Consider the following 144,179-nt stretch of genomic DNA (forward strand, 5'->3'; position numbering starts at 1 on the left):
TAACGTAGAAGCATGTGCTGTACACTCCTACTATTCTACCAAAATACACCTACTCCAACTACGACGATGAATATTACTATACTATACTAACTACTCCCACTACTAATTATTCTGCTACTACTACCACCGCCAGCAACACATCATCATCTCTACTATTACTTCTACTATAATGTACTATTTATACCAGGCGCGGATCCAGGATTTCTTAGGGGAGGGGGCCCAACTTTTTTTTTTTTGCTCCCGAAAATTTGAAAATCGCGCCGGCCGAAAAGTCGCTCAGTGGGGGGGGGGGGGGAGGGGTGGAGTACAGAGCACAATTTTTTTTTTTTTTTTTTTTGCTCCCGAAAATTTGAAAAACGCGCCGGCCAAAAATTCGCTCAGTGGGGGGGGGGGGGGGGGGGGGGGGGGGGGGGGGGGGGGGGGGTGAGCACATTTTTTTTTTTGATCCTCAAAAAAATTTCAATTTGCACCCCCCCCCCCCTTGAGCGCCAGGGGGGGGGGGGGCCCAACCCCCAAAAAAGGTAAAAAATCACGTGATTTTACATGATTTTTTTTTTCTCAAGGGGGGGGGGGCCGAGCCTCCCGGGCCCCCTGGATCCGCCACTGATTTATACTACAACTGCTGATACTAATGCGAAGCAAATAATTACCGTTGGTGAAGGTGATGGGACAAACTATCACTTCCGAGGCGATCTTGATGTAGCTATTTTTCCAAAGCGAAGCTGAGGAAAGATAGCGTAAACATTCAGATCGCCGTATAATTCTCATTAAACTACTTCTATCACCACCACCACCGACCACCACCACTACTTCTACTACTACAAAACATCATGCGTGTGGGATTGTTTTTGTAATTATAATTTGTGGGTCTTTTTTGTGGAGGGGGAGGGGGTGGGAGTACTAAAACAAATAGTGAAACGAATATATCAGTCTTTGTGTAACATTTTCATTCACAGATCAACGCAATTATGGCCGCAGCCGGCACCTCTTCGCCCAACCAAACCAAAATAAAAGAGATTTTAAAATGTGACATGTGCAAACGCATCTGGAATGAACCAAGGTACCTAGGGTGCCACCATACATTCTGCACAGAGTGCATCACCGAACAAATAACCCCTTCAGAATTTTCAGATAAAAGGTGCAATATCACCTGTCCAACCTGCTTCAAGGTCACTCACCTATCTCTAAGAGACGTCCGATCCGTCCTGAAGTCGAACAAGATAGCCGATGGGATCGTCAAGCTCCTGAAACTCAACACTTCGCAAGGCATGTCAGATGAGGTCTTTTATTCATCGAGCATCCAAAAACAGGAACGCGAAACTAAGCTTGAAGCGGCGAACAGTATTCTTAAATCGTCCATTCCCGAGTCTCCTATAAAGAAAATCTCGCATGACTTTGGGGGCAGCGTCGAGGAAACGAATGATAAAGTGCTGCAACGTCTCCAAAGTCAAGACAGCCAGCAAAAAAGTTACGTGCAGGATAGTCGCGTTCTCGAAGGTACCCCTTCAGAAAATCCGAAAGACGAAAGCACGACATTGATTCGTGGTCGAGCATCAACAGAAAAAGATGATAAGTATCATTGCAGTCCCTGCTGTAATAAATGTAATTTGATATAATAATCGTTGCATGCATGATTTGTGCATATCTTTTTCAAATACTCTATAGTAACTTCTGCATAGTCTTACTGTAGCTTTTATCCATGGATTCTTCTGGAGGGGGTTATCACCATAATGGGTCTACGTCAGTATTTACATAACCTTGCAAGTCAAGATTTGAAGTGGTCGATTTTGGTACTTTCCAATTTTGTTCATAATTCCTACTCCTTTGGGAGTCTGTGACAATCCCCGGTTCAAATGCAAGTTTCTATTTTATTAAAAACTCCTGGCAAAGAAAATGCTTTTATCGTTACTCGTTCGTAGATGTAGGCTAGATGCTATTCACATACATTATAACAGAATATCAGGCTGTGCAGCTAAAATATACAGAGCTTACGGCACGAATTAACAAAGGAGGTATGTCGACAAACCTAGGTTTGTGTGCGTCATATGACGCGTTTCGATGCGTTTCAGACCAAGGTTCAGACAAACTTTGGTCTGAAACGAGTCAAAACGGGTCATATGACGCACATAAACCTAGCTTTTTCTACAAAGTTCCATCCGTTCAATCAATCAAGCATTACTCTGTGTACCAAAAACCAATACACTATTATATGGGGCAGATCTTTTGCAGTTGCTGGACCAAACCTTTGGAACAATCTTCCAAATTCATATGAAAGGCACCCACTTCTGCAACGCTCAAATTTGTATTAAAAACGCACCTCTTAGGCCTTAGTTAATTAGCTTCGATTGTACTTTGTCCTTACTTACGTCATTTGTTTGGACCATGATAGCTATCTTTCTATTATGTTATTTACTATGTTAAGTTAGTCATTTTAGTGGTTATAAGATTTGTATACTACTCTTTGTTGATACATTTTGTGAGATTATATTTCTTTTGTCGTTCATGCTGTACAGCGCAAAGAGAAACTTGGTTTATTATGCGCTCTATACAAATTGTATGATTGTTATACTGTCAGCCTAGTGTCATAGTGCAGACACGTAACGCACAGCGATTGCAAAGGGTTTATGTATGTTTCTACTCCCTTTGTTCATATCTGCTTGTTCAAAACAAAAGCGTTACTATGTTAATCACTCGCATTATTCTGTGTGTCTGTTTTTTTTTTTTTATTGTATCCATTGTTATTGTATAGTGCATGATGATCCAGTAGAAAATAAATCTTCCTATTGATCAACAAAATGTTCTATTCATCTCAAATCGATTAAAGGCTTCATGAGAGTGATTGGTAAGGAAGAAAAAGAGATAGAGAGAGAGAGAGAGAGAGAGAGGGGGAGGAGGAGGAGGAATGTATACTAATTAAAAAGCCTACAGAGATGATTCAATGGCAGTCCATCGACGTTACGATAATGACATGATACAACCCTTCAGTTTGTCTTGCATGGTTCATCCTCCCTGGCCTGGTCTTGCATGCATGAGTAAATGTATAGCCGTTGGGGCACAAGCAAGGGGACCATACCCCCCGCCTCTTTTTTCCATCCGTCGAACAGGGTCCTCCGCAAAACTTGTTGGTCAAGACCTTCACCCTTCCCCTATGTGCGCGTGCGTGCGTGCACGTGCGTTGTGTTCATTTCAATGTGTCAATGCGCTGCATCGTTTTCTAGGTGATAGATTCTTTCACGTTCAATATGAATAAGAAAATTTGTTTACTGAATTTTGTATATTCGAGTAACGTTATATATGTATTTTTTTTTATTGCTTAAAAAATGGTCGAATGGCCAAATTCCATTGCAAGTTAATTATACACGAACGTTTCAGAACTCTTTATCGTAAAGATAAGGTCTTCTGGTATCGGCGCCACGGTGATGATTTCAGATTCTTTCTTGTATCATATTCTACTCAGTATTTGAATAAATTATATCAAAGATAGCAACAAAGTAAGTTTCATGCAAACGAGAGCGAGATAATGGTCTGGGGATTTGTATATAAATATGTCCTATTCTTGAGTGAATATTATCAGTATGAAGATCAGGACTACACGTCCGGGGGTTGAAAAGGATGAATTGTAACTGTTTGTTAAGACACAACGTATATTAACGTGGTTTACACATTTATTGTATGGAGAACAAAATGTTGAATGGAAACTGTACTTTGAATATTGTTTAAGAACAGTAGGGGAGAATTTTTTTATATGTATAATAATTCCGAATTAACAATGACACCAATTTATATAGAAATAATGGAGGCTCGGCAGAATAAAGGTAAATATAGAAACTCTGAAAGTGAAGTTAATCGAGGGATATTTGATTATAATATAATAATAATATTTGTATAAAGATAAAATTATTTTGTATGGTGATTTGTTTGATAAAGGCATATACCATGTAAACCATATTTACTGTAATGGTCATGTATTAGTAGTGGTTATTTTACCTGACCGCTATTAGAAAGCATAAATGCTTGTTAGTATTAAGCAACCAGTTGAAACCTGTCGCTCATTTTCAGTGTCTTGGGATTAATGCGAATCAATCGCTTTATTACTCATGTTATACCATTATGCAAAACGGGCTGCGAGCTGATAAATGCTATCCTGTCAAAAGATGTTTTAATAAATATAAATACCATCTATTTTGAAGACTGCTAATCCTTCTGTCTAATTTCAGCAAGTTGATTATTTGGATCTTAATATAAACTTGAATATTTCAGGGCAAATCATATTTTAGGGGGGTGGGTGGTGAGGTTAGGGGAATCGATAAGGGGGGGGGGTAGTGTATGATTTTAAAAAAAATTGATATTGTATGTAAATTAATATGATTTTTGCTTTTGGACCATATGGAAGAACAGGACCATTTTGAAAATGGTTCTGAAATGGGCTATCCAACCGTTTGTCTATACTTAACACATTTACTTACTTTCTTATCGTTTGAAATGTGTTTTATATGTATGTTTTTTAAACTTGTATGTATATATGGATTTCGGAAATTAAAAAACAAACGAAATAACTTTGTTTGATTGTATTACACGTATTCATATACGCTGAAGAACAAAGAATAAAGTTTTTTTTAAAGGACAGTTTCTGCTCATTTTGTCCCAAAAAGTTAGAGACATACCTACACTTTATTTGAAAGTGTGTGAAGGTCAAACAGCTATGGTAATTTATTATGTAACTTTTCGATTTAGTTGAATTAAGGTATATGAAGTGGCGAGATATATTTTGAGGTTTGTCGCCGCGTACTTCGAATAGAATTAAGTATGTGAATAATATCATAAATTTGTAGAAATAAATGACTTTAAATCAAGGGAGTAAGTAATTTACCATACAACTAAATATTACTGATTTTGTAGAGTTGGAAAAGATCTTAGCAATCAAAGTAGAGAGATTGTCGTTGCATTTACAAAAATGGGAAGACTTAGTGAAAATCAATGTTTGTTGGTGTGTGTGGAGGTGGGAGGGGGAGGGGCTGTGGGATTGTGTAGGGGTTTTCTTGAGTGTGAGGGTCATATCGGAAATACAGAAAATATGTTTTGAATTATATGGAATGGGAAAGATCGAATTAAGAGATAATATTGTATCAAGGTTATGATGAAGGGGTTACGAATGACTAATTTTGACTCGTTTGTAAAAACCCAACGGGTAATGTGGGTAAAAAGACTATTGTACGGAGAAAAATCTATGAGATGGAAGCTATACTTTGATTTCTGCTTCAAGATGGTAGGGGGTAGATTTATTTTTTTGTGTAACTATGATTCCAAGTTATTCAGTTTCAAAGTACCTAAGTTCTATTTAGAAATGATCAAAGCATGGGAAGAGTTAGAAGGTTGTAGGAATTTTGAAGAAAAGAATAATCCAATTATTTTTAACAAATAAAGATTTCTTATTGAAAAAGAAAATAATTTTTGATGAGGAGTTGTTTACACGCAATATAATTTTTATTCAAGATATTTTTGCTGAAAATGGCATGCGGGCAATATCTCATTTTCAAAATTTGGGGTTAAAAGGAAACAAAATTGTTGATGTATGGAATATTGGGGAAGCTATTTTGAGAAGCGGAAAGATATTTTAATGCAGTTTAACAGTACTGTGAAGCTCCTCGGAGATGTATTATCGAGGAAGGTTTATGAATATTTTATAGAGAAGTTACAAAATGTATTTGTCTTGAAGATTCATGATGAACGGGGATTTTCAGATTTTTCAAATAAGGTATGTAGGGAGATATTTAGTAGGCCTAGGAAAGTTACTCTTGTTAACAGACTAAGAGAAATTCAGTATAAACTGCTTTATGGAGCAATATATACTAGAGAACATTTATTCAGATTCGGCTTTGTTGTAGATAACTTGTGCTCATTTCGTAAGCGAAAGATAGAAACATATTTACACTTGTTCTGGGAGTGTGTACATGTTCAAATATTATGGCAAAATGTAATAGCTAAGTTTGAGCTAAGGGAACTAAGGTCTATCGACTGGATAAATATTCATTTAGGGTTGTCTGGTAACTCCCCACGAATAAAAATGTTTAATACAATTATTTTTGCATTGAAATATTGGATATATAGATGCAGGGGAAAGTCCGTAATATTGTCTTTGGGGGAGTTTCAAAAAGAACTGTTAGAATTTAGGGAAGAAGAAAAGAATATTGCAGGGAGGGCAGATAAATTGGCTTTACATTTACAGAAGTGGGAACAAGTAAAGTTTTCATGAATTTTTTACACTGGACTATTGTAGCCTCGTTTAAATGATTTTGTTTTAAATGTTTTAAATAGATTGTTTCGGTTTTGTCTGTCGCTCCAATTTGGGGGTATTCTGAGGGGGCTAGGAACAGTGTGTGGTGGAAGTGTGGTCGGGTGGAGTGTGTGTCGCATGATGGGGAGGGGGGGGGGGGTAGTAGTAGTAGTGTGTTTGGTTGGATGGGGTTATTTGTTTTATGATACAACTGATTTCATTTTTGTTTTCATCAATTGTACAATGTATGTAATGTAAATGTTTTGAATTATGTCAAGGAAAAAAATGTACTTTATTTCTAAAAATTAATTTGTATTGTTTGGAATAAATAAAAAAATAAAAAATAAAAAAAGTGAGTGAATGTTATTGTAGTGTGCACACGTATGTGAGTGTACATGTGTATGTGTGAGGATGAGTGAGTTGAGGAGTGTAGTGGGCTCTGTTTGGGGTTGGGAAGCAATTTCTGAACTGCATTTGTATTAAGTTAATGGAATTATGTTATTATCATTATGAAAATAAAAAAATAGAAGAATTATTGTATTGTTTTAAAATTGAATGAAATAAAGAATAAAAATTACAGAAAAACTATGTGGCTCTGTGATTTTGCCCGTCACCCCTGCTCCCTGATCAACAAATCTTGATACTCCAGAGTACATATACCGCATACTTACGCCCCCAAATAAATCATTTGGTTGTCCCTGACCGCCCGCTCGTCATTTTTGACCCGCTCGCATTTCTTTCTTTTTTTGTGCGTGAATAATATATATTTTTCGAGTATTTTTAAACGCCAAACAAACCATTGTATTCATGTTGAAAAGATTAAAATACGTCCCGTCGCCAATTTGGTCACTCAGTACGCAATTCTGTCTTTATATAATAAAGTAGAGAAGGGAGTTTTTCGGCCGGGTGGCAATTTTCGGTGGGTCCGTTGTATGCATGGTAAAATCACTTTAAAATACATAGCATAATAGCATATCACACACATACAATACATATCAGAGTCACAGGAGAACCACATTTGCAATGAAAAATGGATAAAAATGTATCCATGTAGCCATAGCAATTCATGATTTTTTTTCTGGGATTCTTTTTGTGTTTAATTAATAATAATATTGGCTTCTTGATTTGAAGAAGAAATGAAAATAAATAGGAAGTAAAGAATCAAAATGAAGAGGGAAAAAATGGAGGGAAAAAAAGAAAAGCAAATCATGAAATGAAAAAAAAAAATCAAAAAAAAAAAAAATCCGCCCGCCCTTCCCTACTCCAGAAAAGCAATCGAGGACAACCATTTTTGTGTTGACCTTAACAAACTCTCTTCCTCTCAGCATCTAAGCGGCGCCCTGTGTCTACCAAAGTAGCTGTCGTAGCAACAAGTCGCCTTCATTTTTTGCGATTGTATGCAGATTCCACAAGAGTTCAAATAAAGTATGTATACACGTGTGCGCTAAGGCGTTACCAGGGGGCACAATGGGAACACGCCAATCACCCACCCCCCCCCCCCCCCCACCATCCCTTGATCGGCTAAACAAATCATGCACGGAACTGAGGGGTTAAAACCTAAATCTCACCCCATCCCGGTCTCGCTAGTAAACTATGTGTCTGTTTGAGTTTGGAGTTTGTATCCCTACCCCTCCCCTATGTGCCCCGCCCCCTCTGTACCCCCACCCCCTTCCTCTGCTCTGTTTATAAATCGGGCGAATCAATCAAGAGTGTATGAGATGGGTAATGACTGTATCGATCATTCAGTACGTTGAACTTGCCATGGAAACGTTCGTGCCATTTATTTAATACCAACTCCATTATAAGATCATGATGGATATGTTTGCATGCTCAGTGAAGTATTTGTCCTACTATACTAATGCTGCCATTGATATTCGTTTAACACGATGTGGTCAGTTATTTGACACTCGATCAGGCTGCAGGATTTCTTACGCAAACATAAACGGCTCTAATGGACATGGGTGTTATATTTTGAAGAAAAAAAAATTGCACTATTAAATTCAGGAGGTTTTTTTTTTTTACCTATGTTTACTTTTTTCAGTAATGTATTAAAAATACATTTTCTCCATTCTAAAAATAACTAATTTTTATTTAATCAAAAGGTAACTGATTGGTATTTGTCCTCTTGAATAGTGGACGTATATTAGTTTTGTACAGGCCACCCCTTCATCTTTCTGGATTCACCATTTACGCCAGTGGTTCCCACATATTTCGGGGCCCTGTTTCATGTTTTCTTGAAGGGAGGAACCATGGACAAGGATAGAATAGAAGGGGAAAAATCTCTAGAGCTAGAAAGAGAGTGTGTGCTAAGGAATCGATGGTGTGGTTTTAAAGCAAAGGACGGTAAAAGAGAAATGGAGAGAGAGAGAGAGATAGACGTGGGAAAAATAATAGGGAGAAGAAGAAGAGAGAAATTGAGATTTTCTTCCCTGGGATAGAATACCCTACCAGGAGCAGCTGGAAATGGAGAGACATGTAGAGAGAAAGGTGCAGGTCATAGACAGACAGACAGGCAGACAGAGGGTGGGAGTCGTTACCACCGTGTCCACATATATTTCTGTAGATGTTTTTTCGTGTTTTTTTCGCTCCCCTCCCCATTCTCTGACTCTATTTTCTCCCTCCTTCTCACCCCTTTTTCTCTTCGTCTTTCTCTCACTCTCTCACGCATAGTTGTCTCTCGTTGTATCTCTATATCCTTCTCTCCTACCTACTTATCTTTCTATTGCTTTCCAATCACCCGTTTTTCTTTTTCTAACCCTCTCACCTTCTCATTTTCTCTATCTCTCTTTCTTATCTCTCTCTCTCTCTCTCTCTCTCTGTCCCGCATCTTTTTCGCTATAATAGTCTCTCCATCTCATTTAGAACTTTCCGTCGGCTCGATGAATTTTGGCGAGGTATGTAAAGTTAGGTTTAATATTTCGGCTGCAGTCCTGATGAAGAAAGGCCCTCTTTACAAAATATCTTGAATATATGTCGAGACCATCTTCCCCCCTCTTGCCGAGTGCAAGGTAAACATGTTTGACAAAGAAGAATTCCAATTACATCATCGCTTGACCGTGTGAGTATATTTCGTCTGTTTACCTACTAAAATCTCAGTTCACTGCTCTATTGTATGAATCATGTTCTTCACGAATTGTTCAATAAAAGGAATATTGACACAGAGCTCACAAAGGAATGTCGTCAAATATTACGAGTAGTTTAAATTGTCAACACTTCTCTATTCTTTATTCACAAAATAATCATTAATCTTCATATCTTACGGATTCGCCTAAAAGGTGCGCCCAATGAAATAACTAAACATGGGGTGTGTCGTATGTTATCTGAGTATGACAAAAATTGTGAATACATTCGCCCATTTATACATTATGTTTTAACAACAAAAAACAAATAAAATGAATTCCTCTACGTCTACGTTGAGACTTGGCAGGGAGTGGTCGTCTATATGTGACGTGACATCGAGCATGCTATAGAGGTAAAAAGGAATGGTATGAAATGGACTAGCTCCAATGAACATGATAAATGACGATCGTTGATGCTGCCTTTTCCAATAAAAGTAAAAATGTCAGTACACAGACAGAAAAGGGGTATTTAAAGGATTCATCAGAACGTGAATGATAAGCAAGATGAATATCAAAATGTTAACACGTCTTTATGTTAGAATTTATCCCAAAAAAAAAAAAATCTGGATTCATTGTCACTTCATACAAAAATAGGCTTGGATTGTACATAAAGTAAGCTACAGCAACTGCCAGTCCATTTAACATCTGGATATTTTGTTACTTCAAATTAAAAAATCTTAGATAGTGCAAAATGTAATCTACAACTTTTGTAAATTCAGTGTAACATCTGGATACATTGTCACTTCAAACAAAATAATCTTGAATAATACATAATGTAAGCTGAAACTTCTGTCAATTCATTTGAACACCTGGATATATTGTTACTGCGAACCAAAACAATATTGGATTGAACATGATGAAAGCTACACTTTTCGTCAATTCTTTTAGGACGATACAAATATTTCATCTTGATTAATATGATGCTGTTTATATTTACAAGTACATAAAAGCAAGATTATAATAAACACTGAACTGCTGTCTTATAAAAAGTAATCAGATATTACTTGAAACATCTAATACAGGTTCAAAGTCCAGGGTTTAATGTTTGTATATTTCTTCTTACATGTCTATTTCATGTATAAAAAAAAATAGATATAATAATTTGCAATTCGATAATATATACAAAAAGTACAAAGTGGTAACAGTACCTACTATTGTCAAATATTAATTAACGTGGGTGGAGAGGCCTAATAAAAAGTGAAGCTTGCATTCATAAATCGATGTGTGGTAAAACCAATTTCGAAAACTGTAGATAAATGAATAAATATTGGAAGGAAACGTGCCTTCTTTAGCATTATCCGAAATTCCAAATACAAAAAAACATATAGACATTTGAAAAAATTGAATGTAAGAGTCACTTTCATGTTATGCAGTTCACCGTTTGCTTACTGTTGTCAGAATTAACATTACCTATATTTATATACCACTTTCAGAATATGGAAAGCCTTTTATGAACAAATGCAACACGAATATGACAGATGGACACAACACAAGTGCTTTTCACGCTAAAACAAAAAATAAAATATTAGTTTTTAAATAACAGCTCTCATACTATTACTTTAAATTTGTTGATGTTACTTGTAAGTCTTAAATGAATACTTTTCTTTTCTACCAGTCTTCCAAATTATACGCATAAACATTGAAATGGTTTAGTTATCTTTAGGCTTCAGTACATCTTGTCTACCACACCATACCAATTACAGTGATATAACCGCACATAAGAATAGTATATACCACTGTCGACTTATGAGCACTGACGAAACCGCAATCTCAATAGCAAATTTTACTGATTTAGACAGTATTAAAAATAAAAAAATAAATAACCTTTGATCCCTGAGAAAAATTTTAATAGAGTTTTACTGTTTTTCTTTGAATAACATTTTCACAGTCCATTTAATCGCATTTTTCTCTAGTATCATGCGAGATTATTTTAAGGAATTAAAAGAGGCATTTGTATTTTAAACACTGTATAATGAGATACGTGCATTTCAACATTTGCCAGTCGTTCCCAAACTTAACATTGCTTTTTTTTACCCAAGGTTCATGTACATATGAAGGAACATATTCATTTTTACGAAAAGAAAAAAGCTCATTAATTAGGCAATATATCCATAATATTTACATAGCAGAACACGAATTAATTGAAAAATTATAGGATGAGACACTAATATAATGATATATGTTAATATTTTATTTAAATCTATTAAAATAATGCGTTTTCAATATTGTGTTCATCTTCCATTAGTGTGCAGCTGATAAGCATGTTTTGCTTTTTCAACAATCAATGTCATGAGTTAAAAAGCTACGTAGATATGTATCGATGTATTATCGTATCGAAAACATTTGCAAGGACAAGCATAAAACTATTATAAAGCATATAAGCATTCAATCATAAACATGTCATTTATCGCGTCTAATAGAAAACATTATCCGCTGGACTATCATTGGCACCCTGCACAGAGCTATCGACATAGTAAATCGTATCATAGCTGATGCCATCTTTACCCACCATTGACACTAAGCGAGAATCCGACGCATCGGTACGCTCTGGTTCTAATGTGTAGGGATTAGACGAGGTCCCATTCTCCGCGACGTCTTCTTTACCATGGTTACCGAGTCCTCCAGACTCCTCATCGATATCACCGATGGGTACGAGCTCACCCTTTCGCGTCTTCTCCTGTTCGATGATATGGACACCATAGTCTTCTTTGTGATTCTTAGCCAATGCGAGACATAATGAGAGGAGGATCAGGAGGAAAGCAATGCCGGCCAGACCGATCCCTACGGATAATGGAATAAGATAAGTTGGGCGTGATTCGGTCCCGGCTTCTGTCGACATTCTGGTCGTTGGGGTCCTCTCTGTTTGTGTTTTCGTTGTAGTTGGAGACACCGTGGTTTGTGGGCTTGAGCTTCCTGTCGATGGCTCGATTGATGTGTCATGGGTGATCGGGGAAGGAGTGGTGGTGGTAGTGTCTGTCAAAATATCGTCTGTCTTCAACGAGAATAATTCTGTTCCTGGGGATATTTGTGAAGATGTTTCTGGTAATGGAGCATCAGTCGTAGTCAGTATATTATATTCAGCTGTAGCTTCATCTGTAGTCGGTGTGGTTGGTGTGAATGAAAATATTGTCGACACAGATAAGGAAACACTCGACAGCGTAGCATCTGTATTATCCGATGTTGAAGGTGGCTGGGTTGACGTTACTCGGGTAGATATTGTGTTTATTGTCGAACTTGTGCTTGATTCTTCTGACTTTGACGGGGTTGACACTGGTGTGGTAGAAAATGGATCGGTTTGAGAGGTAGACACGGATGGAATTGTGGGAGTAGTGCTTACATTCTCTAACGTTGTGGCGGTTTCTCCTGACGTCACAGGCGTTGTTGATACAAATCCTGCTGTTGATGACGTTGCAGCACCTGTCATGAGACCTCCTGAAAAGGTACTGCTCCTATTCATTGTACTTGTACCATCAGCTGAAGTTGTCAAAACTGTCGAGGATGATCTAGCTGGGGTTGATTTAGATTCGGTAGATGTGAGAGTAGTTCCTGTGGTTTCAGCTTCAGAGGACTGGGTAGCTGAAGTTCCAGTTACGGAAGGGGTTGATGAAGAAGAGGATGAAGCGATCAGATTTGTGGGAGAGACTGATGAGTCTGTAGCCATTTCTGTCGAAGTAGCTACAGTTGACGAATCAACTGAAGTTGTAGGTCCTGTTGCAGTTGCATTTCCTGTAGTTTGTCTTACATCCGTGCTGGTTTGTGTAGCGGAGAACATGGATGTTCCATTAGTGGGAGATAGATCTGTTGATGAAAGAACCGTCTGCGTAGGTTCTTGACTAGTACTATTCGTACCGCTGTTAACTATCACCCGAATAACGTACAGGCCTATGAATTCTTCATCGGAATTTGTAAGTAAAACACTGTATGTTCCTTCATGCGACTCCGAAACACGAGAGATGAGAAGTTGCCCAAGGTTATTAACGGAATAAGAACCGACAGTGTCGCCTTTAGAGAGAGAGGATCCATCTGCCGTTACCCAACTAACGTTTATGTTTATTCCATTTGGTATGCGAGGGAAAAGGACATTCATTTGACCCTCTCTTAGGAATAGTTCTTCGGGTAGAGGATTTGCTGTTGAAAGAATAGGCATTGACGTCATCTCAGGGCCATTTTGTGTAGTACTTCTTGATTCCGTCATTTCTGTCGATAAAAGAGGTGTTGAGTTTTCGGTGCTTGTGGTATACATCGCATTACCGGCAGTGGTCAGGGGATTCAAAGTGGTTTGGATACTTGTTGAGTCACGAGATTCAGTAGTTAGACCGGTGGTTGAAGACGGAAGCGGAGAATCAGAGCTTGTATTCGAAGTTGATGTACCTGAAGCAGGCGTTGGTGTTGGCGTCCCAGAATCAGGCGTTGTTACTGTAGGCTCGGAATACTGAACGCGAATTACATTCAAGTCTTGTAGAAACCCAAGTCCATCTGTAACAGATACAGTATAAGTGCCAAGATTACTATTACCAACTGGTTGTATTATCAGTGTTCCATCATCGGTCACGTTATAAGGTCCTCTTGATTCACCCCGTCTTAACGTTATCGCATCTGGTGTTACCCAAAGGACGTCAGTGTTGTTAATGATGGAATACTGCGGATAAACAATTGCTTGAACCCTCTGTGTAAGTATCACGGCAAAAAAGTCTTCGTCTGGTATTTCCGAGGTACTCGTAGGGCCATCGGTAGGTTCATTGTTTGATTCAGTAGTATCAGTTGGCTGCGAAGAACCTGATGCATTCGTACTTGTGTAGAAAGTAGTCGGGTCATCTGTGGAAGATATTCCTCCTAAAGTAGTGGAGTTAGTGACTTCTATTGTCGTCAAGTCAGGAAAACTTGTCGACGGATTGCGAAATTCCACGCGGATGATGTTGAGATCTAAAAGTGTGTTGTCCAATGTCGTGATCGTCGCCGTATATACTCCCAGGCTGTTGTCTTCAACAGGCTGAATAAAGAGATTACCATCAGATCTGACCTCATAAGGACCAACCGTATCGTTTATTGTCAACCTTTCACCATCTGGCGTTACCCAAATGATGTTCACTAGGAGGTCAAGAGGGTACCTAGGTGATAAGATGCCTTGATCTCTGGAATACAAGATGACGGTGAACGAATCCCTATCAGTAATAGCTTCAGTCGTAGTCATTGTTGTGGTTTCCCGCTCAGTAGTCCTGTCTTCGGTAGCTACAGTAGTTGTACTTTCAGTTGAGGTTGTCATAATGACAGTGGTCTTAGAAGTTGTTCGCTGCACTGTAGAAGACGTAAATGGTAAAGTTGTAGATTGTCCTAATGTAATTGTTGTTGGTTGGGTAGTAGGCAACGTAAACACGACGCGAATTACATTCAGATCTAACACGACACCATTGCTGTCTGTTACGACCGCCGTGTAGACTCCAATCAAAGAATCCAAGACTGATTCCACTGTCAAAAATCCATCATCGGAAACGCTGAATAGTCCTATTGTTTGGTTCTTGGTAATACGCGTTGCGTCAGGGGTTACCCAAATGACATTAAGGTTCTGCAGATTGAGATATTCAGGAGACAGCACAACCCTTTGTAAAGATGTTATAGAAACAATGAAATAATCTTGGTCATTAACATTACCCTCTGTTGATGGTAACGAGCCGAGTGTGGTGCTTTCGCTTGAATTAACATTTTCTTCAGTGTTTGATGTTGAGCCAGCTTGTTGTATTGTAGTTCCTTCGGATACAGTAGTAGGCGATGTCATATTCTCACTCGCTGGAGTTACATTATCAGAACTTAGCGTAGTTCTACCTTCAGCAGAAGTTGTTGTCCTATCCGCCTCGGATGCTGTAGTCGATCCTGGTGCTATTTGGACTCTAAAAACTTTAAAATCTAACTCAAATCCAGACATGTCAGTGACGAAGACGACGTATGTTCCAACGTTGACGTCATTCACTGGTCTGATCTGCAAATCTCCTTCTGGGTTAACGCTGTATGGGCCACTCGAGTCGTTTAAAAATAAAATTTGGCCATCGGGAGTTACCCATCGGAAAATAACATCGACTTGGTCTGCAGGTTTAGGTGAAATTAGAAACGCCCCATCTCGATCTACAAGAATGATACCATCAGGATCTGTAGTAGAAGACTTCTGCTCAGTCACAGGAGGTGAGGGAGGGGATATTATTGACATTGTAGGAGATAACGATGGAGGACTTTGAGGAGCTTCTGTATTGTTAGCCCGTGTTGCAGACTCTGTTGGTTCGGTAGGTGCTGAAGTTGACCTTGCACTTGCGAAAGTAACGCGAACAACTGTCGATGAAACTACTACATTACTTAGATTGATTACAGAAATCCTATATATTCCGTCATCGGATTCGATAACAGGATTGATTAAGAGAGTACCATCAATTAACACGGTAAACCTATCAACAGTTTCATTTGTCTCAAGTCGAACTCCTCCCGAAGTTATCCAGATGTAATTGTAATTTTCTGGATATTGCATATTAGGCGAAATGGATCCTGGTGTTCCAGGAACTAGTTCAAAATCATGTGAATCTGTTTGTCTTTGCATTGTAGTCATCCTAACTTCCCTTAAGGTTACAGGAACAACGGTTGATGCCACAACTACATTGCTTAGATCGATTACAGAAACTCTATATATCCCGCCATCGGATTCTGTAACAGGATTGATTACGAGAGTACCATCAACTAACACGGTAAACCTATCAACAGTTTCATTTGTCTCAAGTCGAACTCCTCCCGAAGTTATCCAGATGTAATTGTAGTTTTCTGGATACTGCATATTAGGCGAAATTGATCCTACTTCTCCGAGAACTATTTCAGCATCATTTGAATTCGACTGTGTCTGCGATGTTGTCATCCTACCCTCTGTTGGTTGCACTGTTGGCCTTCGAGTGAGGTCCGCACTTGCACTTGGATATCTATCATCAGTGGTGTTTGCCCGATCAGTAGTTAGCCCTGGCGGAAGTGACAGATCCAATGAAACAGTTTCAGTTGCGACAAAATTCCGATCGGCATCTACAACGTAACACATGTATACCCCGGCGTCTCCTGACGATGCAGTGGAGATTAACAGATCACCATCAGGAGTTACCTCAAATCGTCCGCTTGCCGTGTCGGGATTGACACTACTACCATCTGGTACCACCCATGTTATTTGCCAAACAGGATTTGACCATCCAGGACAGACGAGTAGGACACTGCTGCCGATGAATCCCGTCGAAGTGCACTCAAAATCAGTCGCATTGATCAGGGAGAGCTGTCTGTCGACCACGTTTGCCGGGCTGGCACAGATCATATTCGCGGAGTCCATCGTCGATTTCAACCATTCAATATGGCAGTCGCAGTGTAGCGGGTTTCCTGTAAGATTGATAAGGACTCCATCAATGTCTTTGTTAAAATCAAAGACTGTCCTGTAAAGGGTCATGAGTCTGTTCCCACTCAGATCTAGAATTGATAAACTCAAAAGATCTCCGAAGAGCCGATGAGGGAGAACAGACAACGAATTTGATGCTAGGTTCAGCTCTACTATGTCAGAAAGATTACGGAAGGTATCAGCAGGGAGATACGAAATGGCATTGTCTTCTAGGTTGATAATACGGAGACTCTTAAGCGCATTGAAAGTAGATGCATTCACAAATGCAATGTTGTTGGCTCCCAACTTCAAAACTTCCAGGTTGTAAAGGTTCTGAAATATATCTCCCGAAATTACGTTCAAGCTGTTATCTGCTAAACTCAATTCTACCAAACTAGAAAGACTACCAAACGCATTACTAGATATATTTGACAGAAAATTAGAGTTCATGTACAAGTGAGTGATATTAGATCCCGAAAGGAAGTTGTCGGGCAGGGACCTGAAATTATCGGCAATGAGGTTTAGTCGACGCAGTTTGGGCAGGATTCCTAGGGCGCCCTCAGTAACACGATCAACGGATGTACCTTCGACACTTAAGGACTCTAGCTGAGGAAGTCCTCGGACTAGGCTTTCATCGATCACTGTTAAAGCTTTGGCAAGATAGATTGCTAGGGTATTGAGATTTGTAAGGGGTGAAAAGGCACCAGGTTCGATGTATTCAATATTACGCGAGATCACTTGCAGGAACTCTAAATTCGGGAGACCTCCCAAATCTGCAGCGGAGATGTTCCTTAAGTCATCTGAAATCAAAGACAGTCCATCGGTAGTTTCAGGTATCCAGTCCGGCATTCTTCCATCAGGAAGTGACGGCCGACAGAACAGCCTAAACTCGAAGCATTCGCAAGGTTCGGGGCATGTCTGGCCAGTGACCCCGTTCATGTGTATGATGAGAAGAAGAAACAATGCCTTCGTGAGGATAGCACTACCGAACGTATGCTGCTTCATCCTGGTCGGATTCTGTTACAAAAATAATAAAATGGCAAATCACAATGAATCCATCTTGATTTCAATTGATTCTGAGAGTTCTTACACATATAAACTAAATTGAATTTCCGTATACGGTGTCTTATTTTGCATTACAAACTCCTGGCCCAGTGGATTTGTTGTATTAAAGACAGACGATACACACGTTATTGTATCTCAGATATTGATACATTTTGTTAATATAATAAATATCTTCTATTTATGACTAATACACATGAGATTGAAGGGAATAAAATCGCAATAACAGTAAATCTTGTTTACCCAGGGTAGCCTTCATCAGTATTGAAACTGTTCTCCCTGGGGGTCCTGTATTATTACGAATTGATTACTTTTATTAGACCCAGGGAGTGTTTCACAAAGACCAAGATCGACTTCAAGTTGGACTTAACCATGGCAGGCTGTTCGTGCCACTGTTACCTCTCACCATTATGATCGTCCCTTGAGAGACTAATGCCAATAAATGGTGAGAGCAAACAGTGGCATGAGCGGCCTGCCATAGTTAAGTCCAACTTAAATTCGATCTTAGTCTTTGTGAAACACCCCCACGGACTGCGATTCATCTTAAGAAAAAAATATGTCATAATTAGACAATTTGCATTATTTCCAATGACAATATGCCTGAACATATTTGGTAATTCACTACCTTATGATAAAACTGGAGTAAAAACTACAATTCTCTTATTTAAAGAATATCTTAATGCTGATGATCTGCCATTTACTCTTGTGACAATTATTGCCCCGGACTTTATTTCGTCACAGCTAAAGTGTATTATTATGTTACGGTTGAAATTTGTTATGTTTTGATTACGTTTAGAGTTAGAATTATACTATTTGGTACAGGTTTTAAGTTTGTATAGATAACTGACCGCGGAACAAAATGTCGCCAGAGCATGTGTCGTACAACCATATTTGCTGTCAACGATTTAAATTTGTATACAGGAAAACGGTCTTACCTTCAACTTGTATGTCGATAATGGATTGTTGTCATCAAAATACCGATGCATTAACCAAGCAATTGTTGTCAAGATTCAAGCAGCCGGAGTAACTGCAATAGAAACAGACATAAATATGTGATATGTTCAGCTAGAGTTAACTAGTCGTGTTTTAACTTATCAAAATCCTGATCGCCATCGTTAATGCCAACGTAAGATTAGAGAAAGAAATATGAGAAGGAAGTCAGTAACAATTATTTTATTCTAATACTCCCGACGAAATCTGTTAAAGTTAATGCAAATTTTTTAGGAAATTTTGAAAATTGGATGGATAATAATTCTTTAAAATGTTGATATATTTGGATGCCCCTGTGGATTTATTATAAGCAGTAGAAAATTTAGCCCCTAAAACACTTTCGAGAAATTGAATTAATCAAAGTTTACCGGTGTTCCCAGTAAATTTCAAATATTACAAATAGCGCTGAAGGCCATTCCGTGGTAGCTGCGATCATTAAAATCTCAGGATATGCAGTTATGATATATAATTTCCAAACGGAAATTGCAAATTGGTCAATTGTAGTCAAGAAACATTGTTTTAAAGCTAAAGTTGTATCAGTCTTGAGCGGGAGCTATACAAGAAATGATTTATTTTTTATTTTTACAATTTCATCACTTTAGACTCGATTTCAACCGCGACAACGATCATTGATTATCGTAAAATCGCGCATGCTTTCAATTTGTACATTTGAACCAAATTCATGACCCCATACCAAAACTTTGTATTACCTTTAACTGTATGCTTTAAAAAAAAAATGTTGCCATTCGATTGAAAGCAGTTGATTCTATAACGGTGCCTTACAAAAGCAAAAGAGCTACAGCATTTTTTTAATATTGCCTTCCTTTTTGTTTCACATTTGTAATTTGCGGCATCTGAATTTTCGACATTTGCAATTCAAATATCTTTAAAGATGTTTGAAATGGCCTGAAATAGTATAAAAATAAGTGCACTTCTTATAGAACACAAAGTAAATATGTTTTGTATTAGTAATTTTGATTCATTTATCAAATGTCTCTAAATTATGAATTCCTTGAATATTAGGTACCATATATATAACTTTAGATGGGCCAATTTTTATTTTAAAAAATAATTGTACGAATTCCAATGGGAGCTATATCAAATGTCATAATAACTTATATTAAGACTTTAGTAGCCCTGATAGAAAGTTACAGAAATCCTTTAATAAGACAGCATCACCATCTATTTATCAGATTTAACCATCCAGTTAATTTGTATTTCATATTTACACAAAGTCATAGTTTCACATGAGAAAATGATATTGCAACACAAAGTGAAAAACCCTTAAGCTAGGGCGAAAAGGCATAGCGTGAATTTAAATATGTATATGGGAAAATCATTATAATCTGCCAATTTGAACGGTTTCAAACCATGGAAATGTGAAGTTCCTTTGATTATATTCAATTAAAATGGAGATATACGGGAGATAACATTAAATCCAATAAACCACTTATTTTTTCTACTTTCACACTAATTTTACATTTACTTTTACCCAAAACAGCAACTAATAAATCGCTTTAAAAACATCCTTGGGGTAAGAAGTAATAATTGTAATACTTACATTTTGTATGATTTGTTTGAAAGTTGTTTCCTTGATCAATTTCTATCCTGTCTACAAAGACGTAAAATCCATTAAACGAACCAACAAGTCGATTTCTTTAAGACCTCCACAATAAATGAACTTGAAGCCTGTACTTCGGCGTATATTACTGAATTTTTAAAGGCGTTGTCTTAAGACGAAATTCTACGTTTGCGTTTGTTTTTGTCAATTTTTGTATAGTTGTCATCTTCACGATTGGTCAACATCTTGCGTCTTTGCTTAGAAGGAGGATACAGCAAGAGGTTCAAAGGTACCCTTCTTAATGTTTGCAGTGTTTAGCGTCACAGGAGAGGGTGTGTAATTGACATTACAATGGGGTGAAATATTAAACATTCTTTAATTTCTCCTCTCCCTCTCCCTCTCCCCCCTCTCTCTCTCTCTCTCTCTCCCTCTCTCTTTGGACACACAGTAGAAGACTTCTGCTCAGTCACAGGAGGGAGGTGAGGGAGAGGATATTATTGACATTGAAGGAGATAACGATGGAGGACTTTGAGGAGCTTCTGTATTCGGCGGGGGTCAAGGGGTGGAGCACCCAGAAGCTCAGGGTTTTTAGGTATTTTATAACGGTCAGATGAGCATCCAGGTGCCCCCGGATGCTGAGGGGTTTTAGGCATTTAATCACGGTCAGATGAGCACATTTTGACACCTCATTATTTTGTGACAAAGGCAGGTCACTATTCTTTTTTCCTTCTTTTCTTTTTCCTTTTTCCTTCCCTTTATCTCCTCTTTTCCTTTTGTCTTTACCTTTCCTTCCTTATCTCTTATTCTCTGATAGGGGAGGGAGGTAACCGCTGGGAAGCAAGGCCCTTTCGCCCCCCCCCCCCCCGCTCACGATCTCCTTCTTTTCCCTCTTTTTCTTTTATTCTCCCTCTTCTTTCTTTCCCTTTCTCTCCTCTTTCCCTTTCCCTACTTTTCCTTCCCTCTCTCTCTCTCTCTCTCTCTTCCTCTATCTCTATCTCTCTCTCTCTCTCTCTCTCTTCCTCTATCTCTATCTATCTCTCTCTCTCTTTCTTCTTTTTTTTGCGGGGGGGGGCAAGGCCCGCTCGCCCCCCCCCCCCCTCCCCTGGATCCGCGCCTGCTGTTTCGTCTTCTTCAAGTTCCACTTGATGTATGTCTTTTTGAACTTCTACACACACGCACACACACACACACACACACGCACCCATACACGTGATCTCTTTCGTTTTCATCAGGATCCACTGCATGTATGTCTTTTTGAACTTCTGTGTCTCTCTTTCTCTTTCTCTCTCTCTCCCTCTGTCTTGGCATTTCAATCCTCCCTCCGTATGTGTACCTTTTAATCTTACGCCCAGATTCTCCGATCCCCCTTCTTTAATTGCCCCTCTCTTCGTCTATCTCTCTCTCTCTCTCTCTCTCTCCATTTCTCCTCCTGACCATCTGTGAATTAGATGTATTTACTGCAAATTCAATTCATAGAAAAAATGTTCTGAAAGTGAATTCTTTTTTTGATAATTCAGAATAGCATAGAAATAACAATAATTTTAGAGTGCTTCGATTTCTAGACATCTATTATTACGTCATCAGTTCATGATCTTTTTATTTCAATAAGTACATCCAAAATTGGTTTGTTTCTTTGTTTCCTGGTTTCTACACAGAGAATGAATAAAAGTTTTTGTCAAAGAAGAAGCGATAATAATGATACTAAAAACAACAATAACAACAATAATAATGATACAAATAATAATTAATGCATTTATATAGCGCATTTTTCATGTACATATTCAAATCCGCATTACAATCGTTTGATATTAACAGAAGAGGTGAGTTTTTAGATATAGTTTGAAGGTCTTGTGAGATTCCTGGTTGAGAGGAAATATGGGTAAGTTATGCTACACGTAAATTAAAGGGACTTGATAACATTGTTTAGATGAGAGAAAATGGTGCTAAGGAAGTGACTTCAATGTAAGATGTACAATTGAAGGTAACAACTGATCTGATCAATTCCTTAATTCTCGAACTATATTATTACAATACAATTACATATTAGGTGAATGAAAATCGTCACAAAGCAATGAATAGGCTCTACATACCATTCCAGACATTTAAGTGTTGAAAGATTTTTAAAAGTCTGTCCTATGTCTTATTTTCATGGGAAAATGGTTGGGAAATTTCAAAAATGGTAGGAAGAATTTACTGTTAGAGGGTGTTGCACAGTGACGCCTTCAAAGAAAACCATAAATATCTTTGTGGTTTGAGAATTTGTTCAGGATTGTTTGCATGTTAAAGGGTTAGTACAGTAGAATGAATATAATAAGGAACATTTCATACAAAAATTACGCAGTTTGCTCATCACCCTTCAACAATGTTACCGAGTCACTTTAAAGGAGAATAGCATTGAATAGGATTTCATATCTATACCAATGTATATAAGAGTGTTGATTTGATTTATTGGTTTCTGCATCTTTTTTTTCGTCATACATTTTCATGGACATAATATGGTTTGATACAATATTTCATATGTCTATATACAGAAAATGTACGAAATTATCATTTTGACGATTCCAAAACATCACGATATACACCTAGCTATTTTAGGTACTTCATAATGAACCATTCCAAATTGCTTCTAATGTCTTCCACAATATAACCACATGACTAGGGCCCTATTTTACAAAGAGTTGCGATTGATCCCAATCAATCACAAGTCCTCTAATCAATCGCAAGTCTGCAGTCTCCTATCTCTTATGTACATAGTTGCGATTGGTGTCAATCGCAAACAAGTTACGATTAATATCAACTCTTTGTAAGACAGAGCATGGAACTCAAATTTACTCTTTAAATCACGAGACTAAGGTGACAATGAATACGCAACATGAAAGTCAATAAAAGTTGCAAGAGCTTTGATAATATGTATATTTGACTACTACCGCAGTATTTAATGTATTGACTGAGTTCAAGCTTTGTCGGCTAGAGAGGCGGTGGGTGTGACCCTGATGAGTCATCGTTTGATGTCTTATTATATCACTGTTTATATTCTAAGAATAGGCATGATAGGACACCAGATTACCATCGATAAGTGAAACACAAGAAAAGAAGAAGAAGAAAAAGAAGAAGAAGAAGAAGAAGACACGTCTTTGCAGCTTAGTGAAGAACCACTTTGGACAGCAAAATATGACAGAACCGTTTTCAAAATCACTAACGAATACGTCGATTCATTATGAACTATGATGTAAATCGCAGATGAATTGAAGTACGCCTACTGTGGAAGAGACGATAACATATCGTACTTTGTTATCGTGTGTTTGGGTGTTGTGTGGGGCGGGGGCAGTAGGTGTTCTTTTTATCTTCTTTCTTTTTTTTTGAAATTCTTTTTCTTCTTAATCATATTTCTTTTTTGTCACATTGTATGAAAATGTTGAAGTTCACTTGCAAATTTATTTAGGCCTCTGTGAAGATTATCTGTAATTTTGTATAAAATGTTATAAATTATATAAAATTGTCTTGATGAGAGAAGAGAATAAAAGCCTATGAAGAAAAAAAATATCATTAAGCGCAAAATATATTACCATCTTTCCGCTGACAACATTACATGTTTAATAATACATGTACATAATAATTATTCTAGATTAAGCTCTCTGAATCCATAAATTCTTTCAGAATTAGTTATTAAAATATATAATATCTTTATAAAATCTGTGTACATCATGCATGAAAACATAGCATAGAATATTATGGTTTTACCAGATATGACAAGATTTTTTATATAAATCACATCAAATATCACCTACAGTTTGGCATAACGTGGATTATCATATGCATAATGTCTATAAATATTCATTATCAATATGGATGTATGACTTAACAAATATAATGTGTACGAGATCGTTTTAGGGTGACGATTAAATATATCTAACAATCACAATTTTCATTAAAAAAATTATTAAAAATGCGCAGATGTAAATTATGGCAAAATTAATGTGCATATACACTGTGAAAATCTGAAGCATATCTCCGTTTTTCATCGATATTTTTATCTGGATTAGTCTTGCGGCAACAGCAACAACTGCTGCCTTGAGGATGAACTCCAGAACAGTTCTTTTCAGGGCCAAAGACCATGCAAAGGGACATAAAGAAGAACGTCCCGTACGCCCAGCTCACGCCCATGATTAGCGCGAGGAAGACACCGATCTGTTGGTAGGAGAGAACAGTAGCCGGAAGCATGCAGACACCTGCCATGAGAGTGGACAGTGCAGCAGTGGAAATGGCGGCCGTCAACTGTTTCATTGCATGCACTGCTTTAGAGACGCGGTCACCAGTTGGTGCTATCCTGTAGGCAACACCGTAATGGATGGTGAAGTCGACGGACAGACCGACAGCTAAGGACATGATGGTGGATTCTAGGATATTCATCTCCCATCCGATGAAAACAAGAGAACCTACAGTTACAAATACCGTTCCTGATATGGATAGAATGGCAAAGAGTGTGATGAGGAAATTCCATGTAGTGAGGAGAAGCACCAAGGCTGCTACTCCAAGAGACAAGCCGATGGAAAGGGGGAACCCTGTGACAAGACTCTGCTGAAGATCAAAGAAATACAGCTGGTTGTCACTGAAGCTTACGAACCACCCGTGGGAAATAGATTCTGGAGCTTTGTCCATCTCCTGCCGACTCCATTGGTTTATCTCGCTCCAGAATTCATTGATGCTCTCATAGTTCAGTGAATACCTTGTACTACTTGTGAATGAGAGCAAGAGACCGGTTAGCTTCTGTCCTTCGCCAAATCGAGTCAAGTGCTCTAAACCTCCCAGTAACACAAACATGGAAGCGCATTGCTCGAAGAGTTCTGGATCGTAGGGGAAGTCGTAGTTCTCGCAGCAGGGGGAAACATCACGGAAATAGACGGGACTGTCACATGGAGATTCCATCATGAGTTTCTTGAAAACATCGATGAAGCAGAAATCTTGGATGTTGCTTTGTGATGAGTAGAATGACTGATTTTTAACATCGGAGCAGAAGTTCAGTAGCCACTCTTGGGACTCGGGAGCTGAGATATCAAACTTGTTGTCCAATACGAGGCTACCTCTATCATCTGGATCCCACGAATTTCCGTTGTCTTTCGATTCAAGCCCCCATACAAACTTAATCGGCATCTTGCTTTGCACTAGCTGCTCAAAGTCAAAGTAGTTTACGAATACCTGGTCGTATTGCTCGAGGAAATCCGATTTTACAAAGATCTGGAACTCTGATTGCGTAGGGAGCTGCAGCGTCGGGTATACGAATATGGCACAACCGCCCCCTATGCCGAGCAATGTAAACGCGATCAGCCAAACATAACGGAGTTTGAACACAATCTCGGGAAGAACCTTTTCAAAGAAGTGACGAGACACAGTTTTTAGAGCCTGTGCAACTACTCCAAGACGTGAACACTTCAATACCTTGCGGTTGCGACATGTCTTAAAACTTAGGTATCTTTCTTCAATAATGACAATAGCAGGGAGCCATGTTAGAGTAAACAAGAAATTGAAGAGAATGGCGCATCCGGAATAAACGGCAAAGCACTTGATGGCTGTGATTGAGCTGGTGATACTAAAGAAGAGCGCTGAGGACGTCGTGAAGCTTGTGACAAACATTGTGATGGCTGCATGATGCAAGGTCTCCTGAAGGATTCTGACCATGTTCTCTTCCCTGTCACTGTACTTCTCTCCAAATTTCCGCCAGAGATCCAAGTAGACAAAGGTGTCGTCGGCACCGATGCCCAACACAAGTATGACAGCCAAAATATTGACGAACGGAAAGAATGGTAGCCTGATAATCACTAGGTAGACGAAATAGGACATCACCAAAGCCATGGCCATGTCAAGGATGGTTAAGAGGGTAATGAACAGTGATCCGGTGTAGAGCCAGATGATGAACATAATCACACCAACTGCTATACCGACTAGCACTATGTCTGAGATCAGAAACGAGGAAAACAGATCGAACTTAAACTGACCACCGATGGCGCTGATCTTCATGAAGTCGTCGTGGAGATCCTTTCTTCCCTGTAATCTATCGGTGTACAACTGACCGGTTGTGTCGCTGAACCCAGATATAGGGGAAATCATTAACGTAAAGGAAATCTCTAAATCGCCACTAGCGATCTTGGATGCGGACTCTGACGGCAGCAGGTAGTGGAAGATGTTGTACGCCGCGTTTCGGTCCTTGCACTTTCGCGGCACCGTCGGGCACGAGGAAGAGGCGCAGTTGGACAAGAGACTTCCTTCTACGTAATGTGGGGCGCATTCGGTGAGGAGATTCACCAAATGTGTGACATCGTCTTCGGTGGTGTCGAAGCAAGAGGGTTTGTTCTGGAGAAGGGCCGCGTACTGTCCCAGGGATGCAGGGTGGCAGTTGGTGGGGAGGCCAGTGTCGTTGGTGCGGACGTGCTTATCGTACAGCCGACACATTGACTGGAAGGCATCGACGGAAAAGAGGTTTGTCCGTGCGTTCACGACTGAGAATACGATTCTTAAGTTTATCCAATGTTCACCTGTGAATGTGAGAACATGAAAAGATAAAGAATCGTGACAACATGGCGTCATTGATAATGGCGTCTGTGTGTTTCTAATTCACTGTCTTTATTGATATTTATCACCAATGCCACTATAGTGCACTGTTTTCCAGCTTTTCTACACGGGACAAAACAATCATGTAAATTTATTCCGCTACTTGTTGGCCTGTTGGCCGAGTCTTTTATGGTCTGATTACTCATTATCAATGTAGATACCTTCTATGAACGTAATGAGAAAGCTGGGTTTCTTAAAGTACTACACGATACATAGTTCTACATGAATACATTATCATGATCATTTAGTAAATATTATGATAATGAAAATGTCTACTCAGGGATGCCTCATCACCAACTACTCCCGTGGGCCCTGTAATTACTATTACCCCTAGCAATTGCTAGACAACCATTTACATCTGCTAGGAGAGTGGCAAAATATGGACTGATGTCTTGCCAAATGACGTTAGTGCCGAGTGGATAAATTATGTCACCGGACTGTGGATCACAAGTTCCGCGGTTCGAGTCCCGCCGCGGCACTAATGCCCTTTGACTAGACATTAATCTACATTTGCCACATTCAACCCAGGTGAGGTAAATAGGAACCTGGTAGGATTATTCCTTGAAATGCATACGCAGCGCTGATAACGGCTGCCGGAGCTATGGTAATAATTAGGAAAGCTCTTTGGAAGCGAACAGAGACGTTATTTCATAATATATTATGCGCTATAAAAGAATTCAATATCATTATTATTTACCTGGCTCAACACAAGACTGTACTTGCTCTTCATCAGTCACATAGTCAATGAAAGTCATCTCTGGAGTTGTCCTATCTCCATCTTCCCCAGGCGATGTTGTCGCATTCGTCATCGTCGTCAGAGTCGATGTCCTATTACCAAGCACACTCCTCTTTGCCAACGTATCATGGTATATGGTATGGAAGTTCTCGTTATCAGTGATTCGGTTGAAGAGCTCAAGACCCGTGAGACGATCTCGAATCTGGGTGTGCCGTGACTCGAAGCCCTGTAATAGTGTGGTTCAAGATTCAAGGTTTAGTTGTTTCACTCATCAATATAAAATGTAATGCAAAATAGGTCATATGAGTAATATTAGTATAAACAGTGGAAAAAATTGAGAGGAAAGATAGGGAACAATGATTCAGGGCGAGGCCTGGAGGGGTAGGGGGCATTGATCAACAAAATATTACCCTTAATATGGTAAAGAGAGAGAGAGAGAGAGAGAGAGAGAGAGAGTGTGTGTGTGTTGGGGAGGGTAGAGAGGGGGGGGCAGAGAGAGAGTATGTGTGTATGTGGGGGGGGGGCAAGAACAGTTATGTCCGTGCTTAAAGGGAAATCCAACCAAAATAGAAAACTACACTAAAAGAAAGCAACAAAATCGGAGAAGAAAACTGATGGAAGTTTTAACTAAATCTGACTAAATATGTGCATTTTCAAAATGTGTAATCACTATACGTATGGGCACTATAAATTGGCTGAAGCTGTAGTGTCAATGTGATGTAGTGCCAAACTACTGTCCCATCTGTTCCAACATATAAAATTACTAAAATTTAAATTTGTTGTTGCTCAGGAGGGTCTTTTCTTTTTCGAGGAATTATAATAATATGCAATCTATAATATATTTTGAGTAATGCCCTAAACAAACAGAAATTAATGATATTTGTTTACACGGCAAATGGGAGAGTTATCCACTTTGTCCTACGTTACAATCCACTGACCGAACTACCAATTGAGATTCGCATAGACCCAATGATCTCATATTTCAAACATTCATAACTTCCTTACTATTGGTCCGATTCATTTCAAACTTTTGCCATTCTGTTTAAGTTATTTTTCTGCTTTCATACAAATCAACTTATCACAAAGGTTGGACTGCCCTTTAGGAAAAGAAGAGGCAATGGCAAGCGAGGTCAAGCGAAACTTACTTTTTCAGGATCGTCAAATTGTGGAATGTCGTAAAGCGTAAAAGCGACAGCACCAGCAGCGACTGTCAGCAGCAGAATGGCCACGCAGAATAGAATTGGAAAGCGAACGATGAACTTCGAGTACCTGAATATCGGCCAAAAAATGTACATATATTATCAAGTAAATTATTAGTTGCCATATTGATAACAAGAAATAGCAAAAGAATAATAGCTTCCCCTAAATACCTTGATTGTGAATTAATTTAAGCCAGGCACATGTAGAAAATGAATGCAAAAAAAAATATCCTAGTGCAGCAATTATTGTGAACATTGGTGAATACAAATTTATTTTTGTCTGTCTATCGAACGACGATTTGCAAGCCTGGGAAATATTTACCATATATTTGAATAATTTCTTGTTTTTCTATTGAACATCTTTTGAAAGCCCGGCAGACGCCTTAACAGCGAAAAAGCAAGATCAAACATAATCAAAACAACTTACCAAAACCAAAATCCCGAATTCAGTGCTGCTTCTGGTTCCACTTTTTCTTCCACATTTTGATCCAGAGTTGTTTTAAATTCATCTCCCGTGGGATAGTAAGCAGAGTTGGTTATTCCATTATTCATGCCCAATGCGTAACTATCATGCGGCATCACGTCCCCGTTCATATCATTGCGGACGACATCATATACCACGGGGTACATGTCAACGTCGATATGGAAGCCAAGATCGTTTGGGTGAAATTGAGTTCGACCGTCTTCGTACGGATCATGCTTGTCGTCAACGGATCGGTCGAAGACAGATGCGGTTGCCCGATGCTTGCTTACTGCGTCACTTAACGCCGACAACGTTCTCGACTTTGAATCCTGAGACGATGGCGGATGACCGATGTCGACTCTGAGGCTATGGTCGGTAATGCCATTCATGGAAAGACGTCTTCCTTCTCGTTTGCGCTTACTCCTGGACGACGACGACTGCGCGTTCGACGTTGCCTGTCCGCTATGCCATTGAAAGCGACGATGATCACGCTCAAAGCTTTTCGAGTTCGAGCTGTGCTCGTGATCGGGCGATGGTCCCAAGGTGTAAGGAAGATCTCGTACGAGGATGAATCCATTATCCTCTAATTGTCGCCGATTTAAATCTGTACATCATGTAAATAGAGGAAAATCAAAATATTAAAAGGTATACCAGTGTACATGATTATTAAGATTGGGCAGTGGATACAGATGTATAGAACTGATGGTATAGAATGAGAACATTATGCCAATAAATTAAGGCTCGTTTAGATGTGCCGCGGTAAAATAAAATGCGGTGTCCCCCCCCCCCCCCCCTTTTTTTTTTTGCGACGGCGTACTGCGTCATATATGAACGGCGGGAAGGGAAAGAGGAAAGAAGAAGAATGAAGATGAATGAGCAGTAGAGACTAGGGAGAAAAATAGAAAGAGAAAGGAATAGTGTCATCTACAAAAGGGGAAAATCAGATATTGAATGAGAGGGAAAAGAAGACTGAAAGGTCAAGGTAGGGGTTCGGAAGAGAGAGAGAGAGAGAGAGAGAGAGAGAGAGGAGAGAGAGTGTGTGTGTGAGAAAATATCTTTCTAGAAGAAAGTGATCATGATAATGAACGAAATGTTTGAGTCTGTTAAATATCAATGATAGAGACCTATGCGAGTTATTATGGAATGACAGCAGAAAAAGACATCATACTTAAAGATAAAGTTGAGTTCTGGTCATGCGATAGCATTGTGAAAGAAACAGTATAGAACCGGTCAGAACAATATATTCATGTAGCATATAAGTATTGATGTGTACTGAAAGGTTCTAGGGTCATCAAAATGAAAAGAAATTTGGAAAGTAACAAGCACTGTAAATAGAAAGATGTATATGGGACTGCAGGGGCGGTCGAGCGACTTCCAAAGTGGGGGGGGGGGGCACCAACAAAAAAGGGCACTTTCTGAAGAAAAAAGGGCACCTACAGTGGGAAATCTCAAAGCGAAAATATACAATTTTTTAGACATTGGTACATACCCCTGCATTGTGATTACATTATCAGGGATGATTTCAATATTTGTTTCTCTTCATACATCATACAAGATATCGCTTAAGCATCATACTTTACAGTTGGGTGGGATGTCTGAATATGCATTTACGAGCGAGCGAAGCGAGCGAGAAAAATGTTAAAGATCTGCGAGGTCGCAGTGCGAAAAATTACATCTTATAAAGAGGAAAAAAGCCAATCGTGATGGGGTTATAAGCACATTCTCTTAACGGAAGACTGAAAAGACCTTTGATAACTAACATAATTATATCATCTTTAAATGCGAGCGAGCGCAGCGAGCGAACTTTGGGGGAAATTGCTCTTAGTCGCTTTAAATAAGGGGCATGTTTAATGATTTCATGAAAAGGGGACAATTATCGAAAGGGATAAGACACTTATTAGAAAAGAAAAGGAGCACGTGTCAAAGTACAAAGGATAATTATAAGAGGTGAACATGAGGCATTTTTTTCACCTGAAAAGAGGCACTCACCTGATGAAAAAGAGGCGTTTACGAAAATGGGAAATAGGCATTTGTTGACGGAAAAAGGGCACCCATCAGATTTTGATAGGGGCATTTATAAGAGGTGAAAAGGGGACAGGTCCCTTATTAGAAAGGAAAAGGGGCACGTATCATTATTAAAAAGGGAATTATCAGAGGTGAAAAGAGGCACTGACCAGATATGAAAAGGGGCACTTATGAAAATGTAAAAGGGGCACTTATAATAAAGGAAAATGTGCATTTGTTGAATGAAAAGGGGGCACCGTTCAAATTTAAAAAAAGGGCCGTTATGAGAAGGGGAGGGAGTTTTTTCTTTTTAATGGGGGCACTTATCATAAGGAAAAGGGGCACTTATTAGAAAGGGAAAGCGGTAGTTATGAGAAGGGGAAGGAGCTCTCTCTTTTTAATGGGGGCACTTATCATAAGGAAAAGGGGCACTTATTAGAAGAAAAAAAGGGGCACATGTTAAAATTAAAGGTGTGCTCATCCGAGTTTAAAAAAGGGGTAGTTATTAAAAGGAGAAGGGGCACTTCTTACAAAGGAAAAAAGGGGCAGTTGTCAAAGTAAAAGGAGCACCTCTCAGTTTTGAATAGGGCAATTATCAGAGGTGAAGGGGGCACTTATCAAAAGTGAAAAGGGGCACTTCTCGTACCTGAAAAGAGGCACTTACTAGAGATTAAAAAGGGCACTTATTAAAGATAATTTCAAGATTTATGAGAATGGAAAATGGACACTTATTGCAAAGGAAAATGGGAACATGTCGAAGGAAAAGGGGCACGTGTCAAAAATAAAAAGGGCACTCGTCAGAGGTGAAAAGGGGGAAGGGGCACTTTTATTTAGTAATAGGGGCACTTGTCAAAGTAAAAGGGGCACTTTTCCTATGTAAAAGGGGCACTTCTTACAAAATAAAAGGGGCACTTTTCCTATGTAAAAAGGGGCACTTTTGGGGTATCTGAAAAAGTGGGGGGGGCACTGTGCCCCCCCTGCCCCCCCGGGAGAACCGCCTCTGTGGGACTGCACAAACATGTGGCATTAAAATTGGGCTTCATTTTTAAGCTGTTACTGTCATGTTTAGAATATGAAGGCATTTGAAGAGCCATGCTTTTCATGTCTCTTTCTTTCTTTCTCTCTTCAACAATGGCCTAGGTGACTTGAAAACACTCTTCAAAAGAATTACTCAAGAATTTCAAATTGATACAATACCAGCGTCCATAGGCGCCGGAAGTGGGGGGGGCAGGGGGGGGCAGTTGCCCCCCCCAGTCAAAAAAGTGGGGGGGGCAAAACGCATTTTTGCCCCCCCAAAACGCCCCCCCCCCCCCCCCCTCCAAAAAAAAAAAAAAAACAGTAAAGGAGTACATGGTTTGTATTTTTAATCCAAAAGAACGAAACAATAATAAAAACCTGAATTAAATCACATATACAATTCCATTCAAAGAAAAAGGAAAGTTCACAGGAATTAAATTTCATAAACATTGCGCATGCCACCTATACGGTATTTATCAATGGAGGTCTCTATAATAGCGATACGCGCATATCGTGGACATATTGTGCGAGAATGGGAAAGCGTGTCCGCTTCTTTTGTTATAGGGGTGAGAAGACATGAGCCCCTGAACGCTGGCGTACTGATGGGGGGGGGGGGGGGTGATGTATTTGTTATTCGAAACAAGTGATTTACAAATGTTGATGTTGTGACATGATTTTCCGGCATTTTTTCTCCATTTTTTTTGTAAGTCATACCTTTTTATGCGTTTGTTGGAAAATAAGAAATTCCCAAATTACAGTCAGGCGAAATACGCTTATTTACAAGCCTTTATGTCATGGTCTGCAAAGTGGCGGGGCCCACCAAGGGATCTAAGGCGGGCCCTTGGATGCTCATCTGACCGTAAATAAATACCTAAAACCCCTGAGCTTCCGGGAGCTCTGCCCACTGGACCCCACCAAGGGCCCTAAGGCGGGCCCCTGGATGCTCATCTGACCTTAATTAAATACCTAAAACCCCTGAGCTTCCGGGGGCTCTGCCCCCTGGACCCCACCAAGGGCTCTAAGGCGGGCCCTTGGATGCTCATCTGACCGTTATTAAATGCCTAAAGCCCCTGTGCTTCCGGGGGCTCTGCTCCCTGGACCACACAAAGGGCCCTAAGATGGCCCCTGGATGCTCATCTGACCGTAGTTAAATATTGAAACCTCTGAGCTTCTGGGGGCTCTCCCCCCCCCCTTGGAACACGTCAATTGCCTTACAGAGGGCCCCTGAATGCTCATCTGACCGTAATTAAATACCTAAAACCCCTGAGCTTCCGGGGGCTCAGCCCCTTGACCCCCTGCCGAGGCTCATGCCCTGGACCCCACGCCAATTTACGCTCTACCTGATCGATAATACTCCACTTTGAAAAACGTTCCGCGGGACCTGCATGTAACGTGTAAGACTGGTGGTGATGCAGATTTTTCGTCTGCCCCCCCCCCCCCCCCCCTTCCGATTTTTTTTTTCTCATTACGTCACTGCCCCTGGAATGTGAGCCCCCTGGAATGTTTGCCCCCCAATCCCAAACTGCTTCCGGCGCGCCTGCCAGCGTCCTCTTTCGCCTCCTCTGTCTTTTTCTATTGTTATGCGTAACAGCGTTGATAATGGATCAGAAACCCACAAAAGACATGTATATACACGACACAATGAGAGATATTTGGGCTGATGCACTAATATGAGGATATTTTTACAATTGAAAAGGTTGCTAGCAGGACTTGCTAGACATACCGCTTTTGCTCATAAATCTGTTATAATTTCTCATTCCCTCTTTTCATGAAGTGTGTGACAATATGTTTTTTCTTGATAACAGTACCTTCTCAGAACTTTAATTGATCACTTCAAGGAGTCGAAGAGATTGATTGTTAAACTTCTGAGAACATATGGACACGAATTTATCCCGAAACAACCATTGTCAAAAACCATTCAATACAATGAGGTAAGAAAACAATAATTCCAACTTTATGGGCAACATTGTATATTATTATGCTTTATATACGGGTGTTACATGTATATCGATCTTCTGACATATTGTTTCTCAACTGCCAATGTTTGAGTATGCCTACATAAAACTTTCCTCGGAACTTATTTTCAAAATGTAGGACTACATATTATTAAAACTTATAAGCTTTATGAAACCTGTGGAGCGTGAAGAAATATCAATATATATATATATTTTTTTTGGGGGGGGGTGGAGGGGGGGGGGGCAGAGAGTGTGCACAATATTTCAGTATGTGCAACAGCGAGCCCGGCAAAACGACTGTTAAACTTTTATGTGATTTAAAATTGTACATACATAATGTACAACCTAATCTGTATATACCTTTATAAATGACTTGGACTGTGCTGCTGATATATGGTAGGGAAATTTATGCAGATAATCTGATGAAATTTGTTTTAAAAAAATGAAGACTTGAAGTGTTCAAATCTATGATTTCGATAGAAGCTGAATTGAAATAAAGGGATGAGAAAACAAGTAAATACAGACAAACATGAGGCCTATAGTGCAATAAGAAATGGTAAAGAGTGAGCGAAAGAGAGAGAGAGAGAGAGAGAGAGAGAGAGAGAACGAAAGAGGTGAAAGAGTGTTAATTAAGGGAGAGGGAGAGAGAGAGAGAGCGTGAGAAAGAGATAGAGAGGAAGAGGGAGAGGGGGATAGATTTCTAGATTTCTTACACAGCAGGCCATGAAATTTTCTCTTTTGTGTTGGCTTGGATAGAACCCCCCCCCTCCCCCCTCCCCCCCCCCCCAATCAGAAAAAATAGTCATTAATAACAATGCACACATCCATAGTTTGAAAACGTTCTCGGACTTAATTGCACAAGTATTATAAATGGAAATACAAGTCAGAATACTATACAGTATAGAAATAAATGTTTTATTTTTATTTTTTATTGTTTATAATTGTTTGATACCATGATTTTTTTCGTAAGGGTATATATAGCACGTGGTATGAAAAATGAAAAGTAAAAAATAATAAGTAATAAACCTTACCTTTTGTCATCAAGACATTCTGGTTTCCATTGCGGCTTTCCTCGTAATATCGAGAAACATAATTGACAACCGCTGTAGAATCCTTGCTATGGTAGACAAACATTTTGACAAACCAATTCCTAGTTTACCGAAAGCATAATGGTCGTTTGTACTTTTCTATTGCAGTAGTTTTCAGCCTCGTAATTTCACACTATTCTGTATTACATTTGCAAGAAGCATTGATCTACAGAGTCGTTTATTATAAATTATGTTGCCATTCAATCGTCGCTAAAGGTTGCTCTTGAAAGTCTACACTCGATAGTAATGATTCAAATAAAAAGAGTACATTTATCACTCTATGTATGATAACATTGAAGATGAAGATGATACTTTCCTGCCAATCTACTCGTCCGTTTTTCTGAAAGAATTCTCTCCCAAAATGTCCTCGTATCAAACTGAGTTCTTATATAATGATCCTTATAATGACAAAATTTTTATAAATCCTCTCCATGTCCAACTGGCGAGCTAGAAAGCATGATATACGACGGTCACCGCTAAAAATAAATTCACGCCGTCATCGTTTGCAAATGAAAGGCCATCAAAGTTTGTACACTCTCTAGCAAATATTGCAATTACGTAATCAAAGTCTCGTGAGGCCAACGCCTCATGTATAGCATTTCTTCCACGTCCAATGTGCATGCACGCCCATTTTGAAATTGGTGTGCTCAAAATTATGGTAACACGACAGACAATTTATCACAAATAATATAATTAATGTAACATTTAAGACCGACTGAGAGAGAAAAAAGAGACTGACAGAGAAGTAGAGAGCGGGGGGAAGAGACAGAGAGAGATACAAGGAGAGAGAGAGAGAGAGAGAGAGAGAGAGAGTGAGAGAGAGAGAGATAAGAAACAAGAGAGACGTAGAGACATAGAGAAAGGGGAGGGAGGGAGCGAGGGACGGGGGAGAGAGAATGTAAATAAGTGTTATTTGACCATTCACTTGGCTTAACAATCAACGAGTGGACAAAGGGGTCGATGATCCTTTTGTTATTTTCGACTTCAACGAACTTTTTGCAGCCACTCTCCCCCAGCACTGAGCACTCCAGCAGCCTGCTCCATCACTTGCATCCCTATATACCGCCATGTCTCATGATTCCGACGGCCCACGAGACCAACAGCCACAAGACACTGACAGCCTTGAAGACCAATGGCCCACAAGACCGATAATGTACCGGTCTCGGAACTTCGATCAGGAAAGCTGCTAAAAAAAAAACCTCGAAAGACCAACATTCCGACCGTTCTTTTGCGAACTTTCAAATCATTATTTTTTTCTTCAAAAGGTCCATCGTCAGTCGAGTATGGTTTTCAGCCTCACGAGTAATACATGTACAAGTAAATACTAATAACAACATTTTATAATTCGCATAATATCCACCCAAAGGGATGCTCAAGGCGCCTTAACAAATTTGGGAAATTATTTTTAGCCATATAAATTATAAGGCTAAAAATAAATGATCCATTCTCTAGCTGTACATGTTGCCATTACGGCGCTCTAGCATTTCAAGGAATCAATTCCTGCCAGGTACCCATTTACATCACCTGGGTTGAGTGTGGCAAATGTAGATCAATGTCTTGCCAAACGACATTAGTGCCTCGGTGGGACTCGAACCGCGGACCTAAATGTGATCGAATATGCGGTCCACAATTGGTTCTATGTCAATGTCAACGAACTTTTAAAAACCATTGACGTAGTGTGAATCTCGCAATTGAGGAAATACCGGGGGGGGGGGGGGGTAACTTAATGTCCCCTGGGGGTGTTTCACAAAGATCCTAAGTCGAACTTATCTCTAAGTAGGACTTAAAAATTATGGAGAGCCATTAGCATCATTAAAAATATTTTGTAAAAATTATTTTAAAAGGCATAAAATGTTGATTCAAATAATTCATATTTTCTATTATTTTGGGAGATTTCATGTTCTTGATGCGGAATTTATGAAAAGTCTAAAATACTTGAAATTTTGATTTTTAATATATTTCAAAATAAGGCTACAATCGGCTCTCCATAATATTTAAGTCCAACTTAGAGTTAAGTTCGACTTAGAATCTTTGTGAAACACCCCCCAGGCCTGTAGCTAATAAGCCAATGTTTGAAACTAAACTTTCGTTGCTAAATCACACCGTACCGCCCGAGGACGTCACCTCTTGAAAGATGCTATACAATGTTTATCTGAACTTAAGCCGATGGGTAAATCTACATTTCTATTGGGCCGCACCTTATAGGTCCCTGGTTAAACCAACAGGGAAGACAGGTACAAGCCACGGAATGACAATGGGCGTGATGGATATGTTTTAAGTCTTACGCGATCGCAATGACGTTCGAAAATCAACTCAAGGACGATTACATTATCCTATTTTTAAATCCCATGAAAATCATGTTCAGATTAAATTTGTTCGGATACTGTTTCAGGGGCGGATCTAGCTTTTTGCCAAGGGGGATGTTTGACCCAGGATTTTCCAAAATTCGCGCCGTTTTACTGTTTTACTCTTTGTTTCTTCTTTTTTTCTCCCCCCCCCCCTCTTTTTTTCTCACTTGGCCGCCGAAGGGGGGGGGGTTGTTTAAACCGCCAACACCCCCCCCCCCCCTAGATCCGCCCATGTGTTTTGCGGTGTGACTGAATAAGAAGAAATTTGTCGTAGCTCTTTCCCGCACTTTTTTTTTTACTTCTTATTTCTATGTGACGTAATTATTCGTGCCCTCTCTCTCTCTTTTGGGATAGGATGCATGGCGGCGTTCAAAGTCAAATAAAATCAATACTCGACAAAGCTCTTAGGGTGAACATTTGTTATTTTCTTCTTGTACTGAGGATATTTTATTTCTTTTTTTCTTTCACTCTCAGCAGAACTCGATACTATCTCAAATTTTTCCCAATGCCATCTAATATCCCCCCTCCCCTCTCACACTTTCTCTTTCCCGTTCCCAGGACAAACGACCATACCCGCCTTACGCCTGTTTAAATGAGACTTGACATTCAAAACAAAAAAATACTACAGACATATAAAGTTTATTGTGCCTATATGCACATTAAATTGTGCTTTAATCTGTATAAATACTAGAATAAAATAGAATAATTTGCATGATAGAAAACGAATGTCAGCGAAGGCATTAACAGTATGAGCATCAGTCTCCAAAACTTATTTATCAGTGTAGCATTTTACCTCATTTCCCGTCCCTTAACCCCCCCCCCCTCCCCTCAGCGCTTGAGGGGCTATCAACATATGAATTTAATTTGCAATGAACACTTTCTTTTTTTTAGTTGTCCGGTTCCACTAGGGTATTTATGATGATTTTATAGCGTACTTAATATCTTGACCATGAGAGGGCGCTATACAGCATAAAGAGTTTATTATTTACAATCTCATAACTTTAGACTCGATTTCAACCGCGACAACGATCACTGAATATTGTAGGATCACATATGCTTCCAATATGCTCCTTCGAACCAAATTCATGACCTCATACCAAAACTTTGTAGAGACCAATGGTAGTAAATGGTGACAGCAAACAGTGGCATGAGCGTCCTGCAACAGTTAAGTACAACCTAAAGTCGATCTTAATCTTTGTAAAACACCCCCCCCCTAGGGTCCTATCGGGTTCCTTTCAAATTCTCTCTCCCCCCCCCCCCCCCCCCCCCCCAGGCCGTTCAAGTGAAAGGGGTGTGTCTAGCATGCCCCGTAGCTATGCCACTGCTTATAATCAGGTAGTATCAACATTTTACGAATGATTAAAGGCTTGTTCAGATATGATGTGGTAAACTGCAGCAAACAAAAACATGGCAACTCTTTTTAAATGTGAATTAATGGCAGCTGTCCGCAACAAAGGTTCTGCGCATATATATTTACTGAGTTCTGTGTTATAAGATACAGAAATGAGATGCGTATTAGTTTACACCATGAAAATGAAAAACGCCATCGTTTTTCGGCATCATATCATACATGAATTGTGATTACCAAGAAAAACATAACGAAAGTCTCTAAATGTAATAATCTTAAGGCAAACTTTTTGTAGACAAATATATCAATACACATGTAGTACAAGAAGATTTCCTCTTCTCAAGGGAGTCTAATCAATACAAAAATAAATGAATAAAATACATCAAATCTAATTTCTTTGTCATCTCTGTATTTTCCTATTAAAAAAATATTGCAACATCCGTATATGACAAACACTCTAAAAGAGTACAAGACATTTAAACAGAATATTTCTAAAATATAAAGTACTGAGTTTAATTTTTGTTTTGCATTATATTCTTGCCTGAACATCAATGAAAGACTGCTTCTTCAATTTTGTTTAAAAGCATCCATTCAGCCTTTGCCTACTAGCACTACTTATTATATACAATTTATTTCAGCATCAATAAATATCTTGACTAAGAAAAGTATTTAAATGTACAAAGTGTGTGAAAAGTTAAAATCGAATCAAGATCAACACAAAAAGGGCACCTCTTTCTCATATTTTCCTAATCGATTCATTCCCCCATATTATTTTATTGGATGATAATAATAATAATAATAATAATAATAATAATAATACCATAATAATAGTGGATTCTAGTATAGCGCTCATGTCTGTCAGACTTGACACTCCTGGCGTTTCCAATTATTACCCTGGCTATATAGCACGGCTGCCATTACGGCACTCTAGCATTTCAAAGAATTAATACCTGCCAGATACCCATTAACATCACCTGGGTTGAGTGTGACAAATGTAGATCAATGTCTTGCCAAAAGATAGAAGGGAGATAGGTCTACAAGCTTTATACCATGTATAGAGAAAATTTCTTTTAACTAACGCTGTTCAACACGGTGAAGAACAGCGTGGCCTGTAGGTGCATAAAATCATACATAAATCCTATGTTCAAAACACCACAATGCATTTTGATTACTTTCTAATAATAATAATATCGAATATTTAGGAGCGTGAAAACCAATAAGTACAATAGCGCTTACAAATACAAATCTATGAAAAGAGAACAAAAATGTACAGTCTCACAGGAAGTAGATCACATAGATCACTGGGGAGTAGGGTAATTTTTTAGGGATCTTTTGAAGGTGGCAAAACAGGTAATTTCCCTTATGGGAGGAGGGATGCTGTTTCAAGTCTTTGATGCAGCTACTGCAAAACGTTTTTCAGCTGCTGAGAGTCTAGATTTGGGAATGATAAGTTTAAATGTGTCGTTAGCTAAGCGAAGACTACGAGATGGTGTATATATTTGGAGGGTGTCATTAAGATATTCAGGTGCCAGATGATTGAGTATTTTAAAAGCATACAAACAGAATTTAAACAGAACACGTTGGTGGAGAGGTTACCAGTGGAGCTCCTTAAGTAAAGGTGAAGTATGAGTTCTAGACCCAAGGCCAATGATTAAGTTAGCAGCATGATTCTGGACAGTTTCAAGTTTCCTTCTAGAAGCTATAAAAGGTGTCATGTACATTCAAAATAGAAATGGAAATTTGTCACTCTCCAACGTGGTGTTAAATGGGTACAGAAAGAAGGAGTTTGTTGAATGATGTTAGCATCCAAATCAATAGCAGCTACAAGCTGGGGTAGTATTGGTGATCCTAAGGCACCAATACTATAGGTTTTCCCGGCCAATTTCGTCAAAGCAGCGATCAATTTCACTAACGTGCATTCATGTTCGAGCAAATTTTCTCCACTCGTTGCTTCCCTGTTTCATTTTTAAACTTTTTGCATTCAATTTCGTTTCGAGTCACCGAATTTTCGAAACAAGCACATTCAAATTAACGTTTGGTTCAGTCAATTTGGAAATGCGTTATAGCGTCATTCGATTTCGCCAAAGTTGAGTGGGAGGACAATTCTTTGTCGAATTGCGGTTTCATTTTCGTCTATGGGCAACCTCTTTCGCAATCGGGTCATTCAAATTAAAACTAGACCTCATAATTATTGTATGAGGCTCGATGTTTATTCGGATATTCACTTTTTCATGTTCATTTGTTTATTATTTTTCTCTATGATCTTTTCTGACAAGATTTCACATTATACAATCTTCTTATTTGTCTGATATATTTATATTGCATTCAATATTTTCTCTTTCTGTCGATCTTTATTTTTGATGAAACATTTCTTTATACAGTCATGTCTTCATATATTTCATTATAAATGAAGTTATTTTTTAAATGTTTTTTTTTTTTGTATCAATCTGGATTGAGTGGGTAATCTTTCTTTCTTTTCATTTCACATATTTTTCTTTATTCATCATTGTATTATGTTTCCATCATGGCCATGTCTAAAGCTCAACTCTACCGTGTCCAGGATCTGTGTATAATTATATAGCTTGTTCTTACAAGAAGAAGAGAAGTCACAAATTGTGCGCCTTCTCTGGGGACAGTTACCTGTGTCATGACAGATATCTGCTAACGAATACGCATAATCATTCCTACAAGTAAACTTAGCATTAAATTATTCAAACAGAAGTATATTAAGTGACAAATTAACATCAAATGAAAAGCAATGCACAAATGTCACATATGGATGCCTAATCACGAAATTGAATGCTTGAATACATACCACCGTCTGTCCGGCGCGAATTTGAATGCTCTTTGCACGCTTTTCTAAATTGAATGCTCGTTTTGCACTTCTCCGTGACAAGAGTATGAAATCGCATGCTACTAAATCAAATTGAACGACGCAATTAGCTTTTTGAATGTTGATCTACATAGTCATTCAATTTCGCACGAACTTGAATGAACGTAACGTTAATTCGGATGCTAAGTTTACGAAGTTGGGCGGGAAAACCTATATTATTAACATCATTATTCAACCTCAATCTATATTGAATCCATTCGCGCTATCTATTCTTTCTTTCAAATTACCCCATATCATGTTTAATCATGAGAGCCAAGAGGATTTTAAAGTATGTGTAATAATATGAGTTTAAGTCCTTTATCACACAAATATATCGCCATATTGTGATGCAAAAGCAGAGGAATGTAAACTTGAGACAAAAATAGGTACGTTGTACAAACATACAAATGGAGTATCGTTGTCTTTAGAGTACCTGAGTCAGGCATCTGCAACAAATCCAAGATCAAAGTCACCGGCTGGGCTCACATCTATTAAGCTATGACCCTGTCGATCAGTACAGCAGCAACAGCTTTGATCAGGTCTACAACTCTGGTTTGATGTGCAGCAGTTGCAGGAAGGCACAGGTATCTGGGCGCAATTGCCTTCAGGTCCAAACGCCCTGCAAAGAGGCATGAAGAAGAAGTTGGCATAGAACCAACTCACGGTCATTACAAGAGTTAGAAATATGCCGATTTGTTGATAGCAGAGTACGACAGATGGCAGCATAACAGCTCCTGCGATGAATGTAGAGAACGCTGCGGTGGTTATGGCAGAAGTGAGTTGAACCATTGCGAACGTGGAGCGAGAAACGCGGTCCTTGTGCGGGGCGAGCCCATAGGCCACACCGTAGTGGATGGTGAAGTCAACAGAGAGTCCCACCGCGAGACTCATTACAGTCGATTCCAGAATGTTCAGCTCCCAGCCTAAGAGAACCAGACTGCCTATGGTGACAAAGACTGTTCCGCCGATAGACAGGGTGGCAAAGAGAGTGATGAGGAGGTTCCTGGTTGTGAATAACAGAACAGTGGTGGCCATTCCCAGGGACAGCCCTATTGACATCTTTGTTCCTCGGGCAAGACTCTCTTGTAGGTCAAAGAAAAACATCTGGTTCTCACTGTAACTGCCGAACCAGCCACCAGCCATTCCTGGAGGTGCCGTCTTCATCTTCTCCTTCACCCAACCATCAATTTGATACCAGAACTTGTTGACATTTTCATACACTAAGGTATCAGCAGTTGTGCTGGTGAATGATAATTGTAATCCTGTCAACTTACTCTTTTCGCCAAAGCGTACATGTACACCATCACTGAATTTCAAGGTAGATGTCCAAAAAGGAGCGCAGTGGTCAAAGAGGCCTTGGTCATATGGAAATTTGGTTTGATTGCAGCATGGTTCAGGGTTAAATGGCAGAGAGTGGTTCTCACATGGTTGCTCCATTACTGATTTCAGAATTTCTATAAAACAAAAATCCGATCCCTTATTTGCTTTTGAGTAAAATGTCTGGTTACGTATATCGTGACAAAACGCCAAAAGCCACTCTTGGGACTCTTTGTTGGATAGGTTGAAAGATCTGTCAAAGACTATAGAACCTTTGTCATCAGGGTCCCAGGGGTTTCCATTGTCGTTCGGTACAACTCCCCAAACAAAAAATATGGGCATCAACTTCTCTTCTCCTTTCTCAAACAGAAAGTCCTTCTTGTAGATTTGGTCATATTGTTCCATGTAATCACTTGATATGAAAACTTGGAAGTCGTTCTTGGTTGGCAACTGAAGTTTTGGCTTGACAAATATAGCGCAAGCTCCACCCACCCCAAGTAGCGTGAAGAAAACAATCCACAGGTATCGGAGCTTGAATACTACCAATGGTAACGTAGTCTCCCAAAAAGACCGAATAAATCCAGACAAAACTTTTGACATTTCCTTTATCCTCATGTAACACTCGCAAGGTGTTATTCTCTCGCGACATCTTCGGAACTGCAAATACTTGTCCTCTATAACGACGATTGCAGGGAGCCAAGTGACAGTGTATACAAAGTTGATGAGTATGGCGCAACCTGCATACACCGCCAAGCAACGTAGGGCTGTGATGGAGCTGATGATACTTGAGAAGAGTGCTGTGGATGTGGTGAAACTGGTTACAAACATGGTGATGGCAGCATGGTGCAACGTATCTTGAAGAACCAAGACCCTCTTCTCTGGGGTTCCATCATGTCGCTGCCTCATCTTCTTCCATATATCGATGTAAACAAAGGCGTCGTCGGCCCCGATACCGATGACTAAGACGAAAGCGAGGACATTCATGAAGGGAAAGAAAGGCATCTTAAAGACAACAGTGTACAGGAAGTATGAAAAGACCAAGGACATTATCATATCGAGGATCGTCATGATGGTCACGAAGAGAGACCCAGTGTAAAGCCAGACGATCACAAGAATCAGTCCTATCCCTACAGCCAGGTACATGCAATTTGAAATAAGGAAATCAGAGAACAAGTCGTATTTGTATCCTCCTACTGCAGAGAGTTTTGTAATGCCGTCACCGATGTCCAGACCCATAATGTTATTCTTATAAATATCTTGTCCCAAAGCACTGTATAGGTAGAATGGGGTCACCATCAAAGCCAGGCTGACAGTCCTGAAATCCCCACAAGCAATCTGTTCTGCAGAATTTATAGGCAAGAGGTATTGAAAGATATTGAACACAGCGTTCTTCATGGTGCAGTTTGATGGGACATTGGGACAGGTTCCCTGAATACCGCAGTTGGGTCTCAGCACATTGAGGACAAAGAATGGTGAACATTCCTGAAGTAGTTCTCGTAGCTTCATGACGTCGTCATCCTGGATACCTGAACACGAATCCTTTCCCCCGATGAAGGCTGCATAGCGACCAAGCGATGCCGGTTCACATTCTCGTAGGTTTGGTGGAATCTCAGTGGTGTTCTTTAGGAAGAGACTGCTGTACAAACTGCACATGGACCGCATCGCTTCGGCACTGAATAAGTGCATGTTGTCAACACGAGAGAAGACCAAACGTACCTGGTGCGATGCATATTCAGCTGAAATTGAAAATAAAGGGAAATAAAGTGACTCTCGATCAGAATTATAACAGCAATAATTAAACTTACTACTAACAGAAAATCTGCACATTGATCCATGGTTTACACAACAAATTCATTTAAAAACAATAATTATACATGTATATCAATACTCTCAGCATTATTTGTATTAAGTGCTCTCATAAGCAAAAGTGGAAGAAAAACATGGAATTAAATTGGCAATTTTCCTCTTTGTGGTACATGTGGGGATTAATTTGAATATGCCCCACATCAAAACTTGTGGGATTTGGCTTTAGCATGATGACTCATACTCTGCTCCTACCCTGCAAATATTCAAGAATCTCTATGAAACACACCTCTTCCAGTCATCTTAATCCAATTTTATATGTTTGTATGAGTAGAGTGTCTTGCTTTGTAATATTATATTTTGCTCTATTCAGTCGCCTATTGCTTCGTTGTCGTCATATATTTATATAATATGGCCTGGCCTTGAGGGAGATACCACATAATATTTCCCAAACTAGACTCATATTGCCCAGTGTCAAAGACGGGGGCAAAATGGGTCTTGTGAAGGCAATATATGTGGTATCTCCCGAAAGTTAAGCCAGTCAATATTGTCATTATTATCCAAATCAGACATCTAGAGCAAATAAATATAAGACAATCTCACAGAACTGAAAAAACTTTGTCAAACCAGCACTGTGCATCCAGCTGCTTGACCCAATTTGGTGTGATTATTACGTCACAATATAGTGCGCGCAAAGTGTGCAGGTTCTTGTACGCATAATAGATGCGCAATGAAAATGGTACAATACGGCGCAGTGGATATGAGACTTTATTTCCTGCTTTTTTAACACGTAAAGTCTATATGCTTTTTCATGAGATAGTAATATGGTTTTATATTTACTGATTGACTCTTTTAGGATTACAACAAGTGTAATATTCTTTTGTAAAACCACTGCTCCCTGGTGGGCGTTTCATGAATCAATTAGTCGGTGGTTTTCACCGACTAATATCATTTTCACCGACAATTTTGTCAGCACTGACTACATTTGACCAATCACAGGCCTGGAAAATAGTCAGTGAAAACCACCGACTAATTGTATCATGAAACGCCCCCCAGGTGTCTGATACGGGTAATAATTCTCTAAAACTATTCATTTTGTTATTTTTATGAACCTATAACTAAATGTAAATTTGATGTATTAAGTATTTGGTGAAATATTATGTTTTTGTTACATTTGACTTTCATGTATACTCAAGGGATCGACCATAGACAGGCCTGTAAGCCTATTGTCGATCCCACCATTATCTGTTATGTTATATTTATGGTGTATCCTTGTTTGTCTTATGATTGTTTTGTATTTTATCAGATTGTTGAAATAAACTTGAATTGAATTGAATTGAAATAGAGGGTTAAAGGTATTACAAAGTTTTGGTATGGGGTCATGAATTTGGTTCAAATTAACATATTGGAAGCATATGCGTTCCTACAATATTCATTGATCGTTGTCCCGGTTGAAGTCGAGTCTAAAGTTATGAAATTATAAATAATAAACTCTTTATGTTGTATAGCTCCCTCTCAAGGCCAAGATATTAATTTAGTTATGAAACAATGTTTCTTGACTAAAATCGACCGATTAGCTATTCCCGTTTGGAAATTTTATATCACAACTACATATTCTGAGATTTTCATGGTCGCAGCTACCATTGTACGGTCGTATGCGCTATTTGAAATTTATCAAAATTTACCGGGAGCACCGGTAAATTTTTATATTCAATTTTTCTCGAAAACAGAAGTGTTTTAGGGGTTAATTTTTTGAGTGCTTATATTACTTCCACAGGGGCATCCAAATATATCAAAATTGTAAAGATTCACTATCCACCCAATTTTCAAAATTTCCCAAAACTTTGTATTACCTTTAAGATGTATACTTCTGTTTAGCCAAAACTTACTTTGGTCATACCTATTATAAGAGCATGAGAGCTCAAGGAATACTCCGTTTTAAAAGTGGAAGAAGTCTGTTTGATTTCCTGACTTCCGTCAAAGTTCCTCCAAATGTAACGTAAGTAACCATGGAATTGCCCATATACAGATGAGGTAAATTACAGTACACCATCAGACGGAAATCAGGAAATCAAGCAGATTTCTTCCAGATTTAAAACCATCACTCATCCATATGACTCTATACATCAGGCTAGTCTTGCTTAATCAGCCATGCAATCCCCATTCTCATTGATACAATGCCATGTTATGCTATGAGTTGTGTTTCCTACCTGGTTGCATGCAACTTGTTCCATCCTCTGGATAGATTCGTGGATCGACAGAACTCTCACTTCCACCATCAACAGCGCTTTCACTATTTGTCACAGTTTCACCATCCGTAACAGTTTGACCGTCAGTGACAGTACTGCCTGTGCTGAACTTGGTGTCTGTACTTCCATCCTGAAGATGACCTTGGGTTAAATTGCTAATTGGAGTTGATAGCCTGGTCGATGGCCTGGTCGATGGCCTGGTCGATGGCCGAGTCGAGGACTGAAGAATATTATTTACATCATGACTGGAACCACGGGTCGATGACGGCGTTGAGGACAAAGTTCCATGGGGGCCCTGAAGTCCACCCAAGCTGCGTTTGGATTGCCGTGGCAAGGTGTAGAAGTGGTCGTTGTTCTTGGTCTTGTAAAAGTGAAAGAGTCCTGAGGATCTGTCACTGATGTCTGTTTGTCGAGCTTCGAATCCCTTTGAGGAAGAAGAAGAAAAAAGAAAGTGTCTATTCTGAATTACACATTGTTGTGGCAATGAAGTTGATAACAAAAATAAGGTCATTTTTAAAGTCAGCTCATGTCAATAGACCGCCCTCTACGGTAAAAGCAGTATAACAATGGATTCAAGTATAGTGATTAGATATCTGCAGCAGGCCCCTTTCAATAAAAATGTACCCAGTTACTCCGCGATTATCACAATTTCTGTAGCATTTCTTGGACTATTAAATTCTTTGTCCAATTTATGTATCCGATTATGGTAATTTTGAGCAGTAGTTGTGTTTCCAATTGTGCTCTTGTAGTTTTTAATGATTTCTTGTTACGATCGCGTATATTTGTTTGGGTTCGTTTTGGCATGCATTACAGCCAACGAGGTGCACTGCACATTTTTTCTGTGACTAGTCTGAACTTGCCTTGCAACAGCTATCAGTATCGAAACTTGCGATTACCAAGTAATTTTCCGCTTTAAAAAAAAGCATGCAGTGTTAAAAATAAGATATAAATATTTATTTTGTCTTTAAAAAATTATTTGATCGGTATGTTGTAAAGAAGAATTTTTTATAAAGCCGTTTTATAATTCTAACATTCATATTTTTGACCCGATTTATTCAACCTGCATGAATCAAAATGGTGGCTCGAATGTTGTCCTTCTATTTTTGCCCCAGTTTTTTTACTTTTAAAGGCATGATAATGACACAAAACATCGCCAAACATGGATGAAAATAATGTCAAATGGGAGAATATACTGATCTGAGCCGAGGTATGCATGTGTTGCTTTATTTGATTGATAAAAAGGTCACTTTTAATTTAATGGACATACTGATGATATGTGCTTTTTATAGAGGCAAATGACAAATCCTGCGAGCTGATTTTGGGACACTGGGTCCCGATCAGTGCGAGGCCGTCAGGACCCAGTTTATAAAAGTCCTGACATGACTCAGGCCTATTTTTAATGCAACAACTTTTTTCTTTGATATCATCAATAAAGATTTAGTGATGGAGTGAAATTTGGAGAGGGAACAACAGATCAAACTAAAACCAAAACCTAAGGACAGGTACTTTCAGCCGGTCAAATGTCAGTATCTTGCATAGATTCAACATGAACTATTATAAAGTGGGTCATTTTGTAAGTCATCGTTTATTAGGTAGATTTAGGAATGAAATTTTATATTTTAACATCACTAAGACTTCATTTTTAAAACACTACTTGAAATATATACAGGGTGTATTCAAGTATTTAAAATTCAATTACTTAATTTTCTATCTTTCATCCTTCACTGGTGATTACCTTTCTTAAGAAGAGATGGAAGGAGGTGGGGTGACCATTTCAACTTGAGAACTTTTCTTTTGCTTGTTGGGTGAATGAGCTGTCGCCAGCCAAGGAGAAAAGAAAAAGATTGGTCCAACAATCCCCACCCTATCTCTAAATAAGAACCGTTTTTTACATTTTTCCCCACTTCTCACTTAAATCCTGGTCTTTATTTCATTCTTTTTCTTCCTATTTTATGTTAAGTTTTCATTGCGATTCTGTTCAGTTTCAACTCTCAACCCTGTCCCTCTATCACCATACAGAACAAGGTAAACAAATAATTTAAAAAAAATACAAAATCAATCATTAATTCATTATTAATCTATTAATAATGATGAAATTGATGGTGAAATAGTTGAATTTTGAAATTCTAGTTCTTTGTTCTCTTTTACCTTCAATGGATCATCGAACGATGGGATATCGTATTTAACAAATGCAGCAGCGCCCCCACCAGCGGTGAGAGCGAATAGCAGCACACAGAACAAGACTGGGAAACGGTTGAGAAATTTGGCGTACCTGAGGAAAGATATAAGATGACAATAATAAAAAGATAATAATATCTTCAATATGTGTTTTAAGCTTTATTGAAAGAACAGATTAATACTGAAATTTATATTCTCAGATTACAAAGACGAAGACACAAAGTATAATGGATAATTGTCATATTTCTTCCATGTCTTCTGTTCCGCTTGCATCATTTTCTCTTTTCTGCTGATATGTTCTCCTTCTCTCTCTCTCTCTTATTCTTCTCTTTCCTCCTCCTCTTCTTAATCTTCTCTTCCTCTTTAAACTCATTTTTTCTCATACTTCTCCTTTATAGTCTCGTCTTCTTCTTTCTCTTATCATTGCTATTTTAAAGTTTTTTACAAATTATATTCATATTCATTTCGTACCTTCCTCATTTATTTGTTGGTTCAATCTCCTTATCCTCTTGTACAATAAATAGAAGGGAATAAGTGAATATGGCAATGTATGTGTATACACATTATCCCAAGTCTTAAAACTGTACATAACATTAAAGTGGTATGCTTTGTTTTTATTATGATAGTAATGTCTGGATTATAATAAAACCCTTTAAATGAATATTACCGGTAACTCAAAAGTCTCAAAACAGGATACGATAAGGATATACATGAAGTAAATTCAGGAAATGATGGTTTGCGAGCTCCCTACAAATTTCCTTCATATCCAAACCATGAGAAAAGGATATAGAGGGGTCAGGAAACATTATAGGAAAGGTATACAAACATCTCCTGCACCACCTCCCCCCCCCCCCCCCCCCAATGATGTCAGTGTCCCACTCTATTGTCTGGATCTATACTATGACAGTTGCTCTGTTAAGTGCCTGGAAGGACTGGCACTTATTTAATTCACCAAAGTGCTTACTCAATATACTGTACTACCAAACAGAAAACTCAGATCTTCACAAAAGTGGCCCCTTACTATCCCATAAATAAATACAAAGTTGTATGGGTCACGCTCTTTCAGGTAGCATTAGCAGTGTTTTGGACTAAATTTCCAGAAAATATAAAAAATTGTAACAGCTTAAAAAAAAAAAGGATTAAATCATTCATTTTTTCATAAAATATTTCCAATATTAACAAATGACTTGAGGAACTCTCCTGAAAGCATCTCAATCTCCTCACTGTTAAGTTTCTTTTGTTTCTCTCTTTTATGGCGCATATATGACAATATCATTTGAGATATATGCGCTAGTATAGCCGGTATATTATTATTGCTATAAGATGTATATCTAACCAGTGACAGAATCCACTTTGTTTCCTCCTTTGCTCCTCATCTATCTCGTTTAAATCGGCATCGCTGACGGAGGTCAATCGAAGCGCACCACCGTTGGATGTTGGTTCGAAGGAAAGATCTTCAGTTTCAAGGCTCCCGATTCCTCCCGACTCCCAGCTTGTTCCTGTAGAAGTAGAGTTTACAATTTCTTCCCAATTAAATCAACAACATGACAATAAAGAAGGACATGCACAAAAAACTCTGTAGAGAATGGGGTACGTCGTTAATCATTTATTATGGCATACCCGGGGGGCCGGGGGGGGGGGGGGTACTCAGATTTGGTTTGGTCGGGGGTGTGCCGCTTATTCCTCGAAACCCCTTATTCGTGAGAAAAAATAAAGAAGAAAAAAACAACGATGCATGGTAACCACAATTTTACCTTTAACAAAAAGAAGACGGGGCCCCCACGTCCCCACCCCTGCCAACAACAAAAGAGTAAGAATAAAAGAAGGTAACCACAATTTTTACTATTTTGTTTTGTTACTCAAGAGGGGGATGTTGAGATACCTCACTATCGGCTACCTAGGTACATCCCCCCTCCCCCTCCCCCTCCCTGTTGAGTAAAAAAAACAAAGAACTTTGTGCTCATGCATAGTCATAACTCCCCCCTCCCCCGCATAAGAATTGGGCCCCCACCCACGCCGCCGGCTGGATACGCCCCTAATATAGACAGTGTATGTAACATAATATGTACGTACATCATGTCACCAGTATCATATCACTCTCTAGTCTCTATTCCCTATGCACTGCCATTTCTACGCGACACACCTTTTTGTGTACGTTTATTGTACAAAATGCTCAATACACATTCAGAGAGGCTAGAGCCTGTTATAGTTATAGAGTCTAAAAAGAAAAAAAGAGGAAGGAAAGAGGATGGAAAGAGAAAGAATCCTAAAAATAGTCATTTATGACATGAAATTGTACATATGTATATATATAAATAATTCATAAAAATAGTGTGTGGCAAAAATAGTCAACTGTGACTGATTGCCAAACAAAAACAAATCAAGAAGAAGAAGAAAGGCATAGGACGGTAGCCTCTTATCATTTTTATCAAGCATCATATCAGTCTGTAGATTATTATATCAGTCTATAAATTATCACGTCATTGTCTTGGATCGAAAGCGGTACATTACCATCGTCATGTCCTATATACCCAGTGTTCAGAGACGGGTCATCATCATCGAATAGTCGGGAATACCTCGGCATGTTTCAAGAAGACAAGATGTTTTGATGAACATAATTCACATGCAATACCTCGCAGAACGTACACGCAGCTAGCTTGCTTCTGGTATCTCTTTGGTTATAATCAGCACGTTGTATGAATGGAGAAAGTACATGTATACGCGTATACATGTACTTTCTCCAAGGTGCGTGTATCGCGCCGCTAGTCTGCAGGCGCAGACTCTGATTTGACACTTTATACCACAATTCTCAAACCCGCCCCGCCCCTCGATCACCCTCCCTAGTAGGGGCGGATCTAGCTTTTTGCCAAGGGGGGGGGGGGGGGGGGAGGTGGGGGTTGACTCAGTGGTGGATCCAGGATTTTCCGAAAATCGCGCCGTTTTACTTTTTTTTTCCTTCTTTTTTCTTCTTCACTTGGAAACCAAAAGGGGGGGGGGGGAGGGAGTTTAAACCGCCGAAACCTCCCTAGATTCGCCCCTGCCTAGTGTTATTAGGATGCGCGTATGCATATTCCCTCTTACCACCGCCCCCCCCCTTATCTCCGGTGTGAAAGTTGATGGCGGGCCTTTACCTCTGAAGGTCGCGCGGTGGTGCGTTGATTCCAGAAATTAAAGTCCCCCCCCCCCCCCCCCCACTGATGTCCCGAAAGGGTGGGTTGAGAGCGGAGTATTCTTTCGGGATAAGGCGGGGGGGGGGGGGCTTTCACCAGTCTTCCACATCAGTTTTTTTAGAATAGATTATCATTTTTAGGAATAGAAATTTATTAAAGTCGTTTAAATTGACATTTATTTACCAAAGAGTGCTTAACTAAAATAACACAGACAAAGGTGACAGTCAATATCCCTCCATGGAGGACATTGACATCTCCAGCTGGTGTCATTATTTTTTATCTGGATTTGATCCCTACAAAGCGACAGGGCCCGGACGGAATTTCGGCTAGGTTACTCAAGGTACTTGCTGATGAAGTCAGTACCTCAGTACTTAAACATTATCCAAGACATTCTGTTGAACAAGGCGTTGATGACTGGAGGATGGCAAATGTTGCTCATGCGTTTAATAAAGGAGATAGGAGCAATCCAGAGAATTATAGACCCATTTCTTTGGCATCTATTCCATGCAAAATCTTAGATCATAATCATCTGCAGCTGCACCATGTGACCATGATGAAAATTACATCCTCTCAGATGCCCAGCATGGATTTCGCAAATGTTGTTAATGTATCACCCCCGGTATCACCAAACTCATCCTTCCCTGTGACGACCTTGCAAGCGCGTAGCTAGGATTTTTTTTTTTTTTTTTTGGGGGGGGGGGGCGGTAGTGAGCACACAAAAGGTTGCGAAGCGCGCACCCTAGGGGGGTGGGTGCAGGGACGGGGGAGTTTCCTCCCGCGCGAAGCGCGGAATCTTTGAAAGAAGACGATTCGTTGTACCTTTCTCAACTCTTAATCCTTGTCTGAATTCTGTTTCCCCCTCTTTCGCGCGAAGCTTTGACGTTTCATTAAATTATTAGAGAAAGAAGACGATTCGTTGTTCCGTTCTCGACTCTTAATCCTTCATTAGAACTCAGTTTCCCCCTTCCCGCGCACAGCGCGGAAGCTTTGACGTTTCATTTAATTATCAGAGAAAGAAGACGATTCGTTGTACCGTTCTCTACTCCTTTTCCCTTTTCTTCTGTCTCTGTCTCTTTTTTTTTTTGGGGGGGGGGGGGGCAGCCCCCACCGCCCCCCCCCCCCTGGCTACGCGCCTGCGACCTTGTGTTGAAAACGATGTTCGACAACAAGCTAGATTTCATCATTCCAGAAGTCATGTTGGAAGTAAAGGTATTGACATCCTCTGTCATGCTTATCACTAAAAGCAGACATAAAATCTGGCGCTTTGCGTGATTTGACGAATATCAAGCTCAAATACACGCCCTCTATAAAAGGGTCTCGAAATATTGAACATGAAAGGACAGACTTTTGGCATTGAGTAGCCATGATAGTCAGTGGCGGATCTAGTGGGGCACAGGGGGCACGTGCCCCCGCCCCCCAAAAAAATTAAAATAAATAAATATATATATATATGTATGTATATATATATATATATTTTGTAAAAAAAAAAAAAAAAAATAGTGCTCAATACTGAAAATGTATGACAAGAGAATGATATTCCATAGTACGTGTCGAGATCGAAGCGAATGAAGCTTTCACAGGAATATTAAACCTGAGGGAGCGGATAAAAGAAATTGTTTGTATCAATGTTTATTACGAAAAATGTTGTCCTTTTCATGTTTTTCGTTTCTGCATTATGATGTGGATTACTTTTTTTCAAACGACAACTTCCGTTTTTTTTGGTTTTTTTTCTTGTTTTTTGTATTTTATTTCTTTTATGTTTACATTTGTACACAACATGATTTATTTGTAGGGGCAACTTCATGTTATTGTACGAAGTATCACGTACTATTCGAAAAACATAATTATACAAGGCGGCTGGCATTTATGATTATAATCCCGTTATGGGTCACCCCACCCCCCCCCCCCCTCCTCCCGCAAACAAGCTATCTCTCTCTCTCTCTCTCTCTCTCCCTCCGTCCCTTCCTCCCTATTTATCTCTCGTTTCTAATATATTTCTTGCTCTCCGGCTCTCTCCAATATAGATTAATGATTCTCTCTATCTCTAATCACCCCCCACTATTTCTCTCTCTCCATCTCTATCTCCCCCTCTCTCTCTTCCTCTCTCACTCTATCAACGCTCTCGCTCTTTCCTTTTCTATCATATGCTTCCATTTAGCATAATTACGGTAGAGCAATATGGTGTACATCACTACTCATGAATCCTCTTTTGTTTACTGGTTTCAATTTACATGTAGTTACATAATTTACATGTAGTTACATGCGTATCTTGTGTAAAGTTTTTTAATAAAGTTTTCTACATTTCTGTTACAGAGATTCCCTGTTGCGCTTCCTATTCTCCGCGATCAAAGCACAAAAAGCAGATTATTCTCCACCGAGCCCATGCTTGGCTGCACATTTTCCACGGTGACCCGTACACGGGTGAGCATTTTCATTGTTATTATACGAGCGTGGAAGAACATCAGAGAAAAAATGTTCTCTGAAAAGCATGGCTCTTCAGATGCCTTTATATTCTAAATATGCGACATGTAACAGCTAAAAAGTGAGAATAACATTTTTATGCCACATGTTTGTTTTGTCCCATATATACATTTTTTCTGTGTACAGTGCTCAGTGGCGGATCGAGGGGGCTGCATGGGCCCCCTCCCCTGGCAAAAAACAAGATAAAAACAAAAAAGAAGAAGACGGACCCTCCCTTGGTGCTCAAGGGGGGATGGATTGATGTTGAGTTTTTAAAACAAAGCACTGACACCTCTGCTCATCCCCCCCCCCCCACGCGCGCTTATGTATTGGCGGGCTGAGTCGCCGCTAAATATTTTTTTCACGAATTTAGTGGGGCCCCTCTCTGGCCCCTCCCTTGCCGCCGGCTAGATCCGCCCCTGACGGTGCTTGCTAATTTAACCAAGACTGGGCCAAATCTCCTATCATGTTGATGATTCCAGAACCTTGCAGTAGACACCAATAGTAATACTTATATCAGGCGCGCCGGAAGCAGTTTGGGATTGGGGGGCAAACATTCCAGGGGGCTCCCATTCCAGGGGCAGTGACGTAATGAGAAAAATTGTTCGGAAGGGGGGGGGGGGGAGACGAAAAATCTGCATCACCACCAGTCTTACACGTTACATGCAGGTCCCGCGGAACGTTTTTCAAAGTGGATCAGGTAGATCGTAAATTGGCGTGGGGTCCAGGGCATGAGCCTCGGCAGGGGGTCAAGGGGCTGAGCCCCCGGAAGCTCAGGGGTTTTAGGTATTTAATTACGGTTAGATGAGCATCCAGGGGCCCTCTGTAAGGCAATTGACGTGTTCCAAGGGGGGGGGAGCCCCCAGAAGCTCAGAGGTTTAATATTTAACTACGGTCAGATGAGCATCCAGGGGCCGTCTTAGGGCCCTTGGTGTGGTCCAGGGGGCAGAGCCCCCGGAAGCTCAGGGTTTTAGGTATTTAATTACGGTCAGATGAGCATCCAGGGGCCCGCCTTAGGGCCCTTGGTGGGGTCCAGGGGGCAGAGCCCCCGGAAGCTCAGGGGTTTTAGGTATTTAATTAAGGTCAGATGAGCATCCAGGGGCAACCTTAGGGCCCCTGGTGGGGCCCAGGGGGCAAAGCCCGGGAAGCTCAGGGGTTTGAGGTATTTAATAACGGTCACATGAGCATCCAGGGGCCCGCATTAGGGCCCTTGGTGGGGTCCAGGGGCAGAGCCCCCTGAAGCTCAGGGGTTTTAGGTATTTAATTAAGGTCAGATGAGCATCCAGGGGGCCGCCTTAGGGCCCTTGGTGAGGTCCAGGGGCAAAGCCCCGGAAGCTCAGGGGTTTGAGGTATTTAATAACGGTCAGATGGGCATCCAGGGGCCCGCCCTAGGGTTCTTGGTGGGGTTCCAGGGGGCAGAGCTTCCGGAAGCTCAGGGGTTTTAGGTATTTAATTACGGTCAGATGAGCATCCAGGGGCCCGCCTTAGAGCCCTTGTTGGGGTCCAGGGGGCAGAGCCCCTGGAAGCTCGGGGGTTTTAGGTATTTAATTACGGTCAGATGAGCATCCAGGGGCCCGCCTTAGGTCCCTTGGTGGGGTCCGGGGGCAGAGCCCCCGTAAGCTCTGGGGTTTTAAGCATTTAATTACAGTCAGATGAGCATTTTTTATACCTTATTTGTGACATTGGCAGGTCACTTTTTTTTCTTCTCCGTCTTTCTTTCTTTTTCTCTTTAACATACTTTTTCAAAAAGGAGGGGGGGGGGGGGGGGGGGGGGGTCGAGCTCAGCCACTTTGCAGACCATGACATAAAGGCTTCTAAATAAGCGTATTTCGCCTGACTGTAATTTGGAATTTCTTATTTTCCAACAAACGCATAAAAAGGTATGACTTACAAGAAAAATGGAGAAAAAATGCCGGAAAATCATGTCACAACATCAACATTTGTAAATCACTTGTTTCGAATAAGAAATACATCACCCCCCCCCCCCCCCCATCAGTACGCCAGCGTTCAGTGGCTCATGTCTTCTCACCCTATAACAAAAAAAACGGACACGCTTTCCCATTCTCGCACAATTATGTCCACGATATGCGCGTATCGCTATTATAGAGATCTCCATTGATAAATACCGTATAGGTGGCATGCGCAATGTTTATGAAATTTAATTCCTGTGAACTTTCCTTTTTCTTTGAATGGAATTGTATACAGATGATTGTATATGTGATTTAATTTAGGTTTTTATTATTGTTACGTTCTTTTGAATTAAAAATACAAACCATGTTTACTCCTTTACTGTTTGTTTTTGTTTTTTTGGAGGGGGGGGGGGCGTTTTGGGGGGGCAAAAATGCGTTTTGCCCCCCACTTTTTTGACTGGGGGGGCAACTGCCCCCCCTGCCCCCCCACTTCCGGCGCCTATGACTTATATGCTACATGGTCAACTTTTTCTGATGGATTCCACACCGTTGCTTTCACAATGCAATCGCATGACATGAATTCAACTTTATATTTAAGTCTGCATGCCCGAAACCTTGCAAGTCGCAACACATAGAAAAACATAACTTTAGATTGCAAACACCGCCTATTGATATATCACAATGCAGTGGCGGATCCAGGGGGGGCGAAACGGCCGCGGCCCCCCCCCCCCCCCCTATTGGCGGCGCAAAAAAAAGGGGAAAAAAGAGGAAGAAAAGAAGAGAAAAAAAAAGAAAGGAGAAGAGAAGAAAAAAAGGAGAAGAGAAAAGAAAGGAAAAGAGAATAGAGAAGAGAAAAGAAAGAAGAGAAAAGAAAGAGAGAGAGAGAGAGAGAGAGAGAGAGAAAAGGAGAAAAGAAAACGAAAAAAGCCCCTCCCCCCCCCCCCCCCCAATTTGTGTTCCCAAAATCTCCGAAAAAGGGTTACTTTTTCACGCATCAAAGTCCGGCCCGTAATACACAAAAATCCGGCCCTTACTGACGTTACACACCGGAGAAAGAGGGTGCTTTCTAAGAGAGGGAACATAAATGCGCGTACCCTAGACAACACTGAGTGGGTGGGAGGGGGGGGGGCCGCTTCACAACTCTTATTTTGCCCTTCCTTTGGATTCAGCTCATACCAACTCGCGTGTGCTTGTATTTGAACTCATGTTGGTAAAACTTGAAGTAGATTTATCCATGGTTGGTGTAATTGATCTTTCATTTCTACTAACCTAATTGTGTGCTATCACAATCATGATTGTTACATTTTCCCTTTAAAGCAGGCGCGTAGCCAGGGGCGGTAGGGGCAGTAAAAGGACCTTGGACGAAAAAAGAACAGACAAGGAAATATTTTTGAAATTCTGACAAGTCGAGAACGGTACAACGAATCGTCTTCTTTCTCTAATAATTTAATGAAATGTCAAAGCTTCCGCGCTTCGCTTGGGAGGGGGGAACTGAATTCAGACACGGATTAAGAGTCGAGAATGGTACATGTACAACGAATCATCATCTTTCTCTAATAATTTGATTGAACGTCAAAGCTTCCGCGCTTCGCGCGGGAGGGGGGGGGGGGGAACTGAATTCAAACAAGGATTAGAAGACGAGAATGGTACAACGAATCGTCTTCTTTTTCTAATAATTGAATGAGGCGTCAAAGCTTACGCGCATCGCGCGGGAGGGGGGGGGGAGGAAACTGAATTCAGACAATGATTGAGAGTCGAGAACGGTACAACGAATCGTCTCCTTTCTCTAATATTTTAATAAAACGTTAAGCTTCTGCGCTTTGCGCGGGAGGGGGGGGGGAACTGAACTTAGAGATGGATTAAGAGTCGAGAATGGTACAACAAATCATCATCTTTCTCTAATAATTTAATTGAACGTCAAAGCTTCCGCGCGGGAGGGGGGGGGAACTGAATTCAAACAAGGATTAGAAGACGAGAATGGTACAACGAATCGTCTTCTTTCTCTAATAATTGAATGAGGCGTCAAAGCTTACGCGCTTCGCGCGGGAGGGGGGGGGGGGAGGAAACTGAATTCAGACAATGATTGAGAGTCGAGAACGGTACAACGAATCGTCTTCTTTCTCTAATATTTTAATAAAACGTTAAGCTTCTGCGCTTTGCGCGGGAGGGGGTGGAACTGAATTTAGAGAAGGATTAAGAGTCGAGAATGGAACAACAAATCTTCTAATTCTTTCTCTAATAATTTCATTAAACTATGAAAGGTCAAAGTTTCCGCGCTTTGCGCGGGAGGGGGAGGGGAACTGAATTCGGACAAGGAATAAGACTGGTCGAGAATGGTACAACTAATCTTCTTCTTTCTCTAATAATTAATGAAAGGTCAAAGCTTCCGCGCTTCGCGCGAGAGGGGGGGGGGAAACTAAATTCAAACAAGGATTTAGAATCGAGAATGGTTCAACGAATCCTCTCCTCTAATTATTTCATGAAACATCAGAGCTTCTGCGCTTCGCGCGTAATGGGGGGGGGGGGTGACAGCGAGCTACTTGAATATGAATTTTCGGTATCTTTTCTCGTTTATTTTCGTGATAAAATAACACTTTCACAATATACATATTATGCTCAAATTTTTGCTCGATCGCTTCGCTCACTAGCCGAATTGTGAAACCAGAAAATTACTTTTTCGGGCAAGAGGCTATAGCCCCCCCCCCCCCCCCCCCCCCCCCCCCCCCCCCCCCGATGGAAATGTCAAAAATTGTACCGGTATGGTGCTTCTACTATAACCTTGTTGATATGTTGAGTTTTAAAAAAGGTCTGCGCAATTTCGAAATTTCCGGCTCCCTCCCCCCCCCCCCCCCCCCCCTATTGGAAAATCCTGGATCCGCGCCTGACAAAGTACATTGTATAGAGGCGGGATTGAATGAAGCTCGTTGAGAATCCCCGTAAAAGAAATGCAGTGTGTACCGGTTCGGTCATACAAAAGTGCGTGCAAACACTAATATGTTATCGTGAGGACACGCATCAATATTAAAGGGGAAGTCAACCCTGATACAAAGTTGCTTTTTAGGAGAGACAAATTAAAGAAACCGGTCCGTGAAATTTTGAGCAATTACTGATTTAAAGCACTTTCGCCTGTAAAAATCTTGAGTAATATACAACTATTCCTTATTATCGACAATAACTAGTTTATTATTTCAAATGTATACGTTCCTATTTGTAATGCATTAGATCGACACATGAAAAGTTAGTATAACGAATTTGTTTACAGTTGTATGTGTATTTAAGTTGGTGTATTTGGATGTATTTCTGAAAATTGTATTACCCTTACTGATCATTTAAAGGGGAATTCCACACTGATATTGAGTTGGTTAAATAGGAGCAGAAAATGAGGGAAACAGATCAGTAAAAGTTTGAGCAAAAACCGATTGAAAATAAGAAAGTTATGAATGTTTGAAGGTGCAATAAATTAAACATAAATTGGCAATTCTGTGACGTATCTTGCGACGTCTCCTCCCATTTTCACTGTACGAAAAATCCTCAAAAATGTGTATTTCCCTTAAAAAAATTCCAATTATACATTCGCCCTAAATTTAATGTAAATATATTTTTTTTATACAACCCCTGTATGAAACAAATCTATTTTGTTATCAATAACTACGAAAATGATTTTTTTTTTAATTGTATGTATACAGAGCGAATTTGAAAGGAGCTCGCAGGATACGTCAATGTCATAATAATAATAATAATAATAATAGCCTAATAGTCCACTCTAAATTTTATTAAACCGAAACGGAAATTCGTGTTGCCCAATTGTGTTTCCAAATGATAACTTCAAAAAATCATAACTTTCCTATTGTAAGTGTTACTCAAACTTGCATTTGATTGTCTCTCTCATGTTTCGGCTTGTACTATTGAATACAAAGATAATAGCCGGGTTTCCCTTTAACGCGCGATCGTATTTGTAGAAGCCATATCTCGAAGGTTGTGCCCCCATTTGGAGTGCTGTGTATGCTAAGTGGTGGATCTGCCAATTGTAAGAATTCTCATTACTCTGAGTGGAGGCCTATAAAGAAACAACTTCACAGGTAACATACCGTTTATACATATTTTATTATACCCTTGCGGTCAGAAATTGAGTGATCAGTGGCAGTGACTCCTTAATTGTGAATTCAAAATGTGGAACTAAAGTTACAGGATGCAATATAGCCTGTTAGTGTTAGCGTATGTTGAATCATAACTATCGGTATATAATTATTGACAAACAGTGTCTGTAGTATAATTATGTATGACTATCCATGGTATGAATAATTGTGTACAGTGGCATTGAAAGTGAAACATTTAATTTTTGCAAATAAAAAGCGGGTATTTTGATATGAATACTTTAGGTTTGATACAATTTACTGTATAACTAATAAGTATTTTAAAATATCAGTTACACACTGCTACTCCTTTCATGGAACGCTACATTTTATTGCTATCAATCAACCTGCTACCAACCTGTTAATCAATATTATTTCATCTATAATCAATCATGAATCGTAGTTGATTGAGATACGATTTGGATGTTCATCGTATTTAAAATACCTGTGAATTTGTATGGATGCTGGGGAAATATAATGTAATCTACGTACTTAATTATAAGTGCTATGACCATCTCGATATCAATAATATAATAATGTTGCATTTATTAAGCGCCTTTTCAAGAGAAACAAAGCACAAGAAGAGTGAGTGTTGACTTTAACTGTTTACCCAGTGTTCTATACGTATTTTAGCATTCAGAAGGACAAATACATGTAACTATGTAAGTCTATTTCTATTAATTTAGGCAAAGAGATTGATATGCATAAGAATGTATGAATGTGAATTTATTGCTCTTTTGAAATGCTCCTGTGATTGCGCATCCAATGACTTCGCTAGAAAGAGTAAGGAATTTCAACAGCAACATTTTGCTGAAAAGTTGCAATGCCAAGCAGTGTGAGAATACAATGCAATACGTGCCTTCCCTCCAAGAGTGATTTTCAGTTCCCCCCCCCCAATAAGAATAGATTTTCACCCCTCCCCTTCCCATATATTGCAAATTATGGTACCCAACATTTTGAGAAGTATACCCACTGTTGATATTATATGGCCTGTCTGTATTCGGAACAAATACACATGTACAAACAACCGAAGTGCACAGACGCTAAACGCAACGAGACTTTTTCGTATTTTTTTACATAGAAAATGCGGTTCCATTATTCCTCTCTTTCTCTCTCTCTCTCTCTCTCTCTCTCTCTCTCTCTCTCAATTCAATTCAATTCAATTCAATTTGTTTGAATAATGATGCGACAGTCTCCACGGCAAATATTGGAGGAATATCGTTACAGGCAAGTTTTCTTAGGCTGGAACAGAGGGACTGTATTTCGGAAGAAAAGTCCATTGTATCGAAACGGGCATATAAAAATGATTAAGTTCATTCGCGGTAGCGACGGGGCAGTTGGAAACATCTTTCTGTCTGTCTTTATCTCTAATCTTTTCTTCGCTCGTATGGCAAGCCGTTTTAACAATAATTCCTATTTCTTGATATCAAGAATTACCATTGTTTTACAACATAAAATAATTTCTTGATATCAAGAAATATATCAATAATTAGAATTATTGATATCAACAATGTTCAGATCTCCTAATAATAAAACGCATTGCGCCACCTTTGTTCTATTATATACTTCTAGACTAGTGACTACTCTAAACTGTTGAGGCGCGGCTGCTGCTTTTGTCGTTTGTGTGTGTGTGTTTGTTGTCGCTGTTGCTTCTGTCTTGACTTTTAACGACTTAGGCTTTTGAATGACACGAGCAAAAGCTTGGGTACCAACAGAATCCTGAACAATAAAAAGTGGTAACATTATTTCAACTTAGATTGCGATATAATCATCTCACAATATTTTTCTTCTTCTGATATTCAATTTAAGGAAGTTGAACATGGAGGACCCTAAAATGCCCATAGGGCCTGCAGAAGGTGTACCAAGTATACCATCTTTTGAAGATGTTGGATTTCCCAAGATACCTAAAGTTTTTGGTGAACCAGTGCAAGCCATCAAGGTTTTCGAGGAGTACAATAAAATTGTCGTTACGGATGAGATACAGCAAATGTTTAATGAACGAATGGACTTTACTAAGCCAGATGTCCTCGAAAAATTGCAGGTATTTAGCCAAGTGAAAACATTATGATCTAGTCAGATCTGCATAATATGTTCTTCTTTTTTCACAGCTGAAGGAGAACCATGAAAACAATATTATAATGGATCTTGATTAAAGTGTAGAAACATTGTTTGATAAATATAGAGAGGCATAGAGAAACATGTACAGACCAGATCACTGCGAAAGACGAGACTTCATTAAACAATAAAAATATGGATACCAAAAGAAAACTAGCATAGAGGAGCGATGGATGGGACAAGGTAACAATTGACTTTAGAACTCTAAATTATGGCTGTTATGAATTCTATGTTAAACACAATAGCAGATATATTTGTATTTTATTCCACACACCTCAAAACTAATCAATGTACTAGCCTTTTTTTTTTAGCCAGTTTAGCATATCATTGCTGATTTTAATTGCATCACTATTTCATTCTAGACTCTTGCGGTTATTCCAAGACAGCATGTTTAAAATCATTAGTTTATAGTTACCCGTTTCAGCTGTCATTTTGCTTATAAAGTACCCTGCAATTTTATTTCGCTTATACTTTTATCTCCTGATTTGTCTGCCCAGAGTGTTTGGCTACACGCAAGCTATCTAGCACTGGAACGCTGTGGGTTCGAGCACTTGAAACCAATGCTTGGACCTGGCAAGATCTCAGACATCCTCCCCTTAATGTTCATAGCATACCATGATTGCCCAGAGGTAAATGTTATTTAGTACTTAAAGCCCCACTGTCCTACTTATAGCTACTTGCTCCCTCTATATAGAAAACTTCCCCAATCGGTGGCTGTTGGTCCCCCATGATCCTCTTTTTCTTATGTTAGTTGAGAGCTGAGTTAATGAGATAGTCACCTGTCAGTGACCTCGCTGTGTGGTCTAATCCCTTCTGGCCCAGTAGTATTGACGGTCTTCAACACGATCGTAAACAAATTAAAACAAATCAACTTAATTGTATTTTCGATAGGCTTTTGTATTTCCTTCAGAACACATGTTCAGATCACATAATATGTATTTTTCATGTTTGCACATTTGAATAGGAGGCTCACAATGATAATGAATTTGCCAAATTTGATTTGCGTCTTCTAACAATATCTAAAAATAAAAATTATGAGTAAAGAGGTATTACTTTCTCAAGAAAGAATCTCACAAGAAAACTCACAAAGAAACTCATGCACACCCACACACACAAATCAGTACGCTGTTCACGTAAGTATCATGATTTATCTTGTCTTTCATGTTATAGGTGTTGAAATTGGGGGCGTATGTTCAGGATCCTCTTGTCGGTATACCGCCACCTAGCGTGATTGATATTGGTAGTGAAATGCCGAACCTCAATCTGGTCTCCCTGGCCGGTAAGACCGTAGGTCTTTCTGATCTCCATATCAACAAGGACAGGACGATGATGATCATGGCTTCGTCAGCTTCCTGACCTCCGCTTAGGGTGAGAAGATCACGATTTGAAGAGTTTAATTCCAAAAGGAGCTAAATCCACTTTTAATGAAAATTGAGTTATTGATATCAAAACATTGTGTACTTCAGTACACGTCTTTCAACAAAAGCATTTACCTAAATTTTGGGAGCAATTATGAAAAAATGCACCTTCTAAAATATCACTTTTCCATAGACGCCTATACAAAATCTGGTAACAAAATTCATTTTTCTCTCAAGTACAAAAATAGATTTAGCTCCTTTTGGAATTAAACTGTACATTTTTCTGTTGGAAAAATATTTCATTACTTTCAGAGGGAAGGCAAGTAATGCATTGTGTTCTCACTGTTTTTTTCTTCTTCTATATATGAAAATTAATTACCATTAGAATAAGGTACATCTTTTTCTTGTACTTCACATATTTCCGCCACCATCACCACCACTTCCACCTTCACTGCTTTTATCTCAAAGTCGCAAAATACTGGGAATAGTACCACATACAGCTTTCCAGACCTTACAATAACATCTAAATTTAGAAAGATTGTGAAAGGGAAATTATTTGATTTTGATTTTTGATTTGATTCGATTTGTTTTTTCTGCTTAAGATTTGTTTTTGTTTTTGCAGTTTCACAAATATAAAATAAATAAATCATTACAAATTGTCTATATGACAAAAGAGTATATGTAGAATAAAGTAAGGCTGGCTGTAATTAAGGTTATAGCGTTTGTTCTTCGTCTCCTCCTCCTCCTCCTCCTCCTCCTTCTCCTCCTCCTTCTTCTTCTTCTTCTTCTTCATCTTCTTCTTCATCTTCTTCTTCTTCTTCTTCTTCTTCTTCTTCTTCTTCTTCTTCGTCTTCTTCTTCTTCGTCTTCTCTTCTTCTTCTTCTTCTTCTTCTTCTTCTTCTTCTTTGTTGTAAAAGGACGTGTCTCGAGCGAGCTCCAGAGTTTTTGTAAGTTTTGTCGGAATTATACTGTTTATAATTACAGTTTTAATACTAGTGTACTACTAGTACACAGTACAACCATACCAAACCAAGTCCACCTTTCTTGTGTGTTAATATTTGTAGTTTTTATGCTTTTTTTGTGGTAACCTTGTGTAAGATTTTTTGGCCACTATGGCCAGTGAAGCCGAACAGGCCTCCCGGGATAAGCCGGGGACCAGCTCGGCTCAAAATACCGTTCCTGTTTCTGCTGCCGAGCCGTTCAAGGCCGTAAGCAGAAACAATGGTATCGTTTTTGGTTCTGCAGCACATGTTCCTATTCATGATTACATAAGAGCGTTTGTAGACACCATTCCAGCTCATTGTATAGTGTCTGCCTCTCGTATCAGTAACCAACGTCTAATGTTTACTCAGAAATTCCGAACTCTGTTCTTGTAAAACAAGTTTCTGCTTTTTGTAAAGTAGTCTCACAGATTCGTCCCATCCCTATTGGTTTCAAGGATAAACAACTAGCTCACATCATGTCCTTCCGTCGACAAGTCCAGGTGCTGCTTACTCCGAATGTTACCCTACCCGATTTCGTTAACTTTATTCACGCAGGCACCAATTATCGCGTTTTTCTTTCCACTGAGGCGGCTCGCTGTTTTGAGTGCGGAGAGGCTGGACATATCGGCAAGAATTGCAAAAAAAACCGCTCGGCCAAATGAGTCCGCAAACTCTACCCTTACGTCAACACAGGCAAAAGGAAAATCTGACCCACGACATCCCCCCAAAGTGTCTAAACCCTTACGGTCTGAACCTGAAACCCTTAATCTGAGGGCGTCCCCAGTACACACAGAAAAGCCTAGCGGCTCCAGCCCTAGGCCCGCCTCTTCGCGTTCAATGGTTGACGAAACCGCTGAAGGGGCCCTTGCGCGCAGGCCTACAACTCCGGTTGCGATAGTTTCCCGTAGCATTAATAATAGTCCACCTAGCAGCTACCCCACAGGCAGTAGCCAGGACAAAGTTCCTCCTCTCGTAACCCCCACAATTTCTTTGACCCAAACCCTTTGCGACCCCATCTGGGGAACACCGCCCGCCCCGTCCAGACTTTTCGCAGATGTTGTTAAAAGGAAACAACCTCCCGAACCTTCTTTGGTAGACTCCCCTAAACTTACTCCAATTGTGTCTGCTACCCCACCGCGGAAACTAATGAGAAAAGTTTCCTCTCCCGTGACCTCAGAACCTCCCTCCCCTGTATCAGTATCGCTCCCTGCGTCACCAATCCCATCCTCTCCCGCTTCCACGGTAGACACTGTCGACACTGATGACGTGGCGGTATGGGATGATACACAGACTGACGATGAGTCCTTTGACTGGGCCTCCTCTTTTCCGTCCAGTCAAGGACCCCTCTCTTCAAAGGAAATTTGCAAATTTCTAAAGATTGTCAAAGCACGGAAAAAACCTCTAGAGGTAGCGAGAAAATTCACTTCCAACATATCAGGACTTGTAAGACAACTTAGACCCCTGAGGAACAGTCCTCTGTTTACTAAAAGTACACAGCAGAGGATTTACAAATTGATCAAAAATTTAGATATCTAATATGGCCATCTTCTTATGTAATATGAGCGTAGACCTGCATGCCTTTCTCTCCCTTTTTATGACGCTGTCGTTGCTCACCCTTAATACTGGAGGTTGCTCCAATGCCATGAAGAATGCTTCAGTGTTTAGTTATGTTGATAATATTGCGTTTGATTTTGACATTGTGTTTCTACAAGAAATTAATGACCTCTCCCAGAATTCTCAATGTTGGAATTTGTGGTCATCCTATAAACCTTTTTGTGCCCCCGGGCATAATCGAGGATCCGGAGTAGCTACCCTTGTGAAGAACAATCTTTGTAGTGATATTGACTCCTTAGTTATACTTAATAGCCACATTATATATGTTAAAATTGAGTTCGATGGTGGTATGTATCATTTATATAATGTGTTAATGCCACAAGATGACGGCCTTGCTATTAAGGCTGTTCATCTTCTTGCGTATCATGTTAATCAGTGCAGTGATGGTGTTATTATTATTGGCGGTGATTATAACTGTACCCTATCTCCGTCATTAGACAGATTGTGCATGCCTAATGAGCATAGACCTAAGTTATCTTCTGCCCTCAAGGAAGTGATTGATAGTAATAAACTATGTGATACGTGGCGCAGACTTCACCCTCATGAAAAGAAATACTCTTGGCATAGGAACAACCCTCACAGCGTTAATGGTGTTTCTAAAGCCAGACTTGATCGTTTTTATGTGTCTTTTCCCCTAATACCTTCATTACACTCTTGTCGTATTCTACCTTGTACTCTCTCTGATCACTGTGCGATTTCCCTGAAAATTAAAATTCCCCCACAGAAGCCAAGAGGATGTGCTTTTTGGCATCTTAATAATTCCCTTCTTGATGACAATGATTATAGAAGTATTATTAGTCATTTCTGGACTGACTGGCAAAATAAAAAAGCCGACTTTCCTAACATTCTGTCATGGTGGGACTTTGGTAAATCCCACATTAAGGTGCTCACTCAAATGTACGGATCTAAGTTAGCCAATGAGAAGAAGGAAACGATATTGAATATCAATAAAACCATCGACGAACTGCATTCTTCGCCTGAATTCACGCCTGATATCCAGCAGGCTCTTGCTGAACAAAGAACTGAACTAAACATTCTCCTTAAGAATCAAGCCAAGGGTGCTCTTGTAAGGTCACGTTTTCAATATGCTAATGAGATAGACACTAGCTCATCCTATTTTTATGGTCTTGAAAAATCAAACTCTACTTTTAAAACACTCTCTCGTACCCGTCTCCCTTCGGGTAACATTACAGAGGATCAGAACGATATTAAAATTCACGTTCGGAATTTTTATAAGAATTTGTACTGTCGTGTACCTATTGATGAAAATTCGGTTGATACTATTTTATCTGATCTATCGAAACTCAACCCTGAGGATTCAAAACATCTTGACGCTCCTTTGTCATTCAATGAACTTGATATTGCTGTCACACAGCTCGGCAAAAATAAAACGCCTGGTCTAGATGGACTTTCTTCTGAATTCTATCAGACTTTCTGGCCCTTGATAAAAAATGATCTCTTCTCTGTATTACAATTTGCCATAAGTACTGGAACCCTCCCACATACTTTTCGTAGAGCAGTGATTACGTTAATTCCTAAAAAAGGAGACCTGGCAGACATTGCAAACTGGCGACCAGTCTCTCTTCTAAATAATGATTACAAAATTTTTGCAAAGATACTTGCCAATAGATTGAAACATTATATTACTAACATTGTATCTGAAGACCAAACGTATTGTGTTCCAGGTCGAACGATTTATGACAACTTAAATTTGATCCGAGACATTGTACACTTCTCTAATTGCAATGATACCCCTCTTGCAGTAGTTAATTTGGATCAAAGGAAAGCCTTCGATAATGTAGATCATAATTATCTCTTCAATACCATGAGAGCTATGGGCTTTGGAGAATATTTTATTTCTTGTATTCAACTTTTGTATAATGACGCAGAGGGCTTAGTCAAAGTGTGTGGATCCCTCACTGCGCCTTTTCCTTTTCAAAAAGGCATACGCCAAGGTTGCCCTTTATCTGGCTTTCTGTATTCTATAGCCATAGAACCTTTTCTTCACAAGTTAAAAGTTAATCTTTCATCGTGTTCTTTCTCCTTACCCAACACAGATATGAATGTCTCGGTATCTGCGTATGCGGATGATATATCAATTTTTGTCACTGAAGACAAAGGCTTTGATATTATTCTAGATACATATAACACTTTTAGCAAGGCCTCGGCTGCCTGTCTTAATTATGTTAAATCTCAAGGACTGTGGGCCGGATCATGGTCGAAACGTAGAGACAGGCCCCTTGATTTCCTGTGGAATTGCGAAGGTCTCCTCTTTCTTGGAGTTCATCTAGGAAATAATAATAATTATGTAAACAAAAATTGGTCAAAGTGTAAAGAAAAACTGAGTAAGACTCTATCTCGATGGAGCTCCCTTTCTTATAGTTTGTCCTTTAAAGGCAGAATCATTATTGCTAATCAATTAGCTGCATCTAAACTTTTCCATTGTCTTGCAGTTTTGTCTCCCCCTCAGCAAACACTAATTGAACTCCAAGAAATGCTTATTAATTATGTCTGGTCTGGTAAACGACATCTTTTAAGAAAGCAAATTCTGTTTCAACAACCCAACAAAGGTGGACTTGGTTTGGCATGTCTCCAAGCACGAACCCTTACATTTCGTTTTGCCTTTTTACAGCGTTATCTCAATCTCTGCTCTCATCCTGCGTATGCCCTTTGTTCTCATAATTTTCGCAGATATAAGAAACTAAATCTTGATTTTCCTTTGTTTCTGACTGAATTAGACCCAAAGTTTTATACCAGCCTTCCTTGTTTCTATTCGGAAATTTTGCGTGCTTGGATTACCTCTGGAGCAAGCGTCGAGACATCGTCCTTTACTGTCAACCATGTGTTAAACATTCCCTTGAATTATTATAAATTTCTTCAATTTACACTGGATGGCGACAAGATCTTCCCTGTTAGACTATTTGCATGTGGAATCAAACTCGTCAAGCATCTTGTAAACCCGAACAACGGTACCTGGCTCCGAGCAGACGAGGTCGTCATTGCCTCCACTTTACAGCGTCCGTCTTTACGCCTTTTGGAACTTGACCTCTCTCGACTTCACAAAGAGATTTCCGGTTTGTTTCCTAGATTCTTTTCGAACAGCGGACTAAGACTGTCAGCAGCTTCAGCTTATCTTCATAATCTGACTGAACCTGTTACCTCTCCGTTCTCGATCATAACTAAAGACAACAAGAACATTCTTGCCACGCCGACTAAATCGATATATCGAATCTTCAACCGTGCTATTAACTTTCTTCCTAGAGCTCAAGTTACTCATTGGCACGAGGCTGGGTTACTTTCCCCTTCTAAACTAATCAACTGGACTGAAATCTACTGCTATCCATCATCTAAGAAAGATGGGGACACTCAGTACAAACTATAACACAATGTTCTTCCGTCGCTTGCCGTTCTTCATCATCTTAATCCCGATATCTCCTCTTCATGTGGATGGTGTGGCAAGAAGGGAACTATTCTACACCTCTTTATCGAGTGTACTTCTATACAACCGGCCTTGGATCTTCTTCATCATCTTCTGTCAAGTCTTCTACCCGAAGTAAACATTGACTTTGACCTCTACTGGACTCTGGTTCCACATGCAAGAGGTCGTAACAGGGAGGCCGTACGCCTATCCAACTTTTTTATTGTCATTCTTAAAAGCACATTATATTGGCTTTATCGTACCTCTCGTTTTCTTGATCCACTTCCTTTTTGGAAACTTAGAATCAAGAACAGAGTCATTCTTGATTATGAATTTCACAAATTACAAAACAATTTGGTGTTATTTCATAAGATATGGTCGTACAATAATGTACTCTTTCTTTCAGATGATATTGATCTCACATGGTTGATTTAATTGTTGTTTGTGATAAGTTTGTCTTGAGAAGAAGCTCATAGTTGGAAGTTATGAATTTTCATAATTTAATCGTTTTGAAACACTCTATGGATGTGTAATAATTTGTGATCAGTGTTTAGTACAATTTATGTTTTTTCTCAATTTCTACCGTCGAAATTATTGTTTTTTTATGAATTGTTTAATGGTTACTTTCTCATGTATTACGTACTACTTGTTGTTGATTATTGGTATATGATTTACAAACACTTATTATATTAAGTGCATCACTGTTATCTTTTTTATTTGTTTTAATTATTATATGTATTGTAAATAAAGTTTTACTTTCAAAAGTCAAAAAAGTCTTCTTCTTCTTCTTCTTCTTCTTCTTCTTCTTCTTCTTCTTCTTCCTTTTCATCTTTTCCCCCTCCTACTTCCCCCCTCCTCATTCCCCCTTCCTCCTAGCACTCCGCCTCTTCCTCCTCCCCTCCTTCTCCCCTCCCTCTCCCCCTCCTCCTCCCCCTCCCTCTCCCCGTCCTCCTCCTGTCCCTCCTCCTCCTTCTCTCCCCCTCCTCCTGCTCCCCTCCTTTTGTTTTATTTTATAATGTTGAATTTATGAATTGATTCTCTTTTATTTGTCTTCACGTAAATTTATTTACAAACTTGTCTCCTTATAGGCCTGTGTAATAGGTGGTACGCTTGCAGGTATTGTTCGCGACTACCGAACCCAGGTCGATTTCCTAGCCGTCTACCTCGCCGAAGCTCACGCCGAGGGAGTGTGGTCTCTGGGGAGCAATGTCAGCTACATGAAGCGTCACAAGTCTCTTCAAGAGAGGATTGATGCAGCTAAGTACGTGAGGAAGCTACATTAGGGACTTTTAGATTCTGCACGACGAGAACGTGGACTGCTCTTTTAAGGCAATGTGACGTCACTGCCAGTGCCTTAAAAGGACGTCACATTGCCTTAAAAGTGCAGTCCACGTTCTCATCGTGCAGAATTTAAAAGTTCCTATTAACATTGCCTCCAGGACTAAGAGCATTATCATATTTCGTACAATCTACAATGAGTAACATTCTGTATATAAAATTAAATGAAACCCGTTAAAGGGAAAGTCCACCCTGAAATTAAGTTAGTTTTAATAGGAGTAGAAAAATGAGAGAAACAAGTCAGTGAAAGTTTGAGCAAATTCCGATTAAAAATAAGGAAGTTAGGATTTTTGAAGTTGTGATCAATCAAACACAAATTGGCAACTCTATGACGTATCATGCGAGCTCAACTTCCATTTGCTCAGTACTAAAAAAATCTAAAATTTTCATTTTCCCTCAAGAAAAATTTCAACCATACATGCACCCTAAATATAATAATTGCAAATATGTTTCTATACTCCCCCTGCAAGGAACAAATATATATTCCGTCACCAATAACGAAGAAAACATGATTTTATGGAATATTATGCACAAAGCAAATGAAGGAGAGCTTGTATAATAAGTCACAGAGTTGCCAATTTGTATTTGATTGATCACAACTTCAATAATTCATAACTTTCTTATTTTCATTCAGAATTTGCTCACACTTTCACTCACCTGATTTTCTTATTATTCTGCCTCTATCGAAACAAACTTATTTCGGGGGTGGACTTTCCCTTTAATGCTCATCTGATTATTTAGGCTGAAGATTAGGTTTTATGGACTGGTAACGGAGCATTATTTTGTTATTTACCCGTTCATGATGATCATCAACATATTACGATCTGGCTCAGTCACTTTTGATTCAGGGCGATGAGAAGTTTTGATATACCAAAGTGAATGTAAGAACAGACCATCTGTTCCATTAATGGTGCCTTACCCAAAACACATCTGTAATTTCAACTATCAACTATACGCTAAAGGTTTTTAAGTTGGCAAAGTGGTGATGTTCAAAACCACCGTATTATAGAGTCTTTACAAACATCATATCCTGAAATAGTTAAATGTGCATGGATACGTATTTTTTTATTTTTTCAGAGATCTTCTCCAGATAGATGCCGAGACACACGACTGCATGACTGATGACGTCAGTGATACTTCAAGGTTCCGCCTCGTCGTTGATCAGATGGACAACCTCTTCTCCAGGATGTTCAAAGCGCACCCAGATCGGGTGATATTTATCCGTGATGGGAAGATCGTGTACTTCGGTAAAAACATCATGAATCAGATGCAGGAACCTTCACGCCTGATGACCCACGAAGCACGTGAATGGTTGGAAGCGAACGTTGGGCCAGCTTAGAAGCAGTAATATCATTGTCGTACACACTTTAAACTCTAATCAGGTCTTAGCTCCGATTTAATCGTCCTATGAACATTTTTATAAGATGTAGTATTTAAGTTCTTTTCTTGTTTATGGATACTGAATTTCAACCAAATTCAACTTATGAAATCAACCACAAGAGTTTTTGCACACTTTAAAAGCGTCAATACTACTGGGCCAGAAGGGATTAGACCACACAGGGAGATCACTGACAGGTGGCTATCTCGTTAAGTCAGCTCTAACATAAGAAAAAGAGGATCATGGGGGACCAACAGGCACCGATTGGGGAAGCTTTCTATAGAGGGAGCAAGTAACTACAAGTAGGACAGTGGGGCTTTAATATAGGTACCAACAGTGCCAGTGGAAATCTATTTTTTTTATAGCATGGATGCCCATGTAGTGAATTTTTAAACATTCATACCGTCACATAATGTCCAATTTGATGCAAACTCTAATAAGGCCCTAAACGGAGTCTTGCCTACAAAACAAAATATGCCATTGCAGAATTGATGTTATGTTTTCAACCAAATATAATGCCTTTAACCAAAATATAACAGATTTTAGGCCTACTCATCATCGGGCGATATCAAATTTTTGTCTACCTCATAAGTACCCAATTGATAATGACTGTTTAACTTCCTTCTTCTTATCTTTCTGTCTTTCTTTCTTTCTGTCTTTCTTTCTTTCTTTCTATTTTTTTCTAACTTTCTATCTTCCTTTCTTCTTTTTTTTCTTTTTTTTTCTTCTTGTTTTTGGGGGTACTTTACCTGCTTTGCCGTATTGTTGTAATTATATATCATCACAGAATATCGCCACAAACTTAAACGGATGCACGGAATTGGCGGTATATGGCTCTGTTAAAAGGGTGTGAGGTTATTTCATAATTAGGTGACATAACAATAACAAGAATTGGGAAAAGCTTGATAATAATGACACACTACATATTTCAAAAACTGTTATTAGTCTTTCTTATGAAGAATCTTTTCATTTTTAAATATAAGAAAAGTATAAATATGTCGGCAGAAGTGTACAAAAAGCGGATATTGTTTCATATTGCTTGACATGAACAAAGCTAATGAAGTTTCCAGAGAAAATGTAAACTTTGGGAACAGATATAAACATTTGTCATGGTCAATATATCATATGCAATGATGTCCTCTTTTTTTGTATATTTTATAAAACAAATTTATAGAAATATATAAACATCTTAGACTGATGATTCTTTCATTTCATGTCTAAAACATTACTAAGTGAATGTATTATGTTAATTCTCACTTTTAGGGAGAGGCGTGCTTTGGCGTCTGCAGTTTCATGATTTCTAAACAAAATTAATTGCCGAATTATTTGCAACTTGTATCAACGTGATATACAGATCTGATCAGGAAAGAAGTGTCTATTGAAAAGAAGAGTAATTCGATGTGTGAGGGAGAGCAACGGAGGATCGAAAGGAAAGAGATAGAAAGAAACAGAGAGAGGGAGAGAGAGAGAGATAGAGAGAGAGAGAGAGAGAGAGAGATGTATATAATCGTGAGAGGGGCAGGGGAAAAAGGATATCCTTAGTAGTAAAATGAATCACCCCATATAAAGATGCAGTTTGTTGATGACCTGACAAAGAATGATGGAACAATGCAAGATGCTGACAACATATACAGTTCTGAGCCAGATAATTAAGTGGTGGCCGGCACATAATTCCTCTTAAATTTTAATTCACATGGTGGGACTAATGCGCTAAATCAATGAGCCTGCACCCCCAATTATGGTTATACGCCATCAACGATAGGAAAGCGACTTGTACGAAGTGCAAGGGCCTTATCCGATGAAAAGACAATTTTTTACCAAAAGAAACTTGAATTTGACTTCAGTAACTGTTTTCTCTATCTGTATTATTTTTAATAATGACGTTTAATTGCTCCTCTTCTCGCCGATAGTGTTGATATCACGATAATGTCTAGCTATAGAGTATACCGAAGTGTGACGTCATATTAGCCGATTTGTCAAGGTTGCTGGTTCCAAACAACTTTAAAGGCGTCGTGATCACAATATAACAGCGCCAAACATTGAATTTTCCCCTCCAGCCCGTTGCTTTGAATGATGTCGCAGTGAGCCTTGTGCGAGGGTTCTGATGTTTGGAACCAGTAACCTGAACGACGAGCGAATATAATTATATATGACGTTCGCACTTCGGTACTCTCATTGGGGTTTCAGTCATGTAGAAATACTGTAGGCATGCGTGACCCCAGGTTTTCCAGACAACTCCCAAACGAGGATTTCTTCTGAATCCAAAATACACCCTATAAATGAGGATTTCGCGTGGTTTTTCCCCCCGAATTCAATTTGAAACGGGTATTTCAAAAAGTGTACTCAGAGACCAGAGACACTGATCTCCGTAGTTGGCGGAGAACGTTGTAACTGTCTTGTCGATGGTTTGAGAAACGCGCCCCAGTTTCGAAATTCTGAACCTTCGGAAATACGAACCCTTTTTAGTTTACGGAAATACGAACCCGCAATCATTTTTCGAAATTAAGAGCCCAGCTATTAAACAAATCTGAATTATGAACCTTCCAAAAAAAAGAACTTCCGAAATCATACATTTTTCGGAATAACAAACCTTCGGAATTATAACCCTTCGGAAAAAACAAACGACTTGGAAAAACGGCAAGTCACCGATTAGCCTCTTGAATAATAATCGTACTCTTTGCCATTGCCACCGATTGTTGAGTTAAAGCGGAAGGAAATGAATCTTCCACTGGTCAAATTGGTCGTAAATCAGTGATTCTCTAAAACCTCAGTACGACAAATGTATCGTGTTGACCTGCTTAATAGAAGGGTCAGTCTTTAAAAGGGTCAGTCTGATGAATTAGGAAGAAAGAGAAGAAAAGAAGTTAGGTCAAAGTTGGATTTGTTGTTGTTGTTATTCAATTAATATTCGATTATGCGCAGTGGCGTATCCAAACCTAGGCCTCAGGAGAGGCAAAACTTTTCAAGTTACTGTGATCAATGTACTTTTAGTAAGTATGTCCCTTGTTTGGATTACAGGGGGGGGGGGGGTCACTCAAGATGACTTATTAATTTTGAGGAAGACAAATTTAATACGACGTTTGAAATCATGTATAGACTTCGTGCATTTCTTGACTTTAATACAGTGATTCGTATTATGGTTGTTACGCTGCATTTCTTTTTTGCGGTCGGAAATCAGTCTCGAAGGGCAGATGTCACCTTGCCCCTTTTTAAATACGCTAGTGATATACGTCACTGTGGAAATGTTCATGCATTATGGTGCACGAAGAAAAAGTGAAAAAGAATGTGAAAAGCTAGGTTTATAGCCGTATGGTCTACACCCAGACCGTCTACTACCCACAAGGTCTTTATACTTATCATTTTGTCTGATGCTCCGATTCGTTGAAACTAGACATTGCTCATTTTAAAGATCTCAAAAGGGCACACTTATCATATTTGAAAGGGGCAATTATCAGAAACGAAAAGAGGCACATGTCAAATTAAAAGAGGCACCTTTCAGAGGTTAAAAGGGGCGTTTTTTACAAGAAAGGGGAAGGGGGCACGTATTACGAAAAGAAAAAGGGCACTTGTTAGAGTAAAAGGGGCAACAATCAGATTTGAATAGGGGCATTTATCAAAGGTGAAAAGGGGCCCTTATGAGAAGGGGAGGGGGCACTTATTAGAAAGAAAAAGGGGGCTTATCTGAAGTTACAATGGGCAATTTTCTTTTTACGTAAAAAGGGGCACTGTTGGAGTACTTGAAAAAGTGGGGAGATGGCACTGTGCCCCCCCCCCTCCCACCCTTCGGAAGCGCCGCCTTTTTAAAGTGTCACATTATGGTCAACTCAAAAAGTCTCCCCCCCCCCCAATTACGAACTACCACAGGCTTCTTCCGGCATATATTATTTGTCGTTATACTCGATATGTACTAACGGGTGACCCGGCCCGTGATGTACACTAGGATCAGTGATTATAAACTTTCCCATCAAAGGAAGTTTTGCGTCTTAACTTTATCCGAGCAGGAACAATCGTGGACAATAATGGCATTTCGAAGAAAGAAATATTATGATTACTCCAGCCAAGTTCTTGTAATAACACTCACTTTCTGTCACTTTCCTGTCAAATATTGGTGTGAATGAGAGGAAAGCCTTGACTAAACGAAGTAAACAATGATGTCGTTAAAACTAATGATCAAGTTACTTCTACTATCCCAAAGCATCTGCTCTTCCTCTTTCCTTTGTAGTATCCGATGGTTATTAATGCGAAAAGAAAGTCTTAAAGTAGCTGTGTGAAGATTTAAAAAACTAACTTTATTTTCATTATTGCAAAGGTGAAACTTTGATTCGACAATTTTATCAGAATTCAATGCTGGAAACATTCGAAGTGATGATTACTATCAAATACAAAAACGCTTAAATAAAGCCCCGACGTAGCACCTAAAGAGCTCTCATGTGGTTCCACACATCTCAGCAGTGTTCGGAGAGCTCTTCAAGTGCTATGCCGGGGCTATACCGGGGCTTTATCATAGCAGGAACCATCGTGGACAATAATGGCATTTCGAGGAAAGAAATATTATGATTACTCCAGCCAAATTCTTGTAATAACACTCACTTTCTGTCACCTTCCTGCCAAACACTGGTGTGAATGAGAGGAAAGCCTTGACTAAACGAAGTCAACAATGATGTCGTTAAAACTAATGCTCAAGTTACTTCTACTATCCCAAAGCATCTGCTCTTCCTCTTTCCTTCTTATTTTCCGATGGTTATTAATGCGAGAAAAAAGGTCTTAGAGGTCTGGAAAAATCCGAATTTGAAACTGCGCCTCGAGTTGATATCAGTTTGATAAAGCAAATAATGTTTCTTTAATCCTTTTAAATGTTAAAATTTGCTTTATGTTTCAAGGCTTTATTGTTTGATAGTTGAGTTCTTGTTTCAGACCGCAAATGCATTCAAAGTGCAAGGTTATTGCTCGTATTCTTATTTATGACATGTCTAGTGCCCTTTTACGACCTAAAATAGCTATGAAGGTAATTTTAGACCCCAAAATGTGTGAAATTTAGCCAACACGATCATACCATACCAATTAAGCTTTACTTTTTAAAAAATACGGTGACCGTTAATTACTTAATGAATTAAGAATAACAATACATGGGCCGACTGGTTGTGCGTATATAATAACCAACACGAAAAAACCAACATCGGCATGGGTCGGAATAAAACGTATAAGGCGCCATTTTGTTTTTTCAACGGTTGGTTCAAATTATCTCATATTTGTGGTGGTACACAAATATTTACAAAATTTATATTTATTGATATTTCAGCCGTCTCTGAACCGATTTTGATCCAACAAAGATGATTTTGTCATTTAAATTGTACGTTCTTTCAAATTTGACACTCAGTTTTGCATTATCTCACAAAAAGTATTTTGTTTAGCGCCCTCTGCAACATAACTCAAATATCCCTTTTAGTGATTTTAGCTATTTATGCTTTCACATTGCCTTGTTTCAATCCACAGAAAAACCTTAAATTGTTTTAAACCGCCTTCTAACTTCTTATTAAGTCATCACATGTAGGTTTATTAGCCTCAAGGAATCAATAAACACTGGGAATTAATTTCGTTTTATTTTGTTTACATTGATTTTAGTTTAGGCAATATCTGCAGCTGAAATTTGTATTCTACTTCTACGAACTTATCAGTATTGATAGTATGTTCCGTCTTTCCTAGTTTTCATACTACGAATCGTAATCACAATTGATACTAGGCGTTATTATACAACGTGTATAAAATAAAGTCTATATCGTTTGATATCGATATCGATAAACTTGACTTCAGGTAAACATAACAAATAAATCCTCACAGAATCCAACGAAACTTGCTCTGAATGTTTAAAACTACCAATAAATGACATTTGCCAAACAATTTTGGTAGAAAATGTATAGTGGCTGAATAATGCGCATAGAAAGGTAAGGGAATCCGGGTGAATAGGCCCGACACCATTAAACACAGGTCACTATGTGCAAATGGGAGTTGTAGTTTTTATCGAAAATGAGGCCCAGTAAGTGTTTGTGCGTTTGTTTTTAATTCACTGGTCCAAACAACCAATCTACTGCAGGATTAAGAATCCAGAATAGATCATAGCAACTTTCTCTCTCAAAAACACGATTCCCATACCAGAGCTCAAGATCAGCTTTAAAGGGACTATGTCCCATTTGCAGGCCAAAAAAATGAAAAAGTTAAATTCCAACTGCATTTGAAAGATAATATTAATTTAGAACTTCCCTAAAAAAGGTGGGGCTTGAAAATGTCTTCAAGTGGGAAAATAACGACTATTAGTTGTCAAATCGACTTTAGGGCTATAGAGCCCAAAAGTAATAGTCTTGATTTTCAGACAATTGTACCAAATGGTCATACGTTTATTGCTGTACAAAGATTCAATCAGTTTAATCTTGGCCATCACAAGAAGTGGGTTATTGATGTACACAAATACTCATGTACCCTTTACAACTCTTTTCATGTATGTTATTACCAAAGAAGAAAAAAAGCCAGTCAGTCACTCAATAGTGTCTGACAGTGAAGTCTAGCAAGTAAACGGTTTTCCTTGCATAATTTGAATATGAGGACACTGCTAACGTTTAAATTTCACAGATAGGACATACATGACATATTCATAATTCCTGCAAAGTTCTACAGCATTTGAGGTTGGCTGCTAAAGGGATATAGTACCTTTAAGGGGACACAAGTCCGTGCATTCTGTGACAATAATACAAAAAAAGGATCATCATCAAATGGGCCCATGTGCCCTAAAATGGACATAGATTATTTGCATGGTTGCTATCTACTAATTTTCTTCATAAAAGTACACTGTTTTTAATAATAAAGAGCTGCTCGTGGGGAAAATTCCCCAAGCTCCCCACGGAGATTCTACCCCTGGATATTTCTTAGGATACATGTATCTGTTATTTCTACCAAAAGTGACACATTTTTCATTGGCAGTTGTGAGTGGAAACTCCTTGTAAAAAGTAAAGCACAGGCATCGATTGAGAGAGAGAGAGAGAATAGAGAGGGTCGAATAAGGGGTTGACAGTCCAGCGCTCAAAATACACGGGGGCGGTGGGCGATTCGCCCCCGTGGGCTACATAATCGCCCCCGTCAGGTTGCTCACGGGGGCGATTGCAAAATTAAAAATCGCCCCCGTGGAATTATAAAATAAAGATTATCTTTTCTGTTATAACTTTAACACAATATTGAGTTTCAATTTTCAAATGAAATGGAACTTAGATTAGCGTGCAAGATTTCTCGTTTTATTAGTATAGGCCTATTATTACCGTTTCAGCTCACAGTGCAGTGCCGCCGTCAGCAGTGGTTATAGGCCTACTTCTTCTTAGCGGTACGTGTGCACGCTGCCGCGCCATGTCTGCTGGAGCTGGAGGCGATCGCGCAAGGGCAGAAACATGGTCATGGAGAAGTTTTTCGTTGTGAAAGCGTTAACCCGCTGAAATCTGGTGATTTCAAATGACCAGCAAATTATGAACCTCAAACAGTAAATCAATATTAGGGACTTTTAGATCTGCACGATGAGAACGTGGACTGCAACGTGTGACCCCCCCCCCCCCGGCTCCCTTGGGCTGCCAAGTGAAAATGTGATATTAAAGCGGGGGGATGCTGGAGAGGAGGACTACTAATCTATTTTATTTTTTCAGGGGGGGGGGGAGTGAAGCGCCGTTTTAGCATGACTTTCTTTTTAACTCTTACTTTCACCTATCTCAGATAACCCTAAGTTTTTGGTTGCTGCTTTATATGTAGTTGATAATGCATGATTAAAATAAAGAGAGAGAGAGAGAGGGACAACCACCATCATTTTGCAATGGTTCATGCAGGGTTCGTGTAATGTACATTTTGAAACCATTTCTTAGCGTCTCAACCCCAAAGAAATAGCAAAACTATTTTTGAGGAAAAGCATTATACTGAATTAAATAAAGAATAATAGCTTTATATTGGATGATATTAATACTGATACGGGCTAAAGACAATGTGGTATTTGTATAGAGGTATTCCAAAATGACATTCTGATAATCAACATTTGTTCTGGTATCATAAATGTATATACGCATAATACAACTGATCTTTATGATTTCTTAACGTGACATAGCTTCTTCTCCCCCTGCAAAAAAAAAAGAAAACAAGGTTATTTAATAAAAGGATCATGCGACAAATAATCATTGTGATTCAAATTGATGCAATGATTTTTTTAAATAAGCAATGCTTTTCACCAGAATCTTCTTTGTAAAAATGACTTTTACAAATCTCAGCCATGCAAATCTGCCACTGTGTTGTAAGATCACTTTCAGATTAGGAGAAGTGTATTCTTTAATGAGTATTTTACATTGAATGGAACGTATCAACTCAGTAAGCATGGCTGAGATTTGTAAAAGTTGTTTTTACAAAGAAGATTCGGGTGAATAGCATTGCTTATTCAAACAAATATTCGCATCAATTTGAATCACAATCATTATTTGTCGCCTTATCCCTTTTAATGACCTTGCCATGGCTCGATCATGGAAAGGATCAAATATTAAATTTCATCAAAATGTTGGAAATACGACTCAACGATCACTCTCCCATTTTTTGAGCTTACGTGTAAATTATTATGCAACAGTGAAAGATTGTTGTTGTTTTCAGTGACACCAAATATGACATGACAGTCAGTCCATACAGTCTAATGGTGATGCAAAATATGCAAATCATGATTCGTGATCACGGCTGCGGCCCCCCCCCCCCCCTATTGGCGAAGCAAAAAAATTGAGAAGGAAAAAAGAGGAAGAAAAAAAGAACGAAAAAAAGGGGGGGGGGAAGGAGAAGATAAAAGAAAAGAGAACAAAAAAGTAAAGAAAAGAGAGAGAGAGTTCAAAAAAGAGGAAAGAAAAAGAAGAGAGGAGCCGGGGAGAAAGAAGGACAACGAAATGGCACTAAAAATTAGTGACAGTAACGACGAATAAGGAAAGACAAGGGGAAGGGGGGTGCGTGAAGGCGGATGCATTGAGGGGAGGGGGGGGGGATGACTGGCCGTATTCTTATTTTTAGGTTATGCGAAACTGAGTCGAAATTATGCTTCTTTTCAAAACAATCTTAGCATGCTTGTTTATGTTAAGCCGGAGTGCATGAAAAGGTTAGTGTAGAAACACTTCTGAAAAGGCCGCGCCCGGCCCCTCCAAAGAACGGCAGAATGGTAATCTATAAATTATGGGGTCATTCTTGATGGCTTGGGAGTCGTTATTAAGGAGGGGGCCGGCCCTACTCAAATGGTAGTGACCGTAACGATGGATAAGGGGATAAGGAGGAAGGGATGCACATGCAGGCGCGTACGCAGGGGGGAGGGGGGGGGGGGTCGAACCCCCTCAAATCTTTGTCAAGTTGTCAAGTTGGTCCTGATGTGAATAATGCGTAGACCAGGGGTTCTCAAACTTTTTCTTTTACGGTCCAGAAGCGATTTCTATGAAAGCTGTAAGGTCCGAAATGACACTTGTATACTGAAGATAATGAGGCTTGTTTTTGGTCTATATCTGATCCAAGGAGAATTGTTACAGTTTAAAAAAAACAGAACCGAGTTTTCTGAAAAAGAACACCCAATATCCTGGAATTTGAAAGAATTTTCTTAAAACTTTCAAAATGCCTCTTACGTGGATTTCTTATTTGGATGAATCGCTATGACGTTTTAATATATATCAATTATTGAGTGGGCTTATTTTGCTTTCTAATGGATCCATACAACATGGCAGAGCTTGAGGGGTCTGGCAGAGCCTTTTCAAGAGAGAAATTGTCTTTAGGAGAAAAAAGAGGTTATTTCTAAAATGAAATAAAAGGGCTCTTGTCAAATAGCCCTTTCATTTCATTTTTCTCTCGAAATAAACTCTCTTTCTCTCTTATAGACAATTTTATGAGATGGAATCTTCAATCTGAAGCCTTTTTGTGCTCTTTGAAAATGGCACACTGAATGGGGGCAGTGCAATTTAAATTTCAAGGGATGGATTAGAGTTTTTATCGCTCTTGAAAGTCAAATAGCCCTTTCATTTCATTTTAGAAATAAACTCTAATACATTCCTTGATATTTAAATTGCGTCGCCCCTATTGTGTCCTCTTTTTAAAGAGTACAACAGAGCCCTCAGATTAGGCAGCAAGTAGCAAAACAAACCCGTAACACTGGACACAACATTCAATGGGATGATGCCCATATCACTGAGTTTGAAACGCACTTCTGGTCAAGAATGGTAGAAGAAGCATCTGCATAAAAAGGATGAATCCTTCACTGAATAGGGATTCTTGCTATACACTTTTACCTTTGTGTAAATAATAAAAGGTCCACGGGCGTGGTTGTTAGAAGCTTAAACTACATAAAACTCTTTCCAATTTTGCAGGGGGAGAGCCTTTGTCGGGAGTCTTTAATAATAAAAGGGATAAATCCTTCACTGAATAGGGATTCTTGCTATATGTTACCTTTCTTCGCTCCAGTGATCTCGAGGCAGCAGACAGCAGACAGAAAAAAATTGCCGGGAGTCTTGCTCTCTTAAAGACAATTTCATATAACTTCTTTTTTCGTATTGTTGTACTTTCGTCCGCAGACTACTTAAGCACATGTCGAGCCAACTCAGTCGGAAATGTAATATGTAGGCCTAAGTGTAAAGTTAAGTTTCATGTTCTTCCTTTTTTCTTTCTTTCTTTCTTTCTCTCCCTCTCTCTGTCTCTCTCCTTTTCCTCTATCTTCTTTAAAAATAAAAAATAAATCTTTCTTTTCTTCTCATTTTTCTGTGTGTGACATGCGTTACGCGTACGTCTATCAATGTCTTAATATGGTAGATTTACATTTTTTTGTTTCCCTTTGTAGGTGCACCTTATATTCCAGAAAGTGCCCTGTTTTGATGGTGCCCCCCCCCCCCCATGTATTGATCTCGATAAAAAATAACTTTCTCATTAATTCTATTTCCAATATATCTAATACTTGCACTAATCTCCAATTTAAAAAATCGTCTACTTTCTCTAAAGACAACATTATATAAAGGATTCATTTGTAGCGGCTCTTACATTCGCCCTACTTACATTCGCCCTACTTTCACCGTACATTCATGTCTCCTGTATTTTTCCATCACGGTACTTATTTATATTCATTATTCGGACCACGTGTGTTTTTCCTTCCAATCGAGCATCGTGGTTCCGCGCATCGTTCCCCCGCGTATTTTCAACTCCACGAGGTTTTTCTCCACTCCCGCTTTCACCTTGGTCGAGTCAAGACGTCTCCGCAATTTCCTCTCCAGGCTCTATTCTTCTCCAGGCTCTATTCTTCTGTGCCTTTCGTCTTTTCTACAGCACGTCAACTCTTTCTCTGCCATGTTCATCGGGCTGCAGTCTCCCAGTGGAACGTTATAGTCAGGACCGACATGGCGCCTGACTCTCCGCTGGGAGCTGCCAGTTTCTTCGTTCCGGTAGCTCTTTCCACTCACGAGCTCATCATTTCACCGCAGCTCATCTAAACATTTCTTCATCAAAGTCCGGCGCATCAAACGAGCAACTATTACTACTCAGCACCAGTGCCGGCTTTGCATGTCTACGTTTCTACTCTTCGCCTCCGACATCGAACGACCCACTGTTCCGTCGTCGAGCGCCACATCTCGTCTCTTCTCTTCTCGCCTGAGAGCTTCTTCACTATCTTCATCACGGACGTCAGCGTCGAGATTCTTCACGGCTCTTCAGCCACGACAATGAAGCTGCATCTCCGCCTTCAAGCCTCCGCACATCATCGCGTGAGCCCCTTCCTTCGTTTTCATCTCTCTTCATCTTCATTGGACTTTCGACGCCATTTCTATTCTGTCGTAAGCTTTCATTCATTATGTACATCGCATTTATTCATGTTCATTCTCATCCTTAATCATTATGTAATCTTCGTGCAATATTCACATTTTCAAGTCTGCTACTTTTGCTTGACTGCACTTTGCAAGTGCATTGTCAGCTCTGTTCAGTACCCAATAAATTAACGAAAAGGGAATACTTTCTTTCTTGTATTTTATTGCCAGTGCAACCTTGCTTCCTCGTAGCTAAAATAAAAATAAGAGTTATGTTGTGTGACGAGTGAACACGTTTTCAAATATCCATTCACAATACCTCACACTCATATCTCTAAACATTAATGCAAGGCTATCACGCGAGTAATCTCTTAATTTCTAACTTCCTGCTTTCCTCATCTCCCAGTCTCCCTTGCTTCAATATTCCTCGTTACTTCCTTCCAATTGAACTCCAACTTAATTGATGTTATAGACTGTATCTATTCTTCAACTACAGGTAGATGCAAATGTTACTCAAAATCCATTATATAAATCACACTCAGGATACAGCCAATCGACGAGAACTGCTTCAATCTATATTTTACATGTATCATTAATATATGGTTTTACAATGGCTATGGTGATGAGTTGTCTAGGTAACATGTTGATGTGTTTGTTAAAATGTATTACCATGGTGCACCTTCTTGGTTACAAAAAAAATATGTGTATGTATTAACGTAAGTTCGTGCCTTTACATATCACAGTAAAAATCAATGTTTTATATTTGATGCAGAATAATATTAATATTTGGAGATTAGAAACTCAAACAGTTTCCATAACCGTTCAAGTGTTTCAAGAAAAAGTTAAGCAAACTTTCTCCTGGATGTAAATTGGAATTTTAAGCGGTTTCATTGGAATTAATCGAGACATTCCCCTCGCTAGCGTGTAAATAAAAAATACGCCGGCCGGCCATACGTAAATGGCAGTGACGGTAACGACGAATTAGGAGGAAGGGATGCATACGTGAACTACAAGCGTATTGGGGATGATCATACTATCATTTTAGAGTGTGCAATCTGGGTCGGAATCCAGCATAATATATTTATAAAAAAAGAGGTTCACATAAAAGCACTCATGATAAAGCCGCGCCCGGCCCCTACAACATCATTTTGGATTTTCAGATGATGGGGCGGGTGGCAGGGGTAGGGGGCAAAGTTCGCCCCACTCTTCAAGTACCCCCCCCCCCAAAGGGCCACTTTTACTTTGTAAAGAAGTGCCCCTTCCCCTTTTTAACTCGGATAAGCGCACATTTCATCAACACATGTGCCCCCTTTCCTATCTGATAAGGGCTATTTAGAAAAATGAGGCCCTTCATTAATAAAAAGTGTCCCTTTTCATCTCTGGTAAACGACCATTTTCATATATGAGAAGTTAATTCTTTTCACTTCAGTGCGCTCTTCACCTCCGATAATTGCCCCTATTCATATCTGAGAGATGCTCATTTTACTTTGAAAAGTACCCCTTCCCCTCCTGATAAGTACTCTTTTCATCTATGATGGGTGCCCATTTTTACCTTTGCTAACTGCCCTTTAATTTTGAATCGTGCCCCTTTTCCTTTCTATTAAGGGACCTATCCCCTTTTCATAAATGCCCCATTTTACCTCTGATAAATCAATTTCTGATGGATGCCCCATTTTACCTCTGATAAATCAATTTCTGATGGATGCCCCTTTTCCGTCGACAAATGCCCATTTCCCATACTCATAAGTGCCCTATCTCATTTCTGGTGAGTGCCTCCTTTCAGATGTAAGAAGTGCCCAGTTTGAACCTTTGATAATTACTCTTTGTACCTTGACACATGCTCCTTTGCTTTTCTAATAAGTGTCTTTATCCCTTTCGATATGTGTCCCCTTAACCTCTCATCATCAGGCACGTAGGCACGGGGGGGGGGGGGGGGCGGGCACGTGCCCCCTTACCTGCTCATCATTAGTCTTGCACCTAATTTAAAGCGACTAAGAGTAATTTCCCCTAAAGCTCGCTCGCTCGCTCGCATTTATAGATGATACAATTATATGTCACTTTAAAACAAATGTTTTTTCAGTCTTCCGTGATGCTTATAACCCCATCATGATTTGGTTTTTTCCTCTTTATAAGATGTAATTTTTCACTCTGCGACCTCACAGATCCTACATTTTTTTCTCGCTCGCTTTGCTCGCTCGCAAATGAATATTCAGACAATCACACTCAGCCGAAAGTGTGATGCTTAAGCAATAACTTGTATGATATATAAAGAAAAACAAATATGAAATCGTCCCTGATAATGGGATCACAATGAAAGGGTATATACCAATGTCTAAAATAATGTATATTTTCGCTTTGTAGGTGCCCTTTTTTGTTGGTGCTTTCCACTTTGGAAATAGCTCCGCCGCCCCTGCTTACGCATTAGCGCCAGCGTTAATTTCACGCTTGCGCGCACAGGGTGTGTGTGTGTGTGTGTGTGTGTGTGGGGGGGGGTTCCTCTCTAGCTCTGAAGCTGATTTTTTTTAAACCTAGATTCGTACGATTCGGTTAATACTTTTAGAGGGAGTCTGAGGGGTGATGTGCCCCCCTCTGAAGCTGACATTTTTTTGGATTTTTGAAACTGGATTCGTGCGTTTTGGTTAACAATTTTTTGGGGAGTCTGATTTGATTTCAAAACACCTGCAGTTAATGCGGGATGGTGTTGCAGCTTCTCTTTCCCCGAAAACTTAAAAATTACTAATATACATTTGTTATATCTTATCTCGTATATTTTGGTGACAATTAACACTTTTCACAACATACTTAAGCTCAAATTTCCGCTCACTCGCTTCGCTCACTCGCCAAATTATTAAACCAGGAAATAGATATTGGGGCAAGAGGCTCCAGCCCCCACTGATGGAAATGTCAAAAAAATTGCGCGCGAGCATAACTTGAAAACGGGAAATGTTGATATCGGACAAGAGATGTGACGTGAGCATGTCCCCTTTCCAAAATAATTGTGCCCGTGTGTAGGTACCAGTACACTATTAAAGTACAGTGCTTCTAATATGACCTTGTCAGTATTGGTAAGTTTAAATAACGGTCTGCGCGAATTTCGAATTTCCGGCCCCCCCCCCCCCCCCCTATTGGAAAATCCTGGATCCGCGCCTGTAATGGTGATGCAAAATATGCAAATCATGATTCGTGATCACGATCCATGCTTCAACAAACGACTTGTCATATTATGCAACAGTAAAAGATTGTTGTTGTTGTGACACCAAATATGACATGACAGTCAGTCTAATGATGATGCAAAATATGCAAATCACAATTCGTGAACATGATCCATGCATCAACAAACGGCTTGTGCGTGCGTGCGTGCAGGATGTTGTCAAGTGACCTTTTTTCTTCTCCCTATGGATCGCGTGCTCACTACCATGATATACCAGCTAGAGCTAGATACAGCTTCAAAGCTCAACATGAGTGCGTGTGACATTCCATCATACATAGGTGAGGACAGAGGGAGGTCTAGCGGTGACATTTGGTGAGGACAACTCATCTGGTACCATCTCGGTTGTGAAACTAGAAGCAGACAAGTCTGTAATGAGAGCATGATGCAGTATAGAATCGTGGAAGAGGTTAGATATTCAGCTGAACATGTCATGTAGGTTCGTATAATTATTATAAGAGAATTGGCCAGTTCTAAAATCGTAAAAGTTATTATGCTATCTCTCCATGTCAAAGAACCGAAGAGTGACAGCAGTTTTGAAGTGGAAGATTCAACAGTTTTAAACGCTAGATTCAACCTTTATGATAATGAATCCAGTGGCGTAGTGGATTGTGGAACACATGGTTCACAGTTCGAATCCCGCTGCGGAGCTAATCTCCTTTGGCAATACGTAGATGTACATTTGCCTCTCTCCACCCAGAGTAAATGGATGGTAGGAATTTACAACTTGGATGCTTCGAGTCATCTAGGCCAAAGCCACGGTATAAGACTTTGTAGGCGCCTTGAACATCCTTTAGAGTGGATATGTGCACACTATTTAGTCTGTGTCGATCGGCAGTCGTGTCAAACGAGCGACTGTGGATATTGGCATGTATGGCAAATAAAAGGTTGAAACCACTCACCTGGCAAGTAAAATAGCGCAGGCGTCAGTGATGCATCATAATTATTGATGGGAAGAATTTTTGTTGTTGTTGTTTTGAGTTTTGTTGTTGTTTTGTGTTTTGTTGTTGTTTTTTTGTTTTGTTGTTGTTTTTTGTTTTGTTTCGTTTTGTTTTAAAGGTACTATGTCCCATTTACAGGCCCCAAAAATGAAAAAGTTAAATTCCAACTGCATTTGAAAGATAATACTGATTTAGAACTTCCCTAAAAAAACTTGGGGTTGAAAATGTCTTCGAGTGGGAAAATAACGACTATTAGTTGTCAAATCGACTTTAGGGCTATAGAGCCCAAAAGTAATAGTCTTGATTTTCAGACAATTGTACCGAATGGTCATACGTTTTATGCTGCGCAAAGATTCAATCAGTTTAATCTTGGCCATCACAAGAAGTGGGTTATTGATGTAGACAAATGCTCATGTACCCTTTACAACCTTTTTCATGTATGTTATTACCAAAGAAGAAAAAAGCCAGTCAGTCACTCAATAGTGTCTGACACTGAAGTCCAGCAAGTAAACGGGTTTCCTTGCATAATTTGAATATGAGGACACTGCTAACGTTTAAATTTCACAGATAGGACATACATGACATATTCATAATTCCTGCAAAGTTCTACAGAATTTGAGGTTGGCTGCAAAAGGGACATAGTACCTTTAAGATATAGGAAATAATGTGTGTTTCCCTCATCAAGACAGCTATCTTGAAGGTTCTGAATTACTAAAACTTGAGACCATTCGGGAACTCCTCCTCCTCCTGGTCTCCCGATAGGGGCTCTAAGGCAGCCCCCTGGACCCTATCTAAGATAAACCTTGGTTCTGTAACACTCTCTTTAGGAGGGGAAGAGTGTACGTGAGTGCGTGCGTGCGTGCGTGTGAGTGTGTGTGTGACACAGAGATAGAGAATTGGTTACAACGAAATAAAGCAATTGAGGCAGTACAAATTTCAAGGCATAGATTATAGTTTTTATTGCTCAAGACGGCTAATTTGAGGGTTCTGAATTGCTAAAACTCGATAGTGTCGGAGTCTCCGCTTCAGGACTCCCGAAATGGCTTTGCCCCCTTCCCCATGTTATATTTGTTGGTTTTTGGTTCTGGATCCTCGCTCTTATGGGCTTCATAATCAACCTTTTACAGTCGCATCTAATCAGTCTATTTCACAAAACAATCGCATATAAACTAGAATTTAATTTAATATGTTCAAGAGAGCTGAATGCGAATACCATTGTACCGATTTTGTATCAATAGTCAAGACCTTCAGGACGCAGTTAGACGTCCTATCGAGCTTCTTCCTTTACTCATTAAGATCATCCTTCCCCTCGACGGGTCCGATTCACCTTGAATCATCTGAGGTTAATCATCGGAAGATAAAGTTGGGTAGAGGTCAAGCGATCTTTTATGAAAGAAACTATCCGGAAACCCATGTAGCTCAAAAAGTGAACTTAAAGGGCAAACCAATATCCCTTGTAACAAGTTCATTTGTTTGAACGCAGAAAAATAAGATACATGTAAACAAAATGGCGAAAATTGGGAATAGATCGGACCAAGAATAACCAAATTTAAATGTTTGAAATATGAGATCACTAAATTATATGCACATCTCAAATTAGCAGTTTGGCCACTGGATGGTGACGTAGACGCGGATAAACATAACTCTCCCGTTTGTCGTGTAAACAAAAATATATATTTTTTTTTTCTTCTCCTAAGTGACTTTTCCTTTTGGCACTACTTAAAATATATAATATAGATAGCATATTGATTATTTTAGCTTCTCTAAAGAGAATAGACACTCCTGAGTCATATATTTTTGAAAAATTGAAACTGTAGTTATTTTTGTGTTGGAACAAATGGAAAAGTTGTCCTACGCTAGCTACATCACATAGACATCACTGATTCAGCCAATTTGAAGTTATGATTAAAACTTTCAAAAAATCAAAAATTGATCATTTGTTGTCCGATTCATTCAAACTTTAACTAGTCTAGTTTTCTGGTGTTTCTGCTTTCCTCGAGAGTAGTTTGCTATCAAGGTAGGATTTCCCTTTAACTGAAAGAAGATGGCAGCCCGTCGGTCAGTCTATGCGCAACGAAGCTCACTGGTTAAACCATACGTAGCTCGTATCTCACATAATCCCGTAGCTCGTGAGTCACGAGATATAATCATAGTGATAACTAATTGATACTCCATTATTCTTGTTTTTTACATAATGAAAATGATATGCCACTCTTATATAGCTCATATCACATTACGATATAAAGTCTCTATGCACTTCCCAAGGACTTTGGATATTACAACAGCATTTAGTGTATTCAAGGAATAAATCATACCATGTACCCATTTACTACACTTAGGCAGGGGCGTCGCTAGACCTTGTTCAGTGGGGTGTGTAGAGCCGGGCCATCAATTACCGAAAAAATAGCCACCAATAAAGCGTTGGTCACAACCCACCGTGCGTGTTTTTAGTCCGTACGGTTTTTGGGGAGGCCACGGCCGCCACGTTTTTTCTGAAAACGTAGGGAGGGAGTGGCAAAGGCAGGGAGGGAGTACCAGTAACGTACGTCACACGCACGGTACGTGTAGGTACGTACAGTATAATGTTGCTGTTTTGAATTTATCTGTATGACGAGAAATGAAATTGTTTAGTCAAAATGATATTTCCATGTTTATCATGCATTGTTCAGCTGATAATTGTTTAGTCACAGATTACGTGTTCGCCTGGGTGAAGATAACCTTTTAGCATTGGTAAACTTTGTAGCGTTTGAGACTGTGTACTTCATTTTATTGAAATACCCTACAAAAAAATTGTGTAAACTGACTAGCTTCTGATACTCTACTCACAAAACATTTATGAAAAACAGTGATGAACAAGAAAGTAACGTTGATGATTAAATTAGTCATATTTCCCATTGAAAAACTCCACCATCTTTTTTTCAAGAACTGCCTTTTTTCGTTACGATCAACATTTAAACCTTTCAGCTAGAACATGATAACCATGGCGTGCAAGAAAGAGACTATACCACACAGTACTGTTTTGAATACCTCTTTTTTCTTCAGGTAAAAAATCTTTGCAGATGATGAGGACGATGATGATGCAAAAGATAAAGACATTTTAGCATATTTACAAGTACTGTATAATGTTTGAAATAACCATCGTATTCCATGGATGTATACCTGATGAGTCTTTTCCACAAAATCCTAAATGTGCGTTTGCAATACAGTATTGATGATAATTGATGATGATATGTTTGGTATGAATTATTATTTGATATTTTTAATTTATGTTTACCTCTTTTTTGTTTATTGTTGTAAAGAACTTATTGGCATGCTCCCAGTAGATTTTCATCATGTGTTTGATCTTGTTATTGAAAACAAGATCAAACACATCATCATAATCAAGTTCGAGTTCAAGTTCAAGTGAATCTACAGAGTGCAACCAAAAACTTCTTAACAACAATTGACATTTTTTTCAGGAAGCCTAACAATAAAAGCTGTTTTTGATTCCAAGAGTATCGTAGAGACAATGAACAAATAAGAATAATAATACAACGTCGTTAAGCGTGAGACCGTTCACTTCTTTCTCTCCCCGCCAAATAATCCGATCAAAAGAATCAACTGAGGGTAATCAACTGTTAAACGAATTTATTATGAGTCCTTGAAAAATGAATTAATACTGCTTGTCAAGTATTATTGAAGAGCAGCAAAGGCGAACGCGATTGTCGCTACGATTCAGAAGTCGTTGCTTGGATTGCTTTTCTCTCAAAATTACCGTGAGATATCAAGCTACATAAAAGTTAGATCTATGATCGACAAAAAAGATATTGTCTTGGAAACAGTCAGATACATTACAACTTAAATGAATAAAACATAATGCAAATGAATAAGACTAGAATGAATAGGACACAAGTTCATTTTTACCATTTAAATCATCCAGTACCAAATACCGAAGCAAAATTCGAGCCAGATGCATATAATGGTAAGCTTAAAAACAATGAGTCATTACAAATTGTAAATTGTCAAGCCTTTGAGTTAATCGTCTAGACGTATTGCAAAAGATAATTAGGATAATAAGGATCAGAATGATACCTCTACTACTAGGCCTATTTTTACATGTATTATACTACACTACTGCCATTGTTGAGTATCATGAAATTGTTTCACACAATAAAAATCCCATGTGTTTTATACGCGCCCGGCTACGAGCCGTCAAAATCAAAGCGTTCTATGTAATTTGTGTTTTCACGAAATGACGGTTGTGTTAAAAGTTCAAACAGAGGAATAAAAAAGCAGCTACAGAAAGAGGAAAATGTACTCTATCTCGTAGTTCGAGTTATTTTATCCGTACATCAATTAAACATAACGTTTTGCCGTATGTAGTGTCCACTTCGGAAATTCCATCCACGAGAGAAAAATTCCGTATGTTTTACGCGCGCGGCTACGAGCCGTCACTTCGTGAAAACAAAATTACAGCGCGTCCTTGAATTTCGTGTTTTCACGAAGTGACGGTTATGTTTACTGCTCATTTCCCCAAAAATATAAGAAATTATGGAAATAATTAAACATAGAACTAAACATTGAGATATGTTCTATCCAAGGATATAACATTTATTTGCCCTTGATACATTAAAAAGGTTGAGATTATAATTTGAAAGTTTGAAAGCGATTTATTCAAAACTAACTTTCTTTTAATTGCACGCTCATCTGTCACTTCGTGAAAATAGGGACGATATATATATATATATATACATGTATATATATATATATACACGGGGTGTGGTTACCCGACGTTTATCATCTTTGTAATTGCTTAACTTCATCAAAGGTATATAGGTCACTACAGAATATGGAAAAGAAAATCACACTATTTGAATATCTGGTCTACAAGAGAATGATTAGAATATCATAGAAAGATATGAAAACTAACAGAAAATACTGCATATTGCAGGGCTTAAACAAGTTATCCTGATATAAATGGTTATGAAAAAGAAAGGCAAAATATTTTGGCCATTAAAATATGTCATAGGCTCTTAAAGGATTTCTTAGATGGAAAAGTAGAAGGTCCCAGATCAAGAGGGACACCAGGAACTAAATTGTAGTGAGCTTGTGAGGCATTGATACATATGGAGTGGAATGAAAATGCAAGAGTGCACTAGGAAGGCTGAAAACAAAGATTTTTGAAGAAGAAAATGTTGCAATCGGGCTCTAAGCTTGGAGATGGTACCTTTATAAACAGAGAAAGGGTTGCAGTGATATTAACAGAGAGCTTGTCTAACCATACAACTGTATTCAAAAGCAGGTTTGAGTGTGATCAAATTATTCAACTATATATATCAACGTAATCATTTAGAAACCAATAGATAAATTGATGATATCAATTTGGAGGCCAAGGTTGTGAAACAGAGATATATATTTGGCTTCTTTTAACTCATGATATTAAAGATGAAAAGGTATTAGCAGGATGTCATGCTTGGGTGAGAGGAGAAGAGGACGGCCTGATAAGTGCGACCAAAGTAACAGACAAGTCACTGAGAGAGAGATTTGCCTACTTGACAGGATCCCCCCCCCCCCCCATCGGTCAATTTCTTTTATGAGACAAATCCAAGCAAATGTATTATGAAGGACCGAATTCGTGTACCTTTCGCCCGACAAAGTCCGGCCCGAGAATTATTTTAAAAGGGGGTTAATTTGACTTTGCACCCGGAGATTTCTTTAAAAAGGGGTGTTTTTTTTTTTCTTCTCTCTCTTCGGATTCCTGAGAAATTAAAGAGGGGTTTATAAAATAATTAAAAGGGGGTGTCAGTTTTCTCTCTCTCTCTCTCTCTCTAAACTCCTGAGAAATTTAAAAAGGGGGTTGTATAATATCTTGAATTATCATAGATATGGGGGAACATTGAGCAGTGTTCCGGATTTAGGGGATCTCCAAGGCAGGAAAAGCCTGCGAAAGGGGGTACAGACATGTTGGCAGTCCTGAGATAGGGGTGCTTTCAAAGGATACGCGTATCCTAAATAACAATGGAGGGGGCGGTGACAGGACAGAGTAGCCTGGAAAGGGTTTGTCCATGAGGTTACCAGGAGTCTGGGACGTCTCACTTATCACCTAACAACAACATTAATTGATGATATTCTTCTTTCTTTCATTTTTTATCTCTACTGTACAGATAGCACTTCCTATGTCAAAGGCAGTACTGGAACAGGAACTAGTGTATGCCATTTCATGACATCCAACAAAATAATCAATCCGTAAAGCGCCCGTCGACCACCTTCTACTCATCTACTCTCAACGTTTTCTATGTAACGTAATTTTGAACTATACGAATTTCGCGCTGTCTGTATCACATAAAAAGTAGCTTTAAATAACAAACTGATAAAGATAAAGCTTTCTTCGCCTGCGTAAAATTGATAGAACAGTTACTTCCCAACCCAACTGGATATTTCTCAAAGTGTGGAGCATCTAAGGTAACATGAAGGCGTTTTCATTGATGTTTTCTCGTTGCCTTCTTTGAAATGATTAGTTGTGACTTCATATACTCAGATATTTACGAATCCAGTCACTATTAAACCACTCACACTCGAAATACAGTGGTGCCTGGGGACCTGACCAACTCTTTTGAAATCTTAGTGAAAATTCTGAAGAAGAAAAAATATGTTGGGGTCTTCTATACAAAACTGTAATAATAAATATAAAACCTGTTAAAACTCGCTAATCATGACTTGTATTGGGAAACGTGTGGCTGCGATCGCTGGACGAAGCGGAGATCGTACGAAGCAAGACGATGTCGATCTCAAAGACAGTGCCGCCAAAGTGAAGGTCACCTGCAAGGCATTGTGGGAAGATCCGATGTATTTCCGCTGGGTCACTACATTCATCTGGGCTCTAGTCGGCGCTTTCAACTTTGGTATCATCGGGGATTTTACCTTGTTCTTTATCTACCTCGAAGAGGATCTCAAATCTTCAGTACTGGAATTAAGTAAGGATAATTGTTAGAATTATTTTTGAATAAACAGTCTTTTCAATCGTTCATAATTTGTCTTGATAATCATAGCTGTGAATGTCATTTCTATTATTAATTTCTATCTGCATAAAGAAAAACGATGTGATCTGCAATAATCATTTTACAGTTTACAGCAGGGCAACGTACGTACGCAATAGCGGTCGAATCCATGCGATACGTCACAACGGGTCGTGCGCAAACAAGACGAAGGATTACGATGTTTTATATTTTTCAAAGAATGTTTTAAATGGCCTACAAACTGAAATTAACATGTAGTTTGAGGTCGATTCCCCTTTAATGATCTTATTTCAAAATACCATCAACATAAGACCGTGAGTATAAGATCGAAAGAAGACCGTTTTAAGACATTTCGCTGGAATTTAAGACATTGGCAAGATCATTAAATGTTTAAGCCATTTTGTCCGGCCTGTTCATAATCATATTTCGCTGACATCACGCCTGGTGGAAAAACATAATTAGTACTAGGTGTACAAGTCTGCACACAGCAAACCCGTAGTCCCGTCAAGAAATACCCCCTAGTCTCAAGAAGAGTCTTGGGGTGGGGAAAGGAAGATAATAATTTTACCATACGTGAGAATGGTCGGAAAATGCAGAGCAATTACCTGGGCCTTGTGGTCATAAAGCTGAAGGCTTATCCTGGTGAATTACAACCCCTGTTTTGGGGGTAAACATCCTAATTATGTCGAATTCCCTATGAGAGCCTGTAGTCATTAATGTGCGTCTTTAACAATCTTGTCGTTTTCACTAATTCCCAGATTGGCTAGGTACCCTTCCATGGATCCTCTTCACCGTGTTTGCACCCCTCACCACACCCCTGGTCAAAGTGCTTGGTTACCGATCGACGCTCGTAGGATCGAACCTCGCTTGCGCCCTTGGGCTGTTTGCTACCAGCTTCCCGCACCAGATTTGGCCTATGTATATCACGTATAGTTTGGTGTACGGTGGAGGCGCGGTCATCTATTACGTAGCTGGATGCTTCTATATCACGGGCTATTTCGACCAGAAGTCCTGTACTGGACCGGTGTCTTCTATGGGATTCTTTTTCGAGCTAGGTAAGATGGAAAAGGGCGCCAGAAACCAGGGGCGGATCCGCGGTTATTCTTTGGCCGGCTGAGTCTGCGCAATTTTTTTTATCTAGGTTTGCCCCCCCCCCCCCCCTCTTGCTGCCGGCTGATCCGCCCCCGATCCCAGGATATAACATTTATTTGCCCTTGATACACTAAAGAGGTTGAGATTGGGGGGGGGGGGGGTATGCGGACACTTTTTTTTTTTTTTGGTCTCGAAATTTGAAAATTTGACATTTTTCTTCGTTAGGTGGGGGGGGGGGGGTAAGGTCACCTTTTTTAGGTTAGCCGTGGGCATATATTTTTTATTTTTTATAACCCCCAAACCCCCCCCCCCCCCTGCGTACGCCCCTGCATGTGCCAAAGATGTATTGCTATATACTACATCCAAGATGTCTACCAAAACTCTCGATTCGTTGGTGAAATATCAAGAGAAAAGAACAAAGATTAGAATACATATTTTGAAATAAATTAAAATATAAGGAAGGAATAAGTAGAGAAAAAAAAATAAAAATCACAGCGCGTCCTTGAATTTCGTGTTTTCACGAAGTGACGGTTATGTTTACAGCTCATTCCCCCCCCCCCAAAAAAAAAAATATATAAAAACATAGAACTAAACAAATATATATATGTTCTATCCCAGGCAGGCGCCGGTAGAATCGGTCCGTCCACCCCCCCCCCCCCCCTAGCCCCCAAAACGGTAAAAATACAGGATAGTAACGTAAATCTTACCTTTTTTAAACAAAAAAACAAAAGCGTCCCCCCTGATCATCCGCTCTGACCCCCTCCCCAAAAAATATTTTTTAAAAATTATTTAAAAAAATATATATATTTTCAAAATGTTGCCCCCCCCCCAAAAAAAAAAATAAATAAAAAATGAGTGGTCCTCCTCTCCAGCACCCCCCCCCCCACACCCTCTTGCTGCCGGCTGGATCCGCCCCTGCCAGAAACCGTTAATGACGGTATGGCTTCGTTCAGATTTTAAGATTATGATGAGTACCCGGTTGCTCTTGATTTTATTTCTTGAACGTTTTTGCGATAATATTCTAAAAGCATACATACAAAATTAAATACATAAACGTAAATTAACTACTCGATTACGATTTTTTTTAACAGCTGTACTAGTGTTCAGTCCTGTGATTCAAGTCACGGCCGATGCTTGGGGATGGCGTTGGTCGCTCCGCCTCCTCTCTGCATGTACACTCGTCGTGTCCGGACTACTCATCATATTCATCAGGTAACTTTACATTCTCGCCATATTCTTTTACTTTCGATACTTTAACTTTACTTTATTAAATCATAATTGAAAATTTGTTTTGTTTATACATGCGCGATACAAATTTATACAGACGTGACAGAGTGATAAGATACGGTATAATGTAACAAATACATGTCGCTAACAAGGGTATGGGATGGTTCTAGCGCGAGTCCACACATTGAGGGGGCCCGTAAAACGGAGGGGGCGGTTACCAGTCTTGGAAAATGAAATGTAAGTTCATAAGGCAATTGATTAGGGGGTGCTGAATATGGTCCATGCATCTTCTTTGTTGGTTCTACCCCCCCCCCCTTTCCCTTTCTTTTTTCGATTTTTCTTTCCTTTTCCTTGTTTCATCACTCGAATGGAGGGGAGAGCGCGTGCCCCAGGTATCTAAGCCACTGCTTGTACAATATCTAACGATCCGTCTCAATGCGGAAAAAGTTGACAAGAGCGAAATGGAGCGGAGAAGCTGATTTTTTGTTGTTGACAGGTTTGACTGGATAATTGTCTCCTTCAAGGAAAAAAAATTGTGTAGCAGAACCTGTCTATGAAAACTACCTCTCTAAAACGACCGCTATTTTTACATATCTGGACCGACCTCGGGTAAATAGGTGTATAACCGGAATTCAACCTAATCATGGTTTCTTATCAATTCTATAATATGCTTTTTCCAGGAAACCGCCATTAGATCTTTCTGGGCGAATTGTCAGTCCCATTTCCGACGATGACGATCAAAGAGAAAGGTCAAGTAACGACCACGAATCATACTTGGAGTTGGCGACTACGAAGGCTGAAACCGGCAAAGTCAGCGTGACGACATCGCGAGGGAGGTACCTCAAGATAATGTCGATGCCATCCTTCTGGATCTTGGAGTTAACCGTAATCTTGTCTTTCACATCGTTGTCTTTCAGCCTCATTAATCTCGTAAGTATAGCATAAGACTCCTCCATAACACTCGAATCGAGATTTAACGGGATATTCTATAAGTATATGCTTGTGTAGCCGCGTAGCTACATAATTACGGAGGCACGCCCCCCCCCCCCCCCCATCAAATGGAGAAATGGAAAGAGAAGAGAAAGTGAGAGAAAGAAGAAGGAGAAAAAAAGGGGCAACATGAAAAGAAAATGATAAGACCCCAACCACACCCTCCCCTAAATACTCAGTGGTTCTTTGCTCTTGCATTAAATCTAGCTAGTAAATCCAGCGCCCCATGACACCAGTGCCCCTCGATAGAAAGGCCCATGCTTCGCCCCTGAGCTTGCATACAGTGTCGATTTGGAACGATTATCATAGTCATGATGGGTTTTTTTTATACTAAAGGTGTCGTGGTCTAGTGTATACGTCGCTTGACTATGAATCACAATGTTCGCGGTTCGAGTCTCGCAGTAGCACTAATGTACTTTGGCAACATACTATGCTACATTTGCCACTCTCCTCCAAGGTGTAGGAAATGGGCAACCTAGGTTCTCTACTATGATCCTGGAAAATAGAATATAAACGAAGGCGCAAAGACGTTCAAGAAATCAACGAGGACATTTTCGATACCATATTATATGTTATCATGTGATATTATCATGTTTGGATTTTGTAAAGAATCATTGTCACGTGACGCAGAAGTGTGCATTAAAATTCTCTAATGTTGATTTTTCTTTTCTTTTTTGGTTTAAGTCTTTGTGATCGTGTTTGAAATAACATAATTTTCCCTCTTTTCCGCTTTCTGTCTTTCCGTTTGAAATATAGGGCAGCTACCTCACATCTGTAGGCGTCTCTACTAGAGTGACGGTGATTTTACACTCATTTTTGGCTGGTGGAGGGGTGGTTGGCCGAGCGCTTGTGATGTTCTTTTCGCACAAGCTTCCCGTCCCCATTTCAAGCATCTTTCCAGTAATCTCTATTTTGAATTGTTTTCTAACTATTCTCATCTTAACCACGTCTAGTGTGCCGGTGCTCTACATTTATTCTACAAGTGAGTCCCTCGGAAGTTAAACAATGTATTCATCTATTCGTTTGTTTTATTGTCATTTCATTCTCTGCGAGTGAATGTGGGGCACGTGACCACTGTACCCCCCCCCCCCCTTTGATGAATGGCGGAAGGGGGGGGGGCTAACACGACCCCTTCCTCTCCTTCCACTCATTGCATGACTTTGTTTTCTCGTATTTCATCACATTTCCCAGTGACATTCAAATGATCACCCCCCCCCCCCCCACCCCCACTCAGTGTCATTTAGGGAACGCGTATTAAAGCATGATCCCTACCTTTGAAAGTACCCCCTTTCTCCCCCTATTGAAGGGCATTGACTCTCACACGACAGGTCCTGGGTTCAATCCTTGCTCGATGGAGACAGTGATAATTAACTCAAATTTACCCTTCTCTTGTCGTGTATATTAGGTACCTGACAGTCGTTGTGGAGGTAATAGCTGAAAAGCTCTCATCACGAAGAGCAGTTTTGGGAATGATGAGGCTACCTCAGGAAAAATCATATATTTTCTACTGAATTCCACAATCGGAAATAATCCCCCGAAATGTCAACCTAAGGCTCAGTCCAGTAACCTGTGTGCCACTGGACTCTCATACGAGAGGTCTCAGGTTCGATCCTCGACCGGTGCTTAAATCACTGGATAATAAAGTATTGGCAATAACGATTGCAGGGCCATCGGTGAAAGCTGGATGACATTGTGTCTTGATGCGGTTATCCTACATGTAAAATATCATTTTCTGTTATCAGTTATTAATGATCGTCTCCTAACTTTCTATAGCTGTTGATTTTCTCCGGGCTCTCTACCTATCCATGGCGACCGGACTAGCGGTTGAACTCTTTGGTATAGAGAACGCGGCTCCGGCATACGTGGGAATCTTCTTTGCGTATGGTTTCGCAGGTGTCCTGGCTGCCGTCCTACCAGGTTAGATATTATATATATATATATATATGTCACTTTACTGAGAAACTCTTTTCTCCCACTACACCCTTCAGAAAATGGTTCTAAAGGGTTCTTGCCGTTGCCTTTTCGATGTCATCGGCCAACTCAACCTAATAAGATAAATGTCAACTGGCACTCAGACCGTAATTACATGGCCCTGAAGCTAAAATATTGAGTGGCCTTAGGGGAACTTACCCGAACTCCTCATTGGTCAGTCCGCCCCATCTCTTGTTTCAAAGAGATAGAACTCATTTTTATAGTATGCAATCGGTCGAATCGCAGTTGTTTTCAGTTTGAAATTATGTCTCGACCTTTGTTTGTTTTTTTTCTGATTCTGACTTTTATATTGTGTTTACTGATTTCTTTCCCTTTTATCTAGGCTATATGAATTTCTATATTTCTTTTTTGTTCTTCTTCTTTTGTAATGTACTAATTGGAAACCGCAACAAAAAGATTTTGCTGATCATTCCATCCCACAAAAAAATAAAAATAAAGAACTAATGATAAAATTATTTTCATAAATGCTAAAATGGCAATATATATTTCTTTTGTTTACCTTTAAAGGTATCACGCACCAGCTAACGGGATCATACACCGTCACCGTGATTATTTGTGCAGTCTTCTGGGGTATTTCTTTCATTCTATTCGCCGTTGTCTACATCCTGTTTCGCCGCAGACAGCAGAGATCTTCCAAAGATGATTGTAAGAACAAGGTCCCGCGCAGTACGAAGACATCGACGAATTTAGAAGACAGTGAACAGCCGTTTTTATTAGAGATTGGTTCTTCTTCTTCTTCTTCTTCTTCTTCAAGATAATCTGCCTCCTTCAATACTGAAGATTCTTGCAGATGCCGTATACTCGGCCTGATTGGGGTGTGCAGGTGGACCATTACACCGGGGTTTCCCCCTTCTCTTATACGAATAGTGCAATGGGTTCTTAACGTGCAAGGGTGGTGACTCTCCTGTACACGGGGCCTCCATTTAACGTCCTATCCGAGGGACGGAGTGTTTTCCACTTGACATAACCTGCGTCTATGAACAAGGGAAGGGGCACGTTAACACACAACGCAGGTTCTGTCATACAGTCAGAATAAAAGTGTAATGATAAATGTTTTATGTTATTTGATGAAAGAATAGTTATATATATATATATATATATATATATATATATATATATATATATATATATATATAAATATATATACAATAACGGAATTTCAATAACGATAATTATGGTACAGCTTGTGTGGGTAATTTACTACTTACTACCTCACTGACATTACCTCTCTCTCTCTCTCTCTCTCGTTTTCTCCCCCCCCCCCCCCCCCCACCCTCCCCTCACTCTCTCTCTCTCTCTCTCTCTCTCTCTCCCTCCCCCTCTTCTTTTCTCTCTCTCTCTCTCTCTCTCTCTCTCTCTCTCCTCTCTCTCTCTCTCTCTCCCTCTCTTCATCTCTCTCTCCCTATGGAGATTACTCATGATGTTTAGAAGAGATGGATTTATATTTGGGGTATTTTTATTTAAGAAAATAATTATTAAAATAAATATTTGTTAAATTACTCTTTATAGGTCAATTCCCGGCCTGAACACACTCGACAACTTTATGCCTGGAGGAGTATTTGTTTAGTTTAAGTTGATAGGCATAATTATGCCTATACCGGGATTTCTGACTCTCTCTCTCTCTCTCTCTCTCTCTCTTTCTCTCTCTCTCTCTCTATCTTTCTCCCCTATCTGTATATCTGTGCCTTTCTTGCTATCTCATTCTCACTTCTACTCTCTTTTTGAATACTCTATTTGCTCTCTTTCTAACAAATACATGTAATTTAAATAGGATTATTCTGGAGTTTGTTGCGAGTATGATATTGTTATTTGTTAAGAAGTATAAATAATTTCATTTTAAAACCTGATGTTATGTTTTCTTTTCTGTCATTGTTATTGTACATGAGCTGCATCCGGTGCAATTTAAATCACTGTCCTGGGTTTTATGTCATATCTTTATTGTTATGTTTATAAGTATTATCATGAATAGAGATGAATAAACATTTGTATATCTTAATCAATATATAGTCTATGATATATAACATATAAAACGAGTACAAGGATATTATACATTAATGCGCTTCCCATGCAAGATAAAGCGTTTGTATGCCACTTCAAGTTTGTCAAAGATTTGTATAATATTTTGCAATAAACATATTTTTTACAGTATGAATTATAGAGGTTTTTATACACTATTAATATGCGTATGCAGTATTGTGTGGTGCATTGTCTGGAGTTGTTTCCATTTAGTCAAATAATGATAGGATTATCATTTTTTGTTGTTATCAGTTTATGTGAATAATGGAATAAGAAAACTCATTTGTCAGCCTTCATACAGTATCTCTCTCTCTCTCTCTCTTTCTCTTTTTCCCCTTTTTTCTCTTTTTTCTTCTCTCTCTCTCATACTCTTGGAAGCTGTAGTGAGGCACAGCATATAGATCAATAGGAATAGATAAAGTAATAGGGAGATAGCAAGAGCACACATGCAGAGAGATAGAAATTTGCTAGATCTGGTGAGAGATACAGAGAGGGATAGAGAGAGCCAGACAGATAGAGAAGGGAGATAAACAGAGAATAGACGGGAGAGACAAGGACAGAAAAGGGGAGACAGGGACAGAGAATGGGAGACAGAGAAAGAGAGAGAGAGAGGCAGAAGAGAGTTTAAAAGAGCGATAGACAGGACAGAGATAGATAAAAAGAATGAGAGGAAGAGAGAGAAAGAGACAGAACGGGAGCGAGAGACAGAGAAGTAGATTTACAACATAATCAACTGTCTACAATGTTTTCTTGCTCGCTATTCAAAATTTGATATTTGGGCGATCCGCTATTGTCCATGTACATGTAAATCACATACTAATCAGGAATATTGAAAGTATTACAATTATCTGTTAAAAATCATCATTTATTGCACAATAATTGGAGACAAAATTTATAAAAAATAGATTCATTACAGAGTTACAGCATTGGATGAGAAAAATATACTTGTACAGTCACCTGCATTACTGCAGAGCCTTTGCCAAGAGGCCAACACAAGCTCCCATCACTTTGTTAGGAATGTATTCTATTCAACTTGGAGGGTTATCTAAAGACATATAACTTACTGAGGGCACCCCCCCCCCCCCCCTCCCCCCTCCACACTCCTGTTAAACTGTGTACTATCTTCATGCAGTCTTATACCTTGTTTACAGAAGGCTGGCAGATTTCGGGATAATTTTTTCACAGTCAAGATCCTACACGTACCAACTGAAATCCTAAATTCAACCCTGGACTATAAAACATTATAGCTTACACTAACCATTTTACCTCTCTCAAAAGGCCAAGACCCAATTAAAACCATACCCTAAAAGTTTGCTTTCAGGGAATAAAGCCTGGAGCAAACGTCGGACCACCTGCTAGAAGGGTGCTTCGTAGCATTATACATTTATCATTAAGTTTGCACTGTGGTATTTATGAACAACATCATGATCATACAGTGTACTGTACATGTATTTCTTACTTCCATATTTGCATAATTCAGTTGTTCAATTGATGATATTATAGAACAATAAAAAACTGTGAGAACATGATATTATTATGTCAAGTGGGATATCAACTATCAAAATATGAAGACCAATAAAGGTAGTGTCATTTATACAAAAGTCAGAACAAAATATGAAAATATCATGCGTACACTGTAGTATAGTGACTGTCAAAATAGAAAATATTCAGCAGGACTTATTTACATGTTTGTTATAGTTTTAATGATCCAAAGCCTCATTTTGATTCAGTACTCCTTCTGTATACTGTATATTTGTATAACATAAAATTGATTTCATGTTACTATCAACTGTACAGCTTTGGCTAAATAATAGGGACTTTTAGATTTGCGTGGACTGATACGTGTGGCGTCCATTCAAGGCAGTGCATTAAAAGGACGTCGATAGTAGCAATCCAAGTTGTCTTCGTGCAAATCTAAAAGTCCCTATTATAAACAAGCACAGAACTACCACAGTCTATGTAAAACATACAGTGTACAGGAACCATAATATGCATAACAATAAACAGTCACAGCTTTTGATCCATTGCAAATAACATGTTGAATTGGGGGGGGGGGGGGAGGATAGAGTCGGTGGCAACTCTTAATGCTACAGGGCCCTACACTCGTAGGTCACTGAGGCACCGGTTTCACGAAGCTGTAATAAGAACGAACTCTCCGATATCCCTTTGACACGCATCTTTATGACAATACATGTGTTTCAATATGATGTCGGTCAATTTAGACTCGCAACCGTTTCGTGAAACAATGCCCAGTAACAATAGCAGTGCATTCCTACATTTTCTTTTCCTCATCTTTAGCAACTAAATTCTTAACACCCTTACAACAAGCTCAACTGCAAGGCTCTTGACTCCATCAAGGGGTCATTGTTCTATTTGTCACACCAAAGGCAACTACCATGTGAAAGCTAACCATAACTTTATTGGTGGTTGGAGGCTGGAGCTCAAATGGCATTAACTCAAAAAACTTTCACACAAAAATGCCATTCTGGCTCTGAACAGACGATATCATTTATTTCTGGGACGTCAACTAAAATGAAACATCTCCAAACTGTACCTTCATCTCTTCTGCATTCTTAAACACATCACAACAAACCCTCTGCAGGCTCTGTATTCTGACAGCTGGTAATTGTTCCATATGTCACACCAAAGGCAGCTACTATGCAGAGGCTGACCATAAATATATCATTGCTTTCTAGAAGGTCAGGTAAAGTAATATATCACCATTCATTTTTGTTCTCCACCCTTTCTTGAGGACCTAAACTCTAACTCCATCACGATAAGCCTGATTGCAAGGCTCTGTACTCTGTGAGATGATCATTATTCCATTCATCGTACCATCTGCAGCTCCCATGCTCGTACTCGTCACAGCTCACCCTTGGCTGGTCCGATGCTCTGGCTGGCAGGTCTGGCTCAGGCGCCCTCTTACCCAGGTAAGAGAAGCTCTTGTAGTAATACCTGAAATAATAATAATAATATTGGATATTTATATAGCGCACATATCCACCATGCATGGTGCTCGAGGCACTTTAACTATTACCCTAGGCCCCAGCTCTGCTAGGCAGCCAATTTTGCCGCTTAAAGCATTCAAGGAACTCCTTCCTATCGGTACCCATTTAACACCTGGGTGGAGAGTGGCAAATGTAGATTAATATCTTGCCAAAGGACAATAGTGCCGTGGCGGGACTCGAACCGCGGACATTGTGATCCACAGTCCGACGACTTATCCACCAGACCACAACACCTCTTTGTGAAAGAAATTTTTTAAAAACATTTACAGGTGACCCATGTGCAGTTAACCGAATGCAATTTTATGCAATAACAAATTGTACAATAGTGTAGGAAATTGCAGGATAAAAAATGATCTTCAATGATAGACACTTATATCCTGAATACAGAAAAGAGGTTTAAACCTCATATACATGTAAGTATACTACGCATGGGCCCTCAGCTTGGGGCTAATGGGGTCGCAATAATATGTTCATAATATGTGTAAATATAAGCTTATATGTGCTACATGTAGCCCATGGTGGAGGTCTGAAGTGTGATTTAGAAGAAGGGGTCTATTTAACCTTCTTTGTGAATTCATGACAATGATTCTGACCCTGTCTAAACGATGTCCAGGTAGGAAGAGATTATCAAATTGTCCTTAAAATTATGCACACCAATTATGCACATCCTGTTCTTCATTTTGTCAAGATATCATTGCAACAGCTCGCTCTGTTATGGGAGATTAAAATGAGAGTAAAAGCCAGAGTCTCAAAAAAATTACTACTACTACTACTAAAAACTTGAAATCAGACAAATATATGTCTGCAAAACACCACAAAAAATCCTACTTCTAGATTGTTTGACATTTTAAAATTTTGAAATTGGATAGAAAAAAAAAGGTTAACTGATCAACTCGACCAAATACACCTGTATTGGGCTCTAACTGAAAATCCCGCCACCATGAAAATCACACTGGCTCTTAACAGATTTGATATCATGCAGAAAAGTCTTGGAATCACTTTTCATTTGTCAAACTCACCATCTTTGAATAATGAACTTATGACCTGTCTTGACCTGCGCTGCTTCATGTATAGAGATGGGTTCGCATTCTCCACCACCGTTCATGTTGTTCCAAACGATTGCCCGACCTTTCCTTGGCGTCACGCTGATTCCCAACTCTGTGTCAGAAATAGATGGAGTGAAGTCAAACTTTCAAAACAACTTTTCAAACAATTCCCAGGTAAATTCAACTTTAGTTCAAGTGTCTCAGCTCCGTGTCACAAATAAATGCAAAGAAATTCAGGTTCAGTTCATCGATTGCATTTCAATTTTAAGAACAATTTTTTTTTTTTTCAAATGATTCCAAACTCTGGGTCATGAGCTGATGTAATGAAATTCGGGTTAAGTTGACAATTACAATTCAAGTTTTCTTTTGAAATGATTGTTTTAATATTCCAAATGAGAGTTATTTTGACATCACACAAAATCATTTTGTACATTTGTGCAACATGGTAAACAATGCTATTTCTGAGGGGGGGGGGGGTAGAGGAATAAAATGGTATCTGCCCTAACAAAGGTCACTAACCAGCATTTGTGTTATAAGATAAAAAAAATTTGAGGGGCACTACAATTGAGTCATTTTTTCTTGCCAGGGTTCTATTTGAAGTGGTTTAGTGTGTCATACAGGGCAGAGAAGGTCTACATTTTATCTTTAACCCCCCAAAATGATAAGGTATTATGTGATGATAGTGTTGGTATCAGTCTTTAGGCCTGTCCTTTTTTAAACTGTAGTAAGAAATTACTTAGAAATCAAAACAACACATACTTGGAGAGTCCTGAGAAAATAATGATGTCTCAAGACATTGCTTTCCAACAGGACTCCAGTTAGCACAAGGCTAATATAAGGAGCTGCATGATTTTCTCTCCCAAAATATATCAGTTTTTAGTTTTATTACTTCATTTTTTGTCTGTCTGAATGGAAGGGGGACACAGCCATTTCAGGGGGGTGTTTCATAAAGCTGTTCGAAAAGTTACGCATGACTTTACAAATGACTTAAATATGAAAAGCCAAATGGGGTGCTCAAATAATTTTTAACTGCATCAACTAAAGTTGAACTGTGCAGATATAGATTAACATCCTTATTTTATCAAACATTTTTAATGCAAAGGTTATTTTTTGCCATAATTTAATTGAGGTTATTGAAAATATAGTCACACTTTGTTAAAATATCAGGAAAAACTTTGGGCATCCTATCTGGCACTTCATATTCACCCCCCCCCCCCAGGTCCCCCGCCCTCATGGATCCTCCCATGTATTGCCCTATAGTACTTGCCTGGGAACTTTGTCTCTCCTCCCTCTTCCACATCCTGTAGATAGACCAGGATGGTAGCATACCTGTCTCGTTTGTCATGGTTGCCGAGGGTGCAGTCCGTGTGGGTCTTGTATCCTGGTTATCAATGGGACAGGAGAGTTTATGATAATGATGTCACCAATATTTGCTTCTTGTATCTTCCACACAATGTGCTCAAGATGCTCTTACATGTATATTGATTGTACAGCAAATGCCCTGATGTACACTAACCATAGTAAATGAATTCCCAAATTCAACCCTGGAACAAACACTATACCTAACCCTAACTTTAGTTATTAACCTAACCTTAAACCAACATATAACTCTCACCCTACGTACCTTTGATGAAATAAGGCCTGGAGCAATTGTCACCGCAAAAAATGTTTGATTACTCTCATATTACCCAGATTTAGATACCTTCCTGCCAGGAACCGATTGACTACACCTTGAGGGAGATCAATATACACTTAACAACTTAATTATTCACATCCCTTGTACATTTGATATATGTGTGATATTTGTTACTCAAGAATGAAAGGTGGACTGGTTGAAATAGGGCCTTTGTTGAATACTTTTAGATGTAAGCTTTAACATGTCACGTTCTCAAGTAACATTGATTGGAACAAATCAATTTTCTATATACTTTTTAAAAAATTACAAAAAATTGCAAGAATATGAATAATTTAGTTATTAAGTGCATACATGTACAGTGTATGTTGATTGCATTTCTGCCAATTAGTCAAATACATTAGTGCCACAAAAGGTATCAAAATAATTCCTCTATGAAACAAGCATTTTTGGTCATTTCTTTTTACGCTTTAACAATCCTTTATAACATTAAACAAAAACTTTGGAGGCTCGAAAGGGCTTCAAGAAATAAGAGCATCTACACTCACCTATTCCTTCCAGGTAGGAAGTGATTTGGAATTTGCCGCCGTTGGATTGTTTGAGCCCTGTTGCTTTAAAGACCCTGTCCTCAAAGATGGTTGAGAATTTACTCTCTGCCGGGTAGAAGGATGTACTGTGAGACCATGTAAGGGATGACCCAAGCTCCTCAGAGAAACTGGAATTAATGCATGTCGTTCCTGGAGACAATAATCCAATGAAACAAAACATACAATTTGTAATCAATATTCAAGGAAAAGCTTTGACTGTTCCTATGCTCAACTTAAAGGGCAGGATTATTATCCTCCTAATTGTCACATTCTTTCAATACAACATTCACAATAATATTGTCAATAAATTTTTGATTATTCAATCAGATACATGTATGTCTATACGAGTTGATAAAATATTGCACAAATACATTATCCATCACTATGAATATGACTGACAAAGAAAGCGGACAAAATATACAGTTCCTCAGGTAGACAAAGGAACATCCCTTCACTGCTATTATGTAAAAATGTGTAGAACAGGTGCCACATGCATATTCACCTGTTCTACACATTTTTACATAATAGCAGTGAAGGGATGTTCCTTTGTCTACCTGAGGAACTGTATACTTCGTCCGCTTTCTTTGTCAGTCATATTCATAGTGCATATTAGGCTACACAGCTCCAAAACATCTTTTTCTGTTAACTTTAATCCGTGCTTATCATACAGCTTCTTTTTGCTACCTCAGAGACGACAGGATCGCAATGCCTTCCTTTTTTCTTCCCTCCCCCATCACTGATGATGAGAACAGTAAGTTCAACTCAATATAATTTATCTACAGGCATGGGTCTACTTCAGGACCTCCTGCTGCAATACATCATGTAACATTTTTTTTTCCAAAGAAATTTTGTATTCAAGCATTCTTGAGCAAGAACAAAACAATAGATTTGAGCAAAGTACATGTTGTGATATATCGGTAAAACAGACATTGTTACATCAGTTGCACATGTCTCCATTGATCAAGTAATACAACAAATTTATTGTGTTTGATAGAAAGAACCCGATCAACTTTATAACAACGGTTTATCCCATCAACTGAAATTACAACAAAAAATGATCAAGAAAAACAAGACGAAGATTAATTTATGTTACTTTTTTCATGAATATCAAAACAAAAATGATTTCATTTAGCCTTACAAGCTGGAGTCTTGGTATGTAAATGTAATATACCTTGTGTGAAGTCACTGGTTGACACACTAACATCCTTTATCCCGGCATCCCGGAGGTGTCTTCTAAACGTACTCAGGCTGTCAAAGCAAATAATTGGATGCTGGGCATTTGTCTCTGTGAGATGACGCTGGTGAACCCTCCTAAGGCCAGCGCACTCTCTCTCTGTCAAAAGGCCCTCGAACATGTAAATCCTTCAAGTGAGAAAATTTAAAGAGAAAGACTACTAAATATAAAGGGGGTGATAATTAAGATAATTAATTATTTTGTTAATAAATCATGAAAAGACAGAAGGGTTAAAAGTAAGGCTACACAGATGTGTATAATTAAAGAGAAGTAGTCATTTTAAGTAGAACAAAAATAGTTGGTTATATAAGTTAAATCTGATTGATTGCCATATATATCAACGCTGTTTTACAACAACAACAAAAAAACAATGAGTGAAAGTGAGTGAAACCACCAAGGATTACTGAAACCAAATTTTCTCTATAATTTGGAATTTTGGATACGACAAAAGTTGCAATATAGGTTTTACCCCTTCAATAGTATTTAACTCCTTTTTTTATCTCCATTTGTCCCTTATTATCATCTTCTTCTTCTAGCCTAGCTACGCCTAGCCTCTTTACTCCTCCTTTTTGCCCTGTCCCTTTTTCGTTACTTTGCTTATTTTCACCTTTCGTTCTTTTTACTTTACTCCTCTCTTTCTTCTTCTTCTTCTCTTCCTCCTCCTCCTTCACTTATTCTTTTGAAAGAATGTGCCAGATAAAACTTACAAACATACTTGACATAGGGTCTAATAGATATAAACAATTGTCAACAAATAAAAGTCAGGCCTTACTTCACTGGAGATGATGGGTGATCTTTCGTGAGTTCAACTGGACTGACAATGTTTTCATCCACTATTATCTCCTGTATTGCAAGTGAATCCAATATAGTTGGCTTAAAATCCTCCATTTCTGATGTCTTTGCTTTATTGTTCGTCGTTTGCGATGGTCTCTGTTTTTCTTTGTCTTTGGTACTTCTGTCATTTCTGCGCTTGTCTCCATGACCGTGTATTATTGATTCCTTTGATGCAGATTTGTTTATTTTTGTTGTGTTAGTTACATTATTTGTTGACAAATCAAAAGATGGAGGATACATTATGAGCCCGAAGACACCAAGCAGTACCGGTAAAAACAAAATAGCCACAGCCCTCAGGAACTTATTGTCCGCAATACTTCTTCGAACCTTCGCCTGCCCTGCCCCGCTGACGTTCCTGCCACCGACCGCTGATGTGCCTTCGCCCCTGACGGGTCTCTGTGTTCGCTTATTAAGACGTTTTGTAGGCTTCCCCATGGTGGAAACGGACGATTTCTTCTGAGAAATAAGTATTTGATGAGTTTGTACTCGATTACTCAGTACTTTCGTTCAAGATTTACATAAAAAATGACTTTCGTTGACAAGAAAACAAATCTTTCAGACTACATTTTGTCCTCGCCCCTTTTCGATATGGTATCTTCTAAAATCATTTTGTTGACAGAAAAAGAAAAATCGAACTGCAGCAGCCGCAACCAGTCAACATTTTACTATGTACTTTAATCATACCTTATCGTATTGATGAATAAGAAAATTCAAAAGAAAACGTTTTCTCTCAATAAAAACAAAATGTTTTGGATTATCTTTGATAGGTAGGTATGATTGCGCTAAAGTGTCGGTACAGATCACTACGGACTGAAACATATAAATTATCATATTTCAAAGATATTTGGGAGTCAGTCCAAAAGGTGTCATTTACAAATGAAAAGGATTTGTTAATCTGGCATAATTTGTGCCCCAAGTCTCCAGGAGAATCCCAGATCTGTCACCGGTATCCGTACCCAGCTTTTTCATGATTTAACTGAAAAAAATTACTCTATATTTATAGGGCATCCACACGAAAACATAAAAAATCAAGTGTGATGCTGGTGTGAGGAAATAAAATTTTTAGGGGGGAAATGGAAATTTATATTTTCAATATAAAGACAAATCAGTGGGGCAATGAAGTCACAGACTCATGAGTGAGTTGCTAATTTGTCTTATGATTTTCAAAGTCTCATAACAAATTTAATACTTTCTTATCCGATTTTGCTCAAACTTTGTTTTGATTAGTTTTTCTGATTTTTCTGCTTTTTTAAAAAGTTATTTTTGAGGTGGACTTGCCCTTTAATTTGTCGCCGATCGATGCTCCCTCACTTTTCATGCAGTTAGAAATATCTGAGCCCCCCCCCCCCCCCCTCCGCTGCCAATACAATTTCCACGAGGGGCTACACCCAGTGGCGGATCCGACTCATGAGTGAGTTGCCGATTTGTATCGTGATTTTCAGAGTCTCATACAAAAATCATAACTTTCTTATCTGCTTTTGATCAAACTTTTTTTTGATTAGTTTGTATGATTTTTCTGCTTCTATTGAAAGTTATTTTTGGAGTGCCCCCCCCCCCCCCCCACTGAGCGAACTGGCTGTTTCGCTGCTAAATATTTTCTCACGAATTGGGCCCCATCCCCTGCCGTCGGCTGGATCCGCCCCTGGCTACACTTACCACAAGTACCCATCCCCCTATCTGCCTTCTTATCCTTTTCCCGTTATGATGCCTTCTGCCCGCCGTCTCGAACTGATCATGGACAGAGGCAATAAGTGGGGGGGGGGGGGGAGGGGATAGGCCTATAAGCCAAGACCCAATGTCGCGTTGTAACGATGGAGAACAGAGGATGCGGTGTAGGCCTACATTATTATGCCCTTCCAGCTCTCTATTTTTTATAATTAATTTTCATCTAACATCCTGGTTATATGTTGTATGAAATGAATAATGATTAGATTATAAAGTGGCGTATCGCGCGTCCAACCTCTGAGGGCATCGAAACTTTAAGTTCCCGGTTCTTGAATAACAGCCAACGGGCCATTTGCGGTCCTTGAGATGACTTAATACGGTCTGCCAGAAACATCGATTAAAATATATGAATAAATAAACAAATTTTCATTATAATGCTGTAATAAGTATGGATATTCTTGATGCCCTACAAATTACCGACATGGGAGTATGTGAAAGGGGGTCATTTTATCTGTATTAACATGGCCTTCCACCCAAAGCAATATGAAAAGAAGATGATATATTTTTCCTTCTCTTTCTCTTCTATTTGCCCTCCTGTAGATATACCATTGATAATTACGATGCAACTAGTTAACAAGGAATTAAGCACTAGAAAAAAAAATTGGCAAGTATAATTATAGCATTATCTGATGAGAGAAATTGCACCTCGAAATACAATGTGTGTGTTTCAAACACAATCATATACGCGCACACGCACCACTCGCACTTACACACACACCCCACTTATACACACACCCTACAGTACGGTATCGCCTTAATGTTTGTCCATGTAAAATGTAATACTGATTTAGTGTACAATATTATGTCAGAAGAGATATTAATATATCATTGTTTTAGCCTAGTAATTCTACACGTATGCCTACATCAATAATATTGATGAACAGTATCTGGTCCAGTTAATTTTCAAGCTTTGTTTTACAAGTTAAAAGATAAAGTTTGTCGAATAATACAAGTTTCATGTAATGCACCCATTATCCCACTCCAAAACAACGAGACTTCTGTAGTTTGATGTGATAAAATAGTGTTTGCTCCATTTATTCACTTCACATGCATGCAATCAAATTTCCGAGAAAACCATACTATTCCCTATTGGCTTGTCCCATGCCATCATCCCATTATTAAGATGACAATATCGTCACGACTATTTTCGAATGAAAGGGAAAACAGAACAAAAATTTATAATATGAGGCTTTGACAAAAGAAAAGTGCATCATACAAATAGCTATATTGACCATACATCGTGATGACAATAGACGACCTCAAGTGTCTATTTAGCTGTGCATGAAGGAACCCTTTGTGTGTATTGTGTCCTCAATGAAATGAAAGCATGCTATCTGGGCGGTATTCAATTTACATCACGCGACGTTAAACACACTTAAATAATATGAGAATATATCAGGACATAATTGTTATCAAGCGATTCTTTACATTATTACTTGAATGACAGTTTGCTCCCGCCTCAAGTGTCACAACTAAGATTTTGATATAATACATACTTTCCCTTCTTACTATATTTCTTCCTGTATTTCCTCATTCTGTATTTACAAAAATAAACAAAAATTACCAAGTTTAGAAAAGATTAGTTTCATGAATACCAGCACCGATAGATGTAACTTTATGGAAAGCCAGAAAAAATAATGATTATGGCATCAATACAACAGCAAAGGATTTAATTGAAATCAATACCAAAAGACAAAAAGGCATTAAAATCCTTTTTTGAACAACATCAACAATTTTCGTTAAACTCCAAACTATATTTCTGCCAATAATTCATGTTGAATGAGCAATATTTTATTGATTAAGTATCGTGATTGAAAGAATTAATCCTTGATAAAATGGGGAAAAGGGAAAGCAGATTTCAAAACTTGATATGATTTTAAAATACGAACGGATAAAAAGCATTAGAAGATCATGGTTTCAAACGCAACTGAGAAACATACATGCATTGGATGAAAAGCATATTTAGAATTCGATAAAACAAAATATTTTTGGAACTTATAAAACTCATGATTTCATTTGAGTTTTCGGCCTCGTCAATTATTGTCGGTGATTGGGCCGGCCCCTCTTACCCCGGCTCTCACCTCTTCGGGTAAAATTGCGTCACCTGTCTTTTACTTGGCCCACACTTTAATAATATGATTTCATACTTGACAAAATATTTGCCACGGAGCATGTTAAAAAAGATCAAATTGATTCTCTTTCAACATTATAGATATTATATATTATTGGTAGATAGCAGCATTAATAATAGCAGGATGGGTAGTAGTGCAAGAATTTTTTGTTTGAATGTGCTTTATATAACCTGTGTCTTAAATGGTGACGTTTAAAGAAAAAAAAAGAAATGTAGGTATAAAGTTGATGTTTCTTCTATAAACATGCTCAATGTTACGACTTTGATAAGAGTGAACAAAATTGGTATACACATTATTCAATTACAATGTAAAAATAGCGCGATGGTGTCACTTCACATTCAAAGGTGTAGCACATATTCCACAAAATAATTATGACCCCTTTCTGCGTGAAAATATTCAAGGTTATCGTATATACAATGTAAAAAGTACACTGTCTTCGCAAAACTTTGCACATACACATTCAGATATTTGCGAGCAGCATGATGACCATTTTCTCGCTTTTTCAAAAAGCATACCTTTTTTTCCTTCAAATCCATAAACAAAATGACCAAAGAACACACATTTTCTTCATCAAATCCGCGAACATTCCCTCTATTTACACAAAGTTATGGAATAAATTAAATATAAAGTGACGTAGGTCTTGGAGAGCTATTGACTCATTTCTACATTTCCACCCCTTAACTCATACTTTAAGGAACAAAATACAAGACAACATAACAAAGAAACCTTAATATTAAGTGCTATATACATGTTCCTATTATTATCATTTTCATAATTATTATTATTATTATTAGGTTTTTATTATTAACAATATTATTATTATTGTTATTATTATCATGATCATTATTATTATTGAAATAGTTATACAGCCATTCAAGCCTCTTATATTACACATTTGTCTTGAAATTACGGGAGATTATGGTTTTTTTAAATGAAACATGACAGACAACACCCACTCGCTGGACTCTTTATTTCAACATTTTTAATCACAAAGATTTTCAACATGAGCCACTGCGTTTCATAATGATTATTATCAAAATATTCAATTAATCATTCCATGTTACCATTACCATGGTTAATAATAACAATAATAATAATAACAACAATAATAGTATTGGGTTCATGTCTGTATAGCGCTCATGTCTGCCATATACTTGACACTCCTGGCGCTCCCAATTATTACTCTGGCTTTAGCAAGGCTGCCATTATAATATGGCGCTCTAGCATTTCAAGGAATTAATTACTGCCAGCTACCCATTTACATCACCTGGGTTGAGTGTGGCAAATGTATAGATCAATGTAAATAGTTAGTGCAAAATACTTTAATATTGTACTAAAAGAGTAAAGAAAGGCTTTTGTTAGGTTACTTTAAACACGCGCGCGTCCCTTCGGTCATGGCCTTATCACCGTAACTCTTACCCTGATCCTAGCGAGCCTTGTGGTTCTAGGTTGGATATGCCAGTCGACCGACAACACACGAGACTGACGAAGTGAAACATTATACGTGACATTTCGGTATCACGGGCACTGGACCAGCGCAACGTAAGAAAACTACTCAAAATTACAGTTGCATACGATTTACATAATGCTTGTAAACATAGTTCATCTCGGAAAAATAACCCAGTACTTGGGCGAATATATACACTTTTCCACTCAGCTCGTGTCAAAATAATGACAAATGTATACATGTTGTTGGTTTTGCCAACATGCCATCCTGTCAGCTATACATTTAGTTCATGCGTCTGAAGAGCTTGCTGAATTTGGAGCAATAAAATCAGTACCTCGCTGGGCTTGTCTCCGAATCAGAGGTTGTACACGCAAGCCGGTCGATGAGCTTGAGTCCATCAGCTGGTTTGATCGTAGGGGGCATCGTAAGATGCTCCTGAAGGCCACCTTAAAGTCTGGATGACGTGTTCCGTAAATGAACGGATTTACGCAGGAGTTGAATAGAAAGACCATAGCAAGACCCGGGACCAGTCTCCAGCCTCCTGGTATGACCAACTGGACGCTGTACGGTGTTATCAAGAGGATAAACAGGATGATGATGATGAAGAGGTTCTTCGTGACAGACATCTGCCTCTTGCTGAAGGTGCTCTTCCGGGCAAGACCAGTCATCTGCCCGGAGACCGTAACGAGCTGGGAGGTTACCCGGGCCATGCGACGAGAATGGATACGAACATGGCGCCAAATACGGAAATAGCTGAAGAAGATGATAAAGAGTGGAACAGGGTAGAACGTTATGGCAAGTATCAAGTTGTAAGTTGGTGAGAAAGGATGCGTGGTGTTCCAGATGCACATGCTATAGCGATGGTTGAAGCCGAAAAAACTATCTGATTTCATGTACGGAACGATGGACGTTGTCACTGGTATTAACCAGAATATCAAGACGAGTCCACCAAGAGCTTTCGGGGTGAGGATCTCATGGTAGCGATGGTTTGGCAAGGTAATCAGGCAAGCCCGACTTAACGCAATCCCACCAAGTGTGTATAGACTGCAGCCGGTACTGACCATCAGGATCATCCCTTCCCACATGCAGATCCACTCTGACAAAGGCCACTCATTCTCACAGAGCAGCGCCAACGCCGTCCAAGGAAGATTCAGACAGCTTATCAAATCCGCAATGGCGAGATTGACGACAAATGTATTGGTTTTGTTTCGTAGTTTCTTGCTGATGAACACGGCTAAGATGACCAAGGTGTTCCCGAAGGCACCGGTGATAGAGATCAACCCTGTGATTGTAGCGTAGATGATTCGCTCCCAGTAATACTTGTAAACTATGGGTTCCTCCACATCAGTGCAGTTCCCTATGTCGCACATGATGATATCCTCCAGAAGAGATTCTCAGAAGATGTCACTCAATCTTTCAAAATACGATCGCAAAAGTTTGGCTCTCTCAAAATGGCTTTCACTTTTAATTAATGATATGTATGAATATTCAAATAGTTGGAAAGTGATTATCATTTTCAACTTGGATGGATGTACCACCCTGGAAGAATGTAAGCAGACAAAGTACCTTGGTGTTGTGATCCAGAACGACCTCCGATGGAATGGCCAAACTCACCTCGCAACAACAAAAGCTATAGGAGTATTGAGTTTTCTGAGACGCAACTTTCATCACTGCTCAACTTCCATAAAAGAGAAACTCTACCTCACCCTCGTTAGACCACACTTAGATTACGCAGTTGCTGCTTGGGACCCATACACAGCTAAGAACATTTCTTCTATCGAACGAGTCCAGAGGCAGGCAGCCCGTTTTGTCACAAGCACATATCAGAGAGATGCAAGCGTCACCCTCCTTCTAAATTCTCTTAAATGGAACTCTCTCCAAGACAGACGCGAAGCTCACCGTCTAAGCTGTTTCCACACAATCTTACATGGCCAGCTGGACATAGATGCCCAAACACACATTAAACCTAAACCAGGTCGTAGCAGACGCGGGCACTCAAGTCAGTTCGAAATACCATTAACCAGATTAGATGTATACAAAAACTCTTTTTTTCCACGCACAACCAGAGCATGGAATGATCTCGATTCGACATTAGTATCCCTGACTGACTCAGCAAAGTTTAAAGTAGCACTCCTTCCGAAATAAGTCCACCCTCTGCCACCACGACCTCCAGTTTAAATTCCACTAGGAATCTTTTGGAGGAACAACAACCAAGTACCAATGTGGTATGCATACATTATATCATGGCATTGTTCTCCTTGTACCTTGCTCAGACGTACCCCTTCTATAATCTAACATGGGGCCACTTTAAATGCTCACTTTGAGAGTATCCTTTCCAACATCACGCTTCAAGAAATGTTTTTCTCCACACAGCACACTATCTTCTTGAAAACTCCTCCACAATTACTCATTATTTTATTCGAAACACCACAACGCTGCGAGTTGACTCGAGACGACGTATCACCAGAGTGCAGAATGTTGTATCTTGAAACCGAAGTACTTATACGACGAGATCTTACGTTTCCAGAAATTGTGACCACATTAAACAGTTGAATGTCAGGTGTAAACTCAATCCATGAAAGAAAGTGCGGGAAAGAAGAGGAAACCTCGATTTGTTATGAGCACCTAACATCGTCTGATAGAAAAGTGTAATTAAGTTTTAATTGTTTTAATATGAGGCTCTATCGAAACAGCGTGTAGTATGATGGTAATTAGATGAGAACTGCGTTGTTGTTATAGTACAGAAGTAATAACACCGGAATCAGTTTAATGTACAAGAAAGCCTTCTATGACGTCATTTGGGAGTAGCTCATGATGGGAGGAACAATGGGTTGTGGCGCCCCTTTCTATATCAATAATGCTGTCCAAATTCGTATGGTAAGTCGTGGACGCCACGGTTCATGAACTTTCTCTTCTCTTCCGGACGTTTCAGCATAGGTACACGATGCCTGGAAAGAGAGAATGGTAAACCCATGATTTTTTTCAAAGAAATACAATTTCATTTGTAACCCAGATATTAAACGGAATGTGAAATGGATTGTACGTATAGTCTTTGTATATAAAATTATATCACGAACATAATTTATTTCAACCAATGGGCGGTAGGAAAGCGGGAAGATGTTCCCAATAAAGCGCCCCCTGTGTCAATCCCGCTCCCACCCCTCTCTAAAAAGCACATAATGTGCATTTATTCGTAGCCCTTACTTTTCAATGAAGAGAAAGTCTTGTTACTCCTTGTTTTTTGCATGAAGTATTTCATGTTCGGCTGATTATCAACGAAAGCCAATGTCAAATTCAAAGTCAATTTGTTAATTCCGTTTGTTGCTACGGCAGGCAGCTAGTGAAAACGAATTCGTTTAATAAAATAATGGAAATGCAAGCACTACTTTAAACAAACAGAATTTTGTTATTCCTAGCTCATTTTTCCTGACTGAGGTGTCATATGAAAGTGCAGAAACTCAACTTTCTAGAAATGTGATTTTTCTCTTTTAAATTCAGATACCGTCTGCCAAATGACTTTTTGGTTTACTCCCTTCAAAATTATTTTAATCACTCATGCGTGAAATATGCATGAGTTGCATCAAATGAAAGAAGAGGATCTAAGCTTTACAAATATGTGTCATTTATCAATTATTATTGTGATTAAGTTATGATAAAACATCGATAATTCTCGGTTTCGTTTTTTCTGGGACGCACTGTAGTACCAAATTATATTCGACCGTACAACTCAATTAATTAATTTTTACTAATGGGTCATTATTAATATTGTTATTATCTGTCAGTTCTAATTTATTTAATGACACCATTCTGTTTTCATCATCTACTGTCGCTATTCCAAAATACACGTATATGCTGGAATGAAAGTAGGCCGTATTTCATTGTCCGGCAACAAAATAATGTCCTTGTAATAATTCAGGTCAATACCTATATTCAATATATCGTGTGTTTTTTTAATTAATTGCGTTAGGGTATCTTTACAATATTGTTTAAGTTCACCCATTTTCATATTGCCTACGTTATAATCTAATTGTTTCGTTCACTTTTGACTCTAATCAAATGGTTTCAGAAAAGACACAGATGATTGGTATTATTAAAAGTGGACAACGCCTGTTCAATTTTTTTTAATAATTTTCTTACAATTACAGAAGACTTTGCTTTAAAAATGGGACTAGAAATTGATTTACTTAGAAATCAATTGCATATGTTTGCAATGAATAAACAAAAATGTTATATTTGGTGTTGTTAATTTTAATTAAGTTTAGTCTACCGATTTAGAAGGAAAAAATGAAATTAATAGACAGCCATTGGCTGATACCCTTCGAACATTTTACACCACAAACCTGATACCGTATTTGGTTCCGCTTGTCACAGATTCACCCCTCCCGTCCCCATCACCAGATAATCCAGCAGTCGCTTCCGATAAAGTTTCAGATATGTCAAGCTCAGTCCCCAATGACTCCTGCGTCAATTAGGTTGTCTATCTTATAAAACTATACTTACATTTGTTTTATGTCGAATTAATTATTTAAACAAATTAAATTACTATAGTATTATACTTCTCCCTGATACCATTCTAAGTTTCACAGCATCAGCAATCAATATCATATTCACGACTATTATTAGATTTCAAACGTTTGTTGTTATTTCTTAATTCATCGTAATTTGATATAGTAACTGTAATTGTATACGATTTTTATCATTTCTTTTTGTAAATTGATTTGTAAATTTATACCAGTCAAAACCAAATTTCCAAATTGACAATAAATATTTAATTTCAATTTCAAATTTAAAAAAAGAAGAAATCAGTTTCAATCTGTTTTTCTGGGAACTTGATTAACAAATGAACAGTGCTTAGATAAATGTTTATAAAACGTCATGAGGTACTTTCAATTTCAAGTAATCATCAATTTTACGATATAGGTTTGGTCTGCTTTTGGTCATTCAAACTTGCGAATGAACAACACGTCCATATCATATTTCTTTCGAGATAGTCATTCCATATTATGTGATTGATCTTTTGGCTCATTACATTTTTAAAAGCCCTAAAAAAATATTCCAGATGCATGAGTAAAAAGGGCAAACATTTCAACACACGATTCGCCCTGCATGATTTAATGGCATGAATTTTAAAATGACAAACAAACTTTAAAACCCATTAATTGGGAACACGTTGAGAGGTACAAAATAATAATAATAATAATAATAATAGTGGGTTCTTGTAAGCGCTCATGCCAGTCAGATTTGAACCTCCTGGGAAATGTTATCAACTTTTCGACAGAGTCCTTCTCATGTGTATTGTTTTGAGACCAATGATATTCATAAAACATCAACAACAACAAAAATTATTGTTAGTGATCGATTTAGCCCTTAAAACCCCTGTCCTAAAATGGAGTAATGTACAATAAACATTGGGATTGTACTATTATGTATGTTATTATTTTTGTAGATGAGTTCGCAAAGTGAATATTTTTATCTTGTGAAAACATGGAAAATGAGAATTTACTGGGAGATGCATCAAAATGAATTACACTTTAAAATGGCGTAAGTCTCCCCCATCTAATCACTTTGCTGATTGCAAACAACGAATTGGCCTTTGTTGATGTTGAATTTTTAAAGCGTGATAAAGGTGCTTTTGAATTATTATAAGGAAATTGGAATCAGAACCGCTGTTTCTAGTGCATGATGAAAGTATGCAATCAGAAACCATGGTTACATCAATAGAAATGCATCAGCCTAAAGTGCTTTTTGTTTCCATTTAATGGCGAACATGAATTGTCGGCTATATGAATGACATGGGGAATCGTGCATTAATTTTGATGAGTCTCATACGGATGAAATCGGGTGAACGAAATGACAAAAAAGCCATTAAAACTTGAATTATATATCAATTGAATATGACTAGACACGCTCCGATATCGATTTTTCGCACCATTCTCAACCTTAAAAAATATTGACATTAATTTTAGTTAAATTCTTCGAGATACAATAATTGAAAATGACAAGGCCTACCAGAATTGATGGTATTAGTGATTTTAGTTTTTAAAATTGATTGAACAGTTGCTACAAGGGAAATGTGACGAGTTCAGGGGCGGCGATCCCGGGGGGGGGGACACGTCCCCCCCCCCCCCTAATGTTGTTTTGCAACACACTTTTAGGCTCTGGAGGGCCCAATAGTGCAGCGTTTAGACAAATACAAATGCAAAAATCTTCTCACTCGGTAGCTACGCTCCCTCGCATCATATCCTGCAACCTTCACCCCTCTCGTTCACTATGCTCCCTCGCACTTGCGTACTTCGATATCAGTGATTTACAAATGGTGCTGAAATGGTATGATTTTTCCCTGAGCTTCCGGGGGCTCTGCCCCCTGGACCCCATCGAGGGCCCTAAGGCGGCCCCTGGATGCTCATCTAATCGTAATTTTAATGCCTAAAACCCCTGAGCTTCTTGGGCTCCGCACCCTGGACCCCACTCCAATTAGTGACCTATTGTGCCAGTGTCACAAATAAGGTATCAAAATATGCTCATTTTGACCGTAATTAAATGCCTAAAACCCCTCAGCTTCCGCGGGCTTCGCCCCCTGGATGGTCATCTGACCTTTATTAAATGCCTAAAACCCCTGAGCTTCACGGGGCTACCGGTCGGGGCTTTGACACTGGACCCTCACGTCAACTTACACTCCACTTGTTTTTATCGCTTTGTATGATCTACTCTAACATGATCATAAATACTTTAGCTCCCCCCCCCCCTCCCCCAACACTTTGAAAAAAAGGTTCCGCGAGGCCTGTATGTAACATGTAAGAGTGGTGGTGATGCGGATTTTTTTGCCCCGCTCCCAAACGTTTTTGCTCATTACGCCACTGCTCCCTTGTCCCTCATATTTCGTCCCTCCCCCCCCCCCGGTCAGAAAAAGAAATCGCCGCCCCTGGACGAGTTGCATGTAGTATGGCCAACATCATTCACTTGCTCCGATAATGATGTAGAAATGTTGTTTGCAGGGATAGAAATATGCATGTCCTTTCTTATAAATTTATTAGTAGGAACGATTACATGTTTAATAATTTACACTGGCAAGGTGCCATGGTTTCCCGTTAGGTTTACTGTATATACTGCGCACACAAAATCAACATCATTATTTAGTCATTTTGAAGTGAACAAAAAAAAATTACGAATGTCAACTTGTTGGCTTATATCGTTTAAGAAAGTTAAGAGAGAGAGTCGTCGTAGTAAACAAATCCATGATTAATTTACTCGGGAATTTACTGCACGAGACTAGAAAGCAGCTTCAAATATTCACACGATAGATGTCAACCAGACAAGATATTACAAATCCATGATCAGTTTATAAGTTTAGAAGCTCTGGAATTGTACATGTTTCTCCACTAGTACAATAGAGATCTAAACTAGGCAGAGTTTGACGCTGAAGTTATTATAAATTCATACTCACTTTATTATTGGAAGCTCTCGAACTGTAGAAGGTGGAAAGCATGCACCAAAATGTAATATTCGCAAGTTAGATGTTAACCAGAAAGGAACTGATGTCGAAGCTAGTGGAAATTCATGATCAAGTTTACGGTTGAAGCTCTAGCGATACGAGTTGAAAAGCAGGCTCTATCTAAGTATTCACAAGAGAAAAATGCTTGTCGTACACGGGTTGGAGTTGAACCCTCACCCACACCTCCTCAATGATGTTGTTGTCAAAGAAAATATACTCCCGGATAAGCAACGTGTGAACATATCCTATTTTGAGGTAAACGTGTGAACATGGTATATCTCTATATGTCACCATGACAACAACCGCGCAAGTTTTATTTGAGCCAATCAAATCGAAGGATATTTGTGGATATACTTGCCAGTAATTAAAAAGTGGTCTATATCATTTGTGCTAGAATACCAGCATGTCTTTATTATGTAAAGAGAAGTAGGCCTATCCGTATTAACATACAAAGTGCTTGACAATATAGATGCTGCTTATAAGTATCGGCTTGCATGGTAATTTAGATTTACAGTAGGTTTACGGTTGCACCATGTGAGAGAGGGGGAGGATTGGGGAGTCCTGAAAAGTACTGTCAGTAATCTATGATTTGTGGACAACTTCATTGATTGGTTGATTGATTGATTTTATTCGCCAAGCCTCCAACATAATTTATACAACAATATAAAAGAATAACAGATCAAAATTGAGTCAGCTTGAACAGGATACCCCACGAAAGTTCGAAAGCTTATTTCTAATGGGTCCTCGACCAAACATATTATAATATGTACACTATTAATAAGTTAAAATCGTATTGTTTACAGACAGATAAGAAAATAATAATTAAAGATAATAATGATGATAATAACAATGACAACATTAAAATAATAATAATATAAATTACATTAAGTACAGGAAGAATATGAAGATAAAGAAAAAGAAGAAGAAGAAGATGATGATAAAGAAGAAGAAGAGAAGGACGAGGAAGAAAAAGAAAATGAAGAAGGAGAAGAAGAAAAAGAAGAGGAGGAGAAGGAGGAGGAAGAAGAGGAAAATAAGGATGAATATGTTGAATTTCTAAACGTACAAAAACATAAGTATTTACAAAATTAGAAAGTATGAAGCTAGCAGAGAAAAGAAAAGTGTTCTGTATTCAGGCGATCATATATCATGTCATTCGCTTCTCCTCTCTGACTCTCAAGTCATGGGTATATTCCGTTAATTTCCTCTTAAAATGAGCAAAGTTTTCTATTTCCTTTATATCATTACGAATGGAAATCCAAAGTGTTATGACAATGTAATAAAACTAAATAGGAAGAAATTAAAAACAAATAAAACAAAAAACATCAACAAGAGCGACAACGTCAACAATCAAACTATATGTGCAGCCCAAATACCCCGTGAATGGACGCTTTGATAACGTGCATGGGCACGGCGGTTAGTAGATAGGTAAAACTATAAATTATACTTTATGTGCAGATGAAACGAGTGTTTCCTTGTCTTATCGTGAACTTATCAACACTCTCGAACAGAATCTAAACTCGGAACTGCCAAAGTTGACTTAAAGTTTGGAAGTAATGTGCCCTCTCTCAATGTGCTTAAAACAAATTATAGTCATTTAAGTGGTAGAAAATATAATGACAACCTTGCTCTAGATATTAAATTAGATGATATTTCCATGGAGAAAAACACAATTGTACAAAGTTCCTTGGTGTCTAAATCAATGAAACACTTGACTGGAGCGACCATGTAAAACACATTGTTACACTAATCTCCAGAAATATTGGCGTATTATATGGAATAAAATGTTTTGTTTCTGATAGAATATTACGTGTGCTATATAATAGTCTAATTTTACCACATTATCTCCTATTGTAATATTTTGTGGGCAACTTCCAAGTGTGTGATAAATAATATTCTTCTGCTACAAAAGCTGAACGCATTACGTACCCGTGCTGGTTATCGTGACGACCATGCTACCCCACTATATGTTAAACTGAAATGCTTAAAGGTTGATGATATTAACAGCCTCCAAATTGCCATATTTATGTTCCGTTTCAATATCAAATTGTTAGCTACATCATTATCCTCAATGTTCCAACCTAATAACATGGTTCACTCATATTCAACAAGATAGTCATCGAATTACATGTGGTCAATCATCATACTACATAAGCCGATAAATCAATCAGACATAGGGGTCCAGGGCCCCGTTGAACGCAACTTACCACTGATGGTAACTTTGCCATCAATGGTAACTAACCCATGGAAACCTTGATTTTGATTGGCTGTTGAGCCCTGTTACCATGGTAGTTGCCATCAATGGTAAGTTTTATGCCACGGGGTCCTGATGTGTGGAAATCCCTACCTAACAATATCCAAAATATAAAATCACCAAATTCCTTTAAAAGAGCACTCAAATGTATTATTATTTCACAGATGTAAGATATTACTTACATTGATATAAATCTATATTATCAGTTCTCATTATATCTAACATAAATTTAATTCTCTTATGATCTATAAGACATTTTACTAGACTTAACAATATAATTCTGTTTTTTCTTGTTTATTCTTGTTCTTTGTAAATAGTGTAAATAGTTAACAACCCTTTAGGAATTTTATTTATTTACATATTTGAAAGGTGTTGTAACGATTCAAGCTATATTTGCTTATGTTTCGTCACCTTTGTGTGTTCATTTTTTAAACTGCACTTGTCTTTGTTAAAACATTATTATATTCTTTTTCATGTGAAGTCTATTCAAATGGATTGTAAAATTGAAAATTATTTGTTATATCATATTCTTTTTCATGTGATGTTAACTCTAATGTATTGTGAAATTATGAACATGCATGCATGCATAAATAAATAAATGAAATAAATAAATACCATCTAACCAAAGGAATTCCACGAAATATGAAGTTTTGCAAGGATTTAGATTTACTCTTCTTGCTCCTATACACGAATAAATGCAAGGTTTAAATAATTATTTCAACTATCATGGCCGGTAGGTAATGTTCAATAACTTCCATGTGTATTTCCAACACTGTCAAATTAATCTTGCAGCAATGCCGTTCAATATAATAATGCAACCAATAATGCGTTGGACCTGCCGAAGTTCCCAGGAAAGTTACAGGAAAAGTTTCCAACTTTTTTGTAAGCGCGCATTTTTGCCATTGTTGACGTCATAGGCATGCGCGCGTTATAGCATGATATGCGCATGCGCACTTCTCTGGTAACTACCAACGTATTATTAAGTGCGTTATATATATACTTCACTTTCTAGTTATCTCTTTTGTGCTAACTAGCTATTTGCTTTTGTCTAGCAATTATCGTAAATTTCTTCGGAATTGTTTCGGATCGCTTGCAATTATGGGTTCGTCGAAATCCAAAGTTGTGCCTGTGCTGTCCGAGGATGAAATCGAAGAGAAAAGCAGCTGTTCTACTGAGACCAGTGGGACCAGCTGCTGGGCGGGAATCAAAAACCTCTTCTCGAGGAACACAAAGGTAAAAACATAATGTTTGAGAATCCCTCTTTTTAGTTCAACTTGTCAGTATATTTAATTATGTCTTAAATTAGATGTAATGCCCAAGGTTACTTCTTGCTTTTTCCTCATGATAGTTCCAGTTTTAGTCTTCTTCAAATACTTCAGAGTACTTTAATTTGTTGATTATTTTATATAATAGTTAATATTGAACATTTGCGAAAAGGAGTCAGTTAATTTTTGGCAGTTGGTTACACCAGCAGTCCCTGTAATAAGAGTGCTAAATAGGCCCTTCAAACTGGAAGTAAAGAAACAGTTCTCACACATTTACATACAAAATATGTTTGGCACACAGATTCCTTGAATGGAAATGATTTTCAAATAGATTCTAGTATTTTATGTCAGTATGTTGTGCAACAATGTTTGCGGAGAGTGGAAGGGAGATATAAAAATAGGGGGCAGTGAGAGAGAGAGAGAGAGAGAGAGAGAGGGAGAGAGAGGGGGGGGCAATGAGGGTTCATCGATATTTACAGGACGGGGGTTGGGCTTTAAAAAAAATTCATGCGTAGATCTAGACGCATTTTTCTAAACATTTGCACACCTTGTTTTGCATAAAGGTTTAGTCCAGAATCTGGCCTATTTAATTATGATCTCCACCACACCAACGCTACCTCTCCCTACTTACTTGTTACTAGCCGATGATGGCGTGATCATTAAATTAAGACTAGTGTCATAAAGGGACACTAATAAGGACGCCAGGCTGGGCTGGTGAGCATAATTATGAGTATGTTGATAACGCCATCTTCGACGGCTTGAATCAAGACTTTTTATATGTGTGTAGGGAAATTATAAAGGACCGTGCAGATTCTGGACTAGGTAAGGGCTAGCGTTACGACCGTGGGTGGATATTTTTAAAATCATGCATCTACGAGTGATTGTATAGTGTAATGTGCTTTGTCTGGGTTGGGGATATTCAAAGCTTGTGCTCCCCCTCCCCATATAAGAAAATGTCAGGATCTACCTATTATCGCGATAATTTAAACAAGGTACACATAAAACAACCGTATCCTGCCTACATAATTATCTGCGTAGATTTATGTTTATTTGTTATCATTAATACCTACATTAAGGGCGGATCCAGGATTTTGTTAAAGAGGGGGCATAATATTTATAATATTTACTGCTGCATGACCTAATTTCGTTATGTAATGTAACATTATGAATATAGGTGCGCCGCGTCTGTAAGAGGCATTTCTAGGGGAGTTTTTTCTTGGGGGTGGGGCTTAGGGAGTAATTAGGCCTATATTCATTTTCTATACGTAACTCTACACCTGTCTATTTTAGGAATTCTCTCAGAAAAATGGTAGCAGACCTGCATGCCATGCTTTATTTTACTATTATACATAAGATGTACTATTGGGCAGCCATGGGTTTTGCGGTACCCCCTACCCCCTTGGGTTTTTTTTTTGGGGGGGGGGGAATACTCAAATTTGGTTTGGACGGGGTTGTGCCGCTCAATTTATTAGGGGTTATTTTGGGGCAGTTTTCTCGAGAATTTTTTTTTTAACGATATTCGGGTGTCTTTTGGATGTTCCCGAAAATTAAAAAAAAGGACCCATTTTTAATGGTATTTTTGATAAAAGTGGGACCCATGTTCAGAGATTTTTGTGTGAAAAAGTGACCCATTAGAGCGGCACACCCCCGTATGTCCTAATAAGTGAGTACCCCCCCCCCCCCACCGGTATCCAACATCCGGATGCATAAAAAAAAATCCCCACTATCATTATAACTGAGACAAATTGCATTTCAGGTGGTTCCTCTGGGACCGGAGAATGAGGCCGAAGACCATGACGAGAATGAGAATTCCAAAACTGCTCAAATCTCTCCAACAACAGCCATCGTCGCCGTCGAGCCTCAGAAGCTTCGTCATCACGTCCTAAAGGCCATTCTCAGTGAGCTGATTTGTCAGAATATTGAGCCAATCAACTGCCAGGCAGTAAAATCGAGACCTTTGATTGACCAGAAGGGCAAGCGGCCAGTTAAGAGGGTCCGTCCATCAACCTCTTACCCAGCTGACCGTAGGGTATCTACATGGGACTTCCTCTACTACCGTAAGTAGGATTTTCATCTTACTTTTCATTAGAAAAAAAAGTATACCGGAATGATCTAATTTTATTTGGTTGTAAAAAGTCATTAGAACCTCATCTGAATCAAGGCCGTTAGAGTATTGTGGGTTTTATTTGTATTTGACGGGTACTTTATCTTTCATTACATTACAAAAAAAAAAAAAAATTAGCATTGTTGTTTAACAAACATTTCTAATGCCCAAGATGTAGAGGAAGCGCAAGTTAAAAGAACCATGAAAAGAGCGTCAGGGTGACATAATTATGATAGTGAAAGCCAAGATTTAGAAATTAGACTCGACGATGATTTCAAACAGTAGGATTTTCATATTTTCTAGAATACATCATATTAGTTTATACTTTATACAGTAAAATTGTTTCATTCAAGAACATGTTATACTATAATTGACTCGTGACAGATCGATTCGTCAACGATGACAGCGATAACGAGTCATGTGACGACGAATCATCGGACGACGGTGATTACATGGGTGATGCTGACATCGAATCTGATGTCGACGAGATCGATGATCGGATCAGAGTCCACAGATTCACCCACAGAGCCGCTTGCAAGGCTAAAGGTATACGCCGTTTTAGAAGAACAAATTGTACCATTGATTATGTGTTTGTTTATCTATTCATTCATTAATTGATTTACATGTAATTATTTATTTACTTATTTACTATTTATCAATTGTTTTCAATTATTTATTCGTTTATTTATGAATTCATTCATTCATTCGTGCAATCATTTACCTTTATTTACCATCCCAAATAAAGTCAACCGTGGCAAGGGCGGTAAGACAAAGAAGGCCAAAGGTACTGTTGATGTGAGCAACGAGACACGCTCTGTGATTGGTCAGAAGATCGACACGATGGTCGAGATGAACGATGACGTCATCAAGCACACAGGTCAGCTACGTGTATATAATAAAAACAATCTTTAAATTTGTTTTAAGATAATTGTACAAACTGCAAAACTAAGAAATCAATAAATTGATTCTCTAGGATCTCTAGAATCGGGAAATGTGGCAAACAAATACATTCGAAGCATTATTTTGGGTAGTTAACGTCCCAATTGACTTCTCTCCTCCTCCCCCCTCCCCCCTCCCCCTCTCAGTTCGATGCCCCTGCTTTATAGTCAACCTTGAAATAACTTTTTGCCATTTCAGTAATGCCCAATTCCAATGTTTAACTATGTGTCATATGAAGTCATTTCCTATCTTAGGAAAGCCTTGTACCCATAATAATACTACTGTAAACGCTTTGGATAGTTATGATTTACTGTCAAATGACACTTATTGATTGTCATTAAAATCAATCATTTTTATTTGCGAGCTTTAATGAACACTGTAAGTGTATTGAGAATACGAAACGGGGCTAATAGTGATGAATACACAAGGGATTGTATTTCATCTGTTACGTAATAATATAGCACGGAGACGTATTTTTAACATATTTGTAAGATATTGTGCTTGCTAAATATATACTACATGCTTATGATTTTGCTTGAAAATGTTAAGTTTGGCAAATACTTGATTTAATGCTATATCAAATTAATTATATAAGATTATAACTTTATTAAACAAACTTTGTTCCAAACCATTTCTATATCATAATGGCTTTGAAATGTTAGGTTTGCCAATTTAATGCTGTTTGATTATGATTTAAAAAATGTTAAATCAAAAAGAAAAGAATATAGCTTTCAAACTTTTCATTCAATTACATTTTCAATTCAGAGGAGGGTAGCAGCGTCTGTCCCTCCAGCAGCTCTCTATCTAATGACGTCACCAGTGACGACGGAGCATCATCAGAGGTCGAAGACTTTTTCGTCGATGCGAATGACTTCCTGTTCATTGTATCCCTGTCCTGGATCACCCACGTCAACATCAGCGTCGCCTTCGCTCTCCTCTGGGCCTTCGTCGACATCGACAGGAAGATGGAGAATATGATGGACGAGAAGGTCGTCGTCAACAGGAAGGAGACTGGAGATCATACTCCCTCAGGTTGGTTTGAAATCACGAAGTATTATATAATCAATATGTAACAGCATATGTGGAAGACAAAAACCGTAAACTGGAGTGATCTAACTGTATTTGTTTGTAAATGATTAAAGTCATGAATCCGGAATTGTAATAAAAAGAAAGAGGAATGTATATAATTATACCGACTAAATTGATATATGAATTGGTTACTAATGATATCAATTTAAATGAAAAGCAATTTCAAGTTTTCTAAGTTATGATAGGTAGGTCCAATTAAATAACAAAACGTGGTTCACTAAAAAATGTTGTAAAACGTAGATGAAAAGATCAACATTATATGTTATTTTTTCCAAGTATATTTGATATTATAGAATCAATATGTCACAGCATATGTAAAAAGAAAAGTATACCGGAATGAACTAATGTTATTTGGAAGTAAAAAGTAATTAGTATGTTAGGTGTTATGAACAAGCGATTATTCATTCTCATATTCGTTTAGTGTTACACAATAATAACAAAGGGTGCATGGATCACCTTGTCAAACATTGGATCGATTAAAGTTTTTGAAGTTTCGAATGAATAATAACGATTCGTTGCATTATAGTTGATGAAGAGATAATTAAACCTCTTATATCCGTACAATCACTGTGCTATTAAGAATCCCTCTTTGAACCTTTATTATACTACCGTAAGCAGGCCACCCAGCGGATGACGATTACCCGCCTGACTTCGAGACGGACTCCGAGACTGACATCGACCAGCCCTCGACCTCATACAAGCGAGACAAGCACGCCACCTACGACTTCATTGTCAGGAGTTAGTTGTGAAATAATCATGGTTTATATTGAACTTAAATTTATTCTGCAAGTACATATTACAAAAGAATAGCACAAATACAAAGTCTCACGAAAACATTATCATCGATAAAATAATAACAGAATCAGTCACTGAACCATTAGTCCATCAACTAACTATAAGCAACCAAGTAGTAGTCAATCATTATTCATTTTTATCATTTTGATCATACACTTTATGAACAACCAACCAATCAAACAAAAGACACACTTTTAAATCATGCTCAATTGGTCCATCAACCTATCAATCACCTTCTAATCTAACACTCTGGTTTTCTTTGCAGAGCGCTTCATGGATGTGTCTAGCGATGAGTACATCTGGTAGACACGGGGGCTAGGACTGGAGAACGTAGGGAGGAGTGAGGATGAGAGCTTATAAATAAAGATTATACAGCTCTTATCACGAAGCTGGAAGACGCTCTAATGACTGAGGAGACTTTAATTATGGTTAGCGTCTTTTTTCTTCTTCCCTTCCTGCTTTTCTCTATTTCCAGTTACTTTGATATATAAGGTCATGTTACGTGATCATGTTTAATATTGTGCCAATGATTAAGAAAATAAATGATACAAAATGGCCAAAAAGAAATCTGATATTTGAAGGGGCTATAGAGTTTTTAATTCATAACTAGATCAACCTTTTGGTCTGTCAAATAAGTTATTTCGTCAATCAAACAATTCAGCAAGCATTCAGTCTGTCATGCCTTCAATAAACTAAATATGCAATCGATCAGTCAATTAATAATATCATTCAATGAATCAGTCGATCAGTCAATCAATCAAATCATCAACAAATCAATCGATCATCCAATCTTGTGTTTCAATCAATTCCTGTTCTGCTCTGCTCTCCTGCAGAGAGCATTGATGTGCTTATGTATCGAGTTGAGAATAGTAGATCCAAGCTATGCAGGGCCCGGGATAGGATGGATGACGATGAGAGCCGTGAAGATCATACAGCTCTCATCAAGGAGCCACTTATCATTCTGTGGTGAGCATTTTTAATTTTCCTCAAGCACTTTGGTATATCGTGTGATGTTGTTTAGTGAAATGTAAGCGGGGGTAAATAGTTAGAAATATTTAAGATAAAAAATGCTTGTATTCGCAAATTTTGTGGAAGAAAATGTTTTAGTGTTATCCATATAGGAAAGCTGAAAGCATAATAGTAAACGTATAGTATTATACAATAGGATTTTAGTAACAAAAATGAAACATGCATGCATTTTGAAACCATTATAAAAGGGCCTTCTTTTCTCTTATTTTCTCGATCAGATGCATGTAGCAGACTAGAGAACAACAAATCCTTGCACATCGCCAACTTGTGAATAGATAGAGATTAGTACTGCCTCAAAGCAGGATAAATGACCAAGTCATGATTATAACCTGCCTAAGCCCTGAAACCAGCTTCAGAAGACCGTATCAGGAGACAGAGATTGGAACTGCAGCAAGGCAGGATAAATGACCAAGTCATGATTATAACCTGCCTAAGCCCTGAAACCAGCTTCAGAAGACCGCATCAGGAGACAGAGATTGGAACTGCAGCAAGGCAGGATAAATGACAAAGTCGTAATAATAACCTGCCTTAACCCTGAAACCAGCTTCAGAAGACAGCATCAGGAGACAGAGATTGGAACGGCAGCAAGGCAGGATAAATGACCAAGTCATGATTATAACCTGCTTAAGCCCTGAAACAAGCTTCAGAAGACAGCATCAGGAGACAGAGATTGAAACTGCAGCAAGGTAGGATAAATGACCAAGTCATGATTATAACATGCCTAAGCCCCGAAACCAGCTTCAGAAGACACCATCAGGAGACAGAGATTGGAACTGCAGCAAAGCCGGATAAATGACCAAGTCATGATTATAACCATCCTAAGCCCTGAAACCAGCTTCAGAAGACATCATCAGGAGACAGAGATTGGAACTGCAGCAAGGCAGGATAAATTACCAAGTCATGATTATAACCTGCCTAAGCCCTGAAACCAGCTTCAGCAGACAGCATCGGAGACAGAGATTGGAACTGCAGCAAAGCCGGATAAATGACCAAGTCATTAGTATAACCTGCCTAAGCCCTGAAACCAGCTACAGAAGACAGCATCAGGAGACAGAGATTGGATATGCAGCAAGGCAGGATAAATTACCAAGTCATGATTATAACCTGCCTTAGCCGTGAAACCAGCTTCAGCAGACAGGATCGGAGACAGAGATTGGAACTGCAGCAAAGCCGGATAAATGATCAAGTCATTAGTATAACCTGCCTAAGCCCTGAAACCAGCTACCGAAAACAGCATCAGGAGACAGAGATTGGATATGCAGCAAGGCAGGATAAATGTCCAAGTCATGATTATAACCTGCCTTAGTCGTGAAACCAGCTTCAGCAGACAGCATCGGAGATAGAGATTGGAACTGCAGCAAAGCCGGATATATGACCAAATCATTAGTATAACCTACCTAAGCCCTGAAACCAGCTTCAGAAGACAGCATCAGGAGACAGAGATTGGAACTGCAGCAAGGCAGGATAAATTACCAAGTCATGATTATAACCTGCCTAAGCCCTGAAACCAGGTTCAGAAGACGGCATCAGGAGACAGAGATTGGAACTGCAGCAAAGCAGGACAAAATGACCAAGTCATGATTATATCGTGCCTATAAGCCCTGAAACCAGCTTCAGATCATGAGCCGTGAAGATCATACAGCTCTCATCAAGGAGCTACTCTATTAAATTGACACAAAAACCACTTATCAAGCTGTGGTGAGCATTTTTAATTTTCCTCAAGCACTTTGGTATATCGTGTGATGTTGTATAGTGAAATGTAAGCGCTATATAAGCAAAAATATAATAATTATTATTAATAATATTAGGCCTCTAAATAAGCTTATTTCTTGCTTGACTTTAAATTTGGGAATTTGTCATTTTTCAACAAACGCATACAAAATTATAATTCAATAAAAATTTATGAAAAAACCCGGAAAAATTACGTCATTTCAGAAATACTTGGAAATCACCTGTATCAAGTTAAAAAAATAAATCACATTTGAATTTTATTTGGGAGGGGGCAACTGCCCCCAAGCCCCCCCCCCCCATTAGTATGACGTATCTGGCGCTTGGTCTCGTTGGGGGGGGGGGCGCAAAAGCATATCACACGCCTGTCATATCGGAACATAAAAAACCCACATCTTGTTCAGAATATGGGAAGGGGAGGGCTTTCACCAGGCTTTCACTCCCACCAGAAGAATATTCTGAGATTTTAAAGTCCATACGGAGCATAATGGCTAAAGTTTCTAAATTCTGAAAGAAAATGTATTCCTTCTTCATGTTTTGTTCGGTAATGAATAAGGGGGTGTTTTAGACTTTTAAAGACACCCTTTTTCTTTGTTTTTTCTATGACACCCCCCTGCCCCCCCCCCGATAATAGTGTTGTTGTTGTTGTTTTTGTTGTATGGTTACCCCCCCCCCCCCTCCGCTTATTCACCGGCTGGCTGATTCGCCGCTAAATTGGGAAAAAAAAAAAAAGTGCACCTTGCCCCCCCCCCCCTGCCTCTCCCCCTCAGGGAGTATGTTGACTCCCTGTTTGCGGGAAATATCGCAACTTATCCCCCTACCTGTCTTCTTCCTCTTTTTTCTTTCCCTTTCTCTCCTGTTTTCCTTTCCCTACCCTTCCTTCTCTCTCTTTTGAGTTTGCTGGGGGGAGGCAAAGGCTTTTCGGCCTCCCCCCGACCGCAATATTGATAATAATAATAATAATAGTTAGTTCTTATATAGCGCTTTTCAAGACCTCCCCTTCTGTTCACCCTTTTCTTTTTTTCTTCCTCTTTTTCCTTTTCCATTCCTTCTTTCTTTTTCTGGCGGCGGGGGGGGGGGGTGGAGAGGCAGTGGCCATTTGCCCCCCGCCCCGATCCACAACTTGTTGGCGGAAAATCGCAACCGATATCCCCCTCCTTTTCTTTTCTCTTCCTCTTTTTTCCTTCCCTTTATGTCCTCTTTTCCTTTTTTTCTTTCCCTTTCCTTGCTTCTCTCCTTTTTTTGCCGGGGTAGAGGGGGGGGGGAGGGCAACAGCTACGGAGGCAAGGCCCTTTCGGCTCTCCATTTCCTTTTTTCTTTTCTTCTTCGTTCTTTCCCATTCTCTCCTCTTTCCTTTTTTCCCTTCTTTTCCTTATCTCTCTCTCTCTCTCTTTTTGGCGGAAGTGGGGGGGGGGGCCTGCTTGAAGGTGCTTAGTTGCATCTTCAAGGGTGCAGATGGCCATTTCCTGGTGCAAACAAGTACAAAAGGGCTGTCAAACAATCTGAGTTAGGCGTTTGTGCTTCACATTGTAAATTGCCTAAAATAACAGACAAAAGAAAGTAAACAAATTCAACATAATCATTACAATCAATACAATAAAGAAATAAGCTAAGGGATATCAATTGTCAAGATTGTCAAATTAATCAACCGGTACAGGGAAGAGGTAATAGATAAACCAGCAATAATGTTGAATAAACAATCAAATAATATAGGAGGAACCTTATATTTTATGCTTGCTTGATTGCTTTCTTTGAAATGTTACTTCAACATAATCTTCTCTTGCTTTTCCCTTCATCATCATCTGTATAATTTGTTTTCATACTTCATAGATCGTCTCTTTCTTTTCCCTTCATCATCATCTCTATGATTTGTTTTCATACTTCATAGTGGATAAGAGCCCGACATAGTGTTAAGGAGCCCACTTTAACTTACGTTTAATAATATTTTAAAGCCTGGTGATTCCAAGCATATTTTTTAAAGTCATTAACGACAGAAAGTGTTAACATCTAGAACCGAACAAGTTAATATCAGTGAAGCACAGTGGTCATGTGGATAAGACATCGCTTCACAATGCAGATGTACTCGGTTCGATTCCCGGCTACGCCTTTCTATTTTGCGTTTTTTTTTTTGGGACACCCCCTCCTCCTTAACAAAGGAGTACAAGTAGTTTATCAGCATTATTTTTAAAAGTAATTAACATCAGAAAGTGTTAACATCTTGAACCGAAAAGTTAATATCAGTGAAACACAGTGGTCATAAGGATAAGACATCGCTTCACAATGCAGATGTACTCGGTTCGATTCCAGGCTATGCCTTTCTACCTCGTTTTTTTTTAATCATTTTTTTCTCCATATTGATTTGTCCTTCTCTTTTTTTTGTTCAGGGGACTCCCCCCCCCCCCCCTCTCAACAAAGGAGTAAAATTAGTTTATCAGCATATTTTTTAAAGTCATTAACATCGGAAAGTGTTAACATCTTGAACCGAACAAGTTAATAACAGTGAAGCCCGGTAGTCATGTGGATAAGACAACGTTTCACAATGCAGATGTACTCGGTTCGATTCCAGGCTATGCCTTTCTACCTCGTTTTTTTTTAATCATTTTTTTCTTCATATTGATATGTCCTTCTCTTATTTTTGTTTAGGGGACACCCCTTCTTCCCCAACAAAGGATTTAAATTAGTTCATCAGCATATTTTTTAAAGTCATTAACATCAATAAGTGTTAACATCTTGAACCGAACAAGTTAATATCAGTGAAGCACGGTGGACATGTGGATAAGACATCGTTTCACAATGCAGATGTACTCGGTTCGATACCCAGCTGCGCCTTTCTATTTTGCGTTTTTTTTTCATTTTTTTTTTTGTATAGGAGACACCCCCTCCTCCTTAACAAACGAGTACAAGTACTTTATTAGCATTATTTTTAAAAGTCATTAATATCAGAAAGTGTTAACATCTTGAACCAAACAAGTTAATATCAGTGAAACACAGTGGTCATGTGGATAAGACATCGCTTCACAATGCAGATGTACTCGGTTCGATTCCCGGCAACGCCTTTCTATTTTGCGTTTTTTTTTTTCATCTCTTTTTTTTGTTTAGGGGACACCCCCTCCTCCTTAACAAAGGAGTACAAGTAGTTTATTAGCATTATTTTTAAAAGTCATTAATATCAGAAAGTTTTAACATCTTGAACCGAACAAGTTAATATCAGTGAAACACAGTGGTCATGTGGATAAGACATCGCTTCACAATGCAGATGTACTCGGTTCAATTCCCTTCTATGCCTTTCTACCTCGTTTTTTTTTAAATCATTTTTTTCTCCATATTGATTTGTCCTTCTCTTTTTTTTGTTCAGGGGACTCCCCCCCCCCCCTCTCAACAAAGGAGTAAAATTAGTTTATCAGCATATTTTTTAAAGTCACTAACATCAGAAAGTGTTAACATCTTGAACCGAACAAGTGAATATCAGTGAAACACAGTGGTCATGTGGATAAGACATCGCTTCACAATGCAGATGTACTCGGTTCGATTCCAGGCTATGCCTTTGTACCTCGTTTTTTTTTAATCATTTTTTCTTCAAATTGATATGTCCTTCTCTTATTTTTGTTTAGGGGACACCCCTTCTTCCTCAACAAAGGATTTAAATTAGTTTATCAGCGTATTTTTTAAAGTCATTAACATCAGGAAGTGTTAACATCTTGAACCGAACAAGTTAATATCAGTGAAGCACGGTAGACATGTGGATAAGACAACGCTTCACAATGCAGATGTACTCGGTTCGATTCCAGGCTATGCCTTTCTACCTCGTTTTTTTTAATCATTTTTTTCTTCATATTAATATGTCCTTCTCTTATTCTTGTTTAGGGGACACCCCTTCTTCCTCAACAAAGGATTTAAATTAGTTCATCAGCATATTTTTTAAAGTCATTAACATCAATAAGTGTTAACATCTTGAACCGAACAAGTTAATATCAGTGAAGCACGGTGGACATGTGGATAAGACATCGTTTCAAAATGCAGATGTACTCGGTTCGATACCCAGCTGCGCCTTTCTATTTTGCGTTTTTTTTTCATTTTTTTTTTTTTGTATAGGAGACACCCCCTCCTCCTTAACAAAGGAGTACAAGTAGTTTATTAGCATTATTTTTAAAAGTCATTAATATCAGAATGTGTTAACATCTTGAACCAAACAAGTTAATATCAGTGAAACACAGTGGTCATGTGGATAAGACATCGCTTCACATTGCAGATGTACTCGGTTCGATTCCCGGCTACGCCTTTCTATTTTGCTTTTTTTTTCCATCTCTTTTTTTTGTTTAGGGGACACCCCCTCCTCCTTAACAAAGGAGTACAAGTAGTTTATTAGCATTATTTTTAAAAGTCATTAACATCAGAAAGTGTTAACATCTTGAACCGAAAAGTTAATATCAGTGAAACACAGTGGTCATAAGGATAAGACATCGCTTCACAATGCAGATGTACTCGGTTCGATTCCAGGCTATGCCTTTCTACCTCGTTTTTTTTTAATCATTTTTTTCTCCATATTGATTTGTCCTTCTCTTTTTTTTGTTCAGGGGACTCCCCCCCCCCCCCTCTCAACAAAGGAGTAAAATTAGTTTATCAGCATATTTTTTAAAGTCATTAACATCGGAAAGTGTTAACATCTTGAACCGAACAAGTTAATAACAGTGAAGCCCGGTAGTCATGTGGATAAGACAACGTTTCACAATGCAGATGTACTCGGTTCGATTCCAGGCTATGCCTTTCTACCTCGTTTTTTTTTAATCATTTTTTTCTTCATATTGATATGTCCTTCTCTTATTTTTGTTTAGGGGACACCCCTTCTTCCCCAACAAAGGATTTAAATTAGTTCATCAGCATATTTTTTAAAGTCATTAACATCAATAAGTGTTAACATCTTGAACCGAACAAGTTAATATCAGTGAAGCACGGTGGACATGTGGATAAGACATCGTTTCACAATGCAGATGTACTCGGTTCGATACCCAGCTGCGCCTTTCTATTTTGCGTTTTTTTTTTCATTTTTTTTTTTTGTATAGGAGACACCCCCTCCTCCTTAACAAACGAGTACAAGTACTTTATTAGCATTATTTTTAAAAGTCATTAATATCAGAAAGTGTTAACATCTTGAACCAAACAAGTTAATATCAGTGAAACACAGTGGTCATGTGGATAAGACATCGCTTCACAATGCAGATGTACTCGGTTCGATTCCCGGCAACGCCTTTCTATTTTGCGTTTTTTTTTTCATCTCTTTTTTTTGTTTAGGGGACACCCCCTCCTCCTTAACAAAGGAGTACAAGTAGTTTATTAGCATTATTTTTAAAAGTCATTAATATCAGAAAGTTTTAACATCTTGAACCGAACAAGTTAATATCAGTGAAACACAGTGGTCATGTGGATAAGACATCGCTTCACAATGCAGATGTACTCGGTTCAATTCCCGGCTATGCCTTTCTACCTCGTTTTTTTTTAAATCATTTTTTTCTCCATATTGATTTGTCCTTCTCTTTTTTTGTTCAGGGGACTCCCCCCCCCCCCCTCTCAACAAAGGAGTAAAATTAGTTTATCAGCATATTTTTTAAAGTCACTAACATCAGAAAGTGTTAACATCTTGAACCGAACAAGTTAATATCAGTGAAACACAGTGGTCATGTGGATAAGACATCGCTTCACAATGCAGATGTACTCGGTTCGATTCCAGGCTATGCCTTTGTACCTCGTTTTTTTTTAATCATTTTTTCTTCAAATTGATATGTCCTTCTCTTATTTTTGTTTAGGGGACACCCCTTCTTCCTCAACAAAGGATTTAAATTAGTTTATCAGCGTATTTTTTAAAGTCATTAACATCAGGAAGTGTTAACATCTTGAACCGAACAAGTTAATATCAGTGAAGCACGGTAGACATGTGGATAAGACAACGCTTCACAATGCAGATGTACTCGGTTCGATTCCAGGCTATGCCTTTCTACCTCGTTTTTTTTTAATCATTTTTTTCTTCATATTAATATGTCCTTCTCTTATTCTTGTTTAGGGGACACCCCTTCTTCCTCAACAAAGGATTTAAATTAGTTCATCAGCATATTTTTTAAAGTCATTAACATCAATAAGTGTTAACATCTTGAACCGAACAAGTTAATATCAGTGAAGCACGGTGGACATGTGGATAAGACATCGTTTCAAAATGCAGATGTACTCGGTTCGATACCCAGCTGCGCCTTTCTATTTTGCGTTTTTTTTCCATTTTTTTTTTTGTATAGGAGACACCCCCTCCTCCTTAACAAAGGAGTACAAGTAGTTTATTAGCATTATTTTTAAAAGTCATTAATATCAGAATGTGTTAACATCTTGAACCAAACAAGTTAATATCAGTGAAACACAGTGGTCATGTGGATAAGACATCGCTTCACATTGCAGATGTACTCGGTTCGATTCCCGGCTACGCCTTTCGATTTTGCTTTTTTTTTTCCATCTCTTTTTTTTGTTTAGGGGACACCCCCTCCTCCTTAACAAAGGAGTACAAGTAGTTTATTAGCATTATTTTTAAAAGTCATTAATATCAGAATGTGTTAACATCTTGAACCGAACAAGTTAATATCAGTGAAACACAGTGGTCATGTGGATAAGACATCGCTTCACAATGCAGATGTACTCGGTTCAATTCCCTTCTATGCCTTTCTACCTCGTTTTTTTTTAAATCATTTTTTTCTCCATATTGATTTGTCCTTCTCTTTTTTTTGTTCAGGGGACTCCCCCCCCCCCCCCCCCTCTCAACAAAGGAGTAAAATTAGTTTATCAGCATATTTTTTAAAGTCACTAACATCAGAAAGTGTTAACATCTTGAACCGAACAAGTGAATATCAGTGAAACACAGTGGTCATGTGGATAAGACATCGCTTCACAATGCAGATGTACTCGGTTCGATTCCAGGCTATGCCTTTGTACCTCGTTTTTTTTTAATCATTTTTTCTTCAAATTGATATGTCCTTCTCTTATTTTTGTTTAGGGGACACCCCTTCTTCCTCAACAAAGGATTTAAATTAGTTTATCAGCGTATTTTTTAAAGTCATTAACATCAGGAAGTGTTAACATCTTGAACCGAACAAGTTAATATCAGTGAAGCACGGTAGACATGTGGATAAGACAACGCTTCACAATGCAGATGTACTCGGTTCGATTCCAGGCTATGCCTTTCTACCTCGTTTTTTTTTAATCATTTTTTTCTTCATATTAATATGTCCTTCTCTTATTCTTGTTTAGGGGACACCCCTTCTTCCTCAACAAAGGATTTAAATTAGTTCATCAGCATATTTTTTAAAGTCATTAACATCAATAAGTGTTAACATCTTGAACCGAACAAGTTAATATCAGTGAAGCACGGTGGACATGTGGATAAGACATCGTTTCAAAATGCAGATGTACTCGGTTCGATACCCAGCTGCGCCTTTCTATTTTGCGTTTTTTTTTCATTTTTTTTTTTTTTATAGGAGACACCCCCTCCTCCTTAACAAAGGAGTACAAGTAGTTTATTAGCATTATTTTTAAAAGTCATTAATATCAGAATGTGTTAACATCTTGAACCAAACAAGTTAATATCAGTGAAACACAGTGGTCATGTGGATAAGACATCGCTTCACATTGCAGATGTACTCGGTTCGATTCCCGGCTACGCCTTTCTATTTTGCTTTTTTTTTCCATCTCTTTTTTTTGTTTAGGGGACACCCCCTCCTCCTTAACAAAGGAGTACAAGTAGTTTATTAGCATTATTTTTAAAAGTCATTAACATCAGAAAGTGTTAACATCTTGAACCGAAAAGTTAATATCAGTGAAACACAGTGGTCATAAGGATAAGACATCGCTTCACAATGCAGATGTACTCGGTTCGATTCCAGGCTATGCCTTTCTACCTCGTTTTTTTTTAATCATTTTTTTCTCCATATTGATTTGTCCTTCTCTTTTTTTTGTTCAGGGGACTCCCCCCCCCCCCCTCTCAACAAAGGAGTAAAATTAGTTTATCAGCATATTTTTTAAAGTCATTAACATCGGAAAGTGTTAACATCTTGAACCGAACAAGTTAATAACAGTGAAGCCCGGTA

The 144,179-nt window shown here is 38.9% G+C and overlaps 7 protein-coding genes across 10 annotated transcripts; 2 read left to right on the forward strand and 5 right to left on the reverse strand.

Annotated features, from left to right (window-relative positions):
• Nucleotides 1-11,806: 11,806 nt before the first annotated feature.
• On the reverse strand, nucleotides 11,807-17,782 carry LOC105439807 (mucin-17-like). The gene has a single exon (XM_030989833.1). The coding sequence runs from the start codon at nucleotides 17,780-17,782 to the stop codon at nucleotides 11,807-11,809; it is 5,976 nt and encodes a 1,991-aa protein (XP_030845693.1).
• A 4,924-nt stretch (nucleotides 17,783-22,706) lies between these two features.
• LOC574866 (protein dispatched homolog 1) lies at nucleotides 22,707-35,865 on the reverse strand. The gene is made up of 5 exons (XM_775268.4): nucleotides 35,402-35,865; nucleotides 29,359-29,998; nucleotides 28,878-29,001; nucleotides 27,694-27,958; nucleotides 22,707-26,920 (listed from the first exon to the last, which is right to left on the reverse strand). Exons 1-5 carry the CDS (start codon nucleotides 35,502-35,504, stop codon nucleotides 24,363-24,365), a joined length of 3,690 nt encoding a protein of 1,229 aa, XP_780361.2. The 5' UTR covers nucleotides 35,505-35,865; the 3' UTR covers nucleotides 22,707-24,362.
• A 6,341-nt stretch (nucleotides 35,866-42,206) lies between these two features.
• LOC574585 (protein dispatched homolog 1) lies at nucleotides 42,207-52,270 on the reverse strand. Its single transcript, XM_030990559.1, has 5 exons — nucleotides 52,085-52,270; nucleotides 50,910-51,072; nucleotides 49,544-49,667; nucleotides 47,357-47,819; nucleotides 42,207-45,079 (listed from the first exon to the last, which is right to left on the reverse strand). Exons 1-5 carry the CDS (start codon nucleotides 52,155-52,157, stop codon nucleotides 42,465-42,467), a joined length of 3,438 nt encoding a protein of 1,145 aa, XP_030846419.1. The 5' UTR covers nucleotides 52,158-52,270; the 3' UTR covers nucleotides 42,207-42,464.
• An 8,847-nt stretch (nucleotides 52,271-61,117) lies between these two features.
• On the forward strand, nucleotides 61,118-73,485 carry LOC100892919. Its single transcript, XM_030990560.1, has 6 exons — nucleotides 61,118-61,192; nucleotides 63,056-63,287; nucleotides 63,859-63,990; nucleotides 64,532-64,729; nucleotides 71,823-71,995; nucleotides 73,150-73,485. Exons 2-4 carry the CDS (start codon nucleotides 63,066-63,068, stop codon nucleotides 64,715-64,717), a joined length of 540 nt encoding a protein of 179 aa, XP_030846420.1. The 5' UTR covers nucleotides 61,118-61,192; nucleotides 63,056-63,065; the 3' UTR covers nucleotides 64,718-64,729; nucleotides 71,823-71,995; nucleotides 73,150-73,485.
• A 15,125-nt stretch (nucleotides 73,486-88,610) lies between these two features.
• Nucleotides 88,611-102,782, forward strand: LOC100889671 (monocarboxylate transporter 5). 4 transcript variants are annotated; one of them, XM_030990565.1, is made up of 8 exons: nucleotides 88,618-88,907; nucleotides 95,553-96,362; nucleotides 97,163-97,459; nucleotides 98,588-98,708; nucleotides 99,404-99,653; nucleotides 101,487-101,630; nucleotides 102,213-102,428; nucleotides 102,719-102,782. In XM_030990565.1, the coding sequence occupies exons 2-6, from the start codon at nucleotides 96,101-96,103 to the stop codon at nucleotides 101,532-101,534; spliced, it is 978 nt and encodes a 325-aa protein (XP_030846425.1). In that variant the 5' UTR covers nucleotides 88,618-88,907; nucleotides 95,553-96,100; the 3' UTR covers nucleotides 101,535-101,630; nucleotides 102,213-102,428; nucleotides 102,719-102,782. The 4 variants fall into 4 exon arrangements, with proteins under 4 accessions (XP_030846421.1, XP_030846423.1, XP_030846424.1 ...); XM_030990561.1 differs by lacking the exons at nucleotides 101,487-101,630; nucleotides 102,213-102,428; nucleotides 102,719-102,782 and adding an exon at nucleotides 100,470-100,723 and having other exon boundaries at nucleotides 88,611-88,907; XM_030990563.1 differs by lacking the exons at nucleotides 101,487-101,630; nucleotides 102,213-102,428; nucleotides 102,719-102,782 and adding an exon at nucleotides 100,470-100,723 and having other exon boundaries at nucleotides 88,611-88,903.
• A 1,783-nt stretch (nucleotides 102,783-104,565) lies between these two features.
• LOC100889761 lies at nucleotides 104,566-112,650 on the reverse strand. The gene is made up of 6 exons (XM_030990566.1): nucleotides 112,002-112,650; nucleotides 111,167-111,357; nucleotides 109,957-110,145; nucleotides 109,043-109,156; nucleotides 107,749-107,887; nucleotides 104,566-106,676 (listed from the first exon to the last, which is right to left on the reverse strand). The coding sequence occupies exons 1-6, from the start codon at nucleotides 112,496-112,498 to the stop codon at nucleotides 106,493-106,495; spliced, it is 1,314 nt and encodes a 437-aa protein (XP_030846426.1). The 5' UTR covers nucleotides 112,499-112,650; the 3' UTR covers nucleotides 104,566-106,492.
• A 4,490-nt stretch (nucleotides 112,651-117,140) lies between these two features.
• On the reverse strand, nucleotides 117,141-120,290 carry LOC591307 (melatonin receptor type 1A-like). Its single transcript, XM_790874.3, has one exon. It carries the CDS (start codon nucleotides 118,735-118,737, stop codon nucleotides 117,655-117,657), a length of 1,083 nt encoding a protein of 360 aa, XP_795967.3. The 5' UTR covers nucleotides 118,738-120,290; the 3' UTR covers nucleotides 117,141-117,654.
• Nucleotides 120,291-144,179: the final 23,889 nt, after the last annotated feature.

The sequence above is a fragment of the Strongylocentrotus purpuratus genome, unplaced genomic scaffold (genome assembly GCF_000002235.5).
Source record: "Strongylocentrotus purpuratus isolate Spur 01 unplaced genomic scaffold, Spur_5.0 spur5_scaffold_19, whole genome shotgun sequence".
NCBI lineage: Eukaryota > Metazoa > Echinodermata > Echinoidea > Camarodonta > Strongylocentrotidae > Strongylocentrotus > Strongylocentrotus purpuratus.

What these genes read in the sequence shown, in the direction of transcription:
- LOC105439807 (XM_030989833.1), bottom strand. Translation starts at nt 17,782, where the DNA reads ATGAAGCAGCATACGTTCGGTAGTGCTATCCTCACGAAGGCATTGTTT.
- LOC574866 (XM_775268.4), bottom strand. Translation starts at nt 35,504, where the DNA reads ATGTTTGTCTACCATAGCAAGGATTCTACAGCGGTTGTCAATTATGTT. An exon ending in GAATGTCTTGATGACAAAAG is followed by an intron (nt 29,999 to 35,401) that starts GTAAGGTTTATT and finishes CATGATGTACAG; the next exon opens with ATTTAAATCGGCGACAATTA. An exon ending in ACAGTCTTGTGTTGAGCCAG is followed by an intron (nt 26,921 to 27,693) that starts GTAAATAATAAT and finishes TCACATTCACAG; the next exon opens with GTGAACATTGGATAAACTTA.
- LOC574585 (XM_030990559.1), bottom strand. Translation starts at nt 52,157, where the DNA reads ATGCCGAGGTATTCCCGACTATTCGATGATGATGACCCGTCTCTGAAC. An exon ending in GTATATAGGACATGACGATG is followed by an intron (nt 51,073 to 52,084) that starts GTAATGTACCGC and finishes CTACTTCTACAG; the next exon opens with GAACAAGCTGGGAGTCGGGA. An exon ending in AACAAGTTGCATGCAACCAG is followed by an intron (nt 45,080 to 47,356) that starts GTAGGAAACACA and finishes TTTCAATTTCAG; the next exon opens with CTGAATATGCATCGCACCAG.
- LOC100892919 (XM_030990560.1), top strand. Translation starts at nt 63,066, where the DNA reads ATGGAGGACCCTAAAATGCCCATAGGGCCTGCAGAAGGTGTACCAAGT. An exon ending in ATGTCCTCGAAAAATTGCAG is followed by an intron (nt 63,288 to 63,858) that starts GTATTTAGCCAA and finishes TTGTCTGCCCAG; the next exon opens with AGTGTTTGGCTACACGCAAG. An exon ending in CATACCATGATTGCCCAGAG is followed by an intron (nt 63,991 to 64,531) that starts GTAAATGTTATT and finishes TTCATGTTATAG; the next exon opens with GTGTTGAAATTGGGGGCGTA.
- LOC100889671 (XM_030990561.1), top strand. Translation starts at nt 96,101, where the DNA reads ATGACTTGTATTGGGAAACGTGTGGCTGCGATCGCTGGACGAAGCGGA. An exon ending in GGGATTCTTTTTCGAGCTAG is followed by an intron (nt 97,460 to 98,587) that starts GTAAGATGGAAA and finishes TTTTTTTAACAG; the next exon opens with CTGTACTAGTGTTCAGTCCT. An exon ending in CTACTCATCATATTCATCAG is followed by an intron (nt 98,709 to 99,403) that starts GTAACTTTACAT and finishes TGCTTTTTCCAG; the next exon opens with GAAACCGCCATTAGATCTTT.
- LOC100889761 (XM_030990566.1), bottom strand. Translation starts at nt 112,498, where the DNA reads ATGGGGAAGCCTACAAAACGTCTTAATAAGCGAACACAGAGACCCGTC. An exon ending in AGGAGAGACAAAGTTCCCAG is followed by an intron (nt 107,888 to 109,042) that starts GCAAGTACTATA and finishes TTTCTGACACAG; the next exon opens with AGTTGGGAATCAGCGTGACG. An exon ending in AAGTTCATTATTCAAAGATG is followed by an intron (nt 106,677 to 107,748) that starts GTGAGTTTGACA and finishes TTATTATTTCAG; the next exon opens with GTATTACTACAAGAGCTTCT.
- LOC591307 (XM_790874.3), bottom strand. Translation starts at nt 118,737, where the DNA reads ATGTGCGACATAGGGAACTGCACTGATGTGGAGGAACCCATAGTTTAC.